The sequence below is a fragment of the Seriola lalandi genome, unplaced genomic scaffold, assembly GCF_002814215.2.
Source record: "Seriola lalandi dorsalis isolate HSWRI2012SDOR001 ecotype SW California unplaced genomic scaffold, Sedor1 jcf7180002054658, whole genome shotgun sequence".
In the NCBI taxonomy this organism is placed as follows: domain Eukaryota; kingdom Metazoa; phylum Chordata; class Actinopteri; order Carangiformes; family Carangidae; genus Seriola; species Seriola lalandi.
Genome location: NW_019525211.1, coordinates 642,370 through 786,548, shown reverse-complemented (window position 1 = coordinate 786,548; position 144,179 = coordinate 642,370). Strand labels below are relative to the sequence as shown.

Sequence of the window (144,179 nt, the reverse complement as noted above, 5' to 3'; positions counted from 1 at the left end):
TCAAGGAACAAAGCCGCCATTACATCCACAATGCATTTCTAGATGATCTGCACTTTTCTTGTGATGCTCCGCGATCATCAAAGCGAGCGAGGTGGCAGAAAAGTTACAAAAGGGAAGACTTTGAAATTCAGACATGATTTTCATGGCGACCGCTCTGTAACAGTGACGTCTTTTGGCGCGTTCGTCTACTCTAAACATGCGCAAATGCAAGCGCCTCTAGAGAGACGAGTTCTGCATTTGAATGTCTCCATTTTTAGCCCCGGACTCCTGGCTCACATTGATAAATGTTCTGACACTGACTTAGGGGACATGTAAAACAAAGGTCAGCAGCGTAAAATCATTTCCATCGCAACAGATGACAAATGGAGTCGGTTTCTTGCGTTATTGTCAAGAGATTCTCCCCTTGCCTTCAGTCCTTTCACTCTCTTTTCTGTACTATGCGCGTGTCTATTATTGTTCCTCCCTGAAAACCATGAATAAATAATTCAATCCACAGATTTTTCATTTCATGAGCGAATATGATATTTATCCCCTACCCGATCTTACCACCCACCCACCTCTCTGAAGGAGCACATAAAACGCTGTATGTCTCTTCACCTGAGACTCAAACAAGACTTTGTAAAAGCCCTCAGCATTTTTTTTATTTCCTCTCTCCACTCCAGATCATCTTTTGAGCCCCAAAATGTTGTCTCAGCACCACTTGAGTTGCTTTGTTTTCTCTTAAGTATACATCCACTATTCCCCTCCCTCTTCGCCTTCTTATCCCACCCTCTCATCCCTGTGTTGCCCTCCCCTCAGCATCGTGCCGTGAATCTGAGACAGTGACAAACTCTGACAAGAAAGCCAGTGATCTTGATACCCGTCTGCATCTCAATAATGGAGCAACTTGATATGAAAGCCTTGTTATCAGGGCCCTCTTGGCTCACTGCGTGTTGCATCCCATCCGTCAACAGAGAAACGGGGAAAGGAGTGGGGAGACACAAGGGGGAGAAGGATGGAGGGAGGGGGCTATGGTTCAGTTATCACAGCAATGGGATTAATGGATGTGTGGGGTTTAAATTGGCTCTCAATGACAGCGGAGGCCTCACCGTGTTTCTATCAGTTATCGGCAGGTTTCCCCCCATTACTCAGTCTCTTTCTCTGTCTCTCTCCCTTCCCTTGCTTTTTCTCCCAAACGCTGTAGCTGCAATTTATTCCTAAACCTCTTACCATTTCTGTCTGAACCCCCCACACATCAACTCCCCCCCCCTTTCCCCTTCACTCTTTGAATCCAATACTCCAGACAGCATGATGTCCAAATTAAAGAATGTGGTTTGAAGCCAGTGAAAATATATAGCCTGGTGCAGTAAGTCAACTGCATAAATGGACTAAATGAGCATTTTCAATATTTGATAACATAACATCTGATAATGTGCTGTTGAGCAGAGCCAAGGGAAATATACTTGGAAAGTGGTTGCCAACTTTTTTTTTGTCTAACGTACCCCCACATCCCTGTCAGATGAGCTCAAGTTAAGCACCCCTTCTTTGACACCACCCGTCGTGTTCCAAATGGGTAGAGTGGATATTAACCAACACTACATGGAAGTGAATATTGTTACAATATCTTTTCATACAGTTGAGTTGTCATTGTTCATGTAGGTCTGGTCGACTTTGTATTTCAGCCATTGATGCATTACTTTAAGCTATCAGTCAGCTGTTTATCCATTAGTTTTAGCCAACCACTTCAAGTGTTAATCCACTACTTGTAGCTAGCTATTTCAATTGTTTATACATTACTTCTAACCAACTACTTCAACTGTTTACATATTGCTTTTAGCTAACTAGTCCTACTCTATATTTTAATTTTAGCTAATTATTTAGCCATTATATTTAACACAGTTAATAATTTCAACTCTTCACTTTAGCTAATTATTTTGAATCTTTATCATTTACTTTTATTTCAACTACTCTCCTTACTTGCTAACTAGTATGTAGTCCCTTTGGCTAAACATGGCGGGTCTCAGGTTGGTTGGAGGTGTGTAAAGTGCAACAAGCCTATCGTAGCTGGTAATTCAATGCTTATTGTAACAATAAATTTGCTACGGATCAGCACCAATGTTTTTTTAGGGGACATTTACAAGACAAGAGGCTATAATACACCCTCTGAGCAGCGCTAAGTCTTCAGGGCAGATTGGAGGCTACAGTGAGCTGCTATTGGAAAGTGGTGAGACAGGCCGAGTCTAACTGGTTAGCTTGCTTACTTAGCAGAACAACGTTTCTTCTAGACTGGTACGTAAACAGCTGTTTATGCTAACTCTGGCTATGTAGCAACGGCAAAACTTAAAAATAGCTCCTTCAAATCAAATCATACTTTCTACGTTTTTTTTAATTAGTTGAGCTACTCGACAATCTTTCCACATATGCCTGCAGAAGTATACCCCAGGATACAAGTAACCCTGGCTGGGAATCACTGTAGTACAACATACATGGCCTCCATGATGGCTGAGCAGACAAACACCAGCAGGTGCAGTGCCATATTATTTAATTCTAAACTTTTCTACTAAAGCCAGTCTAACACTTCTAAGAGTGCTTGCTGTATCTTTTAGTAAGAAGGACTTTGTCAGAGATGTTTATTCACTACTCACTTTGGTTCAAATGGTTTATTCATCTGAAAGAAACTTATGCTCATGGCAGCAGATGGGCTCGGAAGGAAGAAACGCCACTATCAAAAAACCCCTTCCAACAGCCTAATTACTTTTCACTCTTGTCACTGTCAGTGTTCTACATTGAGAAAAATGGAGGAAGAGGCTTTAACATGGTAAAACCAAACTCCATTTGGGAGAAAATAAAGACGCAAATACAGCCATTTTGCTGCTACAGACTTGGCTCACAGTCACAGACACTGCAAAAACTATGAGACATCCTCAGTCTACATAGTGGGCCCGTGTTGATCAGCTCAGTCCTTCTTTTTGTATGCTGTTTTCTTTCTGTCCCACATCCTCTCCATCGCAAAAGTCCCCTGTAGGTCTCTATTATCCCTCGCGAATCCTATCAGTTCCAAAACACACACAGGGCACTGCGAAGATGTTTGGATGTGGTTGATTCAATTTGCTTGTTTTTGTGGCAAATAATGTGAGCAGGGTATGCCATTCAGGCATCCATGTGGATTCTCAAACATCTGCCGCCGATGGAAAAGATAACCAAAAGATTGACGGAATATGGAGAAAAGGTTACCTGGTGTGAGCAATTTACTGCTGTCGGTAACAGCGCTGACTCCCAGGAAAACGGCTGAACTCTAAGAAATGAAAATCATATTTTTCCTTTTCTTTTTAATTATACAGGTGTTCATTATTCAAGTCTTTCGCTCAAGAACGATATCGTAGTTTCCCTGAGGACATTCTGCTCAAGTAAAAACAAAATCAGAGTTGCAAGGCTCCTATCTGACACGATGAATTCCTTGAAACAACATGTGTCATATCTTTATTGAAGAGTGTTTCACGATTGCGGCACAGTTTGACATGTAATAGGGCTGAGTGCATGGCAGTGGAACCTAGTGTTTACTCTTTGTGTTGTGTGTTTTGTTGTGGGGAACGGGTGAGCTGCATCTTTACACATGGCTTCCCCTCAGTGAAGGCGAAATGAAGGGGAGCCCTCGGGGCACCCACAAAGACAGGAGGATCTGGAAGAGTCTTAGATGAGCATGAAAACACACACACACACACATACACACACACACACACACACACACACACACACACACACACACACACAAACACACACACACACACACAAAAAGCAAACAAGCACTTGAGGAAACAGTAAATTCACACAAGCAGACACACAATAATGAACATCCTCAGTCATAGCACACGGTAGGCTTTTTTCAGCACCATGGACAGCAGCCGCCCTTGCACATAGTGTATAGTATATTCAGTGGAGGCTGCTGTCCCAATGTCTTCAGCACCATGGACAGCAGCCTCCCCCTCAAACATTACACAATTCATATTTTTACTGCAACCAATCTAACTATCAGTGTGTACTTTAAGGAAAACTATGGGTAACTGGGTTTCTGATTCCTCACCATCAACTGTTCCTTTACAATAACTATATTACACAGCTATTTCCTTTGAGAATGAGAAACATGCAAGTTATTATTAATATTATTAGATTAACAGTATTGGATATATTATGCGTTTTGTTTCGTGATGGACAAGTCCAAAGTACAATACTGGTGATGTAATTGTTGGGAGTAGAAATATTTGCAATGAGCACATTAGCTGTTGGAAAATATTTTATGATTAAGATTTGTTTGATTTCAAAATCTAAACGTCAGCTAGTTGCATATGTCGAGTTGCATCTTGCCATAGTAAAGAAAGAATACAGAAAACACCAAATATCTCCAGAAACAGAGGAGAAAAGCCCTCTGTTATCTATTTTCCTCTAAGCAAGAAGTTGCAAGTGAATTATCTAAACTTTCCCCCATAGCAAACGGCAGAAAATGTACTTTATCGCCCCCATCATTATTTTTGTTTGTGGATTTATTTCTCTCTGTCACCCCTTCATCCCCCTCCGCTGATGATTTGTTGCGATTTCAAGAGACAAAACATGGAAATTGCACAGAGGGGATCAGGAATTTACTTCTTGATAGCATCTGTTACTAACTATTTTGCTCAGCATGCAGAATCAGTTTTCCCTGTAGACCCGTTTCCCCCCTTTATCTCATTTATTTGTAGAAAGGCTTATATTGTCTCATACACCACAAGGTGCACCTAGGAACCTTTGTGCATGGCTAAACGGGAACTTTTATAGCGGTCCCTACCCAGAATAGCAATTAGCTGTGGTAGACTGGGGAAAAACACAGAGCGGAGTTGGTATGCAGAGAGCTCTGCAAAGTTAATGGACTTTTAAATCGACACTCTGAGCCAAATTCCCTCATTAATGCCATCCCTGGTCCCTGCCTACGCGACCGTTTGATTTCAAAGGTCAACTCTCAAATGTCAACATAGGAACGGTAAATAGAGTACACTTTTATGATTCCTGCACTGTGTGTTGAATGTATGTATGTGAAGTAAAGAGTGAAGGGGGCCCTACTGATACATTTTTATTTTCTATTTTACCTTTATTTATCTTGCTGTGGACAGGTTATGCATACAATTTGTCAGCCGTGAACTGCTTTACATTTGGAGGGTTCACATATTATGACTGTAAAACCAAAATCCTCTAATGTTGGCTGCCAAGATACAATAGAAGAAGTAAGAAGCTAAGTGCCCTGCTCAAAGTCACCTTGAAGGTAACTGATGTATTTGCTTTTTGCTTGTTAACAACCACCTGCCAGATTCCTTTAGCCAATTTAAGAAGGGAGACTGGGTTGTACTAACTATTCTTACATCCATGACTAAAGCTGTGCTCCAGATTCACTCTACACACTACCACTGTAGTGATCCAAAATTGACCAAATAACTGTGAGTTGAGATGAAAAAGCTTCAGTAACATCTCAACATACACTGATTTCTTGTATACTGACTGCAAAAACAGTGAAGATGATTACAGGTTTATATTGTACAATATATAAAGTAAAAAGTAAAGTAATAATAAAGTAAAAGTAGTATGGAATTAGGACACAACAAAATTTTGCGTAAATTCTCGAAACTATTTAAGTACTAAGATGGAAATATCTGATTATGCTAACCTAACAAATGTTATTTGGTAATTTAGTCTAATGCTATTAACATAACATTTTTTACTTTGACGTATTTTCATATTTTGTTAAATGTACTTAAAAATATTTGTAGTTCCTACCTCATTATTAACAGGCAAGTTTCAGGTTACATTAGTAACCATGACCTGTTCTACAGTCTAAAAGGGCCATAAATTAACTAGCTAATTTAAGTAAGCTAACATCAGTTCTTTTATTGGTTTAGTTAGCTATGCAAAAGTTACACCTGCTAGTTACTAGATGTAAAAAAGTTGTAAAAACTGAACTCTGTGTAAGAACTAGTTTGTGTGTTTTAATCAAGTGATGTTTGAGATAAATTACTTTTTTGAACTGTCAATCATGCAAAGCTACTGTAGTGGAGTCCCAGAATAAAACTGGAAATGAGCATAATAGGCCCCACAAAATGTATGACAGTTGTTAGTTTGAAGAAAGGTGAGGTCACATTCTTCCTGTGAGTCAGGGTTTAGCCCTATATGAATCAAAACCTAATGACAGTTGGTGGGTTGCTTGCTTATGTTGCCAAATCACTGCCACATAAAACTGTAATTAAACTACAGCCACACAGTCCTGATGTAGCTGATCATTTTTTGAGTCTAAGCAAAAAGTAATGACTAACAATGGTTTTGTACCTAACTTGTACAGCGATTGTTGCTTATTTAGTCATTAATGTTTAATATAATGCAGGAATTTAAGATAATTTTTTGTTTATGAAAGCTCAGCATAGCTTGTTTTACCTGTCTGTAGTGACAGTGTTTTGTAGATTTTTTTTTTTAGATGCGTATTTAACAGCTTCATTGAGGATATTGCTACAACAGTCGGATTTATCTGTTAGTCTATGAGCCTGAAGACCAAAATGTTGCTTCCAGCCATAGTCAGAAAAAGTTGTTGGATATCACACAGAGTGCAGGGATGCTGCACTAATGAATAAAGACAGAATAACTGTTCTGTGGATTGGACCGTACCAAGAGGAAGCATCATCAGTCTTGGTGAATTATTGGAATAGGATGTATAGGATGAATCGGATGTATTTCTGTGTTTTTATTAATTCAGTCAATGTGGACTTTAAAAAGCAAAAAGTACAGGACAGAAAAGGGAGGAAAACCCTCCCGTGGGATTCAGTTTCAGGCCAGTGGAGGGACCAAACTAGAGATCTCATGAACAACGCGGGACAATAACAGGCAAAGGTTGTCAAGAAAAGAGATACAGTGGGAAAAAATCATGATGATGGACATCTTGTGATGAACACTGATACAGTGCCCTGGGTCTGCTCAACTGAGTTTGGAGATGGAAGGAAAGTGTGCCATGCTGCAAATCTTTACGTCTAGCCCGAGGCTGGGAGCTGTGAGTTTTGACCCCGTGACTTTGACGGACCATGAAGCAAATAATGCCACGGGCCATAGTAGCTGGACAAAGACATGTATAGCATAATGGAAACACCACATCATTTCTGCTGGCGCACAAAAAATAAAAAAAGAATCCACACAGACACAGATCCATTAATCTGTTGAAGTGAAGATGTGCTGTGAAAGTGTACCTCAGTATTGATTGCAATGATGTCGCTCGAGGTGCAGCGGGACACAAGAACAGAGTTAACAGAGTAAAAAGAATAAGAAATAGAGGAAGGGAGGGGGAAAGGCAGAATTTAAACATGGCCTCCAGCAAGCAGACTGTATCTGTCTATTTTAATTTGCTTTCATAATTATCTGATTACTGCTTGTGCCTGTGGATTCATTCCCTTCACTAAATATAGGCCCAGATTGTTCCAAGGCTCTGCTCACAAATTCTCTTTGATTGTTTGGTGGAGAAAACCTTCCACACAGCGAAGGGGCCCCCGCTGAAAGAGCCCCCTCCTCAATAAGAAATGGGCTTTTCCGAGATGTTTTTTAAAGCATTTGTTAATATGCCCGCAAGGCAGGAGAGTTTTCATCTCTAGTCCCACTTGAAAGGCCCTCATCAAGACTCTCCAGATGTTTCCCTCTGCCCTTTCATCCGTTTGCTTTGTTGTCAACAAAACAGCAAAAGTTTTGTCTCATTAATTATTTTTTGCTCTCCGCTTTTGTGTTGATGTGTCTCAAATGCCATGTTTGGTGCCCAACAGGAGTTGTGTTGTGCATTCGTCTGGGCTTAACATGGAAGGAAAAAAAAAAAAAAAGAAAGAGAGAGAAAGATAAAAATGGAGGGAGGGATGTGTCAGGGTGTGGTGAGAGAGAGATAGAGAGAGAGGGAAATACGGAGAGACAGAGGCAGAAAAAGAGGGATATTAAGAATGCAACCTGCTGGTTATCAGGTTGAGGGTGACAGGGTGAGTGTGTAAGTGGCAGCTGAGAACGCTTGTCAAGGGAAATTTGGGTCAACATGCAGCCATCTCCCCGGGACGGCACTGCGGCCACGACAGTGGAATCCGCACTGCTTCGATTATACATATGTGTCAGATTGCTCTAAATGTTCACCTATACGCATTGATTTCCTGTTCCTACGCCTTGATTGATAAGCCGGCCACATTCCTCTATTAGTTTTGGTCCTCTGAAGCAACTTCTCAAGATGAAAGGGACAGAATGCATTTGCAGCGAGAGTCTGGATGTCTGTGTGTGTGTGTGTTTGTGTGTGTGTGTGTGTGTGTGTGTGTGTGTGTGTGTGTGTGTGCGTGTGTGTTTGTGCGCTCGGAGGCAGCTGCCTGTCTACCATTGTCTAGACAGAATCATGTGCCTGCATACTGAGAGAGGAGGTGACACGCCGAAAGCTGCCTGTGTTGATAATTCTCCACAACACTCATTTGCTGTGACAGAGACCCAAAAGTTAGTTGCTTCAGAACTTAAAAAAAAAACAAAAAAAAAACATTAAAGCGGTTCAGGGATTTAAAGTGAAGATCAGCTTTTCAGCATAAAACACTCAACAAACATAACAGCAATGAGTTAAGGGGATTATGATTATAAGGCTTGCAAAGTATTCAATACTATCAACTGTATGCATACCCCACTGTGTCTTCTTTGGGTGTTTTCCACCACGCGAGGCAGAATTGATGTCATAAAAATGCTCATTATTCACTGTATATAAAACCAGATACAGTAGAACTACTTTCAATGTTTCGCCGTGAAAAGTCTGACACACTTTCCTCCGCATCTCCTCTCCATCTTTATGGAATCACCACACACACCATCCTCAATCATCCCCCATAACGCCTTGCTGTCTGTATGCCCTCTGGTTATGGCTGTGCCACGCTATAATGGCCCCCCACCCCACCCCCCTTATCTGACACACAGTTATGCAAATATTAAGTTCCACCCGAATATCTGGTGACAGGAGTTTCTCTCGCTCTCTCCTTTCCCCCTGATTATGTAGTGATAGGCTCGCTCGGCCCGGAATAGACTACTCGCGTGTAATCGTGATTAGTCATATCTCATGTTCGCAGTGATGTAAAACCCATCACTGCCTGGGCTTTATTGTCGACGTGCGTGCAAGACATACTGATGGACAGTCAGAGACAGATGGAAAATTCTTTTCATGCCACTGGTTCAGATATGGTATGTAATATACTATCCACCGTGTTTGCTAATGAGGACTTGTTGCTAAAAAAGATCAACAAGCCATTTCTATACTCTCTCAGCTGCCAGAAAGCTGAGCTCACATCCAGGTAAAGTGATAATTAATTAGCTTCATATGCTATTGCGCTGAATGCATAATTGCACTTTAGAGACATTGTTTTTATTTTTTGCTTCTCCTGCTTCTGCTTCTCTGCTCTGGTGGATGAAAAAAATTAAAGACACTGACCCAGAGCAAGACACAAACCCACACAGTGAGAGCTGCAACTGTACTGCCACAGTAAAGGAAGCTTTACCATTGGTTTAAACCCGTGGCTCAGTAGGCTTTAACTTCCCTGACAGCAGTCAGCACTCTGGGTTAAAATGCACAGTGACATGTCATGTCATGGAGATTGACTGGGAGCCAAATGAAAATTAAAGACAATGGCCAAAAAAAGAAAAATCATTCAGGATGCTGCTGTCTCCGACTTCATGAGGCTAACTAACAGAAAGTACATCTCCAAAGTCTAGGTATGGTAACTCTAAATCATATAATATCGGTTTATAGCACATATTCCCACTCGTATGATAATATATGTGACTCTAATCAAGAGAACAAAACACGAGTATATCTTGACATGGTAATTACCATGATATGAAATTAAGACAGTTTTATTTACATTATAGATAAATAAAGATTTAAGCTGCATTAATTGATTTGTTTTGACGACTTTGACGCAGTGGAACAAGCTCAAAACACAGCAATGATATTATAAAGTTTTAGCAAGCCTGTTAGCAAACAGAGCAACATCAGTATTTTTCTAGAGTCATGTTTCTGGACACCTGACGAGTGTAAGTCCAATATTAAATCTTTTTTAGCTCTGTTTTTGTCTCCGCATAGCTTTGAGCTGGCTCTTTAGGTGCTAAATGCTCCACTATGTTCACCGGTTTTCCTAATATTTGGTGTTGGACAGGTAGCGGACAGCGAGTTTGTTTTCATTTACAAAGCTGCTTGCTGTGGCTTCAAATGAAACTGATGACAGTGGGGTGAGAAAAAACAATCTAATGAGCTAAAGGATGCTGAAACACTGTAAATCTGAGGGGAACTGTAGCAGGGATGATTAATGTCAGTGGCTTTGTCGCCTCTAGCATCACCTTGCAGATAGTTATTTTAAGATAAAACTTAATGCTAAATGCTAAAATGTAATGTCCAGCTGCTGTACAAATATATATGCTGAATAAACATAATAAAGGTTTGCCACAAAATATACAGTTTCAATGATGTATCAGGTGAGTAAGTTAAAAAATTGGGAGCCATAATCCCCACCGGGTAAAAGGGGTGCATCGCGAGATGAACAGTATGTGTTAACATGTTTATATTGGTAGCCTCCCTATAACTGGCTTTCGACAGTCAGGTAATATGATCGTGTGACTTTAGTTGGTCAGGTGAAGCACTCATGTGGCTCGAGTTGGTCAGGTAATAGTGCCAAGCGAGGCCGTTGACAGCAACACTGAAGTTAGTGGGTGAGAAGTAAAATAACAACCATCCCCTTTCTCTCTCTCTCTCTCTCTCTCTCTCTGACACACACACACACACACACACTCTGTCCCAGCTCTCTCTCACACACACACAGAGACTCCATCTCCCCGAGGGGTAGTGATCTGTGACTCCTCAGTGTTCTGTGCACATCTGAGATGACAGCACACACAACACGGCCAGCGCTCCAGTCTGGTGTTCCACGTGATCACCCAGAGCAGTACTGTACAGCAAACAAGATACAACCACAGTGTGTACACACAAGGAAACAGGCCAGGACTTCCACTGAATCCAACAGCGTCACACTCAGACTGGACCACACAGTTTGTACGAATAAAGGTTGCGGTTTGACTCAGCCTTCTCTAGAGGCAGATGCATGAGCTTTGTCTTGCAGCTATCACAACATAAAATACTTGTTAGTTGTTCGCATATTTGCAGATGACAGTCAGTTATTCTAAGTGAACTCTCCAAGAGCTTTTTGACCGAAATTTGACCCTGTTACTTTTTGAAATACATAAGAAGTAAGTACAGTAAATGCGCTCATGTAAGGAAGGAGCGAAATATATTTCTAAAGAGTTTTTGATCTAAGAGACAAACTTGCTGCTGCTGTGTCTACTGCGATGATCAAGGGGATTCAGTTAACAAAATTCTACCATATTATTATTTTAAAGAATGCAGTAAAGCTAAATATGAATGCAGCATTTGGGTCTTGGATGAAAACCGTAAATTATGACAGGTTGTTTATTTATCAGAGGAAAACAGTGTTACCCAACAAATCTGGCATTGACATCATTTTTTTTCATATATCACAACTTGGCTCAGATTTGATGGTGAGCATAAATTTGTGTCAGAATCCCCGTGATACTCATTATAATGTAAGAGAAACACTGAGATGCTGAATGCTAAAGGAGATGTGAATTTAAACTTCATTCCGGCTGATTATATGGAAGCTATGGGAGAAGTTATTCTCCACAGATACGATCAAGTGTTTCATGAAACATGTGCTTCATCTCTGATTTCACTGTGCGTCCCAGATGTAAATGTGTACATTTATATCTCTGTAATTTAAAAGCTGAGGCGCCCGCCCCACACACTTATTATCAGCTGAGGAAGGAGCAGACCGGATTCAATTTGAGGAGAGGTAGTGGATCATGAAGGCATTTCACCATTCTGGAACAAATTTGATATCCGTCTGGAAGTCAGGACCCAGAACGGTAGTGTTGTCAGAGAAAAAAAAGTCAAATGTTGCTTTCTTTGCTTTTCCAACTCTGATTTCTCATCATTGCTCAAACTTTTTTGATCTTATCACTTTCTCTGACTTTTTCCCTACATTTTCACCCCCACCTCATTTTCGCCGCTTACCCGTAAATCCTCATGGATCTACTTGAATTTCAGCTTACGAAACTCAGACCAGCTGCAGTTAAAGAATATTTTACAGTTTACTAGCTTTCCAGTGATGAAGACGAAAGGAAAAGGGCAAACTCTCATCTTATTTCATTTTCTCTTTTTATAAGATCAAGTCTTTGGCATGGCAACAGCCTGTGCAATACTGTCCTGCTGTTATTTCATTGCTTTTTTCTCAGAGCAGCTTGCTGCAACCAGTGTATGGGTGAAACTGTATAATATTGACAGGGTCTGTTTCATCTTGGTCATCATCAATAAGAGAATTGTGTCATTCGATGTCCAGCTTGCATGCGTGACAATAAATGCTGCCAATGCATGCACTCCCTGCAATAAAGAACCTATTGAATTCCCAATTTTTACAATTTTTTTTTCACCCCATATTCAAAAGTTAAGAGAATGAAATAATATCTTCCATTTTTTCAGTGCAAGTTTGTTCATTCTTTGTTTAATCTATTTTCCTACTTTACTTTTTCTTATCTAGGCTCATGCCTTGTCACTTATTTCCTCCATTAATGAAGAATCAGCTATTACACTGTGGCTTTATAATTGCCTGTCTCTCTCAGCTCTGCACTTTTGCCAAATCTCTTTTGCTGAAAAGCCAACAATTAATAAATCAAAAGCTACCTTTGACCCCTGGACTGTATAAACAACATAAGATGTTTGAGAGGCATGATTTGCTGTAATGGTGTAATTACACAACACAACTTCGAAAGGAAAGAAACAAAGGTTCCCTCCTGCCCCTAAAGACACGCCTTTGTTTTTTAATTCTATTGTTATTTGCTTAAAGACTTTTTTTTCATATAATGAACAACTCACCTCCTTCTGCAGATCTGGAAGTTCACTCTATTCCCTTGTGCTGCTTTTTCTTTATCACACCATATAGTAAAGTCAACTGAAATTAGTTTTTTTTTTTTTTGTATAAGGAAATAAAACTGAGGCAGTTATTTGTCAAAAGAGGATAAAAGTACTTTAGACATTTTTGTGGAAACTTTGCTTACAATATCTGTGGTTTGAAACTGAGTGGAGTCATAGCTCTGAATAGTAGAATAGTAAGCGGATGTTGGACGTTTGTTTCAGTCCATGTACTGTTGGTTATGTACCATTAGTGATAATTAAAGCTGTTAAAACATCTACCGTTCGTGGTTTAAGCGGTTACATTTTAACACTAAACATTTGTGGGGACCTGTTCTTCTGATTTTACTTGAAAAGTGGAGCTAGCGAGTTAGGCTAATTAGCTACTTGGAAATTCTTTCAAAGGATCCTGTCATGGCTTAATGACCATACTGTAAAAACTCACAGCAACGAGAATCATGCAATGTCAGCACTAAGTCCATTACACCGTGATTTGAATCATGACATGTTGTAATGTACAGAGTAGTGGAGGAGCGTACAAAGAGCTCAAATCACAGATGGAACAAAGCAACGGCTAACAGCTAACAATGTCAGCCCCCAATTTGCTAACTGCTAACTGTGTGACTTTCTGAATCAAAGTAATACTACAAACTATTTTTAGTGCTCAGCCACACAGATAATACATCAGTTAAATTACAGAATTAAATTGTCAGTCAGTCCCCTGAACACTACAGTGGGGAGTGATGTTGAAAAAGGAAATTTCTTCTCTTTGGTAATTTCAATTTTCATCAAATTAGTACACAAGTCAAAGCAAATACCAAGGATAGAGATACTGAACCGTGTAGCTGTTTCCCCCCCCCCCTTTTTTAAACCAATATCTGGCCTTTTAAATCTGCCTTTGTACTTGCCTGCCTGCATTCCTTCCTTCAAAGCTTGTGAAAGCCATGGATGGCAAGAGTTGGGAGTGAAGCATCAGGTTGGCACGATGCCTGGGAAACAGAGAAAAGTAGAGAAAAGATGAAGTGAGAAGAGACAGCGATGAGTGAAAAATGTGATAGCGGTGAAGGTAGCGGTGGGAGTCCGATGATGCAGAATGAAAGCGTAACAACAGGACAGAAAGCGAGGAAAGAAAGAAAGAAGAGCGAGTGAGTAAGATGTGTTTAACTGCGGGAGTTTGTGTAGGAGTGATGGGAGAGCCCGCGGGGCCCTGAGGTAATCTGCAGGTTTGTGCGCTAGCTCTCCAGGACCTTGCAGGTGTGCTGCAGCAGAGATGTCACAATTGTTGTTTTTTTTCATGCACAAACACAAACACGTGAGCATAGAGTTCCTCCGCAGACTGTAACCCTGTGGTCAGCTCCTCACCTTGTCATCTCAAAATTTACCTGTTTCAATAAAAACAAGCAACAAAAGCCTTTTCTTCCCCCCCTCTCTGCTCCTCATGTCCATTTTTTGTCTCTAGCTGTGCTGGCTAGCAATATTAATGAAATATATTTGTAGCGATGTCATAAGCAGACCTGTAAACACCATCTCTCATACAGATAAACAATACGTACTGTAGAGGCAGCATGCACGAGGCAAATGTCCTTGGCTGTCTGTCTTTATGCGGTTTAGACTATTTCATCACAGGCTGTTGTGTGAACTGTCTGTCTTTCTGTGTTTTTGTTTACCACCAAAATTCACACACACTTCACTTGCAATCTCTAACAGACGTCTACAGAAAAGACTAACATTTTTAGATACATTCCTGCACTGTGACGGGTCCCCGTTTGCTCTTTCTCTTGTCTCTTTCTGTTGCTCTGACAGAGATGAAAAACAATGAGATTTAATCATCCCATTCTCCTTTTGCAAACAATTAGATTATGGCTTTGTTTTCTTTCAATTTGATAAGGGAATCTGACACCATTCTTCCCCGCAATCCGCAGTCATACATTATGGAGACGGCGGAGCGTGCTTCTGTTAATAGGAATTGACAGGAGCTACTGCAGAAATAACAAGAGCAGACTTCTCTGGAGTCTCGGGCCCCACCCAAAACACTGCGCTTGCACACACACACACACACACACACACACACACACACACACACACACACACACACACACACACGCACATATACACACATATACACACATATACACACATATGCACACACATGCAGACAATGCACCCGATAAGCCAGGATGAATATGGAGGAACTAAACAGTTCTCAGAATGCAAAAGAAACCAGTTCCAGTCCCTAGTTTATTCATGACCTGAATAGCATGCCTGCACAAACAAGCCCCGACTAATGTTAATTAAGCAGAAAAGAGGCTCGTTAGAGAGAGGGAGAGAGAAAATGGATTAATCCAAGGACGGCTGGAAGGAAATATTCGATTGGAGTTGGAAGTTATAAGAAAAACATTGGCGAACTTTCATGCTTCAAAGAAAAGGCGAGTTTTGAGGAAACAAAAGGGTAAAACCAGCCGATAGGGGGATTCAGTTTCAATGAGCCACAGTCAGGAAAACCTGACGAACAATGCTAGACAGCTTGCTACTGAATGTTTTCCTTAAAGCAGGGGTTCTCAACATAGGGGCTCAGGACCCTTGAAAGGTATTGTAAGACGAACCTGACAGTTCATGAGAAGATTAAAGGGACAGGACAGAATCAAAACCCAGTTTCTTCTACACAAAATGATGATTCACTTTTCTCCAATAATTCCCTTTTCTTATGAAACACTGCATAATTAACAATTTCTGGTATCTAAAATAATTTTAATAACAATAAAATTATAATTAAACAAATACAGTTTTTTCTGCTGCCAAATGTGGTTTCCTGCTGGGAGTGAGTCGTGGTGATTGTTGCTTGACAAGAACTTCAGCCATCGTTGCATCAACAAAACAAGAGGTTATAGTACGTCCTCTGAGCAGCGCTACTTCTTCAGGGCAGATTGGAGGCTCCAGTGAGATGCTTTCAGAAAGTGATGATATGTGCCAGGGCTAGCTGGTTAGCGTGCTAAAGACATGATAAAGACGAGTTAACACTGGCATTGCTTTCCACAACTGGAGACAGCTCTTGGCAAGTTTAACGTTTCTTCCCTACCATTAACAGGTGTTAATGCTAATGTCGGCTATGTAGCAATAGCAAGACTTACAAATAGGTCCTTTAAATTGCCATGTTTATCTGTGATGTGCTAAAAAAAATGTGTAATATAAGTAGAGAAGAGTCACGGTAACAGATACTCAAGTATCTATCTAAGGTTTACTGTTTATCTGACTCTAGCCGCCATAAGATACTGGTCATACCAGACCAAGTAAGCTTAAAGCCGCAAACCCTCTGATTGCATTGAACTGAGAACAGGTGTGTTTCATTGTTTATGAATTTGACTTTTCAGTTGTAAGGAGATGACTGTGCTATTTCTTCCTTCAAAATTTACAGTCTAGCTTTTAAGTAAACAGAAGCCAAAAAGGTTAGGAGCCACTGCACTAAAGCAAAAGCAACAGCAAGACAGGATCCATTTAAAGGTCTGATAACATGGACACTTGGGTGGCAGCTCTGTCGCTTACTGTTTTCCACTGTCTAATCCAATTCCCTCTAAGGCATTGCCATCAGATACTTGCTTGTAACTTGGTTAGAAAAACAGGAGATCAATTAAAGAGGTGAGCTGAAGCTGAGGGTACAGCAGTGGGAGCAAAGATGAAGGTTGGGAGGGAGTTTCTATGGATGTTTTCTTGAAGCAGAACCGAAGGTCCATCTACAGGTGAACATCAGCTCCTTTGGTTAGCTGTCAGGCCGCATTTTTGATGTGGCTGCATTGCACTTCATTATGTATGCCATATTGAACCAAACCAACAGGTAATCACGGCGAATCAAATATTCATTGGGACACATTTTGCTTGAGGCCACGCTGATCCACGGTCAGAGCAACAGAGACACATCGAAGCCAACAGCTCTTGTCAGTGTACGGGAAACAAAGTACAGACAGAAGATTTAGTTTAACCTGGAAAACATGAATTCTGAGAGCAATAGGCTTGTTTTCTTTTCTTTGTCTGAGAAACTCATTCACCTTTTAGCATCTCCTAGCAACAGTATAAATATCACTTTGTGTGGTTTTGCGTTTTTTTTTACATTGGTGCTGCTGTGAGGTCATTTTTTTCATCTTTTGCCAGACCAAGATCCGTAATACAGATGTCCACTAGTCAGACTAGTCAAGGGAGGTGTCTTCCTGCTAAACGAGTCAGAGCAGGGTTGATAAAAGAAAAACTGTTAATGTCTACGAGCTGTAACAAGTCTATCATCACTGCTTTTGTTTCTTCATCATCCGTCGCTTCCGTCTCTTTCCCTCTCTAACTATGTCTCACTAGAGCACTTGCTCCTCACCCTTGGTCGCTCTCCATCTTTTCAATCCTCTAGTGGCAAATCAACCACATGCACGTAAACAATGCAACACACTCACACACACACACACACACACACACACACACACACACACACAGGTGCATGTGCTCACACACACACACACACACACACACACCATTTTGCAGCACCGTGGGGCTGAAAAACTTCTATCAGCGCAGCTTTGTCTTTCAGGTGGTAATTAGCAGTCATTGTTGTTGTTCTGCTAATCAGAAATCTCACACACCAATGAGGGTCATTATCTCGCCATCAGGAAAAAAAAAAAAAAAAAAAGACCAGCCTGGCTCAGGGAAGATGCACAGAGACGGGTGTGTGTGTGTGTGTCTGTGCTATGTGATATGTATTATGATAGAGTTCACAGCCTTATCAAATAAAATGGCGAGATTGGATCTTTTTCAATCATTTGGATATAGAAGGGCTTAATATCAATTATGAGATGGGATTCTGTGATTGTTTCTTCCTCTGGTTAATTGCACCTTCAGACTTATTCGCACATGATTGTGAAAAAGGCTTTGAGGCTAGATACAGCGTGAACAAAGAAGCGCCGGAAATGACGTAGTTCAAAACTGAACACAGTTAGAAATTAAAAAAATGCTTTCGAAATATTCCACTGGCCTCCAACAGCCAAAGAGAACAGACAACTTCAGTCATTCAGGCCACAATTTTGAATAGCGGGCTGTTAAAAAAAATAATAAAGCTGAGGGAGTATCAAACCAATAGCAGCCAGGAGAAATGTAAAACATGTTTTGGTTTTAAAGCTGCTATATGAGATGAGCAGTCTGAAAGCAACACGAACTCTTTAATTTCTTTTTTAACGAACAAAACCCCATGCTGTCAGGATCATTTGAAGGACACAATAACATAATAAAAAAAATTCTGAATTGTGGCTTTTTCTTGTTTTAGTTAAGTTAAACAGCATCGCTCTTTAAAGCAACACTATGAAACTTTTGCTGAATAGCAGCTACCATCGCAACATTTGTCATTTACTAGAAAATGGTGAATGCAAACATTTTGTGTATCAGTAGCACAAGTAGAGGTGGGTCTTAAAGTCAGGGAGCATTCTAACTAATGTAACTTAGACAGCATGTATCTAATGTTTGCTCATCGAGCAAACTGCCTTAAGCAAGAGCATGTTTAATTTCATATGAATTCAAGATGTCATCTGAAAATAGTTTTTCTTTAGTCTCTGAAAAGTTTCATGGCCTCACTTTAAATCAGCAACAACAAAAAGTTTTTTGGCAGCTAACTAAATAAAGCCAAATAATAAAGGGTGGTGTTCATATTTACTCTCTAATACCACACAATTACTTTCATGCAATAATGATGAGATGTCTGAACTCTGTGATGTGTAGCTTGGATTGGGTATATAGAGAGTAAGTCAGATATTAAGTATAGCAAACACCGGCCAAGGACACCTAAACTTCAAAGGACACTACCACTCTATTGAAACTCTCTGCATCCTTAACAAGCTAATGTTTAAATCCCTTCCAGTTTGCCACTTCTGTACCCCCCCCTGTGTTGATAATGTAATTTAGAACAAACAATCTTGAGATGAAGGTTACTGCGGATGGACTGGCATTCTAGATTAGAAAAGGATAAATAAATAATGGACTCAGAATGAGGCAACAAATTATGCTAGTCCCCCAATTCAAATCAATGGTGTCCAATCTATATCTGCGTCCTTGTGCTGGTGTGGTTTGGAGAGCTGGGGGGCATGATGGTGCACAACAAATTGCTGACTGTCTTATGTGGTGTGCTGCTGGTCACTCCAGGGAGATGGCCGTCTGCTTTAATAGGGTGGTCAAGGTCCCACACATGAACAGAAAGCCAATACAGGAACTCTGGATTCAGGGGTCAGGAGATCATCAAGCATTATCCCTCTCTTGCTAACGCACTCTTTCTTTCTTGCAGTGTTAAATGCTCAGGTATGCAATCTTGCCGTTTCCATTAGGCACATTTTTCTCACTCATTTCCTTCTGCCTTGTTCTTCTTCTGCTTACGCCTGCCCACTCCTGTACTCACCCCCTCACTAGTGAAATGAGGCAGCCCATTGGACGGTGGTATGCAGAGGTCGGCTCGGCCTCGCTTCTCATTCCACCTCTGGAGTGGATTACTAAATGGAAATGACCGCAGGGTTCGCAGGTCCACCCTGATCAGCTCACAGCTCCTTCCCTCCCTCTCTATCGCTCTCTCTGGCCATCTCAAACTCTCTCGCTCTCTTTCTCAGAATGCGGAACCTCCACCAAATCCCAAAGACCCTCATATACAGCTTTCCAGCCTGTGGTTATCTGCCAGCTATAGTTGTATCAATATTAGAATCATTCTCTTCCACTGCAGTGCACAATATTCACAGAGGAGAGACAGCATTTCTATGTGCAAGATTAAACCTCAGGATTTATTTTTCATCTTAAAGGGGTACTCCAGAGATTTAGTTTTGGACTTATATAAAGTCAGGGGACTTTTAGGAGACAGATTTTTAATATAAAATGGTCAAAATCCATGTAGTAGAGGCTGACATGTCCCGACTTTTAGTACCTAGACTGAGTCAAGCTCCAAAAACACCTGCAATTGCCATAATTCTACTTGACAGTGTATTATATTATGCCCTCCAAGTAAACACCTGCGTCTTTCAAGCACAGCACCAGTTTGTAATGCAGGCTTTCCCTTAAAAAACTTGACGTGTCCAGGTCTAAAAGACAAGATAACCCTGAAGACATCACAAAAGTCATTCCCGTATAGTTTCCACCAGAGCCGTAAAAGATATTTAAAAACTGCATTCACAGACTGAGCAATACTCCCCCATGACGAGCTAGCTGATGACAGAGATTCAAATAGATCTGGTGTCGAGTTGATTGACAGCTGCTTCCACAGTTGGAAAAAAAACCTTAAGGCCAATCAGAGCTTTGTAGGTGGTGATGTCACCTTACAGAGGCGGGGCCAAAAACAAAAATCACCACAAAACTACAACTACCAATTTTACACATCAAAGTGTGTTTACAGGTCTTGGGAAGTAATGTAATATACTGTATGTAAATCCGTACATGGCTGAAATCTGATAAATTGCCTCAAGTGATGTCGCTTCAGTCAGAGGAGGCGGGGTCTGAAGATTTCAGGTTTGACAATGAAAAAATGTATTAAAAAAAAAAAAATTAAAAAAAATCCCAATCTCCGAACTCCTGAACTATTGAGTTGCATTATGGGTAATGTAGGTGCCAGGTTTTGACTAAAAGAAAAACGAATTTGTGAGAAAAGAAAAAACTACCCATTGTGAGTCGGCAATGTTATAAAACTGAGAAAATAAAGAAATTTAACATATATATTGTGTGTGTGTATATACTGTATATATATATATATATATATATATATATATATATATATATACACATTCATACAGTACATACACACATACACACACATTTTTTGTTTTTGTATTTTCGCTTGACAGCAGCCTTCTCAAAGCTTTCTTGTTATATTGTTGCTCTGTCTTTTTAGTTGTCTGGAGCCACAAGTGATGTGTTATCACTTTAATTCCATGAGCAAGAATTCTGTGGCTAATGTGTGTGTGTGTGTGTGTGTGTGTGTGTGTGTGTATGTGTTTGGCTGAGAGTAACTAATAACTCGACACTACGCCTACAGTCATATGCAAATATGCAAAATAATTTGGGAATAGGCTTCAGTTACAGACCGCAAGATTACCACCTAAACAAACACAGTGTTATCACTGAGGTGACCTGCTCCGTCTGGCAACATTCCTATAATTCCAATACTGGATGGATAAATATGAAAATGATCCACAGCCTTATTCTTTCGCAGTGTTTAATTGGAATGTTTAACATTCCCTTCTTTATTAGCGCTGCGGTGACTCGCGCCCTCCCTCCACCGGGGGGGGGGGGGGGGGGGGGTTGATTGAGGTTTTAAAGACTCAATCCCAGTTGAATTGCAATTGCAGAGGCTTTTAATTAGATAAAGCTTGGCTGGTTTGAACATATACTTTACAGCCGTGTCAGGCTAAAAGGGTCCATGTGTCGTAAATATCACCCGAGACATTAATAGAATTGAGATTAGAGGGCAGAATGTGTGGATCAGCGTAAAAAGGCAGCCAGCAGTGGGACGAGTTCATGCAGTGAGCTATTTATAGCTCCTAAAATGGACGGCTCCATTAATATAAGGCTTACCCTTTCTGGAAATGTAAATCACCGGGGCCATGGCTCAACGTGCATGTTATACAGCTGCAGTATGTCAGAGTTAACAGTACCGTCTCTCTGATTTACAGTTGTCTGTGATAAAGCAAAGAACATTGCTTCATTTTTGTGTACTATCCTCATGGACATCTGCTGTGTTTTTAGTCAATATGGTATCCAAGCAATCTTCTATCTTTTCTCTCAGCCTAAAAAAATGAGTAAGCATCTAAGATAAGGCATATGGCTGCAAAGGATATATATTTTAATTGCATGCCTGTTTCAGAGAGGCAGCACGAGGAAGAGCTACCACTTCTCAGCAGACTAGAATATAGATGTCTAAAGTGGTATTAGAGCCATGTTGAGACCTGTCACTCATCTGCTCCCTTTCATTTCTGCCCTTGATGTTTATATTATTCACAGACTGAGACAAAGTGAGCAAACACCAGAGATGGGAGAGAGAGACCGAGGGGGGGGGGGGGGCTCAGTGGACACTTCCACAGGGCCAAGGGCTGATCAATAACCTCCACATTTCAAAACTGCATCGGATCAAGTCCAACATGCCTTGTTTTTAAGAAGCACAGGCTCCGGGTTTAATTGAGAAGCATCTCACGTCGAATCAGAGGGCTCATGTCTGTTCTTTTGAAATAACTTGTCATTTTCTTTCTTTCTCGAGCATATCAGCTCGCCCCTTTTTCTCTCTAATCCCCCTCCTCTCTCTCTCGCTCTCTCTCTGTCATCACTGTCTGTGCGAACACTGCATACAGCTCAGGTGCTCTGCTACTGTACACCTCTGCATGCATGTACTGTGTGACTAAAAGCACACAGCGAACCACAGGTGGAGGAAATATTCTGTTCTCTTCACTTACTTTAAATAGCAACATGGCAATACCTCAATGTAAAAGAATCCATTACTAGTAAAGGTGATGTGCTGTAAATTAGTATTATCAGCTAAATGCATTTAAAGGACCATACCTGTGTTTTCAAGGTTTAGTTTTCTAAACTAAAAATCATGTTTTGTATTTGAAATAATGATTTTTGAAATGACTTTTAGATTTTGTTGGTGTATTTTTCCCGACTGTTCCCGGCATCTGCTTCTGTATAATATGCAGATCAATTAGCTGCCTCTTGAAACTTGTTTGGGCTGTTTATTCCATCACACAAAATATCAAGTTTGCACTGAAAAGTTAAATCATTTCTGCCTGGTATTTAAGTTTTAAGTGCAGATTGACTCCAAAAAGTCTGCATGGAATCACTTCGTGATAATAATTATAATGTAACTTCAAAAACAAAACGAAAAAAAAAAAAAAACTGTGATGGATTCCACAACTCAAGCATTTTAAAGAGTTTGCCACTTCAATTTATTACTATACAGAGATGAATGGAGGCCAAACAGATGCCTAAATAGAAGGAAATTAGACACAGATGCCTTAAATAGAAGGTGATTAATGGAGTAAAAGATAAGAAAAAACTAAATTCTGCTACATGAATTCGCATTCAGGTTTTGAACTTTTCTCTAATCTTTGCTTTTTCTGTGAAATATTGGATAATTTTACCTCTTTGTGCCTCAATTACTTAAATGGAACTAAACCAAAATATGAAACATGAAAAGGAGCCCTGGCTAGTTATTGATTTTTCATATGGGGCAAAAATGGTGGGGAATCACTGCTTGAATCTTTAACAATTTAATGAATTTGCAATGTTTTAATGCAATATCTTATTTTGAAAAGAACTACTAACTATATCTGTCATGTGCAGTGGATTAGTAAGAGTAATAATAAGTAAGTATTTGCTTAGTGTATGTTTTGGATGTAAATTTTGACTCAACTTGACTAGATTTAATACAGTACTTGAACAAATGAACTTCACACTGCAGCCACTCATGCTCAGTGCAGTGACATGGTCAATGTCAACGCATACAATAATGTCCATGACTTTGCAGAGCTTCTCACTGAACTCTCTTACACCATATGGTGACCTTCATACACTATAGGTCTCAGAGGGATGGCAAAGAAAAAAAAAAAAAGCTGGGTTATAGAAACACAGAGGACAACAGAGGTAGATACACACAACAGTCCAAGGAAAGATGCAGAGGATGTAAAGATGGTCTGGGGTCAGTACAAGTCAATACAAAAGAAATGAGAAGGTAATGTGGATCCAGAATTTTAAAAGGGTTGTTATCCTCACTATTCTCAAAGAATAGGCATTTAATGCAAAACAACTGATTTAGAGTCAAAGGCTCATATACTGTATTATCACACGAGAACCAAGAGGCTATACTGCAAGTCTGTTGCCAGTACAAGCCAAACTGCTCGGAATATAAAAGACCCTCAACAGGCCAATTAAGTAAGAACATATTCATTTATAGTAGTGCAATGAACATAGTAATATAATTAATAAAGGCGAAAGAAGAAAATATATATTTGCACAGTGCAAACAAAGCCTTAATAAGAAATGCTCAGACCATGAATGCACAAATGTGCTATCTGTATGATTAGAATATAAGGACATGAAACAAAGGACGCGCAGCTGGCGTATGCGGCATAATGAAAATAAAATGTTAATATGAATTTTTCATGGAGGAACCTGTGTGACAATTGCCTACGTGTGCATTTTCCGACTGCTATGCATTATTCAACAAGTGAGTGTGACTTGAGGTGGGGAGTTTATTCTTACATTTGACTTGAGAAAAAAAGCAGAGTGTGATGAAACCTACAAATAAAAATAATGATATAATTATGTATGAATAAGTCAAAGATGGAGGATGGAGTCTTTTGCAAGTTGAAATCCACAATGGGGCTGAAGATGCTCCGAGCTTCCAGGGCTCCATCTTTTATATGGAGATATGTTCATAGAACACAACAGAGTCTCTAGACAGAAATCTGTAATATAAAAGTCCTACACATACTGGGCAGATGATATTATATAGAGCTGTGCAGAGCAGATGCAGCATTAAAATAAAAATAAAACACAGATAAAGAGCTCGAAGCAATTTAACAGAAAAAAAATGAATCATGATGCATAATAAACCAGAGAGAGATAGTGGTAATTATCATTAAACAACAACACTGATGATTATCACTTTTTAGTTTACCACATTTCTATCATTATATAAGGTATCTTTAATTTTCATATTATTTTGATGGCCTTGTTTAATGTAGTATTTTATTTTTTACCAAACTGTAATTATCTGATGAAACCCTGATCAGGGTTTCTTTGCTATATAAAGTGCAAAACTTACAATTTCTCTAAAAAAAATTGTTTCTGTGTGTATCTGACTTTCTGCTACACACTCACACGCTGACACCTCTACATTCTCCACTGTTCCCACCATCTGCATTTCTGTGAAAGCACAGGAAAAGCAATTTTTAGCATGTTTTCAGAGTGTTTGGCAAAAATAGAAAATTTTAATTTGCACTGCGCCCAACGTTTCTTCTCAATTCATAAATTATTTTAAAGTGAAAGTCTAAAATTAAGCATCAAAAGAAACCAAACATGCCTTTAATTTGATTTTTTTTAATAATTTTTCAAAATTCAAGAATCAGAGATGATAACCAACACCTGAATGAACAACCAAGCCGAAACCATGTTTCTCATCTCTTAAATGGATATCTGATGGTGTTTCTGCGGCAGATAGTCACAGAATCTTAATGACAAATTTCATGTAATAATACACATTTAGTTAAACAGAGTTTGTGCTCATCTAAATTCAGAGTGGGTATGAGGTGGCAGACAAATTACATAGAAGGTGAACACTGTCTTTCAGTAATAAAATAAAAAAATAAAAAAATAAAAAAATAAAATATCATGCATTTCAGCGGATCTGGAGACACCTGTGGTAACTTGTAGTCATAAAAGCCATTTTAATAGTGTATATTTCAAAATTTCAACCAAAACGAAAATGATTTTTTCCATTTTAATTTATGTGTATTTTTAGTAAGAGCACTAAAGTTGACAGTGAAGCAACTGTTAACTTGTGTATTGAATGAGTCCCTGCATTTCAGTGTTGCTGACTCCACTATATAGCAAAAACTTGACAATAAGACATTTTTTTAAAGAACATAAATAGAAATCTAAAGTCTTCGAGACCTTTTTCTCTTGGCTCCTGCAAATGGGTAAGGCAGCAATAATTTTATATTGTGAGGTGTGCATGCTAAATTAAGCTAGCAAACAGACAAGCTAGCTAAATTTGGCAAATGTTTTGCGTAAATTATTTTGTTATTAAGACAAAACACTGAACATGATGGTGCAACTTCCACTGAAATATTGGGCAAGCGGAATTAACGTATCATTAAAGCTTAAACTGGTCAGTAACACTGCATGTAAAAGCATTTTGCAATGTTTATTAATATATTTATACTGTACATTAAAATACATTTGGTGGCGGCCAGTGCAATTTTAAAACACACAGGATCATTTGCTAAAAAAAAACCACTGCCAATGGATACAATTAACGGTTACGATGTTAACTGCTATAAAAAATAACAAATAATTACAAATAAATACTTACATTAGAATGCCCATCATCTCATGTCTAATTAAATATGCGACTATTAGCCACCGTTGACGGCTAGAGGCCTAAAACTTGCTCTTCTATTTTGTATTGGATATGCACATACAAGTATTTTAATTCTTTGTTGTAATAGCAGATCCTGCCACTAACAATTACAAATATGAGGGAATGCTATTTAATGTGTGCAACTACATTAAACTGTTCTTGGAGCAAAAGTGCTACAAAGAAAAGGTAAATGCTTCACTAAAGATCAAAATAATCAATACTTTTCAGATGAAAGACAAAACAGCCTTTTTAAAGTAAGTGGAAACATAAAAGCATGAAGCAAGCAGTTTGGAGTATTTCTGGAAACTTCTGAGATTTGATAGCTGAACATATTTGTGTAGCATTCTCAGACTTCAGAAGAGCGGTATATAAATCATGTTTTGTAGTGCTTATGTCAGCGCCATGTCCAGCTGAGGTCTGCGTGACCTCCAATGTCTCCTGCACCTGTTTTCCACATCCCCTTGTGCATCGGCATCACTTTATATATCCGAGTTCAAAAGCAGTCTTCAGGCTATGACCCCCCCCCCCGACATGAAAGCAACTTTATTAGTCTTCATGTGCGTTGTGTGCTCTTTCTTTGTCAGTCTCCACACTTTTCTCCGTCTTCTAACATTTCAAACTCACAGTACCTTTCTTCCTCCTGCTTATTTCTTTTCCTGCCAGTCATTGTTCTTTGCACTGCGACCGGTCTTGCTCAGCACCAAGCTCAGTTCATTCAGCAGATTGGACGGTATCACACCCTCCCCGCCCAGAGTGGGTCTCTTGCTGGTGGTTTTACAGCCACTCTTAGGGGGAAGAGGCAAAGGCATGGGCTTCAAGTGTCTGGGCAGGGACAGGGACGGGGACGGGTAAGGGAGCCGTGGAGGCTGGCCAATATCCACAGAAGATCTTCTGTGTTGGACCTCTGGGGCTTTGAGCAGGTTGTTGTGCAGACCAGCATCCGTGGTCGTCTCCTGGTTGCCATCGCCAAGAGAAATCCTCCTGTGGATCATTGGTGGGCAAACCTGGCCGATACAGATCAGTCAACTTAAATGCACGAGTGCTAACTTTAACATATTTTAGTAACAGGTTATTAGAATTATTTTGGACATTTGTCTTCAGAGTGAAGCATTTAAAACAAGTTTCAAGCCAAAGCATTGAAAAGCACATCCTCTGCATCTTCAAATGTAACATTAATAGTAGCAGAAGCCAGTGTTAGCAAGGCAAAAAAGCATTAGTTAAACAACTTAAATTGCTCATGCACAGCTATTTAAGTGTACTGAATGTAGGAAATAACCAGCTTAATTCTTGAAATGGTTGATTTAATGATAATAAATAGATCATAGTTTTTGCTCAGCCATGTTAGCAAATAAGAAATGTTATATAAGTAAGCAGAAACTAAAACCGGCACAGCTTTCCTCACCTGTTTGCTGCAATTGAGGCTTTCAGTCACAGCTGCTCCTCTGGACCACTTGATATCTGCAGCTTTTTTTGAGTTAACGGTCTTCGAACAGAGGTCAGAACCGTACTGAAGACACACAGCCAACAGCCCAAATTTGTGATGGTTGTTGAATGTAGACAACAAAGACAGTTTGTGTTAATATATTGCCTCTTTAAGGGATGTATGCTTCGGATGGATACTCTCCAGGTATAAACTGGCACATACATGCAGACGGTCGATTAGCGGAACATGGTGTACTCTGTAGTTTTCCTTTTCAATTAATTGTATTCACAGTTTATGAGGGAAAAAAAATAGTGACGATGATAAAGCAAAGAAGAAATAGTGGAAAACAGGATGTGGAAGCTTAAACTGCTGTTTTTGGACAGAAACACAAGGAAACATAAGCACCTTTAAAAAATGAGGGAAAGTCAGAGTGTGAAAAATCTCTGTTCCAACGCAGCTCTCCGACTGAATTTCGGTCTCTGGCTAAACTTTCTCTTTAACAATGTCTTCTTTTACATCACTGTGACCCCAAGACCTATAGAACTGTCTCTTTTTAACAAATCCTTATTTCATCACTGCCACAACCTGTCCTTGGACCTTTACACCCTCCCACCAACCCTCCAACACTCACCACCACCACCACCAACACCCATTCCACCTTGCTTCAAAATGAGGCCCTCCGTCGCCAGTTGCTATGGAAACTGCCGGAGCACAATGCTCTCTAACAGGTAAGAGAAAGGAAATCAAGAACACCAAAGTGCTCTCTGTCTACTTTCTCATCTACACTTTCTCTCTGCCCTTCCCACAAGTCCTGTGTCCTTCCCACAAGCCCCGGTGTTGGAAGCTGACAATCCTGATATTTAGCGGATTTGGGAGGAGAATCCTAATATTTTTAGCCGGCTCCAGTCTGCTATAGATTTAGTCGCTGCAGAGCTAAGGGCTTCTCCAAAGAGCAGAGAAAAGTCACTGAGCCAACTGAAATAAACACCTTGAAACACTTAGAAACAACAGACAAAAATTGGCTTCTCCTTTAGATCCATCTCTCCCTGACAATGTTGCCCTTTTTACTTGCTAACCCAAACTAAGGCACAAAAAGGCTTTTACAGTAAGCACCTGTGATAAACAACACTGTGCTGCAGATGGGCTCCCATAAAGGAAGCCGAGCAGCGGGCTAATACTGAAGAAATGTGCTGAGCATACAATCCAGAGCTGGGATTTCTCTGTTTGATCTTTCCGTTTAGGATGAGCGTGATGTTCACGTTATAGTCATTTACTTGGAAATGAGCAGAGAATAGACACATGCGCTCGGTCTAATGAGGAAACAAGATGCTATTGCACTAAAAAGATAGCAGCAATGAGTGTGAGAGTGAAAAATAATACAAAAAATATGACACATCCGTTGCTGTTCTCCCTGTGTTTGCTTTGTCTTGCATTATTTATGTCATATGTGCTGTGTCAGCGACTGACAGCGACAACACTTAGCTGTATCTGGGGGCTAAGTACCACAATGCGATTGTTACAGTCGCCTTGACCTTATTCTCACAGCTTTTCCACATAAAATGATTTATGTTATTGCTGAGTGACCTCGAAAACTTTACAGTTCTTTCCCCGTTTATGTATTTCATCTGCCTAACAGCACAATGGAAATGGATGATTGGGGTAAATATGATTTATCATATCTCCTTGTTCGGAGATATGGATTGTAAAAGATGATTTATTCAGGCTGTAATCAAGAGTATTTTTTCGACCATATAAGGAGGGAGGATATGTCCACAATATGTGTCACATTCACTGGTATTTTTGGTTTGCAACATAACTATAAAAATGGTTAGAGAAAGGGGACACAGACTTGTCTTGCACTCCCTAACTAACTGCATGGCTTGAGCCTCTACTCATTACTTCATCAAGTTCCCGAATGAGTGAATTCCTCGATCTTTGCTCCAACATCTCTGTTGCACATCATCTTACCTTCATCCTGATTATGTCCGTCACCCAGCTGACCTGCTCCTCCCTCTTCTCGCAGCACAAATGCCTGAGGAGGGAAAGCTCACTCACATCACTGATTTCCACATTGTTTTTTTCACAGTAATTTTAAACTGCCGAGTGGATTCAGTGAGTCACTGCACTGGACACAGTTTGTTCTGAGGGGACAGTTCATTGATCACTGTAAATAGACTTGACGATAGGTGGGCTGACTGCCATTAACTATGATTACATGCATCTGCATGGGTAAAGTATCCCTTAGCAGCACTGATTAGTGCTGAAACTAACAATCTAGAATGATGGTTTAAATAATGCCTGTCACCTGCTCAGATTTATACAGTATTCTGTTTGGATTTGAGCTATTTCTGGTGTGTCGTGTACTGTACTGTACTGTACTGTACTGTATGTACGTTATTATTAAAGCCCTTTGAGGCTAATTTCTGATTTGTGAAATTGGGCAAAACAAAAAGGACTAAAATTGACAATATACCATCTTCTTTTTTCTTTGGCATAGAAATGTAAGCACTTGCTAAACAATACATATTCCCTTTTTTATTTAATTTTTCTCATCTCATCTGTTTCTTTAAATCATTTAAAAAATGGTATTTGGTAAACATAGATCAAAATATGCCTTAATTCAAGCTAGCAAGATTAACAGTCTACAGCTATGCTAACAGGCTGTATTTAGCCACAGCAGTGCTTTGAGCTAAATGCTAACATCAACATAGTGTCAATGCTAACAAGCAAATGTTTAACAAGTATAATTTTTAACCTGTTCACTGTCTTAGCTTAGCATGTTAACATGCTAACATCTGTTGATTAATAAATTAATTATTTTAGTCCAGAACCAAAGTAGTGAGCTGATCAACCAAGAGCCTTGTTGTTAGCATGGCTGAAAAATAAAGCCTAACATCATAACAGATGGAAATGTGCCCATCCTTTTCAAAAAGGTCTTATTTTATTAACTTCATTGTATGTTATTTCACTTCCTACCTGTTGACCAGAGAGAAGCCTCTCACCATGTGACCATCAGTAATACTATTTAACCGGACCGATGCTCCCATTACTAACCCCCTTAGATCACGACGACGTGCTTTAACTTCAACTTTATATCTCTCTTCCACTTGATTCTTTCTGTTTTAGAGATATTTTGAGTGGAAAGTATAAAAGTCACACTCATCAATGATTGAACAGAAGGACTTCTGCATGGCACTCACCATTGTTGTTTATCAGTGTAGACTGTGAAGCCCCAGCTGTAGAAACGAGAAGGACATGGGTTAGATTTTGAGATTTCGCTTCTGCGAACTGAAGCTTACAATTCCCCGTGCACCAGATTCTTTTGGAGACAGAGGTTATAAACATGTTTTTGTGATGTATCCAACTCAACAATAAAAAGAAAACTTGGTGAGAAAGTAAAAGATAGCAGCGGGTCAGAACCTTTTCATTAAAATGCAAAGAGGAAAAAAAAAGTTCACTACAAATGCTAGGTGCTAAAGAGTGGAGTTAATTAAGTTAATCATTGCACTTCCAGTCCACATGTTTATGCATGGGCAAGCCTCCGTATGCTCTGGGTTAAAGTATACAATACACTGAGCGCATGTTGTTCACCTATAAGGTTTAATTTATAGATTAAATTTAAGATTGTTGTAGACTTAAAAACGCATGGATATGTGTATATGTGTGTGCATTTGTGAGAATTAACGTGGACAGAGGCAGTATAAGGTGAAAAGACCACCTTCCTGGAGAATACCTCTCCCTGAAACCTTTCACAGCTGTGGCTGAACAGGAGCAGAGGAGTGGGGGAAGAACAAAGCGAAAGAGGGGGCAGAGATAAAGAGCCTGCAGCCTGGAGCACCACTCCTGTGAGTTAAGGCAGCCGATCCAACCCCGCAGTAGGCCGCTCACAGATAGACCTCTGCCTAATGAGGTACTGGAGCGCTGCCTCTCCTAACCCTCTCACTATGACTCTCTCCGTTCTCCTCAGCACTCTGTCTTTATTTCTTTATTCAGCGTATCACTTCTCCCACAGCCCACTCAACAGTATATCTATGATACCACGCTGTATCATTCTTTCCTTCTGTCCCTCTTTCCCTCTCGTGCTTCATCTCCCTCTTCTTCCCTCTTATCCACTTTTTCTCCCCTGAAGGACTGCGTAATGCAGACAATCGCTTGCTGGACTCATTTTTCACGCTTCCCCAGACTCCAAATTCCGACATGGGGAAAATTATGAGGAATTGTAATTGGGTAATGTGAAATATAGGGTTTGGCTTCTCAAAAAATTCCCTCTTTGTTTGTCCAACAAGAACTGCTGCACTTTTGGCATGTGTCATAAATTATAATAATAGAAGATCATTAAACTATAACTGCGGCGGCAATGTTTTCAACCCACAGTAGCAGAGTTTGATAATTTGTATTTGTTAAAATGCAATTACATTTGATCAGTTTCATTACAGTGAAAAATAAGATGGGGTCAGGAGTGGCTTGGGCATCCCAAACTTTGAGGGGAAAGAGAAAGGGCAATATATCTTTGGGGACTATTAGCTCAGGCACAAACTGTTGCACATGTGCACAAAATTCGCTTGAAAAGACAATAGCGATACTAAATAATCACTGGTTCTTCTTATATACACAATAGGGGTTGATTCGTTAAGAATGTGTAGCAGCTGTTTTGGTGCTAATGAGTCACTATATGTTTTCCAGTGAAATGACAAAACATTGTTTGACTCAAGGCAATATTTATTGCACCACAACATATGCAAGGAGGGAATGGAAGTTTAAACAAATGGCCTGGAACGGTAGTAACACTTTAACTCAAGGACCACTTACTAGCTTCTTGCAGAGCATTTAACTGCATCTCACTGTCTTCCACAGCAGTCTGCTTCATTGCAAAGGTGATGTGACAAAAAAAATGCTGATGAATTGACCTAGAGTTAGCCCATAACTTGTCTTGTCTTGTCTTATCTTCTGTTTCCACATACATATTTTACTCATGATGTGCAAAACCTTCCATGATTGATTTTCTATTATTTAAGGTAGCCTCTTTAATTCAATCCCTGACCTTCATGTTGAGCTGAGAGCATGTTTTTTACTACCTTATTCTTGCTCGTAGCCTTTTCTTCTTGCAGCGAAAAATGTGCATAGTTGAAATTTCCAAATACATTAGATTTATTACTTTCTTTCTCCAATTATTTAACAGCCCAGTATCAGGCCTCAACGGTCAGCATCACATTCAAGTTTAGTCAAATGTAGCTGCACTCATTTATTTCAACAGTGTTGATGAAAACTGGAAACTTGGCGGTGCAAGACTATTATTTAGATAATTTTACTGCAGAGATTTTAATTAATTTTAATCCCTCATTCACATACATTCAGACACTAGAGCTGTATCACGCATGTGGAGTGCAGATTACCTGGTTGGAGGTTTGAGCTTTTTCTTCAGGCCTAGGTAACATTTCAGAGACTTGAGCTGGATCACTTTCTCTGCTTTAGTGCTCTGCAAAACAAAAAACAAACAAAAAAACAAAAAAAACAAAAAATGAATATTTTGGATAAATACATGAAGGAAAAAAACTAAGCGAGAAACACATTAAACTCAACTTAACAAAATAAGCCAAGATTTTAAAAAGTGCCAGCAAATGATCTGTACTACTTCACAGCACGACAATCAATCAACTTCTTTCAAGCAACAAAGAAGAAAGTAGAAGAGAACAAAGCCAGGAAAATATAAGTAATAACTTGACTCTGACACCTACACATCACACTACCCACTCCGTCTCCTCCAACACAATTTGCACTAAGTATAGACCTGACAATAATTGTAGAAGCCAAAGATATCAATTAGATTTCATTAACACTTCTCATTTCCTTTGCATTCATGCAGTAATTAGCCACATTTGTGTGCAACCTGATATTTTAAAAAAAGCCTTCGGAGAAAGCCCCGCTAAGACGCCCCTCCCTACAGGCAGAATTACTGCACTTCCATCAATTATTAACACTTCTTCTCACTCCTTTACGAATCCCATGTTTCAGCTGCAGAAATGTGCTGAGAAGAAAAGCCCCCCAGGGAAAGCACTCTATTCTTCCTTTTCAAGAGAGAGTGGGAAGTCCACTGCCATGATTGTGTTTTATATTCCTCCTTAACGCCAAGATTTGGAACCCGGAGACGGACATGTTGCCAGGGATGTGAAGCACAGAGAGTTTGGGTGGAGTTCGATCTGTGTGGTTGCAGTCATGCAGGCTCTGTTTTAACACATTTTGGTTCTCTTAAGCAGCTCTATACCCTTTTAAATTCCCTCGTGATACAAGGCACGCTCTGCTCGCCAGATAGTTTGCGTGTGCATGAGAAAAATCCCTACGGTGGCAAGTGTTTACAGTAGATGTGGCAGTAGATTAAGCCGGAAATAAAAGTGTACTCACTTTGATATCTCTGTAGAGCAGCAGCTTCTCTGCACGTAGTACAAGATATTTGTCTTGGAATTTGTGCCCCGACAGCAGTTTGGAGGATCCATCACTGAACTTCAGATGGTCGCCTTTAATAAACTGCCTTTGGTCTGCTATAACACAATGACATCAATTAAAAGGGAATATTTTCTATCCATGCAAAGCGGAAGCACTACACGATCAACTGGTGCGGAAAAAAATCAGTCAGTTTAATCAATACTTTGATCAACACAAATTTTGATAACTGATTATAAGTAATTTTAGATTATAAGATACAAGTCATTTATGAAGAAAAAAGCTGTTTAGATTGTCAAATGTGATGCTTTCACTAGTTTTTCTGCTGTATGCTTTTTTCCTGTTTTTTCAGTTGCATGATTTAAAGATGTCACGATTGGTTCTGGGAGCTACTCGCTGTTGTATAGCTCCATGGATAACTATGTAAACTGTTTGTCCATTGCTTTTAGCTAACAAATATTTCAAATGCTTATCCATTACTATTTAACTGTTTACAAGCCATTGCCAATTACTTTCAATAGAAGGTTGCTAAAGCCTGCTTGAAAAGTCACTTAATGTTGTTAGATGATGTAATACACTAATCAGCACATTTTATGACGTCATCATGTTGTATTCGCATTCAATTCAAATCTTATTTGTATAGCACCAAATCATAACATATATTATTTCAAGTCACTTTACAAGGTAAGGTCAAGACCTTACAATATTATAGAGAGAAACTCAACAGTTGCCACAATGAGCAAGCACTTCAGTGACAGTGACAGTGACAGTGGGGAGGGAACCCCCCCCCCCACTTTTCACAGGAAGAAACCTCCAACAGAACATTTTTTTAATAATGACATCAAATTTTTTCCAATTAGTTGAGTGGAAAATCTTTCCAAACACCACTAGGCTGCACCCTACCCCTTGGGGTAACAGTTGGTTGGGAATAACTGGTGTAGATTAAACACTTGATAGAAAAAAAAGTAATCAACACATGAATATGTAATGAAAAAAAAAAACATCAAAAGAACCGACAACTACACATAACTAGTACAAAAGCTGTATAAAAAAAAGATCTGCAATAAAAAGCATCATTTTCTATGACTTTGTACCATCAATAGCATACTTAACCTTTCCCATCAGCCACTCTTTTGGCCCCTGCAAACTTCTTTATAACAAGAAAAGCTGAGCTTGGGCAGTCCAAGGTACTCCACTCCAACACCTGCTCAAGAATCTTCTCACTGTGGTGCAACGGGCGCTCTGTTGAAAATGAAAACAACATCGGGTCAAAGGGAAGGGAATAATTAGCAGGTACAGTAAATCTGCGAGGAAATAGCAATGGTCAAACAACAACGCTTAGAAAAGTCAACCACACACAACAAATCTCCATTCTGCCTTCTGGTCTTACATGAATTATAAATGCATAAAACAAAATCACAACCTCATATCATAAAATCCATGACTAATTCTAGTTAACCAAATAACAAAATTATGTTGTTGTTCTCCCCATTTTCATCACAGAGTAGTTTAAATTATCTCTAGCATATCAGGACCTGATTATAAAAACACACTCATGTGCAAAATAGACCTATTATCTCTTCCTAAATGGTGAACAGGGTACATGCTATCAGCCAAAAAAAAAAAGAAGCTGATAATTTGTGTACCACCACCCCTGCTCTGATGCCTCCATCTCTACACTCCCCTGTTTTTCATAACCGAAGGAGGTAAAAAGAGCCACAATGGCATAACTTATTCATAACAGTGAGCTTATCTTCTCTCTGGAATCTCTGCAGACCCAGGCCATGGAATTAGTTCCTCATTTCCCAACAAATATTAGCTCCCCTTTTCTGCCTATTGTCCTCGATAACAGTGTTTATCTGTAGCTATCCCCCAAAATGGCTAATTAACGCACTTTCCCTCCCTTCTTTATGGTTTTATGAGCAAAACCTGTCACGCTACTGCCTTCAAAATAGCTTGACTGTTTACTCTTCCACAGACATATTGTCTTGGCATGGAAAATATGCTGAACCGTCAGCAAATATATTCAGTATTCAACACACCTTCATTTTTAGAAGAGGACAGCGTGCCCTCTGTAACTTTGCGAGGAGAAAAACAAACATAAGAGCGTGGTGTAAACTCTAGGTGAACTGATGAAAAGTGCACAGGGACCGCCAGCTAAGCAACTTCACGACAAAGCTCAACTTTGACTTCCCCTTGCTCGCTGCTTCCTGTGGTACGATCAAATGCGAGCGTGTGAGGTGCCATCAGCGCATATTAATGCAAGATGAGGTGGGTCAGTTCCCTAGGTTGATCATGCGAGTAAGAATAAGGTAATTTATGACATATGATGGTAAAGATGATTAATTAATGTGCATATCATCAAACCGACGATGCTTGGCTAATTTCCCAGTGTGCCTCCATGTTCACAGAGACTGCTTTATTAGAGAGATAGCATAGTCTTCGAATCACGAGGTCCTCCGATGAGAGGATGTGTGATCTTTGTATATGCCCTGCATGAGAATAGCCATTTAAATGCTGATGTGACACATCAGTCACAAATTGGATAAACTTTAAATGTCGGTGGAAAGTTCAGAGCAAAGATTTTCAGCTGTGATCATTCAACAGGTGTCTAATGATAAGAGAAATAAGTTTTTAGCGTGCTTAACATGAGCAGGGGTCTTTTAGAAGTGTAAATCTAATAGTACATTTTTCCATAATGCGTCATAATACATTGAAGTTGGAGCCCCAGCTGATATGTCAGTAATTAAAGCAGAGGCTGAATTAAAAATTTGAATGAGAAAAATAAAAAGGAAATGACATATCACGCTAACTACCATGACATGTTGAAAAATATGAATTAATTGATTGTTCATAAACACAGTGAAATGAGGACAAAACTACAGACTACAATGGCAAGGGAAATCATTTTCATGAAGATGAGTGTATAGAAACACAATCACATTTGTCAGGTCTCTGGTAATCTACTGCAACACTTCAATTAAAGAATAAGAGCTCCTTGACTCGAACAAAAGGGAAGAATGAAGTATTCATTCCTAAAGATGCACTTCTGGTTGATTAAAATAAAATGCTTGTTTAATGTCTTCAAATGGATTCTAAGAAATGCTATTGAAGTTGCTTTTGCAGCTACTATGAGTTACAAATAGACATTTCTAACGCTTGTTATTTGATGTCATCATGGAGGAAGTGAGTTTACCCCAAAGCATATTTTGCTAATGCTAGCCCCTAACCCTACACAAGAGTAGAGTTGCACTCAAGACGGATATGTAGAATATACAATTGCTGGTTTCTAATGCAAGTTAGTTGAATATGAACAAACGCCGGCAGAAAACAAAATAGTGGTCAACAGCCATGTCTCAAAACTTTATGTGCTTGTGAACCTTTGAAGTGAAGTAAGGTTCACATGTTTGGAAGTGAATGCAGAAGTACAACCCAAGTGTGATGTTTTTGAATTTCGAATCATCCCTGTTTGAAATGTAGTGTTTTCAGGGTTTGAATCAGGATCATAAGGTGACTCTCAGAGAGTCCTGCATACCTAGCTCTCCATTCTCAATGACTTCGAAGGTGGTCCAGAGGTCATCACCGCTGAAGGCGACGTTCTTCGTGCTCAACGCCGTTTCAGCGAGCTCCGTTGAGCACATGCTGGGAGAGACCTACCGCGAGCGCAACAAACAGGTAAATTCATACCTCAGCAAACAGCACAATGAATAAAAACAATAAACAGAAGAAGAACAAAAGCTCAGATCATAAGCTCTCTGTGTTGATACCGCTGCCTTCAACCAGCTCTCCCTTTTGAGCAGCCACTCAATATTTAACATGTCACATTTATTGCACAGATATTTGACTCGCAGGCATATCCGCGCCGCACTGATTAAATACTTGCTTCTTTGTCAAGTTATTAGGTGTACCTGAAAAGCAAATGTGCTGCCTTACTCCAGGGGGAGAGAGTGGAGTATTAAAGTCCAACTGTGCTGCTGAGCGTTCCTCTTTAACCCCATCCCTATTCTGCCGCCGCCGCTGACCTGAAAGGAATCCGTAACCTACAGCGGTCTACGTGCCTTGTAAAACGCAATTACTCACACAATTAAATCAGACATTTCTTTGATTAGTTCGCTTTTGATTTATTTCAGTGGTGGTAATCCCATCAGGTTAAACCACGGATGTCTCGGCCCTATTCTATCAACCTCTCCACCTCTCATTCTGCCCACCCTCATCCCTCTTCCTTTCTCCTGCATCACCTGCCTTCATCCCACACTCTGTCTCCCCCCTCCCCCTCCCTCTCCGTCATACCACTGAAGGACCTATGGGAAAACAGGCATACACATTGACAACATGCCTGTTGAAAGCACAGATGCGCACATTAACACACAGACACACACAGACCCACACGTGCACACACACACACACACACACACTTATACCTTGATTAAACAGCAGTTCTCTGGCTCTCTCTTTTCCAGGTACACCTCGAAGATCAAGTCCCCAGCTGGAGAGAACTGAGGAGGGAGAGAAAAAGGAAAAAGGAAAGAAAAAAACCCAGTGTGAGACAGAGAGATCAGCTGAATTACAAAAGCAATGGGTTGGATTGATTGGCTTTTCTCCTAAATTCCTTGCTCCAATGTGGCATGAATCTAAATGGAGAAAAGTGAGAGAAATGGTTGGAGGATTTGTGGAAACCAAAGGTCGTTTTTGGAGCTAGAGGCAAAGTAAACCCTGTAGTATGGAATGCCAAACCAGGCTAAATAAAGAGAACAAGTGTGAAACAGAGACACTTGTAAATGTGGAAGTTTAGGGTGTATTTTTCACCTACGCTAAAACTGAAATGCTTTCCTCAGGTGTTTGTAGAAAGTGAGATTTCCTTGCGTTTTGTTAAAAATTTAAAGCAGGTTTAGGTGCTATATTAATACTGTGAAGGTATCAAAGCGCTCAGTCCGCAGAGAGAAATGCACACAGCCTGTGTTCAGGAACTGTGCCTTAAAACGAGCCATCATGACTTCCTTAACTTTGTGATGTCACTGTACCCAGCCACACACTAAACCCGGCCCACCTGGACCCACCATCCAAGCCTCGCAGGATTTGGTTTCTCTTGAGTGTTCGCCTGAAATCTGCTATATTTCTATTCAATCACTCAGGAAACAGTCAGCCAATCAGAAGAGAGCTCTCAGAGCCTCTCACCTGATTGGCTCACCAGAGAGGAGATGTAAAATTACATTGATATGGTTTTGGTACTTATAACCACAAATATATCTTCTTATGGAGATCAAAACTTCAGATAAAACACAGGAAAAGTGTAAAATATGGGACCTTTAAAGCAAAGTGTCAGAATGAACCCAGCAGATATGTAGATCTAATGTCATCTAATGTTAAAACCTTCATAAAATGTTGCCTTTCTGTAAATGAATTACCATAATGTCTTTGATTTCTAGTCACCTACTGATTTTATATTGATTTCTGAAAGCTACATAAGCTAATCAGTGCATATTAAACAAATTGTTAAAGATTCAACACACCCCGAGTTCATGAAATTTCTAAACCTTGGTGGCAGAAAACCTTAAAGTTAAACAACATTAAAACACTGAATTGCTTTCTTGAGAATTAGATGAGAGGATTGATACCACTCTAATATCTGTCGATTAATTATGATGCTAGAGCCGGGAGGCAGTTATCTAAGCCTGGCAGTTGTAAAAGAAACCTGGTAAAGAAAAGGAGGGAAACTGTTAGCGCTGCTCTTGCCACACAAACAAACAAACAAATAAATAAATAAATAATGAATAGGCTTATCGTGTAATCCGTACATAAACAGAAATGCAAAGAAGGTAATTTGTGGTAGGCTTTGCTCTGTAACTGCAAACCTGTTTCTTCTTGTGTATGTATTAAGCAAAAAAAGATTCAACATTTCATTTACTTGTGCCTAGCTTTAGAGGTGTTAAGCTAACCCAAACGTTTCACCTGCAGATCAACAGATAGGAGATGACACAGTAAATATACATTTTAAACTAAATGTAACCTCTGTGAAATTAAAACAAAGAGTTTTAGGTGACCTTTGTGCCTGACATTCAAGAGGTCAAGCTCCTCGTCAGTATAAATCACCTTTCTCGGCTTCCAATTAAAAACTTTTTTGGTGTGAAAAACCAGAGAAATTAAGCAAGAGAGTCAAAATGTAACTTTCTTTTTAGCTCATTTGAGGCACTAAGTCCAAATTTCTGGCAGTCTAAGGGGAGTGGTAATCCATCTCTAGAAAATGAACAACTAAGTGAGCACGAAAGGTTTCTTTTCCTTTGGCTATCTGGAAATTACAGTTACTTTTCCTTTGTCATTTTAATGTGCAGGTGAATTGAGGTCCATTATTGGCTTGAGCTGGGAGAACTATCGCATGATAAGAGGGAGGAAGCCACTTCTGACTCCCGTGGCCCTAAAATGACACAGAAATTACAGTCATTCAAATCAATGGAGCGAAAGCTGTAATTGTGAAAATGTCACACACAGATATGGGACCATGCTGGTTTTCTCAGTACACTCTTCCTCCTTCCCTTTCATTGTTATGTGATGGGAAGAGGACCACGCACACTTTACAAATATAGCATCTGCACAGTCGAAAAGAAAGACGGGAAATGAAGATGCTGACAACTTTCCAGCAAATTACAGCTGGCCAATTTGGCCAAAAAGGATATCACGATTAAAATGTTCATATCACTCAATATAGATAATTATTGATCATTTTTAGTGACCTTCTTTGTTTTTCCTTGTACCGTTTGGATGTTTTGTCATATGGTGTTGTTGCTGAGTATTTCTCCATCATCGACTGTCTGTGGGTTGTTTCTTGAGATGTAGCAGATGGTGGTCGTGACTGACATGATGTGTCATCCATAGGGTGATAAAATAACTTTGTTGTATTCCCGCTTTTGGTCGGGGCAGTTTTCCTGCACAGCAACGTTGTTTTGATATCAGGCAGGACTCAAAGAAACCAAAAAACTACCACACTGGCAAGCTTCACCGGCTGCACTCACTCACTCTCTCCCTCCACGCTTTTGCTGTTGTTATTGTCACCCAAAAACACACCTGTTAAATTATTGGCGGTTTGTCACTCGAAGCACGCTCCGTTGTCAAGGGATATGATCGCCTGTTTGTTGTGAGCTGGGGAGGGAGCATGCTTGAGGTTTGCTCACGCAACTGTGAAATTATTGGACTTTTTTGTCGAACTATTTTCATATTCAGATTGGTAAAGTGTCTGTCAACAGTACACATCTCTACTGTTTGAATCACCCAGGCCTAAAGATAATGCAACAAAAATAAGTCTTACAGCTACCAAAGTCATACTACCTCTGCACTCACCGTGGCTGTAAATTCAGGTATTCATTTTGAAGTGCCACTTCTAACTTAGAAGGCATGACATTGCTTTGCACCTCATTATATCACTGATTTACTTACTCCCTAAGTCTAGCCACCCTATCCACTTGCAGGGTGCAGGCCTCCTTGTCATTCTCTGCTTTTAAAAAAGGGAAACAGATTAGATCAGACCCTTTACCTGCAGGGGCCGAGCCCTCTGAGACAAGCTTCCTGCGAGTGTCGAAAGCGCATATTGTCTTGGCATTCGAGTGCAGACTCAAGAGCCATTTGTTCAGCAAAGCCTACATCCTGTACCTTAACTCCTACCTCCTCTGTTTGGCAACGTCCGCACTCTAGTTTGAATAGTGCAATAGTTCAATTGTAAATCTTCTCATGTCAAATGCACCACGAACCACGAAATCTGTGTGCTTTTAGCTATGCTAGAGTCATCGCTCCAGGGATGGTAGGGTCAGTGTAGCTGGCAAAGGCACGAGTCCGAAATACATTTCTTCTGGAAAGCCAGAGTATTTTTTCTCTGTCCTAACTTATTTTCTCTCTGAACTCTAGTAGTATTTCTCCATTCACACAAGTTTCTTTTTACTTCTCCAGAGTAACTGTCTCTCCAAAACTGTTGACATTGACAACACTGCACATCTGAATCTAGAAAAAATGCTTAAGATAATTATTTATTAGCTGAAAAAAAAAATCCAGTAGCAAGCAGTGCTCCAGCCTCAATTGAGTCAGTTAAACATTATCATGCTGCATTTTTATGTACAAGTGTTTATGAGAAACAGAGTAAAAGAGAGGTAAATGCTTTTTTGTGTTTAGTGCCAATTAGCATGTCACCATGGTAACCTGCTAACATTAAATGCAAAACATCAGCATGTTAGCATTCTGATGTAATGCCTTTAATAAAAACTACCATTGTGCCTAAGTACAGCCACAATAAGCTGCTAGAATGACTGTAGACTCCATTTTGACATCAGCAACCCAGGCATCATTTTGCTTAATTTCGCAGTGATGGAAGAAAGAAGAAATAACTGACCTTCCCGAGCTTGTCAAGTAAAATGTCTCAGAGAGACGAAAATCTACAGGATGAATGAAGATGATTAAAGTCATTGTTTCACCACCATCTTCAAGACTGTCTGAAAAGAAAAGGTATTTTTAATCTAAGAACCTGAACTGAAAGAGACTTTACATCATTCCAAAAGAAAAGCCGAAGATGATACAGATGATATATAAACCTGAGCCATAAACCACTTTAAATGAATGGATGAATATCGTGGACATTTCATGTTAAAACATTAAACTCGCACTTCCAAATCGGTCGTTACAATGACTGGGTTCGATTGCTCTGCTGTTTAATAATGTTTGCTAATATTTTAAATCATCCCTAAAATAAGCTTTCCCATTATCTCAACAGAGAAATCTTCCCCATGCTGACTTTTAATTACTCTACATGATGAATGAAAAAAAAAAACAACTTTCTTTTTGTCAACTAGTTTTCCTCGGTGCATAGCATAAAACCTTCCAAAATTCGTATCCATAGCCAAAATGCTGCCCCAATTTTCACCTCTGACAGCTTTATAATAGCACCGGCTTTCTGCTGTGTAACCCTCCTGACCCACAGCAGCAGACATGTTCTGCAAAGTCTATGGACAAGGTGGAGAGAAGTGTGTGTGTGTGTGTGTGTGTGTGTGTGTGTGTGTGTGTGTGTGTGTGTGTGTGTGTGTGTGTGGGGGGGGGGGGGCATAAACAACTTACTTCAGATTTCAACAACAGCAGCGGCATGTGATTAAATTTTTTTTTTTTTTCCAGTTATCCGAACCAAATGTTTTTCTCGGCTGAGGCATCCAGGCATAAAGTACCTGCCGTAAAGGTTAACAGGAACAAAGCCCTTTTTCCTCACCTGCCTGCTCCTGCTCCTGCCACCCCCCCCCAATCCAGAACCCCTTTATTTTTGCCAGAAAAACAGGAAACCTGTTCAAATGAATCCCTGATTTGAGACACCTTGACGCATGCGGGCAAATCAATATACACACACACACACACACACACAACACCCATTGGTGATTTGGGTTCTGTGGGTCGACTTACTGTGGTGTCCTTCTTGTCGTTCCAGCGTGTGATGAAACTATTCTCTCTCTCCATCTGTTGCACCTGGTCTTCATTGACCTGTTGGAAGCATCACAAATAACACGCACGCATGCACGCACACGCACAGACACACACACAAACACACACTTCAAGTCAAACTCAGCCAAAGAGAAACTTTCGGATCAAGTTAACTGCACTTGAGAAATATTAAATTGCTTCATAGAATCATAAAGCCGTTTTTCAATAGTAATATTAATTTCAGCACTTAAATACAATACACGGAAGACCGGATTGAACCAGGAAAAAGGTATCATCACGCAAACTGTAGAATTGGGTCGTTCAGCTGACACTCCTAAAACTAATTTCAAAGGAGGAAGTTGGCTGTGAGTGTTTGACACAGCTCAGCACCAAGTGAATACTCTTTTCTTTCACGAAACTCTGTGTGGGAAATGACATTTTTTATTCCAACTTTTTTTCTTTTTTTTTTAACATAATTATCATTTTCAGAGAACAATTTGCTTTGTTAGAGTTATACGAATGGCAGAGAAGATTGTGGGGAGAGAAAAAAAAATTTCACAAACTCATCGTGTGTGTGTTTAGGCCTGATAATGGGCCCCGTCGACGACATCCAGCACAGAACTGGCGCTTTAATTAGCGAGACGTCTCACTCGTTTTGTGTCACAGCGTGTGTATTCACCGCTATTGGGCTCATGATTGGTTGAGCTTAATGGCTATTTGTCATGCGAATGATGGCGTCTCGAACCGATTTGGAGTGAATGCTCCTCCTTTAACGTCAGAACAAGAGGGATCCAGGCATTCCGCTGGGAATTAGCAGTTGCTCTGTGCTGCGTATCCCATAAGCCAGGCAGCTCTCCAAGGGTAACATTGATCCCACACCCCCGCCCGTCCACACATCAGCAAAGTCAAGCCTATTGTGGAGATTTGGCAACAACAGTTCTGCTCCCCAGATGGTTGAAGTAAGGGAGTGTAAATAAAGTCATGCCTGCAGCCTGGTTTAGATATGCAATATGGTAATATCTGTATGCTTTGATAGCTGTTTATTTATAGCTGTTTTTTCCATCATTGATCACTGATTGGACAGTCAGACAGACAAATCCAGTGGACCAAGCACATGAGATTGGATATACCCTATTCCTACCGTTATAAATATAAGCAGAAATATTTCATGGATGACTTAGATAATAGGTAAAACCGCCTGTCACAGGTTAGCTACAATGCCAATGAGGAAGTGATGCAAAGCCAAAAAGTTATTATAATACATGGGTTATGGTAAATAAAGCTGGGCAGTATAAATGAGAATACATAAAACTATGCTAAACTATATCAATTATGGATGGTAGTGGTGTATGCAACATGTATGTACTGCTGTTTTTTGGTACATCAATACAGTATTAATCCTACACACTGTCAGTCACTCGTATTCACTTTGGTAGATAGATAGATAGATAGATAGATAGATAGATAGATAGATAGATAGATAGATAGATAGATAGATAGATAGATAGATAGATAGATAGATAGATAGATCACTGACAGGGAGGGGGGAAAAAAAATCAGATTTTTCTACCATTATATTTTTCTTCTATCAAAATGGTACCTAACATATAGAACAGAGGCATAAGCCTGGCCTCCTTTCGCCTCAAGCGAGAGATGTCCTGAACAAGATTCCAGTGTTATTTTTTGTTCTAGGTGACCTGTTTTTTTAATATAATCTCTGTGTTTTCTGGAGATGTGTGCCGTCTGTGTGTGCAGAGCAAAGTCGGCGAAGACACCTGTTTCCATATTTGGCCGTTAATTCTGCCAGCAATAACCTGAGCAGAGTAGCACCAAGTGTACCAACTGTTCTTTCTTTTTTTATGAATTATATAATGCGTGTTTATGCAATAGAAATTGGATGTTATCTAACTTACAGGTGGAAGATATCATGTAACCACACTCAGCTCAGCCTTCTGTCAACCTCATTGTCTCCCAATCAGCTGCTCTCCACTTTTAGCGCTGTCAAATAGCAAAAAAAAAAAAAAAAAGCAAACAGCACTTTTGACTTACACTGAAGAGTGTAATGTAGTTGTTGATGAGGTCATGCACCACGCTAATTTCCTGTGGGGTTTGTCCCCGAGTCTGGAACAAGCAGGAGGAGAAGACGGAGGCCAGTTTTTCGCTCGGCATGTGGTTGATGTGAGAACACTGCTGGATCCTGAATCACAGGGACGAGACATGTTTAGGAAAAAAAAAAAAAAAACTCTTTCAATCTCTAATACCCACACATACTCCACAATCACACGGACTTTAATGAAATGCAAGGCCTCAGTCCAAATTCAGCAAAGGGCCAATAAAGTCTTCTCTAAACTATTTCCATCATTAACATAATGCAGCTAAATCACGACTATCCACAGCAGGTTTCCGGGGAAATGAGGTGTAATGTGCGCGTCAGTGAAGGAGACATTAAGACGGCAGTGTTTGGATCTAAATGCAACTGCAGGTTGACTTCTTGTGTGGAATGCTGACACTGTGGATTGTACACAGCGTATGTGCAGATTCCCACTATGTACATCAGGGGTTCCACCTCCATCCTGTAATGTATTAGCAGGCATTTCTACACATAAAGCAGAGTAAGACTGCTACTGAATGAAATAAATGACTTTCAAAACAAGCCCACACAGCCAAAAATGCTCCAGTTTATAACGTAAGCACGATTTATCTTATGGACTTCAACTACTGTATGTGTGAGGTTTTAATAATGAGCCACTTGATTTGTCTTGCTTTGTAAATCCAACAAAAGGTACAAATAGTATGGAATCAATTCATCATATTCAACCTAAGGGCGCTGTTGCTTCAGTGACAAAAAAAACAGCCTTTTCCTTTTCTGCTTGCAATCTGAAAGACCTGTCACCATCTCAGCTCCATATACAACTACAGCATCCCCAACTAAATTCAATTTGATTGGTAAGATGATTAAAAAAAACTCACACACATAACAAAGAGGCACGTGGGTCAGAGGAAAACAAGGGGGGCGACAGGCTAATCAGCAGGTGACAAACAGCAACCCTAAGGCGACTCAGGTCGCAGGACCTTTGAGTCCCTGTACTTGTTCTGTCTGATGCTACAGAGCTGCACCTGTTCCATCAGCCACAAGTTCATTCAAAAACGTGATGAAGACGCAGACTATTTAAATCTTTTTTTTTGGCTGTTTTAAAAGAGTCACAATGCATCATTTGGCATCAGAAGGGGGCTGTGTATAAATAAAGCGATCTGTTGGATCTCTACGTCGCATCGAGTGCCGTCAAGTTGTTGCAAAAGTGGCTGCACTGATTAAGTTGATTTTGGACTTTATCACATCAAACCAAACAGAGATGGATCACAGTTAGCTCAGCGTAGCGCAGGCAAAGGACCAGAAACATTTTCTTTCTGATGACAGCAGCACAAGAAACAGACCAGACAGAGATACAAACAGGCACAGAGAGAGATAGAAGCAAAGCTATATACAGTAGGCCAGAGAATATAATATGAGGTGAGTTTTATTATAAAGGGTTAGTCATACAGCTGTCAGGGGCCTGTTGTGTTGTCCGTCCAATTTATTGCGTTTCCTGTTTATTCATAAATATGGGAAGTACATTGTTCAATGTTGTTTTGGCATCTTAATCTCCTGGTTTTAATGTTTTGAAAACACTTCACAACATGAATGTCCCCGTCAGGATATTAATGTTTACACAGACAGGGAGCATGACCTTGAAAAACCCTCTCTAGTATAAGCTCTAAACGCGTCTCATATTTGAAACCTGTGTGTGTGTGTGTGTGTGTGTGTGTGTGTGTGTGTGTGTGTGTGTCTGTGTGTGTGTACCTGTACAGATGTTGCAGCAGAGCATCGAGGGTTGACCTGTTTATCTTTGGCAGACTCTCTATGAAAGTGGAGTATTTCTTCACTCTCTGCCTCTCATCCTTCTCATCTGTAAACCCACACAGATGAGGAGTACTTGAAATAATGCCAAATGTAACAAACTATAAACGGAGACATGACCATGAACACACAAAGGAGATGAGGGTCACACTTTACTTTCTGTATTATTTATAGAACATTTCATATTTTTTCCATCGGTAGTGATGAAATCGTGTGGCTGCTGTTCAGAAACAGCATAAAGCAAAAAACACGGACTCTATATCTTTGAGACATTGGCATATTTTGTGTCACTCCATGAAAGTTCACACCTAACATACCTAGGGCGGACACCCAGTATGGATAGAGCTCCTTGGTCAGCAGCGCGTCCTCGGCTTGGGTTAAGAAGCTCTTGAGGGTGTCTGTCACGTCCTCCAGCTGGTGCTCCTTCTCTCTCAGTTTCACGTTACGGGCGCTGCGGGTGAAATCCTGCAGGAGCAAGGCGACTCTCCCAGGGTCCCCGGGCCTCTGGTAGACCCCCTCTTTGCATAAACCTGGTTGCACAGATGGAAAGGATGAGTCAGATTCCTTGATCAAAAACTGGCCCTGGTGTTTTAGTCATATTGTGACTGTCTGATGATTAATACCCTCTAATGTGTAGAATCTGCAACAGCAAATGACAGTAGATAGATTTCTATATGACTACATACAATTACAGGGCAATAACGGACCTTATAGACACTTTGACTTGTGGGATGTAACAACGTTACATAAGCACATTTGAATCTAAATTGCCGGTAGAACAAAATTGTCAGTGCAAGGTATATTAACCTTCTGTATCACTTTATAGTTTCACTCAAAGTTAACTTTAATGCCAGTCTTTCATTGCAATGCACACTACTTATCATGATATACGTCCCCCCTTTTGCATTTATTAGCCATTTCTCAGGCAACAGGCACTATGTAATGTAGATTTGCTGTGGTGTTTATATTTTTGAAGCAATCCTGCAGTAATAGTACACTGAAAAGTTAAGACTACATTTTCTACATTTCTAAAAAAAAAAGAAAAAAAAAATATGGTGAAAGTAGAGATAGGATAATGTCACAGTATTATGCTAGACAACATTAGAAAGCATGAAATTCTCATCACGACACAGCACACTGGATGAATCAGCTCCTTAAGGGGAAATCATAATAATAGTCCTGCAGAACTTATTTTTTAAAACTTTTTCTCCCCATAAATTTAATGCATCTCACCATACTGAGTGACAAAAGCAATGCAACTGTCGACTATTATAGGGACTCCATTCTTAGTCAGCTGTTGGTCACTGAGGGCCTTGCCATCTGTGTCAGCGGCCATCGAAATGGCAGAGTGCCACAGTGCAAAGTCCGTCTTGTTGAAGCCATGGATGTAAACTGTTCTGTTAAAAAAAAAAAAAAAAAGATGAAAAAAAAAGTCATTATTAATGAAGAACCTCGTAATATAATTTCCTATAACAGTATGGAGTTTCATATTTTAAGAGCTAAAGATGTTCATATATTTGGAAAAGCAGTGGTAACTCATTACATAAACAAACCAACAAGATTAAAGGAATCCAAAAGCGCTTCTACAGAACACACATCTATAAACAACCACCAGTTTCCCCCACGAGGTTTGATCAAAAACACACAAACGAACGGCAATTAACAGAGTAAGCACAAAGTCTTGTTGCATTACTCTAAAAGGGAGCCTGAAACTGTCGGCTTGTGTGAGGGCTGCGATGTGTTACGTGCCATCTCACCTCCTCTCTCTAACTAAAGCAGGCAGCCTGGCGAGGCCTTAATTACCTCGGATGGTTACAGTAGGTAAAGTGCATTCGGACTAACAAGACAAAGGCAGAATCAAAGCTAGCACAACTGCATAATGCATAGACTTGCAGTATTACAAATACGTTGCCAATTAGCAAACCTTTTTTTTTTTTCCATTTTCAAAGGAATGACATACCTTCTGCCCTCCACCATCAGCAGGACTTGGATCTTGTCCTCGCCCTCGGTATGTGTGGAGACAGCTGAGGGAAAAAGGCAAGGGGCTTTAGTAAATGCAGGCTCCGAAAACATTGGTGTACATTCAGAAGAGCAACACGTTCTGCGCTAATGCACTGTAATGTGTAGGGAAGAGTTTAGGTTTGACATTTGCAGTTGTTCAATCTCTGTCAAAAGCATGGACACTTAGACGCTTTCGCCATGAAACCTGGAAGTTGACGCATTCATTACCTGTCACTGAAAGGTCTCCCTTTTCCTAAGTATTCATTTATGTTTTAGGGCAATCATGGCAAATAATACATTGCACAATATGTCTAGACATAGCTGACTATTTTTTCTCAAATGTGCAGACATACAACAGAAAGAAAAGTGAACGACCAGTACAGGAGTGGAAAATGCCAAATGCATCCAATTCAAGTTAATAGCGTTTTCTTGTTGTAATGGGAAACACGAATTCACTTTTTGTGTCAGTGACTTACTAAAGGTAGTTTAAACAAGTTAAAACAAGAGAGGGAAGCAGGGCATAAACACTACTGCCATTAGTCATTAAGCTTTATATAAAGTTGTTTTAAATACTATTACCAAGTAAGACTGCACCAAGGGGAGTATTAACACAGTGTAAAAAAAAAAAAGAAAAAGAAATCTATTCAGTCAATCTTTTAAAACTGAAGTAACAGTGCAAGGATACAGAAAAACTGGGCTATGGGACTCGAAAGCTCAGCCATAATCTCTTCTGTGGGTTCAAACAGCTGCTTGGATCATGGCAACAAACACACGCACACACGCACACACACACACACACACACACACACACACACACACACACACACACACACACACACACACACACACACACACACACACACACACAGAAGAAAAAAGTACAAAAAGAGATATGAGGCTCTGCAGTTGAGTCACAAATCTCCTTGAAACGACATCTGGCACTTTCATCATACTCAAGTTCCCACTGGTTGTGCTCAAATAATGGATGTAAAACCTCAATAAACAGTTGATTTCTAAAGATTGTTATCTCACTAAAGAACTACGTGAACAGAACGTAATTGTCAAGTAATGCATGATTTTGTCGGAGTGGTTCGACATTTTTGGGAATAAGTTTATTTGCTTTCTTGCCACGAGTTAGGTGAGAAGTTTAGACTCGAGGCCAGCTGTCTCTGCTCAGTTTACTGTCTTTATGCTAAGCTAAGCTAACCGGGCCAATGGCAGTGGCTTCATATCTACGCCGCATCGTGTGATTTTCACCCTCCACTTTTAAAAAAACATTTAGCATTCGAATGACAGAAAAACAAAACTTTTCAATTTCTTGTACCAATCACCACAATCTCTGCATCCGCTTCTTTAGTAAGAAGTATGTATCAATAATCTCCACTGACAGAAAAATTAATTTGATTGTTGTCTCAAAAGAGGACACAAGGACTGGTAAAAAAAAACAAAAAAAAAAAAACATTACGTAATAGTGTTATTTTGGCCTTCAAATCATTTTTATAGGCCTTTGTATGTTGAGCTAAACAGCAAAAACAATTAATTCCCAAAAGTCTGACTTAACAAACAATTTGCTTTTCATTTTCGCTGGCAGATTTTCAAGGGCACAGTATTTCATACTGATATAAACAACAAGAGAAGAAAGCAGAGAACTTCAGAGATTGATATTGACATGAGAGGTTTATTAACAGTGTTATCAGGTAAATGCAAAACACTTGTCATTGTTGTTTGAACAAACACACAGCAATCCTCTTTTATCCATCTTACAGCTCAGTGGGAATTTTTTTATTACTTAATATGTTTGTGTGATAAGGAACTAAGTCTGCAGCCTTGTTCTCTCCATTATTTGTACTGGCCGTCCTGTAAGACGTTTTCATTATGTTTTTCCCTTCTAAAAATCAAGTGGATTCAGGTTGCTGGTGCATATTTTTCATTGCAAGCGTTAAAGTTTTGATTTTTCGTTTTTTTGGACGGGTATTACCTCTGCAGACCTGGGTTCAGTTACCACCTTTGGTCTCCAATAAACCGTGTTCATGGGTGGGAAGCAGTTGAGGGATCCGATGTTTTTTGTTTTTGTTTTTGGTGTGATGGCATCTTTTTCTGATTGGGAAGGGGGATGTAAAGATGATGTGGCACTGTATAAAAACGAATGCTCAACCAATACTGATATTTAAAATAAACCGGCTGATAATCTTTTTTTAACATAAATGTAAGCATAAGCATTTATTGATAGGGGTCTCTTACATTTTGTTATTTAAAAATCATAACTGACGTACAGTATATGATGGACATGACAGTTTACTATGTTTTTTTTTTATTGCTGGACAATAATGAAAATTAACTTTCAAATGTCTGTACATTTCTTGGTACTTATCAGCTGACATATATACTGATACGGATGTATCTGTTATAAACCCATGTCAGCCAGCTGCTTTATGCAAACTCTTATATACCTAGAGTATACTACTCCATATGCACTATACCGTTCTACAGCGTCGCTGTCCTGTGAAAACCATGGATCTCTAGAATGTAAGCTTTTCATGTGCTAAGAAAAACAATCACTTTTTCATCTTTCAGCTAATCCACTGGTTTTACAATGGTTTATTTAGTTTACAGCCCACATAGGAACACTTAATCCCTCATTTTATCTGGAAAAATTCAAAATCACAGAAATTCGGAAATACATGCTTCTCACTGTTGTCTCCCAGGGGAACAGCAAAAAAAAACTGAGGCTACTTGAAAGGAGATGAACACTCAGCAGGGTTATTGTTTGCAAAATACAAATGACTATAGGATACTATTTAAAGTGAAAGTTCAGCTGTTTGAATGTCAGTCATAACATATCTTAGCAACAGTGGATTGGTTTGATTAACTTTAATGTACTCAGAGTGAGTATTGTGCCGCTGCAGGCTATCGCAAATAGTGGGAAAATGTTCATCAGATCAGGACTGGTCTTCTTGCCCGTTCTGAACAAGTTAGCTGTGATATCTGAGCTAATAATCATGAAAATAATTTTTTTACTTGAACCTCAGTGTTGACACAGTGAAATTTGACTGCTAAATATGCTGGACTTCAGTCTTGTGCTGATGCCTATCTTAATTTTCAGATGATTGAGCAGAGCAATGGGATTAACATTTTTTTTATCTATTTAGCCACTGCCTTAAGAGAAATCCACTGAGAAAATTGCACTAAATGAGATCAAAGTTAATGTGCTTATCTTGTTTGAAAACCTTTCATTTCAGAAAGTTCTGGGTGGGAAGGCTGATTTGTGCACTGTGACAGGTTAATGATTATCCAACTGTATCTGTCATTTTCCACTCATTTTACTTTGGTTCTAGTTATTTGTGCGGGAGACATCTTGACACACGACATCACAAAAAGATCAATCCTCTCTCAAGTACACAGCTAAGCCCCCGGGAAGCCATTCTGAGAGGTAGTGCACTCTCATTCTTTGGAGATAGGATTCCTTTTTTTTTTGGTTTGTTTTTTATTCATTTATTTATTTATATAGCACTTTCCAAAAACAAAGGTACAAAGTGCTTCGTAGTGCAGAGAGATTAATATGGAACAATTGACACAGATCAATAACACATTTTGAACAATTAGCTTAAGGCAGTAAAAATTGCCTTAATCATAGGGTTGACACAAACAGAGAATAAATGACAGACACGGCAATTAAGGATAAAATGAATAAAAGCCAAAGATTAGAGCTTCCACTTTACCTCCAGTAAGAAAACCCTTTGGCGGGATTTGAGAAAAGATTTTAAAATGATCACAACTCTTGCAGCCTGAGGCCAAAAAAAGCAGGAACAGACTGCATCACACTTACAATGAACTCCTGATGCAGTATGAAGTGCTGCATGTAGGAAACGTGTAGTGATTTTAATTGAAAAGTATATTCATTTAATCCCTCGGTGCTACACAGGGCCCACCTTTCATGTGGTGGTGTCACTGTTAGAGAAAATAACAGTTAATCCCGTGTCACAGACTGCGATTCCTAAAGGAATCCTTTCAGTGCTCCAGAACCTACCATCCCCCGACAAAACACAGTCCCTTCTGGCGCTAACGGCTCCCTGGCTGTGACAAATACGGTTTGAGAAAGCCGGGAATAAAAATGAGCACCGCTGCAGTTCTTTATCCCGCCCGAGGTGAGTAGATGGGGCAGCACATTGCGCAATTTGATCCGCGTGGAGCTGTAAATAGATTAAAAAGATCCAATGATTCTCCCTCCTTCTGTTCGCACTTTTCACTGGCGCAATCGATTGAAATGTTACCAAAATCTTTATTATCTGTCAAAGTATGTGTGAACTTTTGAGCCTTCCATCCCTTCTGGCAGCTTCCCCCCACTAACTGTCCTTTAAATAACTCCCATTTGTCAGCCATGTGAAGATACTTACATAAATTCATGTTAGTGGGCAGTGGAAAACGCTGCAACCACGACACCTGCGCACTGTGAATATTCAATACGCTATGCTGAAAGCAACGTAGATCACATTACTCTCTCTGAAGATCATGTTTTCACACCAGATTTTGTGAGAGCAGCAAAATGAAATCTGAATCCTATTTTGACTGATGCATTACGTAATATTGACCACTGCTGACTTCATGTGAACAGATCCTCTCACACACAGGCCTGCGGCACCTTTTCAATCTCCTCCAAGCCCTCTGCAAGCGTGATGTTTATAATGGAAGACTAAGCCAGCCAATTAGCGATCCAACAGAAATGTGTAATGGTGTGAGAAGCTGAGATGTCTTCAGACACCAGCCGCTTGCGTGCATCCTCCGACATCATTAAGCAGTTACAAATGCAAGTAGCAGCAAAGTGTTATGGATTGGTAGCTTTTTTGGAAATTGCAGAGTATAGGAAAATAATGGGAGTGAATTTTAGAAAAGCCAGAAATTACAGCAAGTTGAGTGCCACCGATACTATCAACCATAAACAGATATGGTCACTTTGTGCTGGAGGATTTTATAAGTCTGATTTATTGCCAATTAAAAGCTTAGCTGAAGCTATTGAAGGAAGGACAGCTTGCTCATGTAAACTGTGGCAATTTGGGACAGAGCAAAAGTAAAAGTGTATTAACCAAAAATGCATTAAATGGAGTGTAACATTTTTCTTTTACGCATACATAATAGAAAAGGTCAGTATCTGAAGTAAAAAAAAAAAAAAAAACTCATCTCAATGGATCTGACATGAAGAATAGATTTTTGCTCACAGAGGCAATGGCACTCTCTTGTATCTAACATTTTTTTCTGAGCATTACATTTGGAAAAAATGGGGATCATGCTACATATATTCAAGGACGAGGCATTTATGGCTTCACAACAGCAAATGCTCTCATTGAGTGTTGCATTATAGGGGTTTTTGGTTTTGAGGGTTTTGCTTTTTGAGTTTCTTTGTGTCAAAAACACGACTTTGATAGTGAAGTGTTTATGTTTAAAGGTTTGTCTTATGTCTGGACCAATACAGTTGAACATTAGCTTAACAACCGAGACTACAAATACTTGCTACGGCGCTGAGCTCTCATCACGAAGAGGCAGTGAGAAACAGAGAAATAATCATGCAAATAAGCAGCATTCTTACTGAGCTCCTGTAGTTGTTTGAGTTGAAGGACTTCCTGCTCGCCCTCCTCTTCTCCTGAGCCGAAGTGCAGAGCAGAGCCTTCCAGCATAAACCAGCCCAACCTCCAGTGGTACAGGTCATGCCCCTCTTTGTAGTGCAGTCTGCCAATCAGCTCGCTGTCTTTCTGCACCAGTCCCTCCACTTTGGACGGGACGAAGCACTGCAAGTCGGACACAGACGGTACACAGAGAGGAGCGAGAACAGGCTTAGGAATTAATAACTTTCACAATTAACTGTGGGAAACTTTTCACTGCGTAACCTCAGGACAACACAAAAACACGACAGGTGCAGCTTTTATTCTTGAAGGGATAAACCTTTGCACGGGTTCTGAATTTTATTTTGCAAGTACAAATCCATCTCTCCTGCTCGCCTCTGTTTGGCCATTGTGCTGTGATTCAAAATGAAATATGGAGGTGTAGAAGGGCCGATGGTACAGAAGGAGAGACATATGGACTGATGCAGCTATACCTCCCACTATCTATGACTGTGTTGCCTGGGATTAAAGAGATAAAAAAAAGGGAGTTGTGGACATATTTATGTAGGGTGTTATTACAAGATCCTGTCAGCATGTGGGGGAAGAGATAGCAAGACCACTTGTCTTACAGAAAAAAAGCACAGGCAGAAAGGGACTCGCTGAGGACAATGTGTGTATGTGTGTGTGTTTTGCCAAGTAACTCAGCGGATGAAAAAGTGTGAGGTGGATGTGCTGTAGCTCTGCAACATGTTCACACAGTTTCTTCTTTGTAACTTTAAGTGAAAAACAAATGTATAAAAAGAAACAATGGTAATAAGTGTGCTTGTGTGTGCTTGTGTGTGCTTGTGTGTGCGTGCGTGCGTGGCATATGCACAATGTGCTACCTTTGTCAGTGCCTGGATCCAGTCATGCTGCGTTTCCTGAGTTTCAGCTCCGACAACCAGCGCTCGCTCGGTCTGCAGGTACAGCTCCACGGTAAACACAGCCCTGCCACAGACGCACAGCTCACTATTAGATATCTGGAATGGAAAATGTCCTCACACCCACAAGCAGGAAGCAGGCAAAGAAACATCCAAAACTATGTAGGCTACATGTGCACACACAGAATGAAATAAGGGAGGTTATACTTCAATATGCCAGAGCAAGCCTAGTTTTGCTGGACTGAGAATCAAAAATAATAATAATAATAATTATATAATATTACATAATAATTTGTAACCATGAATATATTAACTATATATAGGATTATTTATTTATTTTATTTAACTTTTATTATTCCAGTCTAGTTTCACTAAGCAATGATCACACTTGCACATGCATTTACACCTTGAGGATTCCCACTACATTCACAGTCTAATCATTTGGCAGCTCAGCTCATCTGAAGCTGCTGGTGGTTAAACGCCTCGCTCAATGGAATCACAGTTGTGGCACTGACGGAGGGGCATGTTCTTCTCTCTCACTTTTCCCACCAAGTTTTATCCCGTTATGTTACGGCTTTTTCTTTCTGTGCGTTGGGACATTAGCGAAACGTGTCCAAGCGTCTCAGTAGGTCATGACAGAGGGCGAGCATGCTGGGGAAACTAGCTCACCTAAATATACTGCAGCTGTTTTAACATTATCAATTACACCTGTGCTTTTCCTGCTGTGGCAGGCCGAAACGTCTGCTGTGAAATGGAGATCAGCTGCGCGTAGTCACGTGGTTTCAAAGAGATTAAACCAAATGACGAAGATTTGTTGGCGAGTCTTGTCTATATGCTGACCTTTAAGAGTTAAGGCTGGATTATCATGTCATATGTTTGATATATGGCATGGTTTATTCACTAAGTCTGTTGCCATTGCACTTTGTTGCATTTTGCTTTTATCAACACACCAACTTTTCCACCTCAGCCAAGTGCACAACTTGCCAATGTGCATTAAAACTGATGGCTGGAAACTCACCTATGGAGAGGACGGAGAGGTGATACAGTTTAAATATTGTGCACAATTTCAGACTCTCACAGGGAAGACAGTGTCACACTTGGTTCACATTAAAAGTGCCACTAATAGTTGTGTAACAACTAAAAGACAGAGCTAAAGAGAGAAGTGCAAAGTGGGTGTGAACGTCTGATTGTCAGTTTCAGAAAGTTACAGATATCACCAATCTGACATGTTGTAGTATGAGTCTGTTTTAAATAATACTATTTTAATACACGCCGTGGCTAAGGTGCAGTCAGTTCAGCCACAACAGGCATCTCATGGGTAAAAACAAATTTTAATGGTTTTCCAGATAACAATGACTTTCTGATACATTTTGCATGAATTTCAACTCAAAACCTCACAGCTGATTTTATTTATCCTCACACTTTCATATAGAGCTCCCCAAAGGTAAGAGACATTATTTTTCATTATCAAGTCTGCACAGAAAGGAACATCTGTCTAGACTTCGGGATATCCATATATAGTTTGAAGTTTGTTTTTTTGAAAACTTTTTTCCATAAGCAAAGACTTCAGATGTTAAATACAGCGACAACGTCAAGCTTCTTCTTTTTTTTTTCTGGAATCATCAGTATAAAGTAGATTTTCCAATGTTTGTGTAAAGACAGTAACTTTGTTTATCAGTACACAGTGGCTTTGCTCATGTTATAATGTAATGTCGTTCACATAAACAGACTTTGCCTTAAAAGTGTCATGCATGCAAATTTCAACGTGTATGAGTCAGTCAGTGAGGGACAGTCTCCCTGCTGGGTTTCTATTTGAACAGAAAATTGTATGCGTGCACGGTATGAGGCTATACACACACCAAACGCATAATCCTTCAAAAAGAAAAGGATCACGCATTCACTCCCACACTCATTCGTCTGCACACACAAGACACACATTTGCAGGCAAAGCCCTTGCTGTCGGAAGCAAAAAGGCAGCTATTAATCTTTGTTGGTCTTTCTCCTCCTGTCGTCTCTGCCTCCGCCCTCTCTCTGTGTCTCTCTCTCTCTCTCTCTCTCTCAGTGACGGCACAGAGGTCAGAGTATCACTATCTTAATGGTACGAACAGAGTGCCAAGCTGTAGCTACGTTTCCATTGGTACGCTGCAGCGACGGAGGCTCTAAATGCTACAGCGATGGGTGTTTAAGGTGGCGTGTCACGAGGGGTCACGGCAGCGCTGAGTCGCTCTCTTCTCACGCGTGTCAGGGGAACAGGCGAGACACGGGTGTTTGTGTGCCCTCACGTGACCCCGCCTCCCTCCTCCTCCCCGCCGGCAGGTGTGCAGGCGCTTGTTAGAAGGGGTCCCGGAGGGAGAGAGCGAGGGAGGCTGTGGCGGAAGGGTAAGGCAATGTGCTGGTATCATAAAGAAAGGACAGGAGGAGAAGACAGAGGGAAAGAGAGGATGAATGCTGCATTATGACTGATCAGTGATCAGGTTTCTCCCCTACCTGCTCCTGTAATTCTGAACCAAACTGGTATATTTTAGTTGTCTTAGTGATGAATATGATGCTAGTGCTTTGTTTTTTTGGGTCAGAGCACTCGTGCTCATGCTGCAGTGAGATAACAGGCTCTGGAGTGAGGAAGCACATCGGCTTTTCTTGTGTGAGTATGTGTTGAATTCCAAGTCTAGATAACTTTATTAATCCCAGAAGAGAAAACTTTTTTTTTTAGACCTTTTTAAACAGAACATGGATACAATTTAATACATTTTTCATGGTCATCCTGTCCAAAGTATGAATGTTTGACAGAAAACCAGTGGGGATGATATTCTTGAGAGATACATAATATGAATTTTTTCAATACTTCTCAGCAGTATATATGGCAATAAATCTTAATGATACCATTCATTAAAACAGTGATACCTAGACCTGGATAAGCAGAAGAAAATAGGGGGATTTTATCTATAAGCTATTGAGCTTTTGATAAAAATCAAAACTTGCCCTTTATGAGACGATGAGTTTCCTTGCTACTGTAGGTCACAGTCAAGACAGTGTTTGCTACAGGTGTGATGGTGCTGACTGAAACGCCACAATAAAGGATTAAACCCACCGTTGCAACAATCACATTTTCAGTTTATAGGTGTGTAATGTCCCTGGACGGACCACAATCAGACAGAAAAACATTTCATAATTAAGATTAGGCAGGTACGAGAACACATTTAAGACTTTTGTAAATGAGATCAAAAACTTTTAAAACATTTACAGGCCTTTGTGGAGGAAACTGAATTTGGTATAGACGAGAATAGTTTCTTACTGTTGTGTTGCGGTTCTGGAAATCTGTATTTTTACTTTTGCAACATTCTATTATCAATAACTTACTTTACATTATTGGGTGTTATTGGGGGGAAAAAAAGAACCAAGCAACCAGTACAAGTCATTTGCAACAAAACAAAACCAGTCCTTCCCATGTACTTTCTGTAACTCACACCTACATTGTTGGCATGTGCAAAACACAGTGTCAGTGGATTTGATATTGGCTGGGAGATAGGCAAAGAGGTTCATCATTATTATTATTATGTGCTTATCTCGGCGTACTGGAAAAACACTTTTTGTTGTCGACTAAAATTTAACCGAGCTTACAGACACTCTTCCTTGTGCAGGAGTCTGTTCCATGAGATTCACCTGTGGTTTCAACATGCACAGAGTTACCTATAGTGTTTCTGCAACCTTTTATTTTCTCCTTAAGGCTTTTGTGTGCTCAGAGAAAAGTCTTAATTCCCAAGCCCTTATATATTTATCTATATACATAACCCGTCTCAGTGGCAAAGCTGGCAGCTAAAAAGTCTTTAAAAACTCAGATATTTTCGTTAGTGTGTGTGAGAGAAGGAGACAGTGAGAAAGGGAGCGAAACGGTGCAAAAAAGCAGCCGAAAAAGGACAAAAAAAGGAAAACCAGGAAAAGAGCAGTCAGGTTTGTTACCAAGGTTTTTTTTTGTTGAATTTGAAGGTCAGAATTGACTGAGAAATATTCTTGTCGAAACAGGAAAATGAGTCAAAAAAAAAAAAAAAAAGTCCCTGGAAAACCTCAACTTATCACCAGCCAACATACTGGCTTCGCATTAATTCCTTAGGAGAGGGTTTGTAATATTCATACAACTTTAGCAAACGTATGTGTCGGGGCAGCGCTATAATTCACGGTGTCTTCTGCCACTGTGAAATTACCCAAATGCTGTGTTTAATGGAAACGACACCTACGGCCTCCTGTAGAGCGCCGATAGGTTGCTGGTGGGAGTGTGTCATCTGCATACGTTAATATTCATGAGCAGCAGACAGTCAAAAGGTGAGGCGTCCCCGCTCTTTTGGCGGCGCAGGCACGCTGGGAACGCGGGAGTGAGAGGGAGAGAGGCAGAGTTTAATCCAGCGAAACGCGCTGGCATTATGAGTGTTAGCGACAGAGAAGTAATAGCCACTCTGGAGGTGAGGCCGTGACCTGTAACTGGGATGTATGCGCTAAGCTAAAAATGGTACGTGTCACTGTCGGTTTGTAGAGATAGAGCATGCACAATATTATCACTGTAACCTGTTGCGACTGTGTATGTGTCCGCTTCATTATAAAGGTCATAGTTTTATCTGGCCAGATGTGTTCCTAATAGCTGTATAAATAACATTTACAAATAAAAGCATTGTTCCCTCTTCATAACATCTGCTACTGTCATTAAGGACCTGGCTTCTGCTTTAATCATAAGTCATTATCAGACTCTTCGCCGAGGGACTGGCGCGCACACACAGGAACACACATACAGGACAGATCCAGTAGGAGCGGGTAAACAGGAAAGGATTGAGACGTCTGCTTCTTCTTTGTGTGTTTGTAACGCTTCCAGAAGAAATAAAGAAAAGTTTGTCGCCGGAACAACTTTTTAACTGAATCATAGTCTGAGAGGAGAAGTGAGGGAAGCGGTGCAGTAGGTGGAAAGGTACAGTGAATGGAGGGAGGGCAGTTAAAGACGCAACATTCGCCCGCATCTCCGCCTAAGTAAACAGGAAATATAGCACTCATAAAGCCTTGATAGGTTCTGTTAAAGTGAATAATGCCCAAGTTAAGACTATGCTAATGAGACATATGACAAGGAGGAGAAAAAATGCAGAGGCCTGGGTTTACATGTGTGTTTATGTCCTTAAACCAGGCTCTGTAATATATGAATTACATGTGCAGTTCATTGTAATTTAGCCAAATAAAAGAAAATAAATCATTTTAAAAGGGGTTTTGGGTGTGTACGACATGTGTGTCCTTAAAGCAGGTTGAGCAATCACATAAATTATGATTTAGTGGAGAGGATGCAAATTAAGCATTTCAAATGTGTGTATGTGTGTGGGTGTGTGTGTATGAGAGCAGATTTTAATGGTGAGTGTAAATGAGTGCCCCATAACCTGGCTGAACAGCTGTAAAGTTTGATTTATGTGTAAATTACCATTTAATACAGTGGATTTAGATTAATATTAAATGTTAGATATTAATATTCATGCTCTAACGGCCATGGTAAGTCTGATTTTGGTGATTTAACTTCAATTTTGAAATTCTATCTTAAACCATTTGATACTTCAAAGTTTAGGAGAAGAAAATAAGTAACAAAAACAAACTTTTTCTAACCTTGCTGCGAAAGTTTATGGTATATATATGGTATATGGTAGATACAAGGTTTTTTTCTAAACAGCACTAATACGACAACACAGCATGTAAGTGTGTTCATACAGTACGTGTTTGTTCATACCCAGCTCCAGTCATTGTCTCCGTGTTGCTGATGGCCAGGCTAACCACCGCGGTGACATCCACCCTGCCGATGGCCGACGGGCTTCTCTCGTTCTCATAGTAACTCAGGAAGCCACCCTCCAGTGTGCACCAACGACGTGTCATGTCTGAAATACACACATAATCACCCATATTTCCCATTAGAAATATACTTACATACATACATACGTACGTACATTCATACAAGGACAAAGACAGACTTACTTGGATGAACTACTTGGATAAACTTATTGGTTATTGGTAGATGACGGGAAGGAAAGTCAGACACTTTATACGCCCATCCATCCACCTCAGTCATTCAACAAATTTTTGTGGTGGCGTTCAAGGGTCATGCATCTTTTTGCTTAGCTACTGAACTGACTCACAGCTCGTTTTAAGTTGACTGAGTAAAGTCTTGACACAAGATTTAGCATATTAATTAAGAGGTGCTGGTGGGTGGATGTTGGTACCTTTGGACGGAGCCAAAATTGCTGTTTCCTATTCCTTTAACATTTTCATTAAGCGCATGTTGGCAAGCTGATGATAGGATTTAGCTTTAAGTACAGCCTCACACAAACACCAGAGTGCCTGACTCATTCTTGTTCTTTTGTAATGCAACCAGCGAAATGTTATGCTGTGTCATGATAATATGCTGAGTGACAGCAGCTTAAAAACAGAGAAGAATAATGAAGACAGAAAATTGACAGCAATATCTATTTAAAGTTGGCTAACATTAGCCACCAAACTGCTCTTAACTTTTCTTTTTTTTTTTTTAAGGAGGAGTGTGTTATTTCCTCTTTCAAAAATTACATAACACTACTTTAAGTGCCACATGGTTAAGATTCAATACCAAGATAGACAGTCTCTGTTAAATGTCATTTCGTGTGTACATTTTGCAACTTCATCTGATGAAGCACCCTCCAACATGTCTGGTGCCATTATTGGATTATTACTGTAGAATCATACATTTGCATACTGATAAAATTGAACAAATTGGCTATTGTTTGTGGAGTCAGAAAAAGAAATTAATTAGAGCCTGCAATGTTAGTGATTGGTCTGTGAACAATTAGCACCACTCCAACTCCATTTAACACAGCTAATGACTCTCTACAAGCTAAAGCAGCACTACCAAGAAATCGTTTAAAACTTCGGAGATAAAACGCTGTGCATACAGTTTTCACACATGGATGGATGTATGAAGACGCTGCATTGTCAGAAGCTTTGACCTTTCTTCTTCTTTAGGGTACAGTTGACTCAAAAACCAAGTCTTTTATATGTATATCCAAACCAGGTGGATGTAAGGCTACCACCGAGCTAACATCTCTCCGCGATCAACATCCAAGATACAACGCCAAAAGGAAAAACATCCGCACAATCAGATGACCATGCCTCATCTTTCTGTCCATTTGAGAACAACTGAGTCAAGCAAACGGCATGTGCAGGCAGACACAGAGAATTAAAAGAGTTAAGAGACTCCAAGTACTGAGCAGATTTCAATCAACAAACATGATCTCAGTGGAAAAGCTGGAAAACACACAACATTGTCTTTCATGACTGTCTGACTGTGCAATTTACATAGCCAATGAGCATGAAGTTCATGAAAACATACCTAATTTTGGATTTTCAAAGTCACCGTGCCATCTGCTTTTTTGTTCCGCAACAAACATCACACGCATACACAGACACACACACTCAGACACACACTCACACAAACAGCACCCCCACCCTCCCCCCACCCCCTGTCGCTTGCGACTCCAAAGTTTCCACTGTATTCATCTCATGAATATGCTAATTGTGCATTCCTCTGCCAACTGTGTGATGTTTCTGAAGGAACAGATATAGTTCCAATAAAAAAAGGAAGTGTCTACAACTGGCTGTTAAAAGAAAAAAAGATGTGATAAGCATAGGAAAGGAGGATGTCAGTTTCACTCTATTCACCCTTGAGCTGCCTGTCTGTATGGCTCTTTCTGACTTTTTCTTTGTCTTTACCGTCTGGAGAAAAAAAACAAAAAAAAAAACAATTTGGACATGATTCTGCAAACAGCTTTAAAACTGCAAAATGACTAATATTTAGTAGCTTACTGTGGCATTTAAAAAAAAAAATATTCTTTTGACCCCACTTCCCTTCAAGAAAAGAATTATTCCAGCAGCTGAAGAATCATCATCTCTATCTGAAATGAACCATGCATGTAGCAGGTTTGTATGTGTGCATGTTTGTGTCTGTGTGTGTGTGTGTGTGTGTGTGTGTGTGTGTGTGTGTGTGTGTGGGAGAGGGAGAGAGACTGACTCTGGTATTTAAAGTCATTACCAATCCAATCTATCTGACAGGACACAGTGTTGTCTAAGTGACAGAAAAGATCGTAATGCACTTCGCTTCCGTTGCAAATGTGTCCCTGGATTGCTAAGGTTTTGCACAAAATGTCATGTCTATCATTTCCCACCGGAGGATAGTTAAGTTTTTGTTTTGTCCCATATTTTCCAGTAATTTTGCCTTCTTTCCCGAGGTCCGACCTCCAGTAGGGTAATATCTGAACAGTGTCATTTGCACTGACATCTGAAACGCTCACACAATCATCTTCTTAAGAGGCACACTTAATTTCCGCACTGAAGTCAATTGCTATCATAAGCTGCTAGAAAGCTGTAATGCCACTGATTATCGAGATATTTTGCTTCATAATGGTTCCTGTGGACGCAGAGGTTATTAGGGAGTTTAGCTTATGTAGGAACTGATGTAATGGCAAATACAAACAGTATTGTCTGGGGCAATGGATCCCAATCAGAGCCTGCAAGATAAACGAAAAAAATAAAAATAAAACATAATCTCCCACGCATACCTGTGTTGTTTTATATGTGGTCCTTTAATCTTTGCTTTTTTTAAGCCGACCTAAAGGCATTACTCTACTGAGGGAAATCGGTCCAGAAGGAAATATCTCTATCATTTGGATTGTGAGGAAACTTTACAGACATTCATGCCCCCTGCTGCAGTTATTTTCTTTTCTTTTCAGGCAAAAATGTCAAACATCCTGTAGTACCAGCTTCTCCAATTTGAGGATTTGCTGCATTTTCTGTATATATGTGATAATAAAATGAAAATGTTTGGATTTTCAACTGTTGGTGGGACAATACAAGGACTTCTTAGGAAGAAAAACTGTTGAAATTAATTAAAGACCTTACATAAAGTTTAGTTTTCTTAGGAATTACTGGATAATTTCTGACTTCTTTAAGCTTTTGAAAATGAAAAAAGGAGGAAAATATCTTTTCTGGTTGACTAGGAGTCCCACGTCCTGTAGTTTTCCGGGTTCTTGAGCCATAAATGTTGGGAACCATTTAGAGCAGGCTTTTATAGGAATTTTAATGAACTACTGAATAATTGTATCTCTTTTTTCTATATCTAAAAATTATCAACATATATACATATATACAGACATATAAAAAAAGCAATAGACATATAACTAGTGACAAGGGGTCACAGGAGACATTGTTTCATTTTGAGTGGTCACGAGTCAAAACAGTTGGGAAGTGCTGGTCAAGGGCATGTAGAGTCCCAAAGAGTATATGTATATGAGAGGACTCATATGTCCTAATACATCAAAAATATTAATAGATCTCTTTTTGATGTTGGGATATGTGGCATCAGGATCATGTCTCCTTGAACGAACAGCATCTGACAGAATCTTTCATCTACACTGCAGAAAAGGGGAAAAAATGTTTTTAATTTGCTCTCACCTCCAAGGACAAAGAACCAAAAAATCCCTCTGTGAATCCAGGAAGCAAATTGCTGCGGGATCCTGGGTCCAGACAGCATGGACACATGAATGGGCTCACTACTCGGCCAACCAGTTTCTGAAAAATTATCCTAATAAAGGCCAGCACACCCACAGGTACAGATGTCCACATAAGGCCTTAGCATGCCAAGGAAAAGGAAGGTTGAGAAGGAGAGGGGATTTAACAGGGGCCAAAAGGTGAGCAAATGTTTGACAAATGTAATTTCAGATACAGTTATCTCCTTTGGGTTTGAATTGTGAATGAATATGAGGGATTTGGTAGATTAAGGAGAGAAGCCAGAGACAGAAAAAGACAGAAGAAGTGACGCCTCTAAGGAGAAGAATATCTCAGACCCTTCAAAAAGTTGTATGACCATAGATAGAACCAGTAGCATTGGTGTGGCTGCCATTTCACTATCAAAAGGACTATGGTGTAAATGTGGAATAGCTGCATTGAGTTTTACTGATGATTGTAACTATTATCCAGTTTGGTTGGAATCTGTGGCGCAAGTTGCTTCCGAAAATGGCAGTGAAAGCCTCTGGATCCCTTCAAGACATTCCACCAGGAAACTGGCTTTATCAAAAACGTGCACATCACCGCACCACAAGCATCCTCCTTCCTTCTTTGTTTGTGGTTAAATATTTCCTTACTGGGTGGGATACCACTTGCTTCTACACAAGCACCAGTGCAATGGGGGGAACAATAGTGCTTGATTTACAATCAAGCAGCTGCGTCCATTGCCAGCTGTTCCACACACACACACAGTATCGGCCCCGTGGCCCAGCCGTTCTCCACGGGGGTCCACAACCAGCCGCCAGAGACAACGCTAACGGAAGCCAACCGTGGTACATGCCTCCACCAGCTAAATTGGGCCAATTAGCTTGTACGCCAAGAGTGCTCCCCGCTTAGCATTTTCCAGAGGAAAAGAGGCCTACAAATCTACAATGTGGAATCTATGTCTCGCTTTGTCTGCTTTTTTTTTTTCCTCATTCCCTCTCTCATTTCAGCAATTTGTACAATAAGCTAAATGCTCTAAGTATGCGAGATGAACAGGTTGATTGGACTAATCAAGTCATCAATGAGGCAATTAAACTGTCTTATTGTTCATCCACTGAATGGACAAAGTTATAGAAACATATTTACTCAAAAGTTTTGACTCTGCTAACAGCGCTCTTCCCAGATTTACCCAACGTCCCTCTAAACTCTTTATCGACATGGCACAGACACCCATTTCAGTATGCATCGAAACAGCAGGCTGTGGATCTTTCCACTGAATCACCCTCTTCCCTCGCTCACTCTCCCACCTCTTCCCCTTTCCGCCAATCTTCCGCCTATCTCGCCATCAGACTAAAATATCTGTGATGAAGACATCTGCTGGACAGCTTGTCAGGGGGGCTGAAAATGGAAATCGAGAAACTGAAGGGATCTGAACGATCTGTCTGTGCCAGAATTACAGCCCACTTCATTACAGGGAGGAATGAACAGATATGGCATACGATAAAGAAAAAAAAAACACTATCTACCATGTATTTTTGGCTTTAGCAACAGAGCTACTCACGCGTTTAGACAAGCAAAGGCGCAGTAATATGAACAAAGACATTCTGAAAAGCATATTAGATTAAGACAAATTGATTAAATAGGCTTTTGTGTACTTCTCATGAAATATAAAACAGAACAGCATAAATGTCACTTCTTAGAAAGTCCAATCATTTAACATTCTTTGAGAACTAATTCTCACTATAAACCATAAAGAAGATTTGGTTTATTAACAAAAACTTGACTCCAGCTTTGTAGTTGCAAAGTAATTGAATTGTTCATGTGGGCTCAGATTTGTGTCCTCAATAAAACTGTTAACATAATTCTACTTCTCTCTCTCTCTCTCTCTCTCCCTCTCTCTCTCCCTGTCTCTCTCTCTCTCTCTCCTCTAGACAACCCCTCCTTTACCTCCCCCTCAGCAGCAGTTGTGAGTTACTGTTGCAGGCAAAAAACAGAGTGCCGCTGATGAGGAAAAGACAAAACTAATCAGAAATTAGGGGTGCCATCCCTGCTGCCACTCACCATTCCAGACGGGTGCTGCCTACTGTCTCTCTTTTCCTCCCAAAGTCTCTCACAGAAACAACACGGAAACGCACAAAGCAAGTACACACTCTTTAATGTGAGTGTAGCATGAGTCACTACCCTGCCCATTTGTGTGTTGGGGGGGGGGCTGGGGGCTTCATTAACGTTGGAATCAATTGTGTAAACCGGATATAGAGCGGAGCTCAACAGAACAGCAAATAAAGTGGAGAATAAACCAGTTCAACCTTGATTTAAGCAGAAATAAAACAGCGAGGAATATTGTTTTCCTAAGCCTACTGTAATCTATATTCCCAGCAGCATCTAGAATGAGCACAGTCTTGCTAAATGCTAAGAAGCACGGTATTTTGTTTCATTATGGCGGACCAACACGATGATCCCCCGTGCCACCTCTGTCAAGGCCATTACCAAAATTGCTTGCCAAATTAATTTATGTCATACTCTGAATTTAGTTCCCATCAGTGGAAATACAAAAGCCTATTGGAGTTGTCTCCAGTTAAAAAAAAAAAAAAAGCGAAGTTTAAGACGCTGTGCCAGAGTGCTTTTATTAAGCCCTGAGCACAACCTATGAATTATTAAGAACTTCGGTGTATCTATAGACCATCAAACCATTAGCCTGGGAGCGAAAGGCATCCTGGAGTACATTCAAAAATACCTCATCCCTCCGTGCTCACAAAGTCCTGACAGCGCTTCTTCGTGATTGAAGAAGTTGGAACGCATTGTGTTTTAAACCCAACCTCTCTGAATTTTTCAACAGCTGCAGCTGCAGTTAAAGCACCATTAAAGCACAAAAGCCAAACTCGCACCGCTCTCCATAATAGATGAAATAACAAGGTATTTATTGGCCGAAATATTACCAGCACTTATCTGAGGGAAGACAACTCTGGAATGGTGTGGTGTCTGTAAGTGGTACAAAATGTACAACAGTGACTAAAATGGACCCTGGCAAAATAGACACCTGTAGTGTTAGTCCAGGAACTCACTGTACTGTAGAAGGAACAGTGCAACAAACCATGCATTATCATAATGACTGGCTTTTATAAGAACAGCAGTGGTGCTGTTTTTCTGCAATTACTGCAACATGAAGAATCACACTTTAAAGATAAATGCTTATTTAAAGCTGCTCAAATTTCTTTTATATTATTATATATCAAATGACTATGTGTAATGTAAAAGGAGAACTCAGAGAATTCTCTCGCGAATCTCTACGGAGCGTTTTAGTGTTTTTCAGCTCATTGTTTTGGTTTTACTGTTGTGGTTCACTCTACTATTACTCTCATCAACATCGTTTCCAGATGCAGGCAGCTGTTTCCAGCAAAAAAAAGCAGAGAAACGCATTGCCCATTGCTTGTCCAGCACTTAACAGCAAACAAATTTAGTAAGAAGTTTAGCATTTAGCAGTAAGTCAACTTTACTAGGTGATGATGTGTTTCTTTTGTGTTTACAGTTTATTCCTGCTACCCCCGGATGGCCAAAAGATAATGAATGCAGCTTTAAAAACAAGTCAGACGGGGCAAGAGAAACAAACGTAAGTAGAGGTTTATGGAAGAGACAACAAAGGTGAACAGTGCAATTTGTGAGGGATTTATTAGCTGCATTTCAGGTACACTAACTTTTAGGTTTACCTCCACATTGAGTCGTTGGTTCAGATAAATGGTCTTATTTTAAACACGATTGATCGTCTTACCGCTGGACCCATCAGACTTCATTGTAGACACCATGTTCCCCAGAACTCAGCAATTACTTTGGTGAGTAGAAAAATTGATTAAAAATAGACATTATGACTAGAAACTATGAAATTAAGACCCAAGTTGAAAGATATTAAAATTATCCTTTAACTAATGAAATTAAAATTGATTCCATTTGTACAGATAATGAGAATTTCAACAGAAATTCATATAAATCTTCCCCAATCTCCTTTAAGGGGCAATTTCCCAGACCTCAGTCCTGTTCATTAGCAAGCATGTACAACCACCAATGAGAGCAGAGCATGTGTGGGGTGATGGAAATGGAGATGGATGTCTTGCCCAAGATTCAGCTCATTCAAGTGGCAGGTAGCTACAAGCTGTCACCCCCACACGCACACATTCCTCCTCCATCCCTCCCCATCCTCCAGCCCACTCCTCCACCTTCCCAATAACCCCATTCCCCAGGGGAAGCATCCAAAGCCGACTCCATCTCCTAATTACCCATGGGCCCCTGAAACGCTCCAGCTGTTTGGAGAAGTGGGACCATTGCGGAGCAGGAGGTGCAGCAGCAGCAGCAGCAGCTGAGGAGTCTGAGTGTGAAATAGAGCCTGATTAAAAGTTTTAAAGTGACTTGGAAGACAAAAGAAGGGGAAGAAGAAGTTTTGGTGGAAGCTTCTCTCAGGTAGATTGAGAGTAGACTTCGACCAAAAATTTTAATATCTATCTTTATTTTTTTATCCTGGCCCTAATCTACCCTGTTCTTCCGGGGAGCATTCACTGCTGGGTCATCTACGAGCATACTTCTGTCTGACAAGTATTCCCAGAGGACCGATGCAGAGCGAATTTGAAAGACAGATTCATTGATCGTTTTGACTGGACTGTTTGGTGTACGGATTAAATGATTGGCAGTTTGACAACTGACAAACTGACACTGATTGATCGATCAGCGCTTAACTAGAGTAGACCTCTGACAAACATGCAGTTTAAATTGCTTACAAATGGATTGATGGATTGATTGGCCTTGCCGGGGATTTTGCAAAACGGCATTTAAACTCACCATCTCTTCTGCGGCGCTCCAATGTCGACTTGGCAGGGCCAGAGGAGATGTAGAGGAAGCCATCCATGAAGAGGGAAGCGTCAGACAGCGAGGGATTCTCCGACCACTGCTCGAGTCTGGGGAAATCTACAAAGGGGGGTAGAGACACAGTAGATGAGCAAGGGAATGGTTTTCCCCAAAGAATGCAATGGCAGTGGTGCACCATCCTGATCCTGCACTTGCACTTGTGTAATAAGTTCACCTCCACTTCCATACTATTACTTTTAAATATGATTTTTACTGTCCTTGATCCCCAGTGAATACTGGTATACTGCTCTCCAATGGCAACCATGTATCACTGTATTTTGTGATAAAGACAATTTCAGATAAAATGAAAGATTAATTGCTCCTTTATAAGTTGAGTCTTTCACTGCCAAAATTTATATTCAGGTTCCAGTTTTTTAGGAACATCTAACTAAAGCTAATGCAGTCTAATACAACAGTCCCGCACTAAATTCTGCTTCATGAAGGAAAATAATGATATAATCACTTTTTGTTGAAACCCCATTTATATCAATGAGGGCAGACTCCACAACAGAAACACCCCAATACATCTCAACAGCACCACAAACTACATCCTCCAAAATGACCACAATGTTGAATCAACACCACTTTAAAAAAAATAAAAATTCAAGGTTCAATTTTGCCGACACAGAATTTTGCCTGTATTACTGCAGCAACTGCATATACAGCATTATCCAGATATTATCTGTCATATTGTGCAGCTTCCATCACAATCATCGCTGATATCCTATATTATAAAAAAATTGTTTTGGATTTGGAATGTAGAAACGTTCCCAGATTAAGATAGCACTAATCCCAAATGTGATTCTACTGTATCTTTGTCTCCCCAACCATATTCACGTTAAAAAACCTGACGACAGAGATCGTCCTTCAACCCGAAAACATGGATTCATGGCCCAGCGTTAGCGTGCTGCTACACTGCTGAAGTGTCCGTAAACAAGACGCTGAATCCCCATCAACTTCATGATTGCTGTTCTTCAACCTGCACTCTAACCTCCATGTGGAGAGTATTTCCCAGCGGGCATCAATAAAGAGGCACATTATTATCCACTTTTGTCCATGAGGAGCATAAAACATGATTATACAAACCGCTGTTTATTTAGTCATGACTTTGTCACATGGTCATTCTCTTGCAAAGGCAAAGATAAGGTGTAATGAGAGCATTACAATGCACCAAGTAACCTTCCTGTACTGTATCCGTTCAAAATAAGCTTTACACTCTGTCCTCTCTTCATCATTGTCCATTTAAATGAAAAGCTTTCCTCGCTCATTTTCCCCCTTTTTCCTCTAAACTCCCTCTACTCATCCTTTCTTGCTAGTTTTAAGAGATCCCCACATTCAACCTTATCGTTCTCAAATTCAATTAGCCCCAATTCTGGGGTTCAATTTTCTGCCAGAGCCTTGGCAATATCTTGGAGATTTTATCTTCACTACCTCTGGCTCTCTCATCAAGCAAGGTAAAGTAACTTTAATTGAAACCACTTTTAATTGAAGCGACATTTCCACCCTTTACTTACACCACCGACGCCACATCTCAAGGCCACGTGTCAATCCACGCAGAGAAAAACAAGACAGTTTGTTGTGATGCTGTACAGGTAATTTGTTTTTTGAAATACATGTTTATCTCAATGACACTCCTAGATTAAATAAGTAAATGAAAATGGAACTCCAACATGGTGATCATAAATGAGGACTGTAAGGAATAACAAGATGAAAAACCAGCTAACAATAGCATCATCATCACTAGGTAAATTAGCAGCAACAACAACAATAACAATAACAACATTATTATGTCTGGCACGATACAGGCATTTTTATGCACTGTAGCTATTTCTTTAAAATGCAATATATTTTTAATGTGTGCCAAGGATGCTGAGCCAATGAGGAGCAAGGTGACATAAAGCCTGAGTGACGCTAGGTAGCAACATCTGTAATCTAGCTGTGAATCTAACATGGAGAATGTGCCTGCCAATAGCTGCATCATAAATACAAGGAATCTGACATACAATTTAATCAGCAAACTGCAGGGAGGCGAGTCTAACACACACACACACACACACACACACACACACACACACACACACACACACAATTGTCCAACCACTCAGGTTGAGAGAATGTAAATAAGCCAGTGGCTTGATGCTGTATCAGTTGAAACAAGGCTCTCTCCGTGAGCCTTGTTACAACAGTCCCTCTGGGCCCCTAAAGCTGGACTCTGTTAAGATGGGACTGTGATGTCTGTGGGGGCGGCAGTTGAGAAGTCTGGCCTGTGCTGATTGGCTCAGTCCCCAGTGAAGGGAGGTGACATGACGGAGTGCTCAATTAGCCATCTGGTCGCCCACGGCAACGGTCACAAAGTGGTGCCCGACAAGCAGTGGACAGTGGGGTAATCAGAGGCACTCGCTCACACGCACACGCACAGGCACGCACGCGGAAATACAGCCACACATAGTAAATGATAACACAAAGGACTAACATATGCAAGGCGAGCCAAGATAACATGTACAAGGCAGTTAAAGATAAAAGAGGCCAGAAGGCTAAATTTCTAAGTGTAAAAACACACAATCGTTCACATGATTACGGAAATGAAACCAATTTATTTACTGGGATATGTAGCTAGAGGGCACAAATACACACAGCCACTTTTTAGCCAATAACACTTCAAAGTAATTCTTCAAAATTAAAGCCATCCACATATTTAGACACTCCATCAGGGAGAAACCTTTAATTTTCTCAAACTCTCAGCAGCAGCTTGTGACCTCATGACCCTGTAACAATCCTGTGTACAGCCCTGTGTGTTGGTTAAAACAAACAAACAGCTTCAACAAGCACAGAAAAAAAACAGAAAAAAACGACAGAGCCGTGCGACGTTGCTAACAACAGGGTGGAATGGAGACCCAAGATGAAACAGGCCCCTCAGATTTAGTGTTTGTGTATACGTGTGTGTGCTGGTGCTCATCTTTTTATTATCCACACAGAAAGCCTGCCGGATAAATTTTTAATGTGCCGCGAGATTCAGAGATTCCAGGCGTCAGGGATGCTGGGGTGGCAGGAATAAAACTTTTTCTTTGCCTCCAAATCCATGGTGTGTCATTTAAGAAGAAGCGGGATGATGTCGACAGTATGAGGCATTGCTGTTTAGCTTGGTTTTACAGTACAACGACCCCCTGGGTGGAGCCAAGAGCCGCCATAAAACGCAATTTACATGTTTATATGCTCTGTTTACAGTTTAGGTATTAGCTGACACTTTTATCCAGAGATTTACAGTGGAATAGCTGGCAGGGATTCAGCATCTTGCTTTAAGACAAACAAGTTGTTTTGGACGGAAATCAAACTTGCAACCTTGAAACCACTATTTGTAGAATTTTTATGAGTTTGACATCTTACAAATAATACTGAAAGCACAAGATTGTTTATAGTGAGACACCCAGAGATGATGGCACCCAACTCTACAGCGCTGTGTGGCTTTTTAGCGTTGTTCAGCTTGTTGTTTTGTTTGTCAGGCCTGCAACTTAACTGTTTTGGTTCAGCCTTACCGCTCTCGTTAGCATCATTTCCAGAGGAGCTGCTTTTAGCTTAAGAGGTTTCACTGTATGCTACCTGCCCAGCACCCAACAGTAAACAAAAGTTAGCAGCTATTTAATGAACACAGTGGAGCATTTATCAGTTAAAAGACCCATATATTTCCTTCAGGGGTTGGTGGACGGAAGCAGGGCTAGAAGGACACTGAATATCGGACTTAGATTTGCAAGGTGGACACAAACACTGCTCTATATGAAGGCTAACGTTGCTACATTTCTGCTGGATGTGTCAATAAACAACTGCTAACACATTCATCTTAACAATTTTGTCACTGTTTTGTTTACAGCTGACGTGGTTCTGCACCAAATTGCCATTGCGACTGACTTACGATATTTGACATCGGTCAGAGAATACATTGTTGAAAATAACATTTTTGTAAGTTTTAATATAAGCCACTGTTGAGGGTCAAAATGGAAAAAAGACCTAAGGCATAAGCCAAACGCAGTAGCATAAAATTATCTACCAGATTAAAAATAATATATGTCAACAGATTTAACTACATGATACAAACGACACGTGATACAGCCAAGTTTCTCTTTATAAATGTTTACAACATAAAGACCCCATACCATGCCCCAAAACATCGTCTACTACAGAGTTGATGCTTCAGTGCTTTTTTTCCCAGATTTGCTTCGCCAGCCTCTTTGGGAGTGATGTAAATCTGTGTGCCGGTTGGACAATAAATGCAACTAATACATCCAAACAAATGTGGGGCAGTAAATTGGAAAGGAGGCCAAGTGGAAGGTGTTGCTCTCTCGCTAATGTTGTGCAATACTTGCAAACTTGTCTTTCCAGTTGGACAGCGACCAGTGGCACAATCAAACAGAGTGACAAGTCCAAGGACGTAGACTTCTTTGGGGTGTTACTTAACTATGCTTGTTTGCCAAACTGTTCTGTTGTACCATCGGATCAAACCACAGACCTGAATGTTGTAGCAGCATTACCAAAGCGATCAGTGTTTCTTTGTCCATTAGCTGATGCTTTAATCCAGAATGATTTCCAAATTAGTGCAGAGGCTTTATGGAGCCACTAATTACTATTTGTGCAATTTCAAACCCAGAAAATTCCAGTTATAGATTTGTTTCCTTCACCACTGGCGCTCTAAATTAACATTCAAAAAGCAATATCAACAAATATCAAAGTACAGTATCCACAGTATTTGGTGTCAGGTATTATATCCATCACCATCTTTACACTGCCAAGTGACAGGACAGACACTGGTGCCAGCATGGATAGACACGATCTGTGCCAAAACAGATTATCCTAAAAAAAAAATGACATTGACAGTGTGTGCTTATTTTGCCCTTTTTCATTCTTTTAGTTCCAGTTTTAAAATTTTGGCTTAAACTGTACAAAAATGTTTCTTTTGATGTTGTCTATTTGCCACAAGTTGTCACCAAATGGAAAATAATTTAACTTTTTCTGTCATCTCCAAAGTTTTAAACCCTTTTTTATTTGTTCCAGTGATGAAAGCAAAACTTTTATATACATGCTTTTGATGGTTAATTTTATTTTTGTGGTCTTTGTGGCCTCCTGAGTATAACTTACGGGAATACGGAGCACATAAAAAATGATAGAGGAACCTAAAATTATACAAGAAACCACCACGGTGGCAGCCTTTGACTATAAGGGATAGAGCCATCATTGAAGCTGTCCACAGGGGTTCCCAAAGTACGAAGAAACACTGCCTCTGAGAGCTGTCCTTGGCTTTTTCTTTAATGGAATCTGGGATGGGGATATGTAAATGAACATGCTCCTACAGTATCCCAGGGTGCTTTGGGGCAAGCAGGTGTGGGAGGGAGAACGAGGCCCGTCGAGGCCCGTGTGCATGCACTCACGTATGCTTAGAGAGAAGGAGCAAATGAAGAGGCAATGCTCTGCCATCAGTGGATGTCCTAACACCGGTGCTACAAATGAGCTGCTGTGGAGGGAAGGGACACTGGAGAGAGGAGGGGGGGGGGGCTGACAGCTTTGTTTTGATTCGCTATATCCAGGGGAAATAGAGTTTTCCCATCTTTATTTTTGCAAACTGGAAGCATGATTCTCACTAAGAGCTGCTCCAATTAAGACTTTAGTTGAGAATTGTTTAGGGTTGGCGATTGTTTATTGCTAGCTTGTTCCAGCCTCCCAGCAGGGGGGATAGTGAATTTGGTAAAGAACCATGTTTATCATCATTCCATTCAGTGGAAATTCTGGCTTTACAGCACCATGTGGCGGTTGAATGAGGGCCTGAAGTGCACCCTTGTCTGTGGATGCATGGTTTATAAGACAAACAAAAGAGAAAGCAGTAAGGCGCGAAGGCACCACAGGTATGCGCATGATGGCATGCTGCTGCAAACAAATGACATTCCTATATCTGTCCTCGTGTTACCTCGCCATGTGTGCTACCACTGTCCTGCTGGAGCAGCTGTAACTCAAGGCTGAGGTCTTTAGAACTCTACAACAACCCTTAACTGTGTTCTGCCCTCGTTACTGGCTGCTATATGGCTCCTTTTATTCTTCCCTCTATCTCCTCATTGTCAACACCACTCGATACAGTAGGGAGGGTGTCATATGGGTACTGAATTGTTCCCGGTTTCTGCCAGACGTAACACTGAGCACAACAACTGAGAAAGTTCAATTTCTGTTTAATCAGAATTTTCACAAGTTTTTTTTTTTTTTCTTTTTCTGCAAACTCAGGGGGCCACATGCACAAAAACAATGCAGACGCCACTTTCCACAGCTTTGTGTGATGTGACAATGTGGCCCGGCAGAAGGAAAATGTCAAAGAGGGAATTTGGACAGTAATTTGTCTGGAGCCTTAATCTTTTCCACAAACCACAGTAGTCTATTTCTTCACTGCAGTTTCACATATCATATTTATAGATGTATCTTTTTACATTATTTCACAAGCAGTTCTTTTTAACCCTGTTAAAAAGGACGGCAGTGTTCTTGCCTCACAATATCCTGAGGCTGAATGATAATGATTGTTCGCACACCTAACTGAATGTGAATGATCATCAGACAGAACTTTAGTATTAGATCATTTTGCAACATCAGTTTATGTGGGATCAACTAAAAAATAAACTACAGTGCCATTTATCCATTATAATCAAGGAACATGTCACTTGTTTTTAATAGTTTTTGAACAACAATGGAGGTCTATGGTAAAAAGGAATATGTTATCAAGTTCTGGCTACACAGGCAATTGTTTGTTTTGCATCATCTGTAAACATGTTTTCATTTTCACCCTAATAAAAAAAAACGCATCACTGATTGCTGGAATGGGTTTTAAATGTTGGTGCTTAACATAAGTCGTGTGCTGCAAAATTGTCACATATGGAGGTTATTCTTCAGGACACTGGGCTGGTGTTTCAGGATCTGAAGAGATTGTGTCATTTTAGGAATAGCCTCCTCCTTCCACTCTGCCACACAGTCCCAACAACAAGTGAACACTGTAAATCGGTCAGTATCATTTGGGTTCTCAGTAACCCCCCTGACCTAGGTCCTTCTTGCCTGCAGTAGTTGGTCGGGTTAGTTGGACCCCATCACCACAGGAAGAGCCTGGATAGCTCCATGTTAGTTAATGATGAAGCCCTACAACTTCCAGACACATAATGAGTGTGTAGAGAAAGCCTGTACGCTACACATTTCAGATGGACAATGCCACACACGTGAATGTGTGTGCATCCATCTGTCTGTCGGCATGTGAGTCTTGTAGCACAACTCCAAGTAATGGCCATCACCATGGCGACCAGGTGACCCATGCAAGCAATTAGGAGTCCCTAACAGGCTCAGTGCCGGCGAGTGTGCACAGATGCGGCGCATACATTATGTAAAATACAGTCCCTGAGAAAGGCTCCCCCGGCCCCAGCCAATGGCCTATCTCGCTCCTTTAATTTAATACATTCTTATCATCAGCCCTGTGTGGAGCCACACAAACAAAACACGGCCATCATGAGGAAGCCACACGACACAGCACATCTGTGCCGTGCCTCCAGTGCAGGGAACATGAAATGGGTAATACAAAGACTGAATTTTTAACTTATAACTCTCTGGCTTCAAATTTGTGGGTTTTTCTGACTTCATTTCCTATTCATGGCAGTGGAAAAAAGAACCTCCCACTGTGCTTTTATAAATGTGGCGGTACAACGGTGAGTGAGGGTTTTAAATATGATTGGCTTGTTAAAGTGTTAAGACAATGGGCTGAATATATGTGGCGCCGATGGTTGTAAAAGTCCAACTCTCACACCTAGTTTAAAGGGCTTTTCACAGATTTATATGAGTGTCTGCTTTTTTAGGTCTGACCAGGAAAATATATGAGTTATTGTGTTTCACAGCAGCTTTCTGGGCTCCAGGACCTCACCTGGGTTGAACAATGGCCATGGAAAAGTTTTGTATATTCTAATTAGAACTCTTATTTCCTTTGTTTTTGAATGAAAGAGAATGTACAGTAATTATGAAAAATATATGCTCAGATGCTCTAGACAAAACACACTAGGACAGAAGGTCGTCTCTTCCTCCAAAACCAAAAACACAAGAGCAAAACTGTAAGAAGTTGATTAATCAGTGTTTGTCTGTTCTAATGACAGCTGATGACATTAGCATAGCCGGCTAACTAGCTTAACAGTAAACTAGCATTACCTCCAAACTCAAGGAGCATACCGGTAGCTAGCTACATTATTTTGTCGGGTTACAGGTCACGTTACAAAAAAATCCTGTTGAGGATTTAAGAACCAAATGCAACTACATCAGAGTTTAACGTTAGCTGCTCTGTCCGGCTTTTTACTTTCTAGTTGTCCTCATCTTCTGATCATTTCCTTTCTACCAGTGACAGCGAACAATAAAGCATACCTCTGTTTTGCTAGTCTGATTATCTGTACTTAGCATCCAAACACGGTTATGTCGGAACTAAATAACATTTTAATTACTTTTCAGAAATAATACTTCACTATAATATTAGCTACTTAGCTATTTGGCTAATGCTAAATAGCTCTACCATTTAATAAAAAAATTATGTAGGTCCTCCTCTATTTGGATAATCAACTGGTGAGGATGCTAACTTTTTGGCTACGACATGTCAATTTAGCCTCAATCTTTTATATTATTTATTTAGCTATCATCCATTTAAGATGGTTTTGCAGAATTCCTAATTTAACATAAGTCAGTTGGAAACATTAAAAAGTGGGTTACGGTCAGGTTAAGCTGGAGATAGAGTTTTAAGCCAACTCAGAGTTCAGCTAGCTACAGCTGCTAAAATCTGCAACCAACTGTCACCAACAAACACTGAAGTCACAGTTAGAATGAGAAGCCTGCTTTTGTTCACATCCCTGTGACCTGTTTGAAAAGTGAACATGGATTTGAAGTCTTAAATCTGCCACCATTAAGTGTAAAGTGCATATGTGCTGTGCAACAACGGACGGCTGGACAGGAGGGGCACCAAAAGTTACTTACCAGATAGTTTGTTCTGGTGCAGAAACTCCATCTGTAACTTCTGTCCAGCACGTTGAGCCAAGAGATAGGGGGTGGAGTAGGTTGGATCTCCAGTGGCACACATAACATCTGCCCCACTGAAGACCAGCGCCATGGTCTGCAGCACGTCGGGCAACACCACAGCTGCACACAGCCCCTGTACACACATAAAACAAGATAAAAGAGCACATGATGACTTCCTCTCGACTGTGCCTTCTCTCGGGCCCACTATGCGTCCCATGCGGGCTCAACACCATTTATAAAACTCTTCAATAATGTATTTGCGGGTAATACTGTATTTCTGATTTTGACATGTTTTTGTAAAGCAGATTCCTGAGTCTGATTTTTAGTGGTCACAAATCTTATTTATGCAAGTCCACCTGTCACTTGACGTTTCCTGGTGTGATGAACTAATAATAAAAGACTGAATAAGTGCAGTCGCGGCTCATTGCATTCCTAAGTAGCTTTATGTAGCTGGATTAATACTTTAAAAAATGTCACATCCCAGACAATGAGCCAGTGAAAATCCCTGAAATGAGAGTATGGTCTCACTTCCCTGTGTGGGAGGAGCAGCCTGGTGTCGCTCTGTGTGTCTATGTGTGTATGCCAGGTTGATAGAGGACAAAGAGTCTATAAAGTGGCGTCAGAAAACCATATAAAGTTTAGAATTGAGTTCCGCCCGTTGATCTCAAAAGAGAAGTTAAAATAAGATCAAACTTTAATACTCCCTGCGGGAATCATTAAATCTCTAATCCCTGTGAAAAGGGGAATATAGCAAATAAGAACAGGACAAATGGGCCATATTAAATATAATGAAACTAACAATTTCGAAGAAGAAAAATGTAGGAATAAAGACATGAAAAACAATGGAGTGAGCAAAATTACAGCGGCAGAGAATACTGAGGCAAAAGGGAAACAGGTAGTGAATCTGCTGCATGGAAACAAAGCAAGTATGCGAGACATATACAATATGAAACTGAAAAGAACGACATGCAGTACATAACATGACACACAAACACAAACCTTTACTGCACACAATTCATCAGTTTGCCATTTGTCAGCTCAAAAAAGCAGAGATATTGTTTTAAATATCAAGAATGTATGAATGAAGTATTGAAAAATTTGCTAAATATAGGAACACAGACTGATTTGTCTACTTTTGCCTTAAATGCTTTCATGCAACTTACACTATAAGGCATAGAACATGCAAAATCGAAACTGCCAAAAAATAGATTTCAATCATAATGTATGAAATCTACATTAGGGTGCCCATAATCATACAGTATGGCTTCTAATTTTAAACAAAACGGAAAGTACAACATGAACTCAGTCTCATAGTCTTATTTTCATCTTGAGGGGCACTTTCATTAAGTCGAGAGACAGATTTAAAAAGAACGATCAAAATCAGCGCAGCCGGGCTGAGATATCTCAACATTTTGTCCCTAAAAATGAGTCAAGCTTGGAGCCTGCAATTTCCATAATGCAACTTAACAGAAACTTTCATCAGACTGCCTCTGCCTGTGAAATATCCTCATCTTTCAAACTCCAGCCAGTTTTTTAACGCAGGTTCTCAAATATTTAAAGTCTCGAGATATTTTCTTAGACTTCAGAAAGCTCCTCCAGGGTGACAGAAAACATTCTACAACCGTTTTCACAAGCTGGGCAGCACGATGCAGACTATGATAAGCTGAGACACCTGTCAATCAATCAATCAAAATCAAATCAAACATTACTATCAAGAAACAGGAAGAAATACCCAATTAATTTCTGACCATTTACTCTTCTCTGTCACGTCTGTTTTCTCTGTACTCTGTTCCTCCTATGCAGTGAGTCCCTTTATAAAAGTGCTTAACCTTGACTTCACTACAGACTGAATTTTATTTAGTGCCAGCATCCAGTGGCCATTAAAGGAACTGCTGCTTTAAAAGCACCTCTTCACTGAATTCATCATTCAGTGGTGGAAGGAGACACTTGCTCTCCAGGGCTTGCTTTGCTTTTATAAATACATGATGTTAAATCCCTTCTTTAATAGGGGCAGAAAACTTATATACTTAGTGTTTAGCCATGCAGACATGTTTTGTTAAAACTATTCACCCATTTCACTTAGTATTCCAGATAAGGGAAGGAAGATAAAAGGGCCAGAAGAATACAGTCTGACCAAGGAAAACATTTTCTCTCTGTATGTCTCTTCCTATCAGTCCAGCCAATTGATGTGACATTGTGCACGATGACCCACAACGAAGTGGATCAACAAAGGAGTCAAGTGGCAAATAGCGGAATTTCAGCGAGCAACCTCTCCTTTCATCTGACTTGGACCGAGTCAGTAAGCTGCATTGATCTGCCACAAACAAGCAAGATCAGTATGAAAGTGAGGCACAGCGAGGCTGCGCATATACACACAGGCAAAGTACACACACAAACAGAGTAACTGTCAATATAACCTGCCCACCCACACAAAGGACCTGCACTGAGATAAAGATGTTTAAGTATTTGTGTGTTCCAGGCTCACAGGCTTTTTTTTTCCTATTTATGTGCACAATTGCTGCTGCAAAAAAAAAATCAATTAATCTTCATCCACAGAAAACGTCAGAAAATGAATTTGTGGAAAGATATGATTAGTTTATTCACTTCACTCTTTGTCTTTTTCCTCTCACACACAAGAGGGGGGGGTCAGATTATGGCAAAACAGTCCCATGCAACCTGGCCTTATTCTGTATCGTCTCTGGAAATGACCTTCCGTGTCATAGCAATTACTGCAGCCACTAGAGGGTTTATGTGTGTTAGTGTGCGAGTGTGTGTAATGATATAAGAGGGTCCTTTGACACCCCCCTCTCTAGGTCATGTGGCCTGCGGAGACTCTGTGGAGGTCACTGGGATATGAGCTTCTAATGGGGAACATGGGACTGAGAGATGGAGAGAGCGGTGGATAGAGAGAGGGCATGAAATGAAGGAAGCGGATGTAGAACGAAAACACCTTAAACAGAATAAGCACACGCGGTTGATATTATGTAAGGAGACACGTTGACGCAATCAGGTATAAATCACTTCGCCACCTTTTTATTCTTATTTCATTACTTGAATTGACACTTAAAACGGCGATTTACTGTATGCGTCGAGTATGTTTCATGACCCCGCGGCGCATAAAACCTGTTAAAATGCCATTGCATGATTTCAAAATTGCATGAATGTCAATGAGGAAATTGCTTTTATTATTGTCTCTGTACAAGAGAAGCCTCCCAAAGGAATAGGTTTTCTTTAGCTTTTATTTTTTTTCCTGTTCATACTTGCGTTATGGTAAGTAAATGTGACACAGAACTGGAACAACGTGTCCAATGAGATTAGACTCAGTGTCCTTGTTTATGTTAAAAATACTTTTTTTGTATTTTTTTTAATAGGTTGCTGTGATTTATTACTTTTCGCTGAGATTTGTGGACCTGTTTTTAAGAGTTTATCATTTCAGCAAACAGACACACACAAGTTGAGCCATCCTGTGGAATAATGCCTCTATGACATATTGATCCCTATCAAGTCTGCTGAGCCCATTTATAAAGGCAGACTAGACAGAGCGACAGCAAACACAACCACCCACCTCCACTTGTTTTTTCTATTCCTATCTTCCTCTCTCTCACACAGACACATACACACAAAAAAAAAAAAAAAACACACACACACACATCTCCACTGGCCAAAGCCTTTTAGGCAGCTACAGGCTGAATCCAAATGTCCGGATGTCACCGCACTTGCAGACTCATGAACTTAACTTGGGCTGCCCAAATCAACAATTCATCAAGTCCACAAGGGCCGTCAAGTGGACTTCCTGCAGGACTTCCAGAGGGTCTGCTAGGTGTAGAGACTTTAAGGGACTTTGCATGGAAAATTATCCATATTCCATAGTGATGTGGATGTGATGAAGTAAAATCCATTATTTTTGAAGACTTTTTCCCCCCTCATTTTTGTTGTATAAGTTTATTCGTGTAGTAAGGTTTCATACTGCACATAGAGAATATGAACATGGCTCACATAATGTAGCAGAACTGCACATATCACACACAAGTTGTCGATATGAAGATCTAGCCAGACAAAAAATCCTTTGCATTGAGTTACAGGGTGAGACATTTCAGTTAATCTCCATGGAAACACATGAGGTCTTCAAGTCCCGTCTCATAGCTCATTTTTAACCCCTTGCAGTCCAGCAGACTTGCTGACACGAAGACGGCGAGGACGGTACACTGTGCGTTATGACAAACGTCTGCGAGGGCTCAGCCCAGAGGGTGGACATTTGGATTCAGACACATTCTCTCTGTGTCTGTCACACTTCCTCTCCTACACCGCCCGGCGAAAAAAAACTCCCACTATAACAGCAAATTCACACATCTCTAGCGGAGCAGCCCACATGTTCACACGCATGTACACACACCACACATTCCCACAACCACACACACACACACACACACACACACACACACACACTCAAAAGCCAGCAAAGCCGCAATAAAACCAACCCAAGCGTTTCTGTTGTGGATCCTAATCCACTTTTCCACTTAGCTAGCTAGTATATCTCTTCCTTACTTTCCTCTCTCTCTCTCTCTCTCTCTCTCTCTCTCTCTTTCTCTCTCTCTCCATTCCTCTCCATTCCTCTCTCTCTCTACATCTCCATTCCTCTCTTTCTACTCAAGAAAACAAAACAAGGGGGTTGATCTGCGTAAATGCTGACGCAGGTGGAAACTTAGAGGCTCGATGCACGGTGCTTTTAAGACCCTCTTTTTAGAGACAGGTTTTTTTTTTTGCCGCAGCAATAAACCCTAAACCACAAACTGGCAGAGAAGGCCTTAGTGCCAACTTGCTTATACTTAAGATCAATAAGACGCCCCCTTTGGCATCTTTAGACTTATAGTGCAGTTTTACTGGCAGTCAAAAGGTCAGAAGAATACGGTCTATTTCAGGTTCAGGGGATTTAGCTAATGGAGTGGAGCGATGTAGCGTGTTCCTTAGAAGCACAGATGTAGGTGCCCACTTCTGACTGCATGCTTGGTGCACTTCAACTGCACTTTGGTCTCCTCATAACAGACAATTACCTAGGTAACCTGCGATAGTAAAAGACATTCCAAGTCTTAATGTTTTACCTGTTTACACTATTGCTGCTATCAGGACATAACACTGCTAACTCTTGCACCTTCTCCAGACGTTAGTGTGTAAATGACAGTGCAGCTGAAATGCACTGTGACTGCCAGGTAGAGAGTGCAGCACTGCAAAAATCAATGGAACCTAAAGCACAAGTTAACAGACAGGTGTGATACTCAATGGCCAGTAAAAGAACACAGGGACAGCTCCTAAATGTTAATGTATGAATAACAGAACCATGTTAGCAAAATACTAGCTGAAAACCTCAAAACATTATTTCTATAACTTCGATTTCTAGCGTTGTGACTTCTGCTCAATTGGCTTTATGGAAATCACACCTGGTTGAGCTGCTCCAGGTCATGAAAGCCCTCCACGACCCTCCGGTACTTCCTCTCCCTGTACTTCCTGCGGGTGAACGTGGCGCGCTGCTCCGCCGAGGCCCCGCTGTGCAGGTCCTCCTCCAAGGGAAGATTAGCAGCCCAGAAACTGTTAGCATTCTTGTTCCCCACCTCCAGGAAGAGCTGACAGGTTGGAAAACGTACACAGGGGAAAAGGAATCCAGGTGAGAATCATTTGTAGACCCATTAGTAGTGTTTGAATTCACATCCACCAAGCGCAAAGTAAAAATGAATGTGTAATCTGATCCATTTTAGCTAGGAGAAACCACTGACACAGTAGGTAAATGGCTGGGGTGAAATATTTGAACATGTATAGTAGTTATTTGGCAGTAACAAATGATTTTTGGCAGATAATAACTTATGAGGGGGATGAAATAATGATGCGAGTTGCACACATACCTCCACTAGCTCATTGCTCCAGATACTGCTGTCCAACTTCAAGCTCCGCACTTTGGAAATACTCGGGCCGAGGGAGCGGTGTTGTCCTGGTACACAGGAAGACACAGTCATCAGCGCGATTGCACAGGTACACAAACACGCACAGACTCAGAAAATCAGACGAGCCTTGTGTTCATGAAACCTTTCTTAATTAGATATGGCTGGCTGTCAGGGCTCTTAGTTCCTGAAAAGTAAAAAAAAAAAAAAATTAAGATGTACATATATGCACAGAAATCTCCACCGTGTGCACAAACACACACCAAATGTCTGCAATGGAAAAAACAATAAACAGGCAGTAACAAGATGGAGAAACAGAGCATGACTGCAAGCTCATTCTCTCACTCACAACAGACATATTTAGTCCCCTCAGCATTTCTAATTGGAAATGAAAGCACAGAACGAGGGCCATTAATTGCTAATGAGTCATGAGTAATTCATTGTGTTTGTTGGTCGGCCTGTTTATTTGGGTGAACGAGAGGCTTGTGGGGTTGCTTATGGCCAAAGACAGAGCATACATGCATAATACATTAGACAGAAACACGCTGTATGTGTGAATGTGAATTATTGTCCTGTGTGTAACGGCGGATAATTTTAGATTTAGATTTGGCATGATCTCATTACTGTCTTCTATGCTCAAGTAGAGCAGCTGTGGATGAAAATGCGGTGCCATGAGCTGTGAAAGGCCATCTCGACACAAATCTAGAGGGCACAGATGCCAGAAATCTCTGAATAATTTTCAGCCATCATCAGATATTAAAAAGAGATACTAACTAGGAAGTTATTTTTGATAACAAGTGATCATTATTTACCCTATGTACTTTAGGAATGCCAGTGTTTTCTCATGTCCATACTGAGCAGAACAAACCATAAAATTGGGGTCTTAGATTATGAAGATTAAGCACCACGTAAAACACAGACTTTACGCACTATAATAAACTTTCCCAAATGTGCTTTCATTATCATTTTTTTTAGCTTTTCTCAAACATCTTAAGCTGTGGTGCCTTTTTGAATGTGACACCAGGATGCATTAACTGACAGGACTAATTGCTCCAAGATTGGATTTTGAATCTGGTATGCCATGCCATGCCCCATTCTGATCAGGCTTGATGTGACCAGATGATAAATTAAGGGGCAACTGGCAGTCCCAGTTTTCCTGCCACAACAGTTCTGAGCCAAAATTATCTGGTATACTGCTACAGTTTAAATTGCGAAGTTTTAGACCACTTGTAATTTAGTTTCTTTCAGAATCAACACCAACAACTATGAATTTTTTTTTTTTTTTTTTAAACAGCTGTGTGTCATCTGCACTGTTGAAAATTAAACATTTACATCGTGTTGACTTACAACTTGGATGAATGGAAGTATGTTTAATGAAAAAAAATTTGTGGACTAAGTACTGAACCCTGAGGAACAAATCATCAATATTTACAAAAAAACTGTTGAGGGCCTTTACAGAAAAACAATCCAGGTGTTTTCAAGTTATTCAGTAGCACTGTGTATCTACCATATGGCCTCCTATAATGGATGAGGCATCATCTACATCAGCACTTTGTCTGAAGGTGTTTAAGACTTTTGCTAGCACAGTGTAACATGAGCAATGTGATGCACAATCGCCTTCAGCAAGTATGTTGAAATGGGATCCAGGCAGTAGGTGGAGGATTTTAATTATGTTGTTATTTCAACAAGCTCCAAATTATCTTGTTTGTTAAAAATATTAAAAGTCTGTCTCAGGAGAGACACTATACCCTTGTACTCCAGATGTTATGCCTGATCGAATTCTCTCATTTTCTGATGAAAGAATTTAGGAAACTCTTTAACAGTCTTTAACAAAGACCCAGCAGCAATCAAGGCTGTTTAGACTGACTCACTAGATGGTCAATCGCTGTGTCTGTTTGTTTGTTTTTTGTTGTTGTTTCATTTGTTTATTTACAACTACCCAAATGTGTTGCAGCTGAGCCCTGAGACTACAAATAAAAAGGATTCCCCTCTCTTCCAAGGTTAAATCAAATGTTTTTTTCTGAAAAACTTTACAAGTGTGGACACATTAGTGTAGTCAGAAGTGTTTAAATATGGTCTCTTCAACCCCTAAAGTCACATTGAGAAGACAGGAATAATCACTGCCTTCCGGACCACATGGGTCCAGCTTGACAAATAAAGGCCAAAGAGCCAGATTCTCCTTTGAGGGAGTGAAATTATTTCACTCTGGGTGCCTGCTGCAGTGCTACAGCCAAGCTCCAACAACTGAGCCATAAAGCACCACAGGACCATTTTCACTCGTGTAAGGGTAATGAAGCTGAAAAAAGTGTGCATGCGCGCATGTGCCACCGGGTACGTGGTGAGATCTTCACATATAAATAGCCTGTTGTAAATGTCTTTATTTTTCCCTGTGCAACCAAAACAACATTCCAGACACAGCAGCAGCTTTCACTAAAAAATAAAAATAAAAAATTTCCCAACATGCCAAGGATTTCAGCTCCAATCAAAAACGTTCCCAGTGACTCCAGCGACAGATCATGGAACACTTTTCCAGCTCTCCATACTTATGGAATTTTCCCCCTCATTCAATGACAAGTCAGAAGGAAACAAAGCAATGAGCACTGCATTTTTGTGTCACCATGGCAACTGTTGCCAACGGATGTGTCTAGAAGTTGCATCCTGGTTTAATGGAGTTTATTGCAATTATATGAGAAGACCTTCCAGTCTGTGGAGTAATGCCATTTCCTCTGGGGGTTGTGCCAGACAGAGGGAGAAAGGGCAAAGAGAGGGAATGAAAGTTAAAAGTATAGAAAGAGGGAGAGCTTTTGTTATCAGAGAACTAAGATTAGTGACAAATGAGTGCAAAAGTGGTCACTTATAGTGATAAACCCACAAAATTTATCACAGAATTCTGTAGTTTGCCTCAGCACTACGTGGAGTTTTAGCTTCTTTCTGCTCATTTAGTTTAATTTAGAGTCACCACTCTCCTCAGCCTCATTTCCAGCAGCAGCAGGTGGCAGTTTTCAGTAAAACTGGCTCTGATAAACCCACTGTACGCTACTTTCTCAGCACCAACGTGCAGACAGACAATGTCAGCAAGATGCATGGGTGGAGCACTAATAGATATTCAACCCAGAAATTGGCAGAGACCAAAATAGAGCTTAACAGAGATTAACTATTGGACTGGGTGACCAGAAACATGACTCTAAATGAATGCCAATGTTTCTCTATGTCAAACGAATGCATAAATAGACGGTTTCTTTAGCTAGATCAAATTTATGTATGTTAATGTGTTTACACTTGGTGTGGTTGCACTGCTCCCAAGTGGCCAAAAAAATCAATTAATGCACGATATTGCCACCAGTTTTTGGTTTTTACTCAATGTTGACAAATAATGCCCAGGATAATTCTGAAAGGAGTGTATTATATCATATATATTATATATCTGTAGAAATGATTCCTGCTGCAAGACGACATTGGTGTTCCTTTAAATAAAAACCTCTTGTGGCAAAGGACAGCTCAAAGTATGCATCAGTAAGAAAAACATTCTGTTGTCATTTAATGTTGAGCTGAGTGGTTTGCTGCATCTCTTAAAGTAATTAAGAAACCACAGGAGTGTGCAGAGTGCTTGTGCTACATATAGTATTTAAGAAAAAGAGATTTTCACTTATGTTTTTGTATTATTTAGTTTTTGGTCAGATTCACCTGTTTTCTAATGATAAAGCTAAAAGCGGATTATTCTACTTTTAATTAAACTGACTGCGAGCCCCTTCAAGTCGACGCAAACAAAGACAAAATATTACAGTATGAAGCTGCTCCACAACAGAGAGTGAAGCTATAGACTATTAAAATTCATTCTGTCTTGGCAAGAAAAGAGGAAAGCCAGTCTGGGATCATTTTTACCATTAGCCTTCTCATTACTTCTTTCCTCTTCCTCTTGTTCAGCATTTCTCTTTATTGTCCATGACATGAGAGCGCTAATTAAAAGCGTGAGCAGTCATTGGTATTCCAAATGGACCACCGCCTAATTTAAGGAGAGCGCAGTGTGAGGACAGCTTCCTCCGTTGCAGATATTCACCCTCTCTCTCCCAGCGCGTCGACAAAATGTAATATTAAACACCCCTGCAAATGAAATCATTTAAGGGTGTTTGAAAAGGGATGTTGGATATCTGATGCGTACCAATTACATGGGCTTTGCAGAGGTGAGGTGAAGAATCGCATTAAAACTTATGACTCTGGGAGAAATCTCAAGCTTGGAGAAGGTCTGGAAGGGGAGGAGGGAGTGTACAGGAGCATGCAAGAGAAAAAATATATATACACCAGACACCAACCAGAAAGCCCCTCCACATCGAGCATGGCTGCTGCTGCGTCTCTCTAATCATGTTTAGCGGGTCAAGAAGCAGTTTGGGATTCCCCAAGTTCTCGCCCGGGGCTTAATCTTTGTTGTCATTTCATCTGAGACATCCAGCGTTGCCAAATAGATTAGAGTGAGTCCAGAGGCCAGGCGCCAAGCCCCGTGAGTGGCTTATCAACCTGAGATCTTATTCCAAAAGAGCCCTCTGGGTCAGAGTACATACTCACTAACAAATATCAGACCACACAAACAGATTAACAATCGAGTGCTAACATGCTTTTTTTTTTTTTTTTTTTACTTTAGCATGTTTTTGAGTCTTGCACATAACTTTTCATTAGCAGCATGGCCTTTTTTTTCTTGTTTCTCTATATATATTTAATAAGCAAATAACATCACTTTATATGAGCAAAAGAATGGTGTATGTTGATTTTCCAACTTTGACCCTTTACAGCCAGGCGGTGCTTAGACATGACTCCCTGTCATAGGTCATATATGCATGTGTATGAGCTCTGAGGAGAATGAGGATGATGTTCCCTATCCAGATTCTTTTATTTTAAGACATTTTAGAAGTAAGATTTAAGGATTTAACATCATTTTGACTTGTTTTTTTTCAGTGAAGGATTGCTTTATGGGTCTATAATTTATTAACAATTTCCAATAATTAATTCCAATGAATTGCAAGCATAATCTAGTGGGTCTTTTAGTCTGTGCAAAACAAATCCGCTGAAGATTCATTAGAAATTTGTCAACAGGAAAACTATTACTTTTAAATTTAACATAACATAATCAACTAAATCCCAAAACAAAATAACAGTCTCAGACCTTTGTCTCTATTCTGCCTGTTTGTTGTTTCATTTTTTCCAGGAAACTTCTTATGATAACCATGAGGGAAATTGTGGACCCGTAACATAGAGTGTTGCAGTTTTGTTCTTATTTTTTCCTCTCTTGTTCATCATGAAGCGACTGACTCTTCAGATTTGTCTTGTAGGTCCCTACTCGTCGAGGGGGAACCACTGGCTTTAGAGCGATCTAATGAAGCGTGTTGTTGACAGGCTGTTTGTTGCTATTCATACAAAAGCTGTCTCCACAAGTAGGGGACATCCGGCACGTGTGTGTTCATCACAGAGCCAAAGGAAGTAAAGTGTAAAGCTGTGTGCGTGTGTGTCTTACCTGCACATTTCTTACAGATGACCACACCCAGATTGACAGACGCCCACTCCGGCTGCGGGGCGCGACAGTCGGCGCAGCTCCTGTTGGCCTCGTCGAACCAGATCTTCTCTGCCACTTCATAGTCGGAGAGTGTCTCAGCGATCGATTCTTGGACCGCTTCAATCCACTCCTCCTTCTCCCGTTCTGACTCGGCCGTGAAGCTGCAACAATTGATTTTTTGCCCCCCCCCAATCCCCAACACATGCCTCACTGTTATTGATTTGATTTGAGAGAGCAATTAAACAGCATAGTATCGCTTGGCAGGGTTACAGGGGTGTGCAGTATTTGGAGTAGTTTTGAGGGGGTTGCTGAGTGTGTATGCCTACGTGTGATTGCAATAGATTTGGTGAAACTGATAGTGGGGGTGGTGGTGGGGGGGTGGAGTGATGAGAGCAGCAACGGTGCAGGTAAATCAATCTGTCTCACCTTGCACTATTAAAATCTATAGTGCTAATGCGGGATATTTTTCCAGGATATTATTTCTATATTAGACTCAGGAAAGTTGAGAAATGGTGATGGAAAAAGAGTAAAAACCATTTACATTAAAAGAAATCGTGTTTAACGTGTTGTCCCATCAGGACTTACAATCAAGAGCCCTTTCAATTTGAAAGTGAGAAAATGTAAAAAAAGAGCAGTGAGATAAGCTTGGTAATAAAAGTGGTGCTGCTTCTTCTATTGACATGGCTGCAGTTACAGACTTACAGACTCGGATTATAAAGTAGATAACAAGAATGATTTGGAAGCAAACCTCATTAATTGTGAGTGAGACTGCGCTTCACTTTCATGTCAACCACAACTCACCATGTACAAATTATATGGGCACTTGTCCAATTCAGTGGAGAATCTTAATAGAAATCTTGAGGCCTCAGCGAACAATCACTTTGTTTACATGGACATAAGAAATCAGGATACTCAGGAAAACGGCGTTTACATGCACTGTAGTAACGTGGTTACACAGACCTCAGGAATGAGCCTGATCTTATTCTGGACACATTGTTATTTCATTATCATCTGTTATTTCACCTGCATTGGTGATACAATATGATGTTTCCATACTGAAATGTGGTGGAAACTTATACTTATATACACTTATACTTAAAAATAATAATAGATGGGCTACTTTGAGTTTCAATTCTGGTCTGATTGGATGGAATTATTTTAAATATGAGGATGCATCTTTAGATGTAATGATCTTTAATATATATACATACACACACACACACACACACACATATATATATATATATATATATATAAATGGTTATATATAATCCCCTATGAGAAGTCTAGCCGAGGAAACCAGGTTGCCAAGTTTCTCTTTAAGAAATCAGCTCACTGGAAAAAGCCGACTATAATCTGGTTACGGCATTTAAGCAAATAGACTGAATGATATTTTATGATAACCGACTGATAACACTTTAGAGAAGGATTTTTTTCCATTTGAACGTGACAGTGCCCATGTCCACAAAGCATTGAGTCAGAGTCTGGTGTGGAGGAAACTCATCCAACTCCTTTGGGATGAACTGGAACAATGGCTGCGAGCCAGGCCCTTATCGCCCGACATCGAGTACCCATCCTCCTCACTAATGCTCCTGTGGCTGAATGGGAGCAAATCCCTGCAGCCAGGTTCCAAAATCTTGGCTAAAACCTTCTCAGAAGAGTGAAGGCGGTAACATTTGGCTTTCTGCATACTTATTTCAGGTGTCAATGTTCTTTTTGCCATATAGTTTATTTAGGAAGAGAAAGGCTAAATGATTTAAAAATGGCTATATCTCATTTACTGATGGAAATAATATCACCAGAGAGGTCAGACCAGGGGGAAAGACAGGGTTGGGAGGTAAGGAATAAAAAAAAAATCTAGTGGTAATTGGTCACACCTGGGAACATGTAGAACATGTATACAGTACATGCATTCAAAATATAAAAACATAAAATATACATATGCACACTACACACATTTAAATATCGTGAACCGTTAGAGATCCCACAGTGGGATTCGCCTGTCATTCAATCCATCTGTGTCTCACTCATATGTTTTCCAGAGTGAAGAGATCTTGCTGGAAGACACACACACACACACACACACACACACACACACACACACACACACACACACACACACACACACAAAGCAGTGACTGGATATTATTAGGTTACATCGTAGGGACAGACAGCACAAGTCTCTGACGGAGAGGGTGGTATTTAAGTGTGTGCGCTAAATGTACTGAATAACTCAAGATTGGCTAAATGTAAAGAATGTGTGACAAACAATATGAGCGCAAGTGTGAGCTTAAGTGAGAGCACGCAAGAGACAAGAAGACAGACAGCATGAACAACAGAGATCGACAGATGTATAAAATTGAGAGGAGAAAAAAAAGAGAGAGAGTCTTAGCTTGACTGAAAGAAGCACTTAGAAAGGAGAAATGGGACCACTGGTTTCCATGGCAACCTGGCGACCGGTGCAAAGTAAGACAGAACACGAAGGTTGGGGGCGGGGGGGGGGGCTTTCGCCCGGAGCAGAGGATGTGCACCAGGCCAGCTTCACCCAAGTAACCCAGCAGGGATCGATAGGTTGATTGGGTTCAGCCGTCCTGTGCCCACCGGTCTCTGCCCAGTGCCCCCGTCTAAAAAGATGACTGCGCACATCGGCCGCTGAAGTGCAACGCGGCCTCCGAAACCACACAGGGGCAAAGGGAAGCGGCAGGCAGGAGGCAGCGCAAGTGTATGGGGAGGCTCCCAAGCTGCAGAGTTTTAGATACGAAGTGAAGACCTGTGTCAGCTGAGGCCACAAAACAAGCTGCAGCTTTAAGGACAACAGGCGGTAAAGAGGAAAAATATCAACTCCAAGACAAGCTCAAATACGCCTTCCAATCCACTGAAACATGAAAACAAATGGAAGTAAAATTACTTTGTTTTACGGACTAAGAATAATTAAATTGTTGCCTTTGTGGTGATTATAAATTTACTCGTGACTAAGCTGTTTGCATGTGCCATTTTTCATTAAAATTACAACTTTCAATCAGTCTCATACTTTGTTGAAAAATGTCAATCATCCTCATAACCACAGGCTTCAAGCTTCCACCATCTCCCTCCCCGCCACTAACCACAGTCATAGAGCTCACATGTTATTCCACGCTGTTTCCATGTAATTATCTGAGAATTTATCAAAACTGAAAGCAAACTAAGAGTTCAATGAATAGAGTAATCCACAGATCCGAGGAACACTTCGTAAGCCCCCAAGTCTATGTTGTTCAACATTTTATTGATTAGTTTGACATTTTGAGGAAATGTGCTTTTCGCTTTTCTGGAAGACAGATGAGAAGATTGATACCACTCTTGTGTCTGTACATTAAATATAAGTCAGGATAAGGTTATATCATGGACAGTGCCAGGCTAGCGGTTTCCCCCTGTTTCTAGTCTTTATGCTATCTCCTTGCTCTAGCTCCATATTTAACATACAGTCATGAGAGTGGTATCAAGCTCCTCATCCGACTCTCAGCAATAAGGCAAAAGAGGGCAAACTATTCAAAAACCTTTAAAAAAAAAAGCACATCTAACATCCCATTTCAACTGGCCGACGTGACCTTCATGGTCCTGGAGTTGGAGAAACTGCTCTTTATATTCAGCTTAAGGGTTTCCCATTCACCCAAGGACCTCGTATCAGTCCCTGCTCATGAAAATGTATTTTTTATAAATGTAAAATGACAGTTAAATCTGGTAATCCAATTTTGATGTGAAGTATCTTGACATTCTTTTGAAATTCTCAATTATGGTGGGCATTAAATCTCAGGTTTACTTCCACTGGTGTCTTTCATCCTATTTGATGTGTAAGGCTTTTACGCTCTGCTACCCTAGAGTTTTTGTTAAATATAGCATTTAGTTCATCGGTTTAAATAGAGGATCATCAATGTTTCTTTCATGACACCTAGTCATTCCCAACAGCATTCATTATTGAAGATCTTGGCTATGAGAATAATCAATTAAGCCTCCATAGTGACCTTGATGCGAAACAGTTCAGTGCACTTCTAAAAAGCAACAACTCACCTTCATTTAAAAAAAGAGTTACATTAAGCTATTGTAACATTGTCAAATGTATCTAAAAATGGGACTCCAATTTCAAATGCCAGTCAGCAACACCAGTAAATTCATTTTGGCTCAGAGAGCCAGCCAGAAAATTACAAAAATAAAATGTGTTATTCCAACGAACTGAAATCAATCATTATGACAGAAAATATACAAGGTAGTACTGTAATTTAAGATGAAAAAACTCTGACGAAACACTGGCAGAAAAAAAAAAAAAAAAAAAAAAAAAAAAAAAAAAAAAAAAAAAAAAAGATAAATCAATCAAACATTTTACCCAAAATGGGATTCAGCCTATTTAAAGTGGTTTTCAGGAAGGTATGAGGAGGTGAAAAAAAAAAGGAGGAAAAAAATATAGTGACACAATGCTGTCTATTGTTTCTACAGTCAGCGGCACAACAATGTGATCAACTACAATAAGTAACTATTTGAAGGATCATGAGGTTTATACTAAACAATCCTGAGCCTGTGAGTTCAGATTAATGTCAAGTCTGCAAAAAATGACCCTGATGATGTCACAGTGATGTCATCAGTGGTATCTTGGCTTATGCTTGAAACGCTAAAAGTTTGCAACAGATAAGCCGCTTTAAAAAATGGGGGCAGAGAGTTCAAAAGACTCTCTGCCCTAACTAACTAAAATAATGGTACTAGTTGCATTGTGGGAAATGTAGGATCCAGTGTTTTTGCAGCTTTACCCGGAACGAAAACTAAGGTTATCTTAACCTCTGCTGCTCCGATGTTGACCATTCTTTTTACAATCCATCTCTTGTGAGCCTCCCAATGTTACGGAAGTGCAGAACTAAATAGCTGAAGTGCCCCTTCCTAAACATATGTACATATAATGAAAGAGTTATCGGTCACTGTAAATCCTTCCTAACCGACTTAAAGGGACAGAAAATCCAGAGTCAAAGAGGGAATATGGTAATGAAAAGACTGTAAATGATGGAAATACCTTCTTGATTTGTTTAACTCAGACTGCTAAAGCCTCACATTAGTTTCTGCTTCACGGAGAGGAGCAACCAGTAATTCTCTCAATGTACATATGAGTATATGAGAAGTGCTTTAAGATAGATTTGAAAAATGTAAAACAGTAATATCCAAAACGCAAACAATTTAACCTAGTTATATCTACCAATACAGACAGAGTAGCTTTGGGGTTTTATATGTCATGTTTTTCTACTATCCAACTGTGAGCATTTCACAGTAAACCTGTGTTTTTGTGCCGCTCAAAGATTTGAAAAATTAAATTTTAGATATTCAACAGAAAACATGCCCTTCCAAAACCAATGCTCAGGATAATCCAAAGACCTCGTGCCACAATTTTTGATTAGGAAATATTTTCTGTCAAAATAAAAAAAAAAAAAAAAGAAAAAAAAAAAGAAAGTGAAATTGTCCACACATTTCAATAAACACACCAGACAAACACAGATTCTCTCCAATATGCCCTTGAGCTAGCTGTTTATCTGCAGCTTCATTTTAGTAAAAGTGCTTTCTGATCAAGAGCAAAAAGTTTGGTTTTTTTCCTCCAAACTTGAGTGTCTTTGCCTAGTAATATCTCCTCTCCGCCTCATTGTCATTCTCTCTACTCATAGTAGTGTGCGATTGTATCAACCATAGTGGACTGAACGCTCTGTCCATTTAACGGCAGCAAAACAATGGAAAAGCTAAAGTGAGTCTCCACAGCTTAAAGTGATTAGATGAGTTTCTCACTAATCCCCACCTTGAGCAGGTAGGAGAACGCTCCCAGGGCTACCAATCGATTTGATACACACACACACACACACACACACACACACACACACACACACACACACACACACACACACACACACACAATAAAACTCTTTCAGCAACCAACCTCATCAAAACAATTCGGGAGACCTGAGCTCATTTTAATTCCACCCCTTTTTTGTTGCACACAAAATGGGCAATTACGTCCACCGTATTAACGAAGCTGCCAAACGATGGGACCATTAAGGCAGCTGACACAAACAGATCGATCGGACATACAACAGACAGGTAGAGGAATTGGGGAAGGGAGGGGGGGGTGCCTTTACACAAGGCGAACGGGCAAAAAGGGAAGGGGTAAAAAAAGAAGAGAAGATGGCGAACAAGCGCATACAAACAAACAAGCCATGCTTTGTCCAGGCAGCTGTGACGGTTGTATTCTAAATGGGCCATTACAGCACAAACAAGCAGCGCGCTCATTGATTGTAGGCCCTCTGGGACTGGAGTCGCCTCAGAGGCTTTTGTGCCCTACAGGGGCAGAGATACCTGCATGAAGCTCCCATGGGGAGGCTTCATAAAAAAAGTCCTGATCGATAATTAGTGATTTTTGTGCAGAATCTTGCTCGCACGTAACGCGAGTACAGCAATGGCCAATAAGTCTGCGAGGCGTGCGGTGGGTACGGCGGTCGGCAAAGTGGTTTGTGAAAGAGATTTGACACAAATGAAAGAGAGCGCGACTAAAATACAGTGAAAACAAACAAACAGTGAAAACAAACTCTTTGTCTCATTAGAGGCGAATCTTAACAGTGTGTCGTGACTGCTCATTAGTTTCACAACTTACATCTCAGAGGAAAACATACACTTTATTCGGGTACAAGCGTATACGTTTGGTTTAACTGTCTGACAATAAAAGTGAATTTCCCTGAATAACTTTAAATAATTAAATCTATAAATAACTTTTATTTTTGTTTGTGGAATGACTCCCATTTTCACATCTGCAGTTTGTCCTAAAACAAAATTAAACGTTGTTGCCTTATTGTTCACACCAACCACACAGTCCTGAGAGATTTTTTTTCTTGCTTGAAAATGACTTAAATGATTTATCAATTATCAAAGTAGTTGCAGATTATTAGTTTGCAGATTTACAAATCGATTAATCGATTAATTATTTGAGCTCTGTTTACTTTTTCTTTTCTTTTGACAAGTATTAATGAGGACAAAGCCTTTAAAAAGTAACAGCTAATGATAGATAATGCATCAAAGCTGCAGGCTCAATAATAAAAATTATTTATTTTAATTTGTATTGTTAGTAATGTTACCAGCATCAGTCTTGTTAAGGTTGAATTAACCATTAATATCTCTGTGGGAGGGTTTTACAGTGAATGGTGAAATAACCGCCCCCCCCCCAAAAAAAAAACACTGCCATATGTCTGTATTTAGAAAAAGGATTTAGGAATGACAGCAGAAGGGACAATAAACAAGTAAAAAAGGCCCTTTAAAACTTCACAGGAATTTAGGGAGATGTTGTGTGAGGCAGACCTACTGCAAATCAAGCCTATGAAAGTGGCTTTTACTGTATGACATTCAAATCCAAAAGACTTACTATGATCCAATTTTTGTTCAAATAATAATCAAGAACCTTTATCCTCCTGTTGATACTTTTTCTTTTTTTGCTCACCAGACCTTTTTTTTTCCAATAGATAAGGAGCCAATTTCCCTTTTAAGACACATTTTGGTTTTATATTTACACATCTCATAATAATGAAGGACAGAAACTATGTTGTGGGTAAGACAAACTTTCTATATATCTCATGAAGATTTTTTTAATATATATACAAGTCTTTATAGACCATTCTAGTTTGAATTAATCCTCCAACTCTCCAGGTAAGAAGAAAAGCCGTGGTGATGAAAAACACAAAAAGGGAAACCTGATATTACTACAGTATGTGAATATTCTTTTACTACAAGTACCTAAACTCTTATCGCACAATGAGACTTTTAATATCTTACATGTATAAGAGCAGATTAACCATAGTGCCTGCCGTCGCCGATGAATACGGATGCTTTATGAGATATGATTATTAAGATTAAAATACAGTGAAGCAAGAGGCTTAGTGTATGTGAAGGACATTTCCCAAACTATATGGTTGAGATGAGATGATAATGCAGTGGGATTTGTTTTAGAAAGGAATATGAATGAAGTCTTGACATCCCGCTGCTTCCTGCAGTAGGATTTTAAACTAATGCGGAGGTGTACTACAATGTCAGCCTGTTGAATGCATCATTCTGAGGGGTCTGTATCCAAGGAGAGATTCCTTCACTTAACATTCATTTTTTACATGATGAAAAAAGCAATAAGAAATGGAGTATGTGTTAAGGAAAAAGCTGCGAGATCAAACAGAGAGAGCGCACTTTTCTCTCTCTCTCTCACACACACACACACGCACAAAAAGACAATTCATACATCACACACATCTTTGCATGAATCGTTCCTTGTTGTGGGAGATGGGGCGGCAAGAAAAACACACACACACACACACAGGTTAACATACTCATACACATGCATATACACAAATAGAGTGCATACGTACCAGAAATTCTTGAAGGGTGTGTTGACTTCAAAGCCCCTGCGGTCCATGTCTCTAATATTGGCAGCAGTCAGTTCCACTTCAGCAATAGCCAGCCCCGCTTTATAGTCCTGGAGAAACACAAACAAAGAGATAGAGATCCATAAATGTAACTATAATGAAGTGTGAGGTAGTTATCGCCTAGCCACTTCAAATCATCAACAATTTATCACCTTCTTTTATTCCATGAAGAAAATAACTTATTTGCTGTTTTACCAAGAGTGATACTATGCTAAGTATGGAGGTAGAGCCATGAGGTGATTAGGCTAGCTTAGCAGTCTGGTTCTCTGTAAAGTTCTGCCACTGTATGCCAAGAAATAGATCCAGTATATAACTACCCATAAAACCACAAGTTATCTTTTACATTTCTGTTTGTGTTTGTGTGAAATAGTGAGCTTTATTATAGGCTTAATTAACTTTGGACAGAGTTGGACTAGCTTAATTCCCCATGCTAAACTAAGCTAATCCCCTCCCGTCCAGTGCGTGTGGTAGCAATCTTCTCATGTGAGTCCTGGCAAGAAATCTGCTGCTCCTTCACACTAAAGGAATACTTGGACCTTTTGGGAGTTACACTTAAAGGAGTTAGATTAGATTTGACACCACTTTCATGTTTGTAGGTTAAGTACGAAGCTGGAGCAAGCAGCTTGTTAGCTTAGCATATAGAAAGAAGACAAGGGGAAATAGCTAATTTTATAGTAGTATTTTATAGTATTTTATAATAGTATTTTATAATAGTAATTTCACTACCCAAAGGTAGTGAAATTACTCATCTTGTTTGCTTAATTAGTACAAAAAACCAAAGTTAAAGAAATATATTGAAATAAACTGACAACAGTTTGTCAGTTTACGACGCACACACACACACACACACACACACACACACACACACACACACACACGCACACACAAGTGGTAGGAAATGGACGGGTTCAAAACACTGTAACACAAAAGCGATAATGCTTTCCCAAAACACCCTGCAAATATTAGGGGCCTTCACTAAGACACCATCTCAAGCTTTTTTTGGTCAGAGGCCCTCCCTAATAAGGTGGGATCCACAGGTGGTTGTTTCTCACACGGGGCTTGAATGTCATTTGGTTTAATAACAACCAACAAACACTGAAGAAGAGCTACAATAACTGCAGGGACAGTCTCAGTCTCAGTCCTTCCTGTGGATTGTTTTTGTTTTGTTGTTTTAGGAAATGGAACTGGATATAGACTTAGACATGTGAGAGAGGCCTCCTGAAAATAGCATGCGACAGACCAGTCACACACCCAACTGTCATCGGCTTTCTCTCTCCTTCTCACTGGTGACGCACAAACCTGGCCTGTGTGCGACGTGCGCGTACGTGTGCGCGAGGGTTAAAGAGAGACAGAAAAGTGAGGCTGTGGTATGTGTTGCATTGAGTGTGTGTGTGTACACCTGCGTGAATCAGCAAAGCTCTGCAAAAGGCAAAAGGTGCGTCTGGGGAATCCAAGCCAACCTCAGCTTTCAGCCTCAATGTTTTCACAGGCCCATTTCAGAAATAGAGGTTAGATGCAGAGCCACAGTTTTCATAAGCTCTGTGACTCGGCGCCCCTCCCTTCTCCACTTCAGCCTCAACACTCGCAGCAGCTTAGACCATTTTCTATAGCGTAGAGCTCGAGGCATCCGACATTACAGTACAGAAAAATGCAAACTTTACTCCACTCCTGAGGCACGTAGACAAAGCCAAAAACATGAGTCGAAAGATGGGGGAGAAAAGGCAGCGGGGACTCAAAGGAAGGTGGAATGAGGGGGAAAGTATAAGTGTGAGAAGTTCCTGGTAATCCTCACTGAGTGTGGGTGAGACAGGTGAGGGGTCAGCTGAGCAGTTTACGAAAAGAAAGTGTGCGTGTGTGCGTGCGTGCGTGTTTCTGTGTGTAGAAAGAGCCAGAACAAAGGAGGATCTGCGCCAGTACTCGACGGCGAATCACAAAAAATACAGCCTTCACAAGCGCTAAATGCTGCCTCGCTGTGCCAGCTATAGAGCATGTGTGTTTTTTCTGTGCTAGCTGTAAAACAATTTACCACTAATTACACCAAACAAAGAGACAAAAAATGAATCGACACCATCTTTGTTGATTGTAGCAGTGCAAAGAAGCGTGTGTTTATGTATGGGGGGAGGGGGTGCGCTTTGCCAGATCTCTTGCAGAATTCTTCAACTAATTAGCAACAAACTTCTCAGATCACCCAAATTTTGCAGATTGTAACACAAGGGGGTAAGTCACTTAAATATTTGCGTGCTGCAGGATTTCCAGCCTGATCTTTTAGTATTATGTGGGTTGGTTCAATTGAGGCTAATGTTGTCAAAATCATCATTTGACCATCATTAGCCTCAATTAGACTACTTCAGACAAATTTAGAGGACTGTGGTGAAAAACTCAATTATTCTCTTTTCCTCGCAGTTCTGCACAATGATACTGAGGCAGAGCGAGTGGAAGAGAAATATAGCCAGCGTGGAGAGATCCTAAGAAGCGTTATGAGTAATTAAGATACTCTGAGCGAGAGGATGACATAAGAGACACAAAGATAAAGAAAAGAAAAGAGCAAGACGGCGTGAGTGAGACAATTGAATTCACTGTATGGCCAAGTCCTAATTGAGCTAAAAGTTTTGATGTGAGGGCTTTCGGTGCAGCAGAAACTTGCCTCTCTATCCTATCAATTATAACTACGTACAGTACATTGCTCTTTTAAGTTCAGTATGTTCTGAGGTTTGAAGATGCATGACGCGATAATGAGAGAGCGGGGGTGACGGGGTATAAACCAACCTCATTCAAAGCTCATTCTCGCCAACCACTTGGTTCAACCAAGGATCTCAAGGCAACAAACGGCAGTAATTCAAACACAGAAGGATAAATGGTTTACATGTATAATTGTATAACTGTTTTGTTTCATTCTGGGAAGATATATGGAGGAGGAGAGCACCTGTGCTGTATGTGCACACACACACACACACACACACACGCACGATCCTTCCCGCCTGTCTGAATGTATGGGCATGTTAGTGTGTGACTGTGCTGAGAGGGCAAAGCAGTCACCTATACCTAATGACCCTCATCCCTCTCAGGCAGCCAATTAGAGCGCTGGGTGTTAGCGGCCGTCCAGCCCTCGCCACTCGTTACCTACCCAATATGTGCCGTGGCCTCCTGCCCTCTCCAATTAATTCACCAAGGATGGAGGGAAGGAAGGATGGAAAGAGGAAGGAAAGGCATTAGAGGTAAAAATAACTCACCCAATTACAACAGCCGAGGGGTAGGTGGCAATAAAGGTGCTTACAGGGGGAGAGGGCCCTTAGGCAAATGTTCGTGCGCATGCGCAAATTTTTTTGGCTACTTTTTGTCCACAAACCAGACCACATAAATAATCTCCAAAAACTTGAACTCAAACTGAACTCAGAGAAGCAAAAAAAAAAAAAAAATCAACTCAAATCAAGTAAACACACCAAATTCCTGCAAGAGAAAAAGCATTTCTCTTGCGCCTATAATGAATAACCTTAACCTGATAAGTGCTAAGCAAAGGCTTACTCTGAATATTCTAGTCATGCATCCAATTATAATTTCTTTCAAAGCTTTTCAACCTCTTATTGTGTGAGTCAGTCACTCCAGAGTGCCAAGCTGCTCTAAAAGAAGCCAGACAAGTAGAGGCGGCCTCTACTTCTATCTCCAATTCCATGTCCACTCAACCACTTAAACTGCTCTAAAAGCATGCAGGGTAAGACCGTCTCACAAAGGGGTAGGGGAGTTTAAAAGAGCACACACTCAATGGAGACAAAAGACTTTTATTTTAAACATCAGGCAGCGAGACAGAGTCCAAGGAAAGTGAGGAGCTATGGACAATGATAGTGGATAGAAGAGACGCGGAAATAGACAAATAAATGTATAGAGACAAAAGAGAGAAACAGAAAGAGGCAAGTGATGAATGAACTTCTAATAGACCTGAGGAAAAAGTAACTTACTAAAAAAAGAAAAACACATATTCTGGAAATACATCTGAAAATCCTGTATTGAGTTAAGGAGAGGTTTTGAACTGCAACCAGCAGCCAGTGCAAGTCATTCCACAGGTCTGAGAGTCACATTTGGTCAAAAATATTTCATAAAACTTTACTGTGCATGTGGAACACGGCTATAAAGGCTTTATGAGTCTGACTGCTGCTTCAGTGTGTGAGTTAGGCTGAGCTGATAAAGAGTAGGTTTTAAGAGTAGCTTTGGTAGCATAAAAGGTCCTGAGGTTGAGGTTCTAATCCCAAATGAGTCAATTTACAGTGAAGCGCCAACCTGGGTGGATCTTACTGTGAACCACATGACTGTTCAGACAAAACTTTGAAAATCCAACTCAATATTTAAAGATGCGCTAAGAAATATTCTTTAGCCATGCTAGTAATGCTAGCCCTCGGGATGTCAGTGTCAGTCAGTCGGTCCACCAGCCTTTTGATGGACTGCTATGAATTTTTGTACAGACCATGATGTTCCCTGAAATTCCACTGGACATTCCCATCAGCCCTAGCGGTACTTAGTGCTAAATCTTAAAATGTTAGCATGCTAACTAGCTAAATTGGTGGAACATGGTTCAAAATGTACCTGCTATCATCATGTGAGTATGTGCAGATTGTTGTGCTGCCACCCAACAAGCCAAAAAAAAAAACAGAATTACAGCCACAGTATTTAAAATTCGCTCTTTGAGCTGTATTAGGTATGCGAAAAGAAACAAAACTCATTACAAGAGGAAGGCCTCAGCGGAAGCAAAGTCACTCTTGTGTCACAAATTCTACAAAACGGCCTTGCAGTCTTGGGATGTTGTTAATTGTTACAAAGACGATCTTGAGAAGAGCAAATGAGAAAGAGATTTAATTAAAGCAGAGATTAATTAAATCCTGGGTCTCACTGTTATTGTATACTCAGAATACCTTTTCCACCAGAGAAGGCTCTACTGTATGTGTAACTTTTGCTAAGTAGGAATTAAAGCACAAGAAAAAGAGTTTTTGTTCAGCCAATCACGAGCCAAGATTTCATTGTAAAAAAAAATAAAAATAAAAAAACTGTTCAAGTACGCTTGCAGGAACCGGTTTACATATGAGATGGCAGGAAGAAATATGATCATCCAACAAACAATCAATCAGCCACTGGTGTGAAGACAAACCAGATAACTCTTGTGATGTATGAGATGATAGGACATGAAACAAGTTGCTCTGGTTGTAACGATCTGCCTATGCAGCCCATGTCAGGGAGATCATTCTCAGAGTAAATGTGTGTGTGTGTGCGTGCGTGTGACACACTTTGTGCACTGTCTGACTTTCTTTTACCTTAGTGTTTAAATGACCTTAAACACAGCTCCATCACCAGGCTTACGGTCCATGAGAAATGGGGTAGGGGTGGTGAAGGAGGAGCTGGGAGGATGATGTTTCCAATAGCTCGTTCATCATGTTAGATTAAATACTCCACTCCACTGAACTTGAACGGGGCAACGGTCTACCTCCCTCCTGCTCTCCATCACTCTCTCCTTTTCTTATAGCCCACCAACGCTCGTTTCTCACTCATGCGACCCCTGCACCAAAGCGCTCCCTCCATCCCTCTCACTTCATCTCTCTAGTTCTATCTCTTTGTTTCTGTCTCTTCCTCTTTTGTCAAAAAAGAACTGCCGCTCCGGCTGCATTTATGCCGGGGATTTAGCTTGTAAGCTGAAATAATACAATTAATTTGTTCTCTCTCAGATTCTCCCTTTCCCTCCGTTACTCTAGCTGTCTCAGATCAAGGAAGTGGAAATGTGCTGACATGGAGTGATACCCAAAAGAGAATTCTAACAAAGATGTTTGTTCACCTTAATGAAGAAAATAATGAAAGGCAAACAACAAAACTACAAGAGCGAGCGAAACGAAATGAGAGCCAAGGAGGGATGGAAATGAGTTGAATGCGTGCAGCATTATCAAATATGCACACAAATACGTGTGAGGCACTTTAAGAAATAGTATCACTGCTGTGAGGTATCTTTCCATCTCAGATAAGATGTCTTGCTGCCGGGACAGGAGTAGGCAGAGAAAAGAGTCTCTGAACGTGAGCAGGGACTATCAGGGCTTAATTGGACTGACATCAAATAAAAAAAAATTAAAAAAAAGACTCAAGAGAATCTATGAGTAAGAGAAAACTTATCTCTCCTTTATTCCACGGCTAAAAGGAGATGTAAGTTATGAAAGAGAATGTATGACTCTGTAAGAATATATTCTGAGTACACAATAATACAAGGAAAGCTACTCTGACTTTTTGGGCTCTTTGTTCATTTAACAAAAGCCTCCAAAGTAAAATGCCCCACAACTAAGCATGCTAATATTTTAGCAGCATGTCAAGGCATTGAATTAACAAAGGTACTACTATTCAACTACTGGAAATCAGTCAGAGAAAATGACTTTGAGGAATAGCTGAACATGTTGCCAGGAGTTAGATGAGAAGATTGACACCACTCGCATGTCTCTGTATCGAGTCTGGAGCTAAAGTCAGGAGGCTATTAGCCTACAGGCTAGCATAAAGACTGGAAGCAGGTTAAAAAAGCTAAAATTTGGCTCGTATGGCCAAAGTTACAAAACACGCCTGACCACCACCTCTTTTTTTATTCAGTACAAAAACAGAAAGGCAAAATCGATAAATTCGTGCCATGGGGAGTTACGTGCTATAACTATTTCTTAGCAAACATTAGCCAGACAGCTTAGCTTAGCATAGAGAGTGAAAGCAGGGAGAAACACTTAGCCCGGCTCTATCCGAAATTCAAAAGTACACTTGCAAAGATCTCTAAACATCAGTAATTAACATTTCTCACTTGTTTAATCCGTACACAAACAGAAATGTAAAAACAAAACCCTAATGTTGTAGTTTCAACTGTAAAACCACAATTCATCACGTTTAAAACACTGCTTATGGATTAAACAAATGAGATACAATATGTTAATTAGTGAGCTTTAGAGGTGTTGATGGCAGGTATTTTTTTTAACTCTGCACACTGTTTTCCTCATGTGTCTTTATGCTAAGCTAAGGGCCTCCTGCTTCTATCTTCATACTTAACACATAGACAAGATAATGGTATCAATCTTCTCATCCAGATCTCAGCAAGAAAGCAACTCAGTTTTTTTTTTACATAAAACCTGTGTTACAGACTGGGGATGTGGAGACATTGGATGTGGCGCCATTTACAGGCAGGGGTGGTCAATAAGAGATAAGCGTAGGACCCAGGGTTTTTGAGCTTGATCAATAACAGGTACTACATGTTAAAAATATCTTGACACTCAGCTTAATCAATACTGACCACTCATGTTTTTTAGATCCATCTTTTAAGAGCCGCCAACATTTTTGCAAGTGAAATAATGTCAGGAGTAGTCATTTAAAGGCTGTAAATATTCATCAGAAATACTGTATTCATCTTCCAGAGGGTTTTAACCCTAAAGACTCCAGGTTTTTCCTAACTTTTAAAACTATACTCATTAACTGTTTGTTTAGTTATTGCAAAAACAAGACAAGAGTATGCCATAAAGTAAATACAGCACAGTCTCAGGAATATGAAGTACACATGAAGTCAGAGGTAACGGGAATAAAGTCACATAAAGTTTGAAATGCAGGTACAGCACTGTCAATATTTGCTTGAGGAGAAGCTGAGGATTTCAAGCCACATGCTTTACAGGAGGTTCATACCAAACCAACCTTTTTTTTGACCACATTCAGAAAGTTTTTATCTTTCTATTCTTGCAGGTTATCACTTGCCATCTAAAGCAGGGGTGGTTTCAGGAGGTCATCAGGAGATCATCTTAAACGCCTTGTTTTTTAAATAAAATAGGAACTTGATTAATAGCCCAAAAAGTTACTGCATAAATATTCACTGAAACCAACTGGGTATATTTAGACAAATAATGTTTGCGAATATTTAATAACCTTTTGAATCAGTAGATAATTGCAAATTTAACAGAGGGGAAAATATGCTAAAATATAATTAAATGCAGAAAACACTGAAAAAGATCTCAAAAGAAAAAAAAAAATGCACATTTTAGTTGTCCCAAAACAAGCTGGTTCTCTCCTCCTATAATGTATTCACTCATTAAAGTCATAAGTTGCGTGCAAATTCCACTACAGATGAAAAACACCGTTGTTTGAAAAGGGTCACAAACGCATGTTAGACCCACTTCTAGTCTCCTATTCAGTGTGAGAAATAATAGTAAATATGTTTGTCCTTGCAATATTTTGGACCTTGACAAACTAAAGTCAGTGCAGCTGTCATCTTTGAACAGTATGAACTTCTCTTTTTCTATTTTTAAACAAACTTGCTACTTGCTACTTCTCCCTCCCCGTCTTGCTGTTCTGCACCGAGCATTTGCATAAAGATGCGAATGGACGAGGCGCTGCAGTTGGAGGATCCTCGCATACTAATAACATTGTGACACCTGTCTGCCTCTGACAGCTCACATTCAGTCAGATGAAACTGCAGTCGCGCGGAGACAAGTGTGGGTTTCAGCTCGTGTCCACAAAGTAGCGGAACACTGACAGCCATCGATAGTAGCCACACCTGTGTATGGGCAGATGGTCAATACTTAACTTTATGAATTTCAGCAAGCAGCACACCAGTCTTAGCACAACTCTCTTCTCTCCCTTTCACATCAATCTCCTTCTATGTCTTGCTCTTTAAATGTTTTGCAGAATTTGTCTGCAATAATTGCAAAAGTGTCAATCAAAAGTAATTAGTGGAAACAAAAAGCAAATCATACTTTCAGAAAACAAAATTATATCCCTGCATATGTTATTACAATCTATCTATGGCACAAAGAAAAAGCTTCACTTTGATATATCTATCCTCCTAAAAGTCATCATCCTGTCACTCATGCTTGTTGTGTGAGGATGGATGTTATAGTTACATATAGCTCAAAATTAAAATGGAGACGATCAAAATCTCACTTCAAACAATTCACAGAATGCATTCAACCAACTGCAAACCAAGGCTGCATGCCACAGTGAATCCAGCACAACAGTCTAAAACATGACAACTTTGCTACTTTCAAAATGAAAAAGAGACACCAACACTGCTCCACAAATTACTATTAGGGCTGATTTTTACCCTATAGTTCGCTCTAACCCCTAATTATTGGGGCAGTTGGGACAATTAGGAAAGAATTTTGGGGCACTTTTGGGTCAATTGGGTCTACCAGAGGGGCACTGGGGACATCAGAGATCACCTGCGGTCACTTGGGCTGACCGGACTTACTGGTCATTCACTGGGCAGCAATGATACTTCTCTCTCTCTTTGGATTGAGTACTAAGAGCAAAAAGGGCTGTGGTGCTGCTGCCTGACCAGCCTAGACCGGACTACTTTTAAAGTTGGTGAGAGGAGCTGGGCAAAGCAAGAAATTGCCCCAGGGTCCCAAACCTTCAAGGATGTCAAAGGTTCTGTATTCACGGTGTGTCAACTGGTAAGTAGTAATTTTATCAATTGCAACTACACAATATCAACATAAGAAATAAAGGCCTGGCAGTGGATTCCACAATACCTACATGGTGCGTCTTAAGTCCAAAATAAATTTGCGTATAACAAAATGACCACTAAAAGGGGCCAGAATAAAATTTTACCCCAGGTGCCCTTGCGGGTTAATCTGGCACTGAAGAGAACGTGATTTGTTTGGACATTATTGAGGATTGTGCTACTAAGGTACTGCTCCCACTAACTACATATTTACTAAACACATCCTGTTCCAACCTATTCTGGACCTTCATGGCTGCGCTTGCATGTCATTAAAGTTGCATAAATAAGTTGGTTGTTCCTGTGTGCTACCATGTGATTGTACCCACTGAAGATAGAGTAGAAAATAGTAAGTAAACCCTAAAGCATTTTCACACATATATATTTACTTTTTGCATTACACATTCATGAACATCTCCATCTCTTTCATGAACCTCTCCATCTCCGCCTCATCTGCTTCAAATAGGCTGTGATTATTATCTACCTCTTTCAAACAGGAAGCTGTCATCCTGTAGAAAGGAAGTCCCAGTGGTGTTGGAAGTACCTGTTCTGTTTTGCAGAGCCTGACTTTACTCCCCGCCAGGGACACCAGCACTCTGCCTTTGTAACCACGGAGCTCCAGCAAACCTCGTTTGTTTGTGGAGGAGGGGTGGGAGAGGCTGTCGGAGGGCTTCTGGGAGCCGCAGGCAGGGGGGCGCGTGGCCGTCTGAAGAGTTTCCATCCACTCCTGGCGCTCCCCTGTGGACACGTGCATGAGTGAGAGACAGAAACAGAGAAAAAGAGAGGTAGATGGTGAATGAGGACAAAAGTGTGAGTGCGCAAAAGAGAGTGAAACCAAGACAAGCCAGGAAGAAAAGTAGACAAAGAGAGATCAGGGCATCTTAAAGTCTTTGAATTATAGTGTTAATTCATCATTTCTTCATCCCTTAAGTGAGTTACATTGGCTCGTTGGCTGCTAAACCTTCCCTGCATAGTGATGCAGGCAATTCCAGTCTAAAACAAAAGTAATTGAAACACAGGATGAGCCATGATTGGTGAAAATTAACTTATGCCTCTGGAAAAAGAATATCCTGCAAAGCTGAAAAGTGCAAAGTCTGGCACTAAGGATATAGATAGCTGCTTCTCTGAAATTTGCATGCCTCAAGCAAGATGTGGTAGGGGTAATTTTAGTCAAAGACAACACCTAATTAAAATACACAATTAAAAAAAATATAGCTTCTAATGAGACACAGCTACAGTTCTATGAATCCACTCATTTGTCTCAACCTGGAAACCAACAGAGAAAAGTCACTGAAAGGTGTAAATACATTTTGCAAAGTAGTTTATTTTGGTTTGAGGGACTATTTGATTTGATATGATATAAATTTGCAACTGTCTTGTTTTGTGGTTTAAGAAATTGAGCCCTGTCCCCCTTCGCTATTGTTGCAACATCTGTGTGGCTTTCAGTTCTCACAGTTTACAATGATAATTTTACAACATTTAGTCATTTAGTCCATTTTTAAATATGCACCTCATGGCTACATTCATATCATGCTAACAGGCTAAAAATAAACATCCCAGTCAAAAAAAACATGAGATCAAACTGTTATTTTGGTCCCAGCGTGTTTGGCACAATTATTTATTATTTGTTTCCACTTTTAACCTTGAAACAGAAAAGGCTTTAAGGATGAGTACTAACAGTTGTGTTTGGAAAATGCAGCGTTATCACAGGTCAACTGACTGCCGGTGCTGGAGTGTAAACATCTTCAATAAAAAGCAGGGCGGTGCTAAGGTCAAAATCAGCTTGTGCTGGTTGCGAACGGTGCTACTTCAAACGTAACCTGTAACCCCAAGAACTAACGTCGTTAATGAATAACATACGATTGCTAGCGGCTAGCTTGTCAGACATGCTAAGAATTGCAGCTTATGTTAGAGCAGAGATACACACTTTATAATTGATTCCTTAATAAATAAATAATAAAAAATTTAAAAAAACAACACCCTACAAACTATTTCTATACTACTGCTGGAGCTACCAAATATTTTCATTACGGATGAATCGGCCATTTCCCAGCCCTGTTGCAGCTCTAACAAACACCATTATATACACACAGTATTGCTAGACCAGCTCCATGCATATTGAAAAAGCGAAAGCTTGAGAGGTCTGCTGCACCTAGGTATGGTTGCTAAGCTATGATTGGACAATCTCCACTCAGGCGAAGGGTTCAGCAAACTGTCCTTAAACTGGCACCTCACATGTTTGGTGCCTTCAAAAGCTATTTGTCCTTGAGTAGGTCACTGAATCTCTACGTTATTGTAAATCACCCTGGATTACCGCACAGCTAAATGGCTCAATTGTAATGCGATGTACCATGTTCCCAACAGGGTTAACATTCAAACGATGTACACTCAAAAGGCCTTTAAGATATCTTCCTCTACAACTTTTCAAACTGACATAAAAGAAGACTTGGAAGCCGGTGCTGTAAAGCCCATTCCCTTACCGCCTAAGACATTTTGCTATCAAAGCCAGCAAAGTGGAAACACAAGAGATAGCAAAAGATTGTAAACACACAAGTACACACACACACACACACACACACACACACACACACACACACACACACACACATCACAGCAGCAACCACTGTGGTATCTGTTCGGTACAAGAAAGAAAAAAGAAAAAAAAAAAAAAATCGGTAAACTGATATGAAAAGTAAGCCATCAGTGGGGATGGACCTGTAAATTTGAGCAAACAAAATCATAAAAGGAAAGGAAGTTTTTGAAAAGTAAATGCACTTCAATTCAAAACGTGTGCATCTATCAACTCATCACTCAAAAACAAAAAAGCAATTCTCTGACAGAATTTCTGAAATGCACAAACCGACAAAGCGATGCTCTAAGAAACAACAGTGAACATTTGTGTGATCACACAAGGGCGTCGCACCACCCCCTTTTTTAGGAAATCTATTTTTGGATTCCCATGAATTTGAACAGGATGGAGGATATTATGAATGATCTCCAAACACAGAACGTGATATCTGTGTTTCGTACTAACGCAGTTTGTCAAAATATTGAAGATGGAGCCTTTAATTGGTGTATTCACTTCACTTCTCTCTGTTTTTTTTTTTTATAATCCCCCTTTTTTTTTTTAAGTTATTTTCCAAAAGAGGAAAAAAAGCACTGGCACACAAATCATGTCACCAAAATCAATTAAAATATTTGCTCTGTAGGCTAAGGAAACACAAGGACATGCTTGTAGGTCTACAAATTACAAATTTGTAGCACGTCAATTTAGAAATAGAAAATAATTGTTTTTCTGACTTTATTAATTTCCTCAATGGAAAAATGTGTCCGTTTTCTTCCTCACAGCTTATCTACAGAACAGAGGGCTTTCGAGTATCTGCAGTATTTTGTCAAACACAAATGGATAGTCAAGCGAGCCCTGTATTTTCCATGTCTTTACGAGTCCACAGGTAACCAAGTCTGGCAATGCCTAGCGAAAACTAATGTAGTCTTACACAATAGTCCTGCAAGAAATCCGCCTTCATGAAGGTTATTAACGTTGAGTTTTGTTAAAACTGTTTTAAAAAATTACAACTATTTTGATTATCAAATAATTTCTTTAGCAGTTCCAGCAGCTCATATGTGAGGATTGGATGCTTTTCTTTCTCATACATGACAGTGATGTTTTGTACTGTGGACCCTGGTCTTCAGCGAGTGTCCCTTCACTTTACAGTGTGAACTGGAGTGCAGGGGGAAATGTATTTGTTACTCTTTTTGACCACAGGTGCTCGTTAATTGGTGGCTCAGCATGCTGCTTCCAGCGTTGGCGTTATCTCTCTGTGGAGGTCTGTTTTCTTTTTCGTTGAACCACACTTTGTGTAATTATCCTCAGGTCTATTTGGATCAGTTCTGACTGTCCTCAGGTCTTTTTTTTTTTTTTCTTTTTTTAAAAGGACAAGTTTTCTACGGGTCATTTCAGGGTGAAAATTTTGGATGTGTAAAAACCTTAATCAGAAGTATTATATATGCACACATCTTTCCTCTTGTCTTAACAGAGCCAACTGTGTTACCCTCAGAGTGACCTGCCAATGTGTCCTCAACGCACCCTCCCTCTGTAAAGTGACGGGGGGGGGGGGGGGGGGGGGGGGGGGGGGGGGGCTTCTCAGTGACCTGTCAATCACTTTGCAGACACTGTCCACCTGACATTGTCGCCAAATTGACCTTAATTAGCTTCTTGACTGTGACACTCTAACCCTCCTGCAGCCTTTGCAGACGTGTTCCTCTCTCTGACCTTGCACGCAAACATATCCCCCGTCATCTCCACTTCTGAGGAAATGTTCCTCCTCTCTGGGCATCCTGCTCCTACACGCTACCACCCTCCCAAACTCTCAAATACTGTATCCGCTGCCTGGTCCGAAACTGAGCTCTGGTCAGGCTACCCCCCAGATTCTTATGAATTCACAAAGAGCTGCTATCAATAATGAAAAGCCTACTCAATTATTGACTGCTCTTTACATCACTAGGCTTTACTGTTCCGTTCCCGCCCTGCTTTCTGAGTTCCATTACCTGTCCTGCACTCACTTATTTGTCTGTTCATTTATTCAGGGCCTCCTTCCTCTCTCCCTCCACTCTCCTTTTCGCCCCAGCTGTCAATCTGAGCGCGGGAGGGAGGGCTGCAGTGAGGAAGGAAGTGGGAGGATTGAGAGAAACTTGTGAGAGAAACAAGGGCAGACAGTGGTATGCCCGTACGCTTGCGTGTTAGCATGTGGGCATGCGGCCTGTGCGCCTGAGTTTGTGTTGCATATATTTGAATGTATGTTGTTGTTTGTTTGTGCACACGGTCTCGCACATGAACCTCCAGCGTGCTTGCCAAAATAATTTTTACTCAAGTGTGCAAACATGCAAACATGCCCTCACCTCTGCATGCATATACAAAGAATATACAGTTACTCTCAGCCACTGAAACCCAGCGGCCACATCTAGATTCATCGCTTGTTAAGAGATATATGTATAGCCGTGTATTTGAACGACTGTTCCACTTTACATGAAGAGAGATGAGGAGAGAGGCAGATAGTCCTCGTTGAAAGTGGATGAGATGAGAGCCAGGTCCACTCAGCGCTCAACAGAGATCTTAGAAGCCACCCACGCAGTCTCCATCAACAGGAATAAAAAAAGAAATAGAAAAAACACACACACACACACACACACACACACACAAAGCAGAGGGATTGCGGCCATTTGCTCTGATTTCTCTCATTTCAATCGTCTCATGCCAACATAATGTACATACACAACATGGAATGAAATGTTTCCATTATCCTTCAATATTTAATCTATATGTGTTTGCCATGTTTTGTTTTTGTTGCCATATTGCCGCCATGGACGACATCATCAGCCAATTTTTGCAAATATGAGCACCTGCATGTACAGTCCCAGCAGCCACTGCACATTAATGCACCATCAGAAAGACACGAATCTAACGTCAGTTAGACATTAAATATTGGTTGGAAATGAAAATTGTTCTGACATTAAAATCTAGCGTTGGATAAATAACATTCTGACATTTTGCAGATGTTTTGCTGACGTTTAAAGGACGCTGGGTTTTGCTCATGACTGTAATGTCAGTATTTTATATGTCAAGATTGCGCTGGCATGCGACATTTGTAAAACGTAGGATTTTGGTTACTTGAGAACACAAGTTAAAGCCAACAAACATCAGCTTAGACATTGTCCTGACACTGAATTTTGATACACGACGTCACAACTTAAACTCAACCAAAGATCACACCGAGACATTGGTGGCCAGCACAGAAACCAAATGGATACTGTATGTTTGAGGTTAATTACAAACATATTACATAGTTTGTTCAACAGATATTCCCGACGTCTGTATTTTTTACTGTAAAATGCGTACATATCATGATCTGAATTCTTTAATAAGTTCACTCATGCAAATCTTACCAAAAACGTTGGTTTAAGTTAAGCCAGTGGTAAGAGTCTTGATCTATTGCTAAAAAAACCATTCCATTACTGGCTATATTATTTGATCATTTAAAGCTACACTACTTCACATGTTCATATAATGATACAAAGTAATGACTAGATAGATGTGATGTGTGTCACTCCGGTGATAATCCCACAGAGAAATACCACAAGATTACAGTTCCCCTCAGTTCAGGAGCATTTCAGTATCTTCAGTTCACTGTTTTGGTTTAGCAGTCCCCAACTTCACTGTTTTGGTTCTGTCTTAACGCTTCTGTTTCCAGGCAGCGGTTTTCAGCAAAAAAGGCGAAAGTCTATCTGCATCCGAACGTAGTACAGCATTAAGCCGCTAAACAGCCAGATAATTGTTGCTGTTAGAGGATGAAACAGAAAATGAAAAACCAAAAGCAACAGACGTACATTAATCAGATGGACAGCAACACAACTCCAGCTCCATGACTGCTAAATATGTTTTCAACATGCAAGCACATCAATGCCATAAAATATTAATGTGTCAGTGTTGTGCGAACAGCTTGTTGCATTGCCCTCAAGTGGACAATATTCAATTTAACAGATTTAAAAAAGGGGGGGAGACTAAAACACACCACTAGATAGTTAAATGTAAAATGATGCAAAGTGAAATATGTGCTCCCATTCTGTGTCCTCCTGACTTTATATTTTCTCCCTGGCCTGTTCCCAACCATCTTGTTTTTCTTCCTTACGTCTTCTTTCTCAAACACTCTTTCCTGTCATCTCAAACAAACCCAACATGTGTTATGCGCAGGCTTGTGGAAAGGCAATTGCAAAAGCATCAGAATCCAAATCATCAACATTTTTTTCCTCACAATAAATCCCACCTCGTCTCTGGTAGCATGTTTATCTGCATCTCCTCCACACTTCTCCAACACACTCCCTCCTTGTCCTGACCGTTCTACATCACTCTCCGCTGTGTCTCTTCCTGCCAAACTCTCCTTCCCTCTCACTTTTTTCTTCCCCCCATTCCTGCCACAACTCACTGCATCACTCCCTCCTTCTCTTTTCTCCCCCCCCTTTCTCTGCCTGCCTTCCTTCCTCCTTCCATCTCTCCTCTCTCAAGCTGACAGTACCTGAGGGAAGAGGCCACCTGCGGACCAAGTGGAGAATCAGCCGACAGCTGTGTGCACACTCTCTCCAGTGGCCTTCAATTATTCACTCACTTCTCCCTCCTCCTTTTCCCTCTCCTCATCTTTACTGTGCCCTTTTCATCTCTCCCCGCCGTCTCTGCCTTTACCTCTCTGTTGCTGTTTCACAGCGAGCTGCCTGTCTCGCTCTATCATTCCTGTTATTCCCTCGCTTAATCCCTTCCTTCCCCTGTTGCTCCTATCCCCTTTTCTTCTAACCTTCCTGGATGCCTTTTAACACTCTCCCACACTCTTCTGACCATCACTCCATCATTTTCTCCCCCTTCTCACCCCTACTGCATCAGCCCAGCAGCTCCTTAACTCCACTTCACTAACCTACTCCTCCTCTTTGCCTCTGTCTCCTCATGTCTCCTTCTTTCTCATGTGTTTCCCAAAAGATTGATGACTCTCCGCCACAAGGCGAGTGGGCCTGTTTAAAGATGCATGAGGTGATGAGGCCAAGTTTTCTCCTCCTTCTCTCTCTCTCTCTTCTTTTTCCCCTCCCAACCCTTTCTTCTGACGGCAGCAACCGCCTCCGTGAGAGGCTTCCCACTGATCCCAGGCGGTCAGAGGCCACCTCCAAATCAGACAGCCCTCCCAGCTCTTGTCAAGATGGCTGAGTGTGACGTATGACGATCAACCAGCAGACAGCGTGATAAATGATGCCGCTGAGGACTGCGACTCATAAATGGACAAAAAAAAAAAGCTGGCAGTCATCGATATGATGATGCACTGAATCGACAGGGAGAGGAGGGAGAATCGCTGGTGCTCAGTGCTCAGTGTGGTAAAAATAAATGAAAAAAGAGTTTGAAGGGCAAGTTGTTGGCGATATTGCTTTTTTATGAACCAGAGGTGATACAAAAATGCAATTTTTTTTTGCTGGATAAAGGATCATAATAAATATATATTTCATCAAGCAATGCCATAAATAGAATACAAGAACAAAACAAGTCCTGCATTTTGTGTATAAATAACTGCATCAGGTTATACAATCCTTATTTAGCGCGTTGCGGTAGAAGAACTGTGTAGCAGAATATTTGTTTAAGAGACCCTGACCAAAAATAAGTAGTATATGTAGGTAGTTAGCACTGCAGGTCAAAAATCCCTGTTCTACACCCACCTGTATTAGAAACACCTGTGCACATGCTTATCCTTACCTATCCAATTAGCCAATCTTGTGGCAGCAGTGCAAAGCCGTGACTTTCACTTTGGAGTGATTGTTGGTGCCAGACAGGCTGGTTTAAGCTTTTCTGAAACTGCTGATCTGCCGGGATTCCTATGCACAAAGGTGTTGTAATGTTTCCAACATCTTGTTGAATCCATGCCACGAAGAACTGTGGCTGTACTGAGAGCAAAGGGAGGCCCTGCCCAGTGTTAGTGTGGTGATGATAAAGTGCTTAGTGAGAGTATAGATTCCGAAATCATTTCACTGAAGACTATCTTATTCAATATATTCATTGCTGTCTAGAATGGCTGTCTTGGACTGAAATAAAGCATGGTGCAAACACTCAATACTCAGGTACAGATAAATAACATCTATTTTAAAAGGCCCCATGAGTTGATTTTATGCGACTGTCAACCGTAATGTTTTTCTCAAAACCAGCACCATCAGTAACCAAAGTCATAAATTCTCTAATTCTACACATAATGGCAGAAACGGTAACCAGGCAGAATATTTGCATTTCACTGACTTCTGGCTAAAATTTTCCAGTCTGTTGGACATCTGACAGGTGTGTAAACAAGATTTTGTTTAGGTGGTGTTACGGTGTGTATGAGACTGTCACGTTTCCAATTTTAACTAACAAACGCGTGACTGTAGCTTTCTGATATATTACATTATATTATTCCTGATACATTTCTATAAATTGACGTGAAGCTCAAATGAGAGGCTGCTTCTTTATGTCAATAATAACCCATGAAAGCTTTTATGAATGGCCATAAGTGAATAACTGAACAAAATACAATCAGAGTGCTTTTGATAGCATAGACCATTGTGCTTCTCTTTGAAAGTAGCTTGAGCACTTGGCCATTAACAGCCTTGCTCATGAACAGTCCAACTATGTCTTTATAAATGTATTGTATTTTTCTTGCATCAATAACCCTTTCACTGCTGGCTTACAGGACACTGACTGATGAAGAAGTTTGTCTTAAATCACGCTTGATGTACGAGAGTCTTTAGTGCCTTAGCTATTTCTAACTGAGCACTGAGGACTAAACGACCAGTTGCATTTATCAAGAGCAATAAGCTGATGCTCAATACCAGTGATGAGCAGGTCAAATATTGATGATTCTATTCCTAGCTCAACAGATGTCAATATGTCAATAAGTAGCATCGAGGTCTCAATGATGTGGTCGATAACAATTCTCAGTTCTCACATATTCACACTGTACCACACAATGAGTCAAAGGTACTGAACGCAATAACCATGCGAAACTCAATTTCTCCAATCTCACTCATTCACATGAATCAAAGGGCGGCCAGTATCTGACCCCAGAAACAGACCCTCGATTAGTAAATGAGCAGTTTGACCTGAGCTGCCTAATAGACTGCCATCAAGCAGACAGGAAGTAAGGAGTGGAAGGTGTCTCTTTCCCCTCTCATTAAGGCCGACACAACTCTCACTCCATTTTGTCTGACAGAGGGATGAAGAGAGGAAGAAGGAACAAGACTATTAAAGGACATTTCGTAGAAGATCTGAGATTGTTATTCCTTTATTCTAACCTTTTAGATTGACTTCATACCACAGGTTCAGGTAGGGATATTAAGTCATTACTGCCAGCAACATCCCTAAGTAAAATGTACGGACCAATTCGCATAAGCATCATATTCATAAAGTATTTACAAGAAAATACTTGTAATCTAACAGGCTTATTTGCGTTCTTAACAAACAAAGGTTTATCCATTCACATAGTACTTCTTTGCAGCATCATCAACTGTAGCACTAGATAAACAGTGAGTGAGTTCAGTTTGGTGTTGGTTTCTGTACGGGCACAATGGTACCAAACAACTGCAGGTTACAGTGCACGGTCATTGCACCCACCTGGTGTTTGTTTGCTAATAGTTCAGCACAAAACTCCTCCTCCACAAATGTGTGGTTTTAAATTTCTGTTTTTTTACATGCTAAACAAACAAGCTAGAAAATCTGTTTTAGAAGTGCTGTTAGGTGTTTTTTTTTTTACTTGGGACAGAGCCAGGCTAGATGTTTCAGGCTAGGCTGAATATGCCCTGAATGCACATTAGATTAAAAAAGGAGATAGTACTGAGGACATATAACATGTTTATTATGGAGTTATAGAGATGCTAGTATGTCAATTTTGTTAGCTTTCAAAAGAGCCAGGCTAACGGTTACTAGTTTTTGTGCTAAGCAAAGCTAACTAGGGGCTGGCTGTCGTTTCATATTTTAAGTACAGATGCAAGAGTTATGTTCATCTTCTCATCTAATACTGGGAAAGAAAGCAAGTTAGTTTTTCTCCGAAATCGGGAAATTATTCCTTTAAAGATTCAGCATACAGTCACTGTCTCCAGCTGTTGTTTGTTAGCTAAATAAAAGTTTAGCACATAAGAGCCAGGCTAGCCGTTTCCCCCTACCTCCAGTTTTTATGTTAGGCTAGGCCACACCTCCATACTTAACACACAGATAGGAGATTGATATTGATATTTTCATAAATGCTTTGAAAGAAAGCAAATAAGTACACATTTCTTAAGACAAATTTTAAGTGATGTAAAACCTCCAATTAAACTGATAATGTCCTTTTAGAGAGAGAAGCAGCAGAAATAAATGGCAGAGAGGAAACTGCAAGAGGAGAAAAAGAGACAAAAAAGAAAGAGGTGAGACAGAAGATTACCACAGATGCATTTAGAGAGAGGTAAGAATGGGGGAGACAAACAGAAAGGGAGGGGGGAGGGGGAAAGGACAGAGAGAGGGAAACAGAGGAGAACGAGAGAGAAAAACAAGGCCAGACAGGGAATCAGACAGTCAGAGCGACTGAGGCAGACTGACAAGCAGAAAGAACAGAATGAGTAGCTGATAGATGACTGAAAAATGCAGCCCAAAAAAAAGGGAAAAGATGCACTTGTTGTACCTTCTCTTTCAGCCCGGAATATGAAGGTCCGAAGTGAGGTGACTACCTCAAACTTGTTATCACCCAGTCCTCGTACCTGTCTGATAGCACTGGCCAGGATCATACCTTTGGAGTACATCTCCTATACAGAGAGACAAATAAAAAGAGATAAGAGTGCTGCAAAAACACACACTAAATAGGTGTATATACACACACACACACACACACACACACACACACACACACACACACACACACACAGCTTCATGCATGCTTGTAATGTTATTGAATTTTTGCTTATTCCTATTATCTGCATCTGTGGACCCACAATTACTGTTTTCCAGTGCACTGTTTGCATCAATAGATTTGTAATTCTGAGTTGTACTACCGTTGGCTATGATCGCTTTCAATTTGAAACACCACTGACAGACATCCTCAAACTAGAGCCATAACCCATCAATACAGCGTCAAATTTATTTGCAGAAACAGCTTCCCTGTTCCCTTTCAAACAATAACTTTGATAAATGGCACAGAGCTCTCGGAAAAGCAGCATTTGAATCAAGAAATTGCCGCAGAAATATAAACAGCAAAATGTACACTGTATCTTTTCATATGAGCTGCATACCATTTGCTAAGCCGGCAGTCATTGCATTGATGTGATCTTTACGTTAACATTTGAATTAACATAAAAATTCAAATTACAGACTTGACATATGTGTAATTTGAAAATGGAGATGCAGGAAATAAACCTACGCTCAATTAAGGACGCCCAAGAACAAGAATAACACACATGGCGCTGTCATTTGGGCGTTAGGAGACATCATAAAACAAATCTACAAGCTGAAAAAAAACTTCTCAAATATTTAAAAAGAGACATGTACACTGTACTGGGGATTTGGGTAAAGCATAGGAAGTGCTTGTTGGGTAAAGTGGGATTTGGTTGTGTGTGTATTGTCTCATTACCCCCGTGTTTTCCCTTAGCAGCTCTAGTGGAGGCATCCAAATAAGGAGGATGTTGCACTGGAGGCTTCATGACCCTCTTTACAGTCTCCCTTGACAATGGCAATTAAAGTACTGGGTCGTTGTCAATGTGAAAAAGAGACAGAAGGGGCAAAAAAGAATAATCAAACTTCAATATCATCACTTCTAAAGAAGTTGGGACAGAATGGAACCGCCATCTGATCGGTATTCAAACCATGACGCGGCAAATATATGAGAAAAATGCCCTTAAAGTAGTGGAAAAAGCCAAGAAGATCTCAGATTGTAATGTTCTCTCAGTAGAGTGAACTGGGGGACAGTACATTATGCTTCTGTAGTGGTGTGAAAATCACTGGGTTATAAAAAGGGGAAAAAAGGGGTCGTTGCAGACATTGCATTATTCATGTCGATAATGTCATTATCATTGCAAAGTATGAAAAAAAAAAAACAGACATGTCTCTTTTTTTCCTCTCTGTTGCTCTTCAACGGGCTTGACCTGAATTTTGATTCTCTGCAGTCCTGTGCACACTATAATGTGCAACACTGCACGTTTTCTCTACTGTAACGCCGCCGTCATAAACTGCGAAGATGCAGAGTGGGAAGTGAGCAAGGAAAGAATGAATGGAGGAAGAAAAATGCGGTGAACTTCTGACTCCTCTCTCACCATTGTTAATTAAGCCCGTGACCTTGCCATCCACAAAAGCCTATTTCTGGAGATCATACAGCCAAAAATATACCAGCCAGCGCAGTCAGTTAGGGAGAGAGAGCGGGGGTGGAGGGGAGGAATGAATGGATGGACGGATGGAGGGAGTGTGAAATGAAAAAAAACTAAAAAAAAAGAGAAATTAGGTTTGTGTGAAAGGCCAAGGAGAGGGCTGAGAGAGAGAGAATGGAGAGAGCATGGAGAAATACAGTGCAAAAAAAAAAAAAAGAATAAAACACAAAGCAAAAAGCAACAGTGAAATCCATAATAAAGAAGAGAAAGAGATGCAGAAGGAGGAGGAAGAAAAAGGGAGGTGTGTGGGAAAGACATCATGTAGAAATGAAGATGCCTAAGAGGGTCAGGGAGGGGTCCTTCTCATATTAAAGCAAGATGTTAACAATGGAAACAAGAAGTGGCTCAACCTAATTACCGACAGCCGGCCTTGTACATTTCTCTCCCCAGGAGTTTCACACCAATATCTCCCCTCTTTCTCTTTCTAAATTTAGATAGAAGTTAAAGGAAGGTGAGGAAAGGAGAAACAAAGTGTGTCCATGTGTGTGTGTGTGTGTGTGTGTGTGTGTATGTGTGCATGTGGATGAATTAGCTTGGTGGCTGCGTGCTGATAATTATACCCCCAGTATGGGTTAACAGTAATTAATTGTTTTAATTCTAGTTTTGGGGTCATGACGGAGAGAGTTGTTTAATTGTGAGTTGTGCATCTGTAAATACTCTGACAGCGGAGTCAGTGGAGGGATGATGAAAGGAAGCGGTCAGCGTTAAGACAGTGGATTCAGACAACACCACCATGCACTGCAGCCGCCCACACACACACACACACACATACACACACACACGTAATGTTTATAGACTAATCTCAAGAGGATGGACTGCCAAGGAAGCAATGAGGCCTAACTATCTCTCTTTCTCCAATAACAGACACACCTGACTCACCTCCCCCTGCCAAAGATCTCCTCCACACTCATTTCCCCTCACTCGTCCTCCCTTCACCTCCCTCCCCACGCTCGACTCTCTCACTCCCACATCCTCTCATTCGAGCTGCTCCTATATCACTACCTCTCATTCTTCCCTCCCAGCACTTGTCAATCCATGTCATTTCGCCAGGCGGTTCCCACCTTTTTTTCTTTTTGTAGAACTGCCTATCCTGTGTGGATAACTACGTCTCGTTTCTTTTCAAAAACAAACCGGTAAACTTCAGGAAACAATTAAAGCAGAGCAGTGGCGCTAAAGCCTACAATAATGGAGGTGTGGAGAGAGTAGAGAGGAGGGTAAAGAGGGTGGAGAGTTTTACCACCAGCATGGAGTTAAGGTTCTGGCATCTCCAAAGCATCATATTTTCAGTAGAGGCATGAGGACACCAACTGGATGCAGCAGAAAACTGCACCTCTAAAAAAATTAATTAATTAAAAAAAATGCTTGTGGGCAATAATGCAGCCTTGATCAGTGTTTCACTGAGTGGGATGCCTTAAGGATTTGGAGGATGATGCTCTCTGGGCAAAGCTGTCTTTAGGGCAAGTCCAAGCCAAGTCTCAAGTCTTGTCAAAGCAAGTTCTAACGCACAAGGCCTTGAGGGGAAGAGCAAGTTAATTATAACCAAGTTGGCTGCAAATCTTTCAGGCCTTTGAATGCTGACCATAAATGCTGCAAATTTTTTTGTAACATTTTCATTTCAAACACGTGTTAATAGAGCAGTTTGTTCCACTGGACAATTCCAATAATTGAATATCAGAAATGTGTTGCCATGCAAGGCCTGACTATCACAGTCTCAGACATTAAGGAGTCAGCGAAGTCCAAGTCCTCATTTTTCGCCTTCAGAGTGCCACAGGTCTAAGGTACATAAAATCGGTACACAAACTTGTTAGCAAACAGTTGCTTATTTACACATCCATCAGAGAGGGAGCAACATTAACATTGATTTGAAGTCATATTTGTGTCCACATGATGAATCTTCTTACATCCATTCCTGGAGGAAATATCTGGCTCTTGAGCTGCTGAATGCTCCACTGGGTTCATCAGATAGTTGCTAACTGTGTCCGTCTGCTGTTTGGTGTGTACAGCAGCATACAGCTGCCTGCTGAGGCTAAAAGCAAAGCCGATGAGAGCTGTGAGCGTGAATCAAAATATTATCACATATTTCGGGCCCTGTTGTGGTGATCAAAATGAAAGCAAGCATAAATAAAAGACGACAGAAAAAAAAGAAGCATTTTGGGTGTTACAGAGACTGAGGCATCTCGGGAAGACACAGGAAGGAGTAGGCAGAGGAGCTTTCAGGCTTGGCAAGAGAGAGCTTTGCAGCGTCAGACAGACAGACAATCAGGCACACTGAGTCACTCAAAGACTGATCCCCGATCCTAAAACCTCATCTCCCCTTTGGCCTCCTCTCTAGCCCCCACCCCCACCCACCCTGTCCTCTCATCCCTTCCATCCCTTCATCCCTCGCAGCCATCCGCCTCACTTCCTCCCCTCACTACCCTGAAGCCAGGCTTTGGACTGTTTTTTCACAAACACACACACACTAACACACACACACACACACACACACACACGACACCACAACAGGACCCTGAAGACTACATCTCAGGCCCAAAGCGTTCTCCCAAGTCAATCCTGGTGTTGACGAAATCAGGCGAAAGGGGTGATTGATGAGACGGATTGGATACACCGCTGTAGAGGGAAAAGTGAGACTGAGGATCTCGCTACTCTCCCACGCCACCTCCGCTACCCCGATGATGACATCACCGCGGCCAGAGACCTTCAAGCTGCGACTGTGATTAAGTGCGATTAGTTCTGTCTGGGGCTGACAGATCCCACCGGATTTCAAACTAGAAAAGAGTTTTCAGGCTGTTGAAAGTTTAAGAAAGAGAACAAGCATGGGAATGTTTCAATGTGTAGGCATTTTTGTTTTTGTGTACATGTACAAAGACTGAACAACATTTTCTACAGCAGAAGTAGGATGTTAGCTAACATTAGCCACCATAAGCTACTGGTCATAACAGACCGACCAGAATTGATAGAATAGTAGTTCTAGCAGCAAAATCTGCATGTATTGAATAGAGCAAGGTTGCGTTTTACTGCTAATGAATTCTCTAATGTGTGAGAGAAATAATATGTTGTTCTTTTTTTTTTTAAAGTTACATAGTTGTGGAAATTCTTTGAGATTTGAAGAAAAGACATTCACCGGGAGCTCAGAAGTATTAATTTTAAGCTTGATGTCAAGGTGGAAATGATGAGCGGCACAATGCAGTTGTGAATCAGAGTAATGCCACATCAATGATGTCCAGACTTATTTCTTGGAGTGTAAGTATGGGCCTACAAAATAAGAAGAGTAGAAGGAAAATTCCTTCACACAATACTTTGGTTTATGACCAAATATCTGACACATACATAAACTGACATCATCTTCATCTTAACGTGTACTGAAAATGTTAGTATGCTTAACTAAGATAGTTAACATGTTATTGTGGACATGTTAGCATGGTGACATTAGCATTTAGCTTACATGTGTCTCAGCACGGCCTCACTGTGCCACTAGCATGTCTCTACGTTCTTAGTTTTGTTGGGAGATAAAGGTAGTTTGAGTCAGTTGAGCTTAGTTTGCCTTCATTCGAGTTTTTTTTTAATCTTGATAGATGTCAATCAGTATGTAATGATATACTAAATATGCAAATTAATGCACAACACTATCTAGCGACATTTTGAGGCGGCTTTAGCTACTTTCCATTGAAAATTGTTGACAAAATTGCTTGTAGTTGGAGCACCTGAGAGATGAGTCTGAGACAGTATCCATTTAAAGCGCAACAAGATATTTGGTTTGGGGAAGGAAGGAGGCGGCATATTCACACACACAGTGAGTGCTTGCTTGTTTTTGTTGAATATCACAGTAATTTGCTCCAGTTGCAGATCACTCCAGTGGAATAATGTTGTAATCAGTACAACTCCTCTGAGATCAGTTGTGTAGATTTTGATCCCCCGTGTCAACGCGACAAAATTTGAGACTCAAAAAGGTTATGTACTGTAAGCAGTGCAGCAATTTTTTGTAGTCACACAAGCACACACACAGACACACCACACATGTCTCTGCACTGTGAGTGAAAGCAAACCACCGACTCATATTTCAATTTCAGACACAAAGCGGTGCTGAGAGACTTCCTCACAATCTTCATCTACCCCGCGCTCACCCTGTGGAGGTGGCACTGGGTGGCACGCAGGGTGGTACAAGGCCTCAGCTGGCCACATAAACCAGGGATGACAGAGAGATTGTATTCGACCTCTTCGCTCACCCGAAACATGATGAAGCCCTCTGCTTTCTCAGAGGGGAGAGTCACATTGGCAGGATGACTTTAAAAAGTCTAAACAACAATCCCTGTTCTCTCTCTCTCTCTCTCTCTCTCTCCCTAACACACACACATACACACACACACACTAAAACAAACTTTCATCTTTCCAAAAAGTGTCGTGCCTACGCCAACAGTGACACGGACTATAAAGTGCTGACTCGCTGGCCTCCCTGCCGATTGCCGCTCTGCTGGCAACGGAGCGTGTCCTGATAAATAAAGCAACAAATACAATGGAAAGAGAAAACGAGGTGAAAGAGAGAGAGAGCGACAGAGCGAGCAGGAGAGCATGGAGGGCTATAATTAGTATGTGATTAACGAGCAGGCTTCAGACAGGTCCCACATCATTGATTGTGATGTTGTGCAATGCTGCTGCAGCGAAAACGAGCTGGCCCTGGGAGGGGGCACCGAGGTCACCGCTCACACACAAACACACAGAAAAGTGTTTGTTCTTAGTGCAAGATACATCCAACAGTCATTAATGAGAAGATGAAGGTAAAGCACATAATGTCAGCTAGGTTGTGGCCGTGCGAGACTCACTTGAAAACAAAGGATCCGAGCATTAAAACTTGTACTGAAAAAAAACTCTTTGTTGTGAGTTTTAGCTCCTCGAAAAGAAATCATAGAGTTTTTAATGTATTTTGACGAGGAAGCTCGGGGAAGCTACTCATTTCTGTTTAGTATAAATTCATTAAAGAGTTGTGACATGTTCTTGAGTTGTGTAATTGAACATAAATCAAGTTAAGAACCCTATCTACTATTCATTTTTGTCAGTATTACAGCACTGTTGCATGGTAATGCAGTTTAAGTGCAAACTGATTGAAGTCTTCACAGCATACTTCCTGAGAACTGACTAAATTACATCCCCAACATTAAGTATTGAAAAGTGTAAAGTAACAAAAGTTGGCATTGATTGCTTGGTGAGATTCTTATTTACCTTCTCTTCAGATATTTCCTCATTTAACATCAGAAAACATAGCTATATGTTTATTTATTTATTTAGTTTTTTATTTTATATTGATGCAATAAGGATACTGAAGAAAGAGGACATTTTGGCATTGGACATTAAAAAACACTGTAATTTAAGTAATCAGTAGGTGCATTTCCATTAACCTTTTTAATGCGCAATTTGAAACTGGGAACTTAAAAACGAGTAGCGATAACAGGAGGATTTCAAAGAAACTCTCAAATCTCGCAAAAGAATTTATACGCTTGCATAAGGTGGTTTATCAGACTATTCAACAAAGCAACATATCGCAAAACTGAAACGGGATGAGACACTTTTTTCACATTTAAGTCGTAGCACCTGCCGTATCATGCCCCACAGACCCAGTTCCAACCAAGAGACAGACTGCTCTCATGTTTCACAAGCAAGAGATTTCAGGCCCCTACCTCAGAGCAATAATGTAATGTTGAAAAAAAAAATAAAAAACATCATGCAGACTTGATATGAACTGTACTGGATAACACAACTCATTAATGGAGGCATCATCTCAAAGTTCAAATGAAAGAGCGGCTCAGTAGTTCAAAAGGACAAATGTGGTCATATAAAAGGATGGCTGAGCAGGGCAAACAAGCTTACTCTGATGCACTTCTTTAGTGAAATTTCATTAGTTTGTTTGATCGGTTCAGTTGATAACTGTCTGTAACTGACTGTTGTCTTAATTCAAAGCTGCAGCCCCAAACCAGTTTATAAATGTTGGTGCAAATCAAAAAGGTGTGTGACTTGAAAACAACAGATGGAACAAGTGAAGGTTAAACTGCCATCTTGCTTGCATCTTTGTGTGCCTCCTCTACAGTTTCTGCTTTTTCAGCCCCCATACTCTCACCCTACCCCATCTCTCTCTCCCTCTCATCCCTCCCTCCCTCTGATGATGAGGCAGGCAATGCTAAGCGAAATTTCAAGCTCAACTGTCAGACAGAAGGAGTATAAAGAGAGGTACAGGGAGGAAGAAATGCTGAGGGAGGCAAAAACAGAGGAGAGTCTTCCCTCTCCCTCTCCCTCCCCTTCCCTTCTTTCTTTCTCTGATAACTGGTCAGGTGCCAACATCAATGTACTTTACTGTATGGCTGGGCGGGCACAGAGAGTGCTGGCCCGTCATGCGTGGTGTAATGTCGCTCTGTCCTTGCTCCCCTTCTTTAGCCTGCCAAGCTAATGATGATGATGATGACAATGAGAAGGAGGAGGAGGAGAAAGAAAAGGGAACACTTAGGAACTTGGCTCGACTGCTCGTGGTGTAGATTTCTGTCACGGAGGGATGAGATTGGCTTCGCCAGTTTGCATGTAGAGGCTGCGAGTTTGTCAGCAGCAAGGGGAGGGGAGGTGTGAACATGTGCATGCAAAAAAAGGTTTTAGGCTTAAGGTACCATTAGCGTGTACATGTGCTTTCTTTCACACCTACCTTGTCATTGTTGTAGTAGGCCAGACTCTCGCCATCGAATCGCACCCACCTCCTTTGAAAAACACATTTTCTGTGAATAAAAGGTGAAAAGTTGAGGTGAAAATATGTAATAAACCCCCAAATTTAATCCATCAGTCTCATTGGCTTATAAACCAAACAAAGTCAGTTTTTTCAACAAAAAAAAAAAAACACGTCCAAAACTGTCAAGACTTTAAGCCAGCAACTAAATCTGCTCTGAACAGGTACTCATATTTCATCAAGAGTGCCACTGATTCAATAATGTCAAGAGTTGTATCAACAGCTGCCAATTAGCATAATCAAAACAAATGGCTACTTTCAGTTTGAATATTCAACAGCCCAAGGGCAGTTTGCCAAACCTATGCAAATGAGGTGGTGAAGGAGAATATAAAAAGGAAGTCAGTGATTGATAGCTCCGGCTTAGAGCAATGGTGAAACATGGAGCACCAAGAGACTCTGGAAAGAAAATGCAGTTTTGCCAGGGAGGCCAAACTAAGCAAAATAATGAACGACATAATGTGCATCTCAGTGCTACGAGGTTATCTCCCTTCTTCTCTTCCTATCCTTCCAATAGAGCTATTCATTATGGAAAGATCTCCTTCGGGCTTCTGTATCTAATACCATTTATCAATTTTAAATAATCATCAAAGATAGACGAGACATGGGGGAATGGGGCAGCAGAGGAGAGTGCAGAATGGAAACGGTCTGCATGGAAACAGGAAGCAGTGGTTGCAGACTCTAGCGCTGTGGTTCTTTGCCACTTGACAGGTGGTGGCGAGATGCATATGTTCATTTGTTGGGGTGAAAGGTTGTACACCAAAACTCAGCAAGAACATGCACTGATGTTAACAGGAGATAAATATTTATGACCGACAATCCCTTTGCAATATGGAGCTGCAGTAAAACCGGCAGTCATGATGATTTCATACAGACCAGCGTATCATTACATCAGATAAAGAAGGAATTTCTAAATTCTGATCATCTGAGCAGAATCTCTAATCACATTTACCATCCTCTGCAGCACTGTAACTTACCCTTGAGGTGACAGTTTGTCCAGCCAGCCCACTTTGAGCACCTGGTGTTTGGGCGCTCCATAGAAGCATGCATATGGAGAAATATCAGGCAATGCATTTCTGCCCACACCCCCCAGGGCTTCTGCAGACTCTGAGTAGAGGTCACACTCCACCATGATCAAGGATCCATCCTTAGGGCCAGAGGCAACTGGACCAACGGCAAGAGTTTCAGGGGTCAGGGTGAAACTTTGGTCCGAAATTGCTCGCGGCAAAATGCTGACACACTCATCCACTGTTGAATACTCATCTTTGTAGCGGTCTTGGATAGCTGGAGCTGGTGGAGAACCTTTTTCCTTTGACGCTTTGTGTTTAGGTGACTTTTTCCTGCATGAACACAGACAACAAAATGTGTTGGGTGACTATGCATTCATCTACTAAACTGATACTGATAAGCAGTTAAATTTATGAGTTGATACCGGCAAGAAGAACATTGTTTCTCTGCCCTTTGTTGTTGAAAATTTCAAACCTTTCATTAGCATCATCGCTAGGTGTGGTTAGATGATAATTAGCGTGCTCTGTTGCACCTGTAGCCACACCTAACAGTGAGGTAATGAGGAGTACACTTCCTCATTACTAACTAACTAGTAAGTAATCTTTAAAGCACGTTGCATCTTCTAAGGACAAGCTGCTAAAGAATTTTTACATAATTACAGAACTTTACTAATGCAATGTTCTTTGATTCCTGTTGGACAAAAAACAAACTGAATGGGCCAAAAACCAGAGAAAGAGGACCCTTATCTGTAGTTCTACTGTCACTGTACAACCTAAAGGGGTTTGTTTGTTCAGATTAATTGTAGTTTAATGTAAAACGTGCAAATAACAGTAGAATTACCATTAGTTACGGCAGAGAACTTGGGCTGGGCGTTAAAGATAGTTGCACATTTGGCAGAATACAATGCCACGAGGTAGCTGAATAGCTCAATACCACAGAGAACTGTTCACGAAGAAATTGTTACAGCCCATATTGTAACTCCCCTTAAAACCACCCTTTTTTAGATCTTTGTTTGTGTCCTGATTAACAATTGTGATGCAACATGTTAATTAATGCTTTAGGGATGCTAGTAGGCCTAGTTTTGAACTTGGAGAGAGCCGGGCTAGCCGTTTCTCCATCCTTCCTGTCTTTCTGCTAAGCCAATAAGAGTGTACAGACATGAGTGTGGTATTGATCTTCATACTTAACTCCCGGCATGAAAGTGAATGTGCACATTTCCTGAAATTTCAAACTATCGTACATCTAAGGCAGGAAATGTATACTTATTCTCAAATCACCCTGACTACTTGATGATTTTGAATGCAGCTGAAGAATTGCATTTATTGTTGTACTGCAAACACCATTGTGGCCACATATTTGCATCCGAATATTGACCATTTAAATACATCAAACTAACTTGTGAAGATGCATGTAAGCAGATGAAATATTTTGGCAGCTGGAGCTTAAGAAGTGGTCAACACCACAGTAGATTTTCATAGTTGTTGTTGTTGTCCTACTTTGAGAAAGCATGTGACCTTTAACATAGTGCTACATAACAATATAAAATCTTATTATTTTATCTGATGTTACACTGAGACCTGTAACCTCAACAGCATTATTTATGGTCAGTTCTCTTTCTCAACATTTGAATTTCTATTTATGCATCTAGAGCATGGGACACCAGTATTACATCAGAATACTATACCTCTGTTTCTTCTGCTTTATCATGTCCTTAAACCCCTTCTGTAAACCTTCTTTAACACCATGGTCCTATAGAGCACAAAAGAGATTAGCATCAGATGAAAAAAAGGCATCCATCTTTCAGTCAGACACTGTTATCTTGTTGCTGCACTAAGCTATGTTAACTTTAGGGCTAGGTGACATTTCTATTAACCTCGGGGGGCAAACTGAAACAAGCACATTTTCCACTCTGTTATGCGTTCATGGTGACAATATTAAAACTGAGAGGGAAGTTTGGTGTGCAGGCTGTGGCTGAAACACGGCTGATAGTGTTGAAGATCTGAGAAATGTCTGTTCCTCTTTGGTAAGCTGCTACTCACTGTCCACTAGTGGGAGTGTATAGTCTCTTACCGGAGGGCTTTCAGGGTTGTTGTACAGGAACATTTCTCCGTAGGGAGCAATAGGCGTCAGGGTTCTTTGAAGTGTAGCTAAAAGGACACAGAGACAACAAAATAGTGGTTTTGTCATGGCATTGAACCTTGCCGAACACAGTGTGAAGGCCTAAACATGATGCTTGAAAAGTAAGGAGCTTAACAGGATTGTTCCAGTTAAATTTCAAATCACTCAGATGTTATAGTGCCCTTTGCTTTAACCAACTCATTGATCTGAATACATGTGCCAACCTTTGATCCATGCAAGCAGTAAACCAATTAAATTTTGTTTTAGCATGCCTATCTCTCTTCCTCTGCCCCTTCCCTCGCCCAACTGGGAGTATGAGCCTCAGTCCGCCTCAAACTGACTGAGCCTCTTCCAAGGCCATTTCTCTGTCTTGGTTCCTGCAGGGACCATGGTCGGTGGAAGACGAAGAAGAAGAGCGGGGAGACTCTGGCCAGACACTATTAGTCTGGAGACCTGGGGCCACCCTGCGTGGGCTCCTGCCTGTCTCTGTGAAAAATGACACCACCCTCTCCTGAGGATTGCAAGGGCCAGAAGACACCGCCATAGGGCTAGACACACACATAGACATCGGTGGAGGAACAGATATGCACACAGACAGTGGTGTACAAAGATCGAAATACCCTCAGACACATGAAGATGCCTTGAGAGAAACAGAGACATAAAAAGGATGAACAGTCAAATAAGCGAAGTCTCACACTCACACCGTTACAGATGTGAATCGACTACTTTTTAAAGCTTTACAGACACAGAACTCCAAAACAATGTGGGCCATTACAGAAGGGCACAAAGGGCATGTACCAGACTTGGTACATTTTATGAAGGGGTCAGTTTATTTGATGATAGAATCCACTCCAACACAGTGGCCCTCGCTACAAACGGGCTCGGTGGGCAGATGGCAACCATCAATCATCATCTATCAGCTGACCTTCAGGCCACTCGCGATTCTCTCTGAGGGCCACTGGACGCCACTGTACTCAATTCCTGTCTGATTCCCTCTATTCTTCCCTCGCTGGCTCCATCTCTGGCTTCTGCCTTTCTTTCTCTCAGTGAACCACACTGCTTCTTTATCCGTTCATGACCTGACTCACTCTCAAGTCGCAGTCTGTGAAGCGACCTAAATGCAGCCATCAGCGCAGAGCTACCGAGGAGATTGATTTTGTTCTGAATGAGGCCTCCCTGCTTTTAAGTCAGGGGGTTACAGGTTAGTTTGTTATAATCACTTATATGTGTCTCTCCCACAGCACAGCACAGAGAACACAAAACTGCCACCAACTGAATTTAAATTAGTCAACAAAAAATGTGTTGTTTCCCAAATGAACTAGTGAATAGTTCAAGAGTTTTTTTCTACTAAATGACAATAATAATGATGTTGAGAATAATGGTTATTATTATTATAGTTATCATGATTTTTTAGTTTGTTTTTTTACTAATAAGTTAAGTTCACAGTAGAAAGAAGTTTTGCAGTGGAATATTGAAGTAGTATCACAAATGAGCAAAAATCATCCTCAAATGAAGACCATGTATGCAGCTGAAAGCCCCTGAAAAAAAGTAAGTGGACTTTGATTACAGATTTTTGTTGTTTAAAGTGGTAAATAGCAAAACTTAGCACACTAACATGCTAAACTAAAGTTAACATGGTAAACATTCTGTGCCTAGTAACCATATTATGAGTATCTTAGCATACTGCAATTAGCTCAAATCACCACAGTGCCTAATATTTTTTTGTTTGTTTTGCATCTTTTTCCATGAAAAATGTCCATCATGACAGAGTACATTAAACTTGTAAGGTCAGACCTAAACTGATTTTATAGAATAAATGAGGGAGAGTATAATCTTTTTGTATCTAATAGCTTATTCTTTGTCCTTTTTTTTCCTCTCGCTTTTCCAAATTAAAAATAAAAGAAAAAAAAAGAAAAGAAAAAGATATCTTCCAATAGCTTGTTTTGTCTGACCAACAATCCACAACACAAAGGTTTTACATTAATACCAATATAAAACTCGCTTATCTAGAAAGCCTTAGTTGCACTAGCATTCTTCCTCTGGCTGCTGTGGTTAGTGCCAATGTGTGACTGTGTGTATGTGTGTGTGTCTGTGTGTGTCTGTGGCTTAGGGTGTACACACATTTGTAACTGTATTGTACACTGTAGTGTATGTACAAAGTCTGGCACTTGAGATTATGTATGTATGTCACTGTACGATCAAAGGCCCTGCAAAGTAAAACTATTTTAATAATTGAATAATTGAATATTCTGCCCAGTCTGCTGTGCTGCTACAGCTGCTGAAGAAGCAATACACAGAAACGTGTTTTCGCAATGAGATTTTTCTTGTGAAAGAAACTTATTTATAAAAGAGGATGTGTGAGGGTGTTAATTAAAATTCTGCCAGCCTCCAGTAACAAGTTTTGATTGAATACAACAATCATTCTGTGAGACTACACTGCACAATTTTTTTTAAAGTTCTGGATCTCATCTTGGAATAAACTCTTCAAATATGCTCGGGTAAAATGCTAGACCTTGCTGTGAAGGGAGTTTTAGCTTGCTAGTCAAGCTCCCCGTTTCCCTGCTCTGGGACCGCCTCGCCTCCCTCTCTTCCTCCGTCTCTCAGCCTGTTTTGCATCCATCTCCTCTTCCTTCCTCCCAACCCACTTCACTGTCTTGCCTTTCTCTCTAGTCTCACTGTCTTTCCTTTTCTCTCTAGTCTCACTCCCTGTCTTGTTCCATACAGAGAAAAAGTTGGCAAAACAAGGCCTACCGAGATATCGCTGCGTTGAAGGTACACAGAACAAGGATGGAAGGGGAGGCCAAAAAAAGGAGTGTGAGGGGAGATGAAGCAAAAAAAAAAATTGGACAGAAATCTGTTGAATCCGTAGCATGAAATAATGTCACAATGTCGTCATATATTGTCTCAAAGTGACTGACATCTTCACGGGTGCATTCATACAGACTGTCCTCACAGAAAGGAGCCATATAATCCTAGAAGAACACGATTACCTCAGCACAGCACGCAGCTCACGTAGTATCTCGTCAGATGAGGGTTGACTAAGCCCAGTAAATACAGCTAGGGAGGAGGCAAAATTCTAAACATATTTGTTCTGGTTGTACTACAAGCCTGTGTGTTGTTAGCAAAGTTAAACAACTTCTGAAAAACTTTGGAGAGCTGGGCGACAGGAATACACACTAGGGTCTTGCTGAGGGATAAGATGTGAGGGAGCATATTCCCTCTGAGATGAGTGCTTGAAACAGGGGCAACACCTTTTCCCACGACACTGGTGCCGAACACCCCCACCCCACACACACACTACCCTCACCTCTTCTCCCTTCTTTCATCCGGGCAAACAACAGCACTGCTGATTCTACTGCTGAATGAAATATTCATGGCAGAGACGAAGCGGGTGCAGCTGAAAGACTGTGTGTACCTTTCTGTACGCCGTTTGCACCAGTGGGACCTTCGGAGCCAGTTAGGTGTTCAGGGCTGGTTGTTTGCGCTGGTGGTGTGCTCCTGAGGAGGAAGAGAAATCAGTGAATTGGAACCACCAGTACAGCACATGGGGGAAAAACAGGTAACACCATGTAGACGTAAAGGCCTTCAGAACAGAGATCTCACAGTTAGTTTAAGAGTTCAAAAGTTCAACAATGTACATTAATGTACGTGGAATGGAGAACTGAATATGAAATTAGAGGCCTCAGGTTCTCCGGCGCGTGAATCTGAATGCAAAGTGAAAAATTCATTCATGCCGTAGCAGCATACAAGTGTATTTCTCCAGGTGCTTTTCACCTTGCTGTTCTAACTTATGTGATGTGTTCTCAGAACTTTCATAAAGTCAAACTTTGTGCTTAAAGGAGTAGCTTTTGGGATATACACTTATTCGCTATCTTGCTGAATTAGGTGAGAAAATCAATAACACCAGCAACACCACAATCATATCTTACAATAAATATGAAGCTAAAACTGGCTTCTGGTTAAAACAGCTTAGCAGAAAGACTCGAAATAGGAGGAAACAGTTGGTATGGCTCTGTCCAAAGGTTAAAAAAAATCCTATTCCTTGGAGGAATAGTTTGACATTTTGGGAAATGTGTTTCTGAACTTTCTTGCAGAGTGTAAGATGACCGCATTGACACCACTCTCCACTGTCCATATAGCAAATATGAAGCTATAGCCAGGGCCTAGCTTGGCTATAGAATGAAAACAAGGGGAAACAGCTAGCCTGGCTTTGTCCAAAGATGAAAAAACTGCCTTCCAGCAGCTCTTAAGCTATCTTAATTAACACATTACTTTTATCTTGTTTGTTTAATCCAGACAAAAATTATTTAAGTAAAACATCAAGTAAAAACGTCATCATGTCTCCACAGTAAGCTACAGCCAGAACCCTGTTAGCTTAGCAGAAAAACTGGAAACGAGGGGGGAAAAAAAGCTAGCTTGGCTTTGTCAAAAGGTAACAATGGGAAATACACTTATTTACTAGCTTGCTAAGAGTAAATGGTGCCAAGCTTTCTCTGTATCTCTACATAACCAACATTAGCATAAACAGTTGTTTACTCATCAGTCTAGAAGAAACTTTGCAAGTTCAACCTCAAACTTCACTTCTTTACTCGCCATGAACTGTCTCCAGTTGTTGTAGTTGCTCCAGATGCTTTCATTTCTGTCACTTCTTTTCTTCTGTCGAAGTTAGCATACTAAGCTGCTAGCCCCAACCCGCCCTGTCTCATAATACTACTTTACTATAGTGTGTCACTGTGGCGTCCACTCAGTTCAGTATGTGAGGATGGAGAAGTAGTGCTTCTCAGATGGCGTATTCTAAACTCTTGTCTTGGAAACACAACAATGGCTGAAGCTCTTGCCAACCAACCATCACCACCACCCTCTCCTGACAAAAAAAACACATTCAGCAGCAAAGAAAACTTAATACTGCATTTTTAACCAGGGTTCCCACGCCCTCTTAAACTTTGATGCTTCAATGTGTGTACAGTGATGGCAGACTATGTGGTCTCTTGCCTTCTCTAGAATATAGATACCAATCTCATATCTGTACTATAAATTTAAAGCCACAAGCGGCCGTCTGTTAGCTTAGCTTAGCACTGAAAGACTAGAAACACGGGAAACAGCTAGACTGACTCTGTACTGTTGTTTTTACACTTCATTTATGCTGTATCCTCTTATATGCACTTTGATGTGATTTAGGTTGCTTTCTGTGTGTTTGCCTCTTTTAATGTATAACATCAACCTGTAGAGATTGGAAATGAAATTCAGCATTTTTTAATCATATTGATATTAATTAATGTGTGTTCTCCCTGATAAATAAATGAATAAAGTGAAGATTAAATTAGCATGTAAATAGTGAGTATTAGAGGTGATGGTCGGTGTCTTTTGTTACCCTCGGACAGAGTCAAGCTAGACATTTCTCCCTTTTTTTTTTTTTTTTTTTTTAAGTATATCCACTAAGCTGAGCAAACTGGCAGCTAGCTGTAGCTTCATATTAACCATAGAGGTATCAATCTTCTAAACTATGCCCCTTAACTATGCCTCAGCAGGTAAATGAATAAGCGAACAATTCTTTATTAACTTAAACAGGCCTTTACCTGTCCTGAAATGGTGGTATTGTCTGATACGGGATTTCAGGAACGGGCCGGTGCCTCAGCCTGTAGGAGCGAGTGAGCCGCGGACCGGCAGGAACCTTAAAACAAGGCTGTGACTCATAGATGGAGTTCTCCACCATTTCACCATGAAAACCCTCATGGCCCTCTGTCACTGTTAGGTTGGGTATTTCAGCAGAACAGCGGACAGAGTCGCTGCTTGACAGGGAGGGGTCCTCTGAGCAAATTTCCCAGTCTGAAGGCATTTCTGAAATGCAGATTGATTCACTGCTGCTGCTGCTGCTGCTGCTGCTGGAGGACACAGAAGGAGGGATGCTGGTATGTACAGACATGGATGTTCGGATGTTCTGGGGATTACGTGGGGCCGGTTTAGGCGGGCAGAGGTATCCGTCCTCCATTTCTGTTCCCAGTCCTGTTCCTGGAGGCAAAGTCTGACTCCCCTCCAACTCATATTCCATCCTCTCCTTTGGCTGATGGTGCTGACATGAAGTCCCCCTTGTTTTATCTTTTAGAAAGATATGCCTCGGATGTGGCACCGGCTTCCTCCGGCACCTCCCATTCTCTACCCCTCCCTCTTCCTCTTCTTCCTCATCTTCTCCACCGCTCTGAGGCTTCACCCCTAGTGCTTCCAAACTGCGGAGGATGCGCCTCCGATGGCCTGTTGGAACCACTTTAAGCTCCACAAGGCGCTCCTCTGTGACGTCCTTGCAGTCTTCCAATGTTTGGTAACCTCCCTGCTGGAAACATGAGGTATACTGGGACAGGCGGAGGGTGGACAGCCACTCCACAATCTCCTGACTGAGCTCTGGAGGCTCCAACATGGTGCTCTAATTCCAAATCTGCCACATCAGGAAGACCTTTAGAAGACGTAGCGGTCCAGCCTTAAAACCAAGACACAAAAATAGATAAAAATAAGTAATGGTTAAAGAAGAATGCTGTAAAGTTAGGAAGCTGCATGCAACATCAGACAGAATATAATCTTTAACTTAAGATGACTCCACTCTTGTACCATAGACAGGATTATTAACCTTTGAAAGATCCATTAACTCTAACAGTAATAATTTAAAATATCTGTTAGGCTCGAATGATATTCATTTTTCTACAAGCCCAAATTATCCAAAGTGGATATTGATTTTGTCTTAGGGGGAAGTCTTGCAGGTTAGAATTTAGGGGTTGAATTTCAGCTCTAAATATTACAATGATGGCATTTATCATCTGTAGCTTTGAAAATATGACCTCATTAACAGAATAGTTTGACATTTTGGGAAATACATTTATTCACTTTCTTACCAGGAGTTAGATGAGAAGAGTGATACATCCATCACACCTCTCCATTAAATAAGCCTGGAGACAATTAGCTTAGCTTAGCATAAAGATTTAAAACAGAGGGATAAAGATAGCCTACCTCTGTACTAAGTAACAAGAAATCTGGCATATCTGCATCTCCAAAGCTTACTAATTAACACCTTCTATCTTGTTTGTTGAATACATTCAAAAACCAAATTGTAAAAACAAGTTGCAGTTTTACCAGGGATGTTAGTGGCTATTTGAAAAAAATACTATTCAGCATGGTATTTAGTAAGCTTTAAAAAAAAAAAATTTAAAAAGAGATGCAGATATTTCTTTTCTTCTTTTTAATCAGGCCAGCTGTTTCCTCCTGTCTCCCGTCTTTATGCTAAGCTAAGCTCACCATCTACTGGCTATAGCTCAATGGTTACCAAACAGACGTGAGAGTGGTATTGATAATCTAATGTGCTGTCAGCAATGAGAACAAGCTTATTCCCCACAAAGTCTATTCCTTTATGCTTATTCTGGAAAGATCAAGATGCATGTAGTGTACATTCAACAACAAGTGAGCACAAACACACACACACACACACACACACACACACACACACACACACACACACAGACCTATATTTGCAACACCACTCCTGGATGAAACAGCAGGAAACAGCAATATCTATGAGGAAATAGCATGCCATTTTGTTAAGAGACCAACCTTAAGGTCTGAAAAAAAAACTGAAAGGCCAGCTTACACAGCTCACATCTTTGTTAGAACCCCTTTTTTTCTGCAGCACTTACCTCAGCAGAGTTTTAAAATTCACACTTTACATCGTAGCTCACTGCATGACAACATATAATAACCCTGCTAATGGAAAGCTGTTGTCGAAAGTCTGTTTGTTGGTGCTTTCACGGCATCTCTTCAAAGTCAAGCTCTATTTCTATATCTCTTCACTCTATCTCTCTCCCACACACTCACTCACATGAGCGCACACACACACACACACACACACACACACACACACACACTTGAAACTCACAGGAAGATAAATCATCATCAACATCTTGTCATGTCCACTTCTCCTCTTTTGAGTTCAGTGCACAGGAGACATGAAGTGTTACTTCTGCTTTCAAGTAAATATAATGTTGTAGCATGCATATACATTGTAGTGTTTTACTAACAGGTCACATAATTAACATGAACAGAAACAGGCCCAGTTCCTGTAGAGATTTTACATGTGAACCTAGTATACAGCTCTGATGTACTTTACAATCTAAGGCAAATAAGATGTGCTCACGTATGTTCAGATGCTAGATAGACACATTTCATTTTGTGAGTACAGTCCCTGCTCAACACAAGACTGTATTAAGTCCTCATAATAGAGGCCTATACAGTCTATCAGACCAGCCCAGCTGTGTATTGCAGTGTTAACATGCAGGGACCTGTGTTGGCTAACAGCCAACACAGGCACACGCCAAAGCTTTCTCGTGCATTTGACCTGGCCTGCTCCACATCTCTGCCTTTTAGCGCTTCTACACCCACTCACACAACTGCACGCCAACACAAACTACACACACTACAGAGCACACACTTTCAACAAACATTATTAAGGGCTGGATATAGGAGTTTTGATCCACAGCTACTGCCCAGTGTCAAAGCCCACAGAGTGCAGATCAATAGGAGAGAGCAAAAAGAGAATTTCACAAGATAAACAGCTTGCAAACATGCCACATGGGCATGGGAACATATGAAGTGGCGTGTGTGCAGACATAAAGACACCTCTGAAGGCAGCACGCACACCAACACATTAAGAATGTGCACAAATCGCTCGCATACAATAAATTTATTAGAACAAAACAAAAACTAAATCTGAAAGCATGGCTGCCAGCACAGAAGATGTGTGTGCCTGTGTGTGTTACACCCAACGCACAGTGTCTTCTACAGCAACCTAGGTATGCTTATACGGAGTGAGTCACAGCAAGCACGCCCATGCATGCGCACACACACAGCTACTGTACCTCACACATCTGCACATCCCTCTGCCAATCAACGCTGAACAAAGTCCGATATGTGCATTCCCTTCCTGGTTTGAGAAAAATACCTGTGGAAGTTTTACAATTTATGTTCCCTACTGAAATATTGTAAAAAAAAAAAAAAAAAATATATGAAATTGTGTTTTGAGGATAACTGTCACACACACACACACACACACACACACACACACACACACACACACACACTTCATCTAAATGTGTAGCAAAAACCACTTCATAAAAGTGCTGCGTTATTTTGGCAGGAGCTACATTAGTGGTTCGCACGTGTGTAAGGTGCTAATTTGTGTTTAAACTTACGCCCAAAACGGTTTTTACACCACTATGAATATAACTGGTTGACGCAGGTTTACTTCACTTTCTTTTGATACTTATTTTAATAAGCTTAAACTACTTGTGAGTGATACCAATGATTCTTGCCTAGCTTAAAAAAAGATAATTAACTTAAACTAGTTTATGTCAGTCTCGTGACCACTTTAGCAAGCTTTGATGGATTAAAAAACAAACACTTGAAGTCGGGATGCTGACGGAACACGCTACCGTGCGTCCGGTAGTTTCACCAAAGCTTACCTGCTGGTTAAAAACAGGAGGAAACCTCTGGCTTCACCCGCACACCTTGTCTTCTGTTTCTGTCACATTACACCGGTGTGAGTATCTGTATCGGCCTGTCGCAGCTGTCCTCACAGCATGCTTATACACACTCGCCTGTTTCCGTTCCCTCTCTCTCTCTCTCTGTTCAGGCGTTTCAGAGCAACTCCACGCCCATTTCAGCGAAGGGCCTGGGGCTCAGCGACAGCAGAGGCATGAATTGCAGAAGTGCAGTCCTCACCTTGCCTTAATTTGTGCTGCCACTGTAGCCAAACACTGCAGGCTGTGACAGTGTTAATGTTGCAGCTGGACTTAGTTGCAACACTCACCATTAATCTCTTTGAGCTCTGATTTTTCTAAATAAGACTGTTTCCACTTTCAAAAAAGAAGAAAGAAAAAAAATGTGTGCATGCTTGTGTGAAGCATTGGAGGGCAGCAAAGTGGAGGAACTTGTGATGTTTTGCTGGGAATACATGGCATGTCCCAGCTTGATCCTGAGGCCCCAGGCTATGCATTCAGCAGAGACAGGAATGCATCAGGCACTGGTGAAAAGTAACTTAGTATATTTACTCAAGTACTGTAAATATACTAGACAGATAGTAGACAGATAGTAGACAGATAGTAGACAGCTTTAATTACTTATTACACAATGGATAGTGTAACAAGCTTATAAAATACAACGCATTGTTAAAGATTAAACCAGTGGTTTACAAACTTTTTTTACTTCAGACTTCTTACACAAAGCAGTGTGAACTCAGGGTCACATTTCAGATGTCTGCATTGTTAACAGCCTAATCAAATAGTGATTTTTTTTCCAACACTACTTCTACTATTATTAATCACCATCATCATCATCATCATCACAGGTTTTTGAAATAACATATAATGTGACAGATTTTTTACCTTTATCTATAAATAAATCAATAAATAAATCAAATGAAAAATATATACATTTAAAATAGTAGTATAAAAACTACAAAACATAAGAAAGTATCAAGATAAAAACACAAACACCTGAAGTGCATGGGTCCATCAAAACCTAAGTAAACCTTAGCTTTCGGTCCCACATGGTCCCACACAAAATATGTAACACATCTGGGTGTTTGTTGTTCCACAAGTGAACATTATCAGGACAAATAAGTGAATAATAGTTTTCAGAATCAGCCACATGATGGTGACAGAGAGCTGCAGTACTGTGGCTTTTAGGCAACAAGGACTTGTCAGAGCTAACCATTGGTTAGCTATTAACTTATTGTGTTAGATGAATGTATACATATCAGAAATCTGATCAGAAATTTTGATTTGCTATTCAATGATTAGTAAGGCCACTACATTTAAAGAAAAGAGCTCATATGAAAATTGGCCCCAATCTCATAAATTGAAGGGGAATTAGAGGGGGGGCTTGTTACCTTGTCAAGGGGACTTAACCTGGTTTACCATACAGTTTGTAGTGTAAGCCACATGATGGTGACAGAGAGCTGCAGTACTGTGGCTTCAGGTAACGATGACTTCAATGTCAAACGAAACTGAATTCTGTTTATCTGCTTCAGTTTCAGATTCCTGCTGTTGTGCATGCTGGCTCACTGTCACACTGTCATGACTTAGTAGGATGCTTGAATATAACAGAGCCATCATTATTAATGTTGTTACAGTGCTTTACTGCCTGCTGTGAAAACAGCCCATTGAGATTTGTGTGATGAAGGAAAATGATTTTCTTCAAATAAATAAAGATAATCAACAAACCAAAAAGGTTTGTTTTTCACTAATATGTTTTCTGGTAAATATGTTTACATTGTCTTATTACCCTGTTGAATAAATGTAATCCAACTTTGACATTTCAAACCTGAGTTTAATTTATGGAACTTTTGTCAATCCATCCATCTTCTAAACCCAAACACTGTTGAAACACTGTACTCAAGTTTAATACAGAGGTCTTGTACTTGTACTATTATCATTTTATATTACTTAATACTTGTACTGCACTACATGTTTGAGAGAAATATACCACTCACTTTTTTGTAATTAAGATTTTAACGAAAGAAATATGAGGAACTTATAAAATACAATGCAGCGCTTTACTTTGAAACAAACAAGTAGTCTATGAAGTACCTTCTAGTTGGCTATGCATCGACCCATTACATCATAATATAATGATATTCAACAATACATTATTGATAATATAGCACTCTAAAGGAGTATTTTTGCATAATTAGTACTTTTGTTTCTTTGAGACCATTTTGCTTATGATACTTATGTACTTCAATGGAGTAGTTTTAGACTGTGGTATTTGTCTTGAACTTCAGTAAAGGGTCTGGATACTGGATACTCCTTCCACTGTCTATGTCTTGGGACTGTAAAATCAGGAATTCTACTTAAAACAAAATGACATTCTGCACAGTATTAAAACGCTCTAAAGCCACAATTTAATTCTATATCATCCTCCCCAACATACACAGGCCTTTAAAACACATGGCATTTCTGATATTTGAAATAAAAATAAAATGTGAAATTCTTCACTGAGTTCAGGAGTGGGTGAAGTTGAAGAGCTCTTTTACTGTCTGGACATACAAGCAGTAAAATGAGTGACGGAAGAATAGAGGAGAGGGATGAGATGTCTGGAAGACAGCAGTCTGTCTTCCTGTGAATCTTTTACTCTGTGGCTCCTCTTTTGTCTCTCCCTGCCACGCCTCCAGGGGTCGCCTTGGCAACATGTTTTACTGCTGGCAGCCATATAAATACAGCATTGGCTCCTGTAAACTGGGATAGCTGTGCACAGGAACACTCAATGCCAAGGACACAGCGAACAAGGAGGATTCGGCTTCAAATCTAAAAGGAGGTAGACGACAGAATACATTTATTCTTGGTGAATATTAGATATTATTCACCAATATTTTGTTAAAGCAATGAATTGTTTTTTGCTATATACAACATGATTTGAAAAGGGGGCAGGAAACAGGCCAGATTAGACATTTGTGACTCTTATATGTTGTATTTTTCAGCTCAGCATGGATGACGATCTGCTGGCGAATAAACAGACAGATGAAGCTGAGTCTCTCCATGGCGGGAGCGAGGAGGAGAGTCTCCTCAACATGTTGACTGAAACTATTCAGGGGGTTGAAG

At 40.4% G+C, this 144,179-nt stretch overlaps 2 protein-coding genes across 3 annotated transcripts in view; one reads left to right on the top strand and one right to left on the bottom strand.

Annotated features, from left to right (window-relative positions):
- Positions 1 to 25,897: 25,897 nt before the first annotated feature.
- arap2 (ArfGAP with RhoGAP domain, ankyrin repeat and PH domain 2) lies at positions 25,898 to 141,179 on the bottom strand. 2 transcript variants are annotated; one of them, XM_087177851.1, is made up of 33 exons: positions 141,042 to 141,179; positions 137,121 to 138,016; positions 134,960 to 135,042; positions 131,497 to 131,573; positions 131,111 to 131,175; positions 129,396 to 129,758; positions 128,344 to 128,413; positions 119,930 to 120,050; positions 109,267 to 109,460; positions 99,188 to 99,294; positions 90,750 to 90,949; positions 85,211 to 85,296; positions 84,752 to 84,934; positions 79,275 to 79,449; positions 70,197 to 70,322; positions 61,594 to 61,738; positions 55,812 to 55,914; positions 54,915 to 55,113; positions 49,293 to 49,356; positions 48,566 to 48,729; positions 47,650 to 47,862; positions 47,276 to 47,381; positions 45,484 to 45,631; positions 43,417 to 43,494; positions 38,415 to 38,489; positions 37,529 to 37,646; positions 35,107 to 35,235; positions 33,955 to 34,091; positions 32,949 to 33,031; positions 30,756 to 30,791; positions 29,524 to 29,587; positions 27,535 to 27,639; positions 25,898 to 27,136 (listed from the first exon to the last, which is right to left on the bottom strand). In XM_087177851.1, the coding sequence occupies exons 2-33, from the start codon at positions 137,954 to 137,956 to the stop codon at positions 26,777 to 26,779; spliced, it is 5,013 nt and encodes a 1,670-aa protein (XP_087033977.1). In that variant the 5' UTR covers positions 137,957 to 138,016; positions 141,042 to 141,179; the 3' UTR covers positions 25,898 to 26,776. The 2 variants fall into 2 exon arrangements, with proteins under 2 accessions (XP_087033977.1, XP_023276619.1); XM_023420851.2 differs by having other exon boundaries at positions 33,955 to 34,088.
- A 2,885-nt stretch (positions 141,180 to 144,064) lies between these two features.
- The window catches only part of dthd1 (death domain containing 1), an 11,751-nt gene continuing 11,636 nt past the window's right edge, over positions 144,065 to 144,179 (top strand). Inside the window, exon 1 of the mRNA XM_023420848.2 lies at positions 144,065 to 144,179. This exon is cut by the window's right edge and continues 69 nt beyond it. Coding sequence (XP_023276616.2) covers positions 144,065 to 144,179 — 115 coding nt within the window.

Coding starts and splice junctions, on each gene's coding strand:
- arap2 (XM_087177851.1), bottom strand. CDS start 137,956: ATGTTGGAGCCTCCAGAGCTCAGTCAGGAGATTGTGGAGTGGCTGTCC. Junction 79,450..84,751: donor ACCTGGAGCAGCTCAACCAG/GTGTGATTTCCA, acceptor ATGTGTGTACAG/GGGCTGTGTGCAGCTGTGGT. Junction 55,114..55,811: donor GGATCCAGGCACTGACAAAG/GTAGCACATTGT, acceptor TCCGACTTGCAG/TGCTTCGTCCCGTCCAAAGT.